General features: G+C 42.0%; 1 protein-coding gene across 1 annotated transcript; it reads left to right on the top strand.

Annotated features, from left to right (window-relative positions):
- The first annotated feature begins 50658 nt into the window (after positions 1-50658).
- LOC115464807 (plectin-like) lies at positions 50659-142765 on the top strand. Its single transcript, XM_030195167.1, is given in 28 exon segments — positions 50659-50932; positions 51090-51183; positions 55057-55211; positions 63569-64022; positions 64114-64242; positions 71460-71537; positions 71652-71813; positions 72379-72483; positions 74424-74519; positions 79411-79536; positions 88121-88273; positions 92329-92483; positions 93968-94094; positions 98408-98591; positions 100667-100824; positions 106698-106876; positions 108012-108150; positions 108719-108912; positions 111352-111514; positions 115160-115243; positions 115355-115462; positions 122165-122263; positions 131286-134195; positions 140071-140210; positions 140255-140895; positions 140898-141161; positions 141164-141942; positions 141944-142765. Coding segments are annotated over 28 exon segments (8085 nt in total). The 5' UTR covers positions 50659-50756; the 3' UTR covers positions 141977-142765.
- The last annotated feature ends 1414 nt before the right edge of the window (positions 142766-144179 follow it).

The following is a 144179-nucleotide window of genomic DNA, read 5'->3' as shown; positions in this document are numbered from 1 at the left end:
CATACTCAGGTTATAGAATACTTGCATTTGTTTGTCTAATTGCCTACAGTTAGGTGTGAGCATTTACACTAACCATTTGACTGGAGTAAGTGCTTGCGCCTAAAGTTAGACGCGTAAATGCACACTTACATTAATATTCTGTAATGACAATAGTACGTGCAATTGCTGTGATAGAATCCACACTCAGCGCTTACCATTTCAACTAAAAGTAGGTGTATCCATTTACACCAATGAAAATGTTGGTGTAATTCCCTGCACATAGATTTGTGCGCACTAGGCCATATTCTCTAATTCCTTGTCATCAAGCAGATGAAGCCATTACGTATGGGTTGTGTCCATCAACCAGCAGGGGGAGATAGAGAGCACTCAACTTTTCACAGTGCCTCATGGCCAGCCAGCTCCACTGCCTCTTCAGTATTCTCTATCTCCCCAAGCAGGGTGGCTGCAGCTTCTTCGAGCTCCATCAAAAATCTGCCTGGGGGTGGCTCCTGGCTTGCCAGTTGTTAGCCGGGGTGTTAGAAGCTATAGCAGCTTCACTTTGAAGGTACATAGGTTAGCCCTTTCCCTGCCTTACCCATGCCCCCGTGGATGTGGACCTATTAGCTTGCTTTTCCCTGTCCTTTCCCACTCAGTGGATGCAGGCACATTGGTTCGCCTTTCCCTGCCTTTCCCACTCATCTGAGCCTCCGGAGTTCTTATTACCTCTGCTTTCCTCACAGCGTTTAAAAAAAAAAAAAAAAAATGGAACAGAGGTTTTCATTTGATTCTTCTATGGGACCGGAGCTGTGATACTCGGTCCGGTGAGGTAAGAGTGTTTTCTAACTCCTCCAGGGTGGGCCCGCGATCGGGGCGTTTTTTTGAATTTTCCCGCCGTTTTTGGCGATGGCTGCAGAGAATGTAAAGCGCTGTTCCCGGTGTGGCAAGCGCAAATCAGCAGCGGGGCTCTGCAAATCATGCTGTACAGGTTGAAGAGCCGGCCCGAGCATGGCGAGCGATGATTCTTCCCGCTCAGAGCTGGCAGCGGATGCCATTTTGAATTCTCCACATGGCGCGGCCTCCGTAGAGACGGAGAGCCCTGAGCCGGGGGGGGGGGGGGGACCTCGAATTGAGGCTATTCAGGGAGCGGCTAGCCCCGGATGGGATCTGGGTGCCCAGGGCGAGTTTTTCTTCCCTGATTTTGTGTTGTTATTGCATAAAGCATACATGCTGAAAAGAGCTCTCCCTCAAGGGTCGTCTGAGGCCCCTTCTATTGTTCCCCCCCCCCCCCCGGTGGATTCTGGTCTGGGACTGCCCTCTGAGGTTTTTTCCCTGATAATTGGCATAAGGAAAAGCGTAGAAGGGCTAATTCCCCTTCAGATTGTGGTGCACCTCCTTTTTCCCCCCCGTGGTCGGGCTGTGAGGATTCGGAGAGTTCTGGCAGGCCTTCGTGGTCTGAGGAGCCAGAGTCAGGTGCAGAATTACCACAGGATCTGGATGATCCCTCCGCGGTGAGGATTTTCCACCGTGATGAGCTGCCAGCACTTATTTCAGATGCCCTACAGGTCCTTTCTATTGAAGAGCCTGACAGTGGCACGGCCTCCTCTGTGAATCCTAGGATGGCTAGTACTAAAAAGCCTGCTCGAGCCTTTCCTTTGCATGATTCCATCCAAGAGCTTATTTCTGCTCAGTGGGCTGACCCCGAGGGACCTTTGAAAGTTTCCAGGGCTATGGGGCAATTATACCCTCTGCATGAGGAGCATTTGGCTCGCTTTGCAATGCCTAAAGTAGATGCCCTAGTCACTGCGGTGACAAAGAGAACTACCCTCCCTGTGGAAGGAGGAGTTGCCCTGAAGGATATACAAGACCGTAGGCTGGAAGCAGCACTTAAACAGTCCTTTGAAATTGCAGGTCTTACTGTTCGGGCGTCTGCATGCAGTTGTTATGCTGCTAGAGCCTGTCTGGCGTGGTTGCAACAGGCAGTGGAACAGCCCGTAGATGGAGCGGAGCCCTTCTTGGATATGGCTCCGCGGCTGGTGTCAGCCTTGTCCTTTTTTGCTGATGCCCTTTATGATATTGTCAGAGCTTCGGCTAAACAAATGGCAGTAGCAGTGGCGGCTCACAGTCTTATTTGGCTACGACATTGGGCAGCGAACATGACCTCTAAGCAAAGGCTGGTGAAGTTGCCCTTTCAAGGCCTTCTCCTATTTGGTGAGGAGTTGGAAAAAAAATTGTTAAAGGCCTGGGAGATCCTAAACCCCAGCGCTTGCCCGAAGATAGGCCGAGGCCTTCCTCCAAGGGCCAGGCGGTCCACTCCTCTTATAGACCTCGCTTCCGTGAAGCTAGAAGGTACCGCCCGGGGTGTTCTGCTGGGTTCACTTCTCGTGCCCATTTTTCAGCAGAGGAACTCCTTTCGCTCGGACAAGCGTTCCGCAGCCACCGGCTCTAGGCCTGGAGCTCAGGGGCGACCCTTTCAATGATGGTGCGCCGGCCCCCTCCTCGCTTCCTGTCATCAGAGGACGTCTTTGCCGAGGAGTGGGCCAATATTTCCTCAGATCAGTGGGTTCTGGACCTGATCAGAGATGGCTACAGAATAGAATTCAACGCCCCAGTAAGAGACGTGTTTGTGGAGTCCCGATGCGGTTCTGCCGCCAAATGGGTGGCAGTAGAGGAGACTTTGCAAGGTCTGATTCAGTTAGAGGCCATGTCCCCGGTACCTCCCGCCGAACACGGCTACGGCCGATACTCCATCTACTTTGTGGTGCCGCGAAAAGCTGGGTCTTTTCGCCCTATTCTGGACTTAAAAGAATTAAACAAGTCCCTGAGAGTGCGGCATTTCCACATAGAAACCCTGCGCTCCGTCATTGCTGCGGTACAGCCAGGAGAGTTTCTCACGTCTCTAGACCTGAAAGAAGCTTACTTGCTCATACCAGTTTGGCCCCCGCACCAGAAGTTTCTGAGGTTTGCGGTGTTGGGAAAACATTTCCAGTTCCGGGCCTTGCCTTTTGGCTCGCCACAGCTCCCCGAACCTTTTCGAAGGTAATGGTGGTAGTAGCTGCTTTGCTCAGGCGAGAAGGTATCAGGGTTCACCCGTACCTAGACGACTGGCTCATCAGAGCAGACTCTGTAACAGAGAGCTATCAAGCTACAGCCAGAGTGGTCTCAGTACTTCAATCTCTAGGCTGGGTCGTCAATATGGCCAAAAGTCACCTGACCCCCTCGCAATCTCTAGAATATTTGGGGGCCAGGTTCGACACAGACTCGGGCTATGTATACCTACCTGAGCTAAGGCAGTGCAAGCTTCAGAATCAGGTCCGTCTGCTCCTGAGGATGCCCCGCCCGCGAGCTTGGGACATTGTCCAGCTGCTGGGATCGATGACAGCCACATTGGAAGTGGTGCCCTGGGCGAGAGCGCACCTGAGACCTCTACAGTATTCCCTACTTCAAAGATGGTCTCCAGTTTCTCAGGATTATCAATGCAGACTTTCTTGGCTCCCTGCGGCCCGACTCAGCATGGAGTAGTGGCTCTCAGACAGCATGCTGCGGCGAGGAATGCCGCTGGCACTCCCCGATTGGTGTCTAGTAGTGACAGATGCCAGCCTGAAGGGCTGGGGCGCACATTGCAAGGGGAAGCATGCCCAGGGTCTATGAACACCCGAGGAATCGGAGTGGTCCATCAACCGCCTGGAGTTGAAAGCGGTGTTTCAGGCGCTTCTGGCCTTTCAAGTGACCCTGGAAGGATTGGCTGTCAGAGTGATGTCGGACAACACGACAGCAGTGGCCTACATAAATCGACAAGGCGGCACTCAGTGCAGAGAACTGGCCGCACAGGCCGAACAGATTTGCCACTGGGCCGAGCTGCATCTTCAGTTTCTGTCGGCAGCTCACATTGCAGGTCAGAGCAACGTGCAAGCCGATTAAGCAGGCATCAGATCGATCCAGCAGAATGGGAACTAGCAGACGAAGTATTCCTGCAGATATGTGCCAAATGGAGCAAGCCCGTGATGGATCTTATGGCGACAAGTTCAAATGCCAAAGTTCCGTGCTTCTTCAGCAGACGGAGAGATTCTCGCTTGGCAGGGTTGGATGCCTTGACTCAGCCCTGGCCTCCGGGCCTACTATATGTGTTCCCTCTGTGGCCCTTGATAGGGTGCGTGCTCCTGCGGATTCGGCTGCACCCAGGAGAAGTGGTCCTCATCGCCCCGGATTGGCCCAGGAGGCCTTGGTATGCTGACCTCCGACAGATGCTAGTGGAGGCTCCCCTTCCTTACCTCTGGTACCGAACCTGTTGTCACAGGGCCCGATAGCCATGGAGGACGCCTGCCGCTTTGGTCTTATGGCATGGCGATTGAGAGGGCGCAATTGAGGGACAAAGGCTATTCAAACACAGTCATTTCCACTCTCCTGCAGGCCCGCAAGCGTTCCACTTCCGTGGCTTATGCCAGGATTTGGCGCCAGTTTGAGTCTTGGTGTGCTTCAAAAGCGATCACACCCTTGCGGGCTCCTGTCTCGCCGATTCTGGACTTTTTGCAGGATGGTGTACAAATAGGCTTGGCCTATAATTCCCTGCGGGTGCAAGTGGCAGCGTTTGCCTCCCTTCGTGGTAAGGTTGAAGGCGTGTCTTTAGCTGCTCATCCAGATGTGGCACGGTTTCTTAGTGGGGTGCTTCGGCTCTGGCCTTCCGTGCGAGCACCCTGTCCAGCTTGGAACCTGGGGCTAGTTTTGAAGGCCCTGCAGGCATCTCCTTTTGAGCCGCTTCGGCGAGCATCGGAGAAGAATTTGACACTAAAGGCCGTTTTTCTTGTGGCCATTACTTCGGCGAGACAGGTGTCAGAGCTCCAGGTGTTGTCCTGTAGAGACCCATTTCTGCAATTCTCAGAGTCCGGGGTCACGGTTCGGACCGTGCCTTCCTTCATGCCTAAGGTGGTTTCAGCGTTTCACCTAAACCAGCGTATTTTCTTGCCCTCCTTTGATAAGGAGGAGTTTCCAGAATCTTTTGGGCAGTTGCACCTGTTGGATGTGCGCAGGACTCTGCTGCAGTATCTGCGAGTTACTATCTCTTTCAGGATCTATGATCATCTGTTTGTTTTGCTATCAGGTCCTCGCAGAGGGTCTCCAGCGTCTAAAGCCACTATTGCCCGCTGGATCAAAGAAACTATCTTTTCAGCTTATCTGCTTGCTGGCCGGTCTCCACCTGTAGCCTTTAAGGCGCATTCTACCAGAGCGATTTCTTCCTTTTGGGCTGAAACTGGAGCACTCTTTCGTCAAGAGATATACAGTGCAGCAACATGGGCTTCTAAGCTCTCTTTTGCCCGACATTACAGGCTAGATGTGGCTGCTAGGAGGGATGCGCGTTTTGGAGCGTGGTGTGACCTGTTCCCACCCTGTATAGGGATTGCTTTGTTACATCCCATATGTAATGGCTTCATCTGCTTGATGACAAGGAAGGGAAAATGAGGTTCTTACCTTGGTAATTTTCTTTCCTTTAGTCATAGCAGATGAAGCCATAAGCCCTCCCTGTATGATTGTCTGTATGCTGTGAATCTGTTTCAGGTTCTGTTCTTGTTTCCTGAAGTTCCTTCCTTGGGAGAAAGTTGGAAAACAGTCTTCAGGATTCATGTTCACTTATAGGAGGATGAGTCCATTCCCTCCAGTTTATGTTTTGGAGGATGAGTTTATTCCCTCCAGGAGGTTGCGTGTATCCCCTCCAGTTATACAATAAAGAGGACAAGTTTATTCCCTCCAGGAGGATGTGTTCATTCCCTCCTTTTGAGTTCATGCCCTTGTTAAGGGGCCATCGTTCGCTGTGAGGAAAGTTCATGTTATTCCCATTGCGGTTTGCCATACTGCTTTGGAAGCTTCAAATACTGAAGAGGCAGTGGAGTTGGCTGGCCATGAGGCACTGTGAAAAGTTGAGTGCTCTCTATCTCCCCCTGCTGGTTGATGGACACAACCCATTCATAATGGCTTCATCTGCTATGACTAAAGGAAAGAAAATTACCAAGGTAAGAACCTAATTTTCCCTTACCGCGTACATTTCAGAATGTCCATGAAATGCCCATTTCATTGCCCATGACAATGCCCCTTTTGATCTGCGTGAATTAGACTTTATTCACAGTACATTACTGAATACGCTTAGTGAGTTGTTATAATTATTGCCAATTAGTGCTGATTATATTGCTTGTTAAGTACTATCAACACTGATTAGCTTGTTAAGCCATTTAAGTTACGCACATTGTTATGGAATACGCTTAGATATCAGCACGGAATGCTAGGCACGATATATAGAATCCGGGGGTAAATGGTGATTGCTATGTTGTTCTTCAAACCACCTCTGAAATTCCATTCCAGGCTTGAGAATGACAGAGGGTCACTGCAACTGAAGACCCTCTTTTACTCGTTATATCACCATGTGGTCTCTGCTGCTGCTTTTTTATGACTGAAAGTTAAAACTTGGCTTAGGATCTGCCAACTAGAGGATAATGTCCCATCTAGCCAAAGTTTGGTGAATGGCGTCCAGTTTTTGCAAACAAGATGAAACACCCTTTCCTCTGCAGCATTTGAGTGTGGTAAAACTGTGACAAGCCTAGCACCCTGCAAGGTAATAGGAACTCTGAGAAGTCCGTTCGGGCTTCTTACAACGTGTCCATCCTAAGCTGTACAGTACAGCTGTGTGTGCCAGTTTGTAGTGCCAGGGAAGTAAGGGTTCAAATTGTGGTCCAGAGTATGCAAGAACAGAGGGGCATAAGCACACAACTATGGAATGCACTACCAAAAGCCGTGAAAACAACGTATAACCACCTAAACTTCCGGAAATCACTAAAAACTTACCTGTTCAAAAAGGCATACCCTACCGACCCTGAACACAGCAACACGATGAAACCAAATAACGTAATGGACATAACGTAACTCTTCCTCTATATGATTCCCTAATATGTTTATTTGTTTCACATGAACCCTATTCTTCCATAACATCACTGTGAAACTGTTTATACCGGAATTGGCGAATGCCTCTACGGTACTATTGTAAGCCACATTGAGCCTGCAAATAGGTGGGAAAATGTGGGATACAAATGTAACAAATAAATAAATTTAATGGCTCCTGGCTGTTTAAATTGCTTGCTTGAGGCTATCCAGGGATATTCAGCAGCATTTAACTGGATAGTGCCACTGAATATGCCCGTTATCCACCCATGCCAAAACCAACTAGTTTGTGGGCGGTCCGGGGACGAAGTTAGGGTGGAGGGGAAACTTCACTGGTTATTGTCGATTTTCATTCCGCTAATTGGCTAAGCAGCTGCATAAGGTTAGGAAGTAAAATAGTGAGTTAACTGGGTACCAATTTGAATATTGAGTAGCGGCAGAGGATTTCAGGCTGCCTCCTCTTTCAATCTTCCCTAGAGGTTGTGGCAGCCATTTTGAACAGGCAAATTGGCATTGTTTCTGCCAGTTTGCCTCACAAGGCCACAAGCAACCAGGGGGATCTACAGGGCTGGGAGTGGGTCTCAGGCCTGCCATGATCTTTTATCAGGAGGGATGAGTGGGGGAGAGGGATCAGGATAGGAAGGGGAGTATGCTGTTCTGGGGGGTTGGAGGGAGATCAAAAGGGGGTGGCTGGGGCTGCAGACCAGGGAAGAAATCCTTATGTGGGTCTTGGATGCGGGGTCCAGCAATTGACCAGATACTGTTTTGTGCATTGAAGCCTTACCCAGTTATAAGGGTCAAAGTATTTGTCCAGTGCCTTCATTTGACTAATTGAAGAACTAATAAATCACAAAGAACCATGATTACTAAAGCTTAGCATTTGCTAATGGACAAGTTCAATTTATTTGATACACATCCATAGAAATAAAATGGACCACAAGGGACTTAGTACATGCTAATGTCTGTTAGTGCATGATGTTTTGGGCTTTATTAACAACTTTTTAAAAAAGTAGTAGTAAATCATCTGGAAGATTGTTCAAATTTTTGTAATTGCTATATTCACTTTTTTATTATTTGCAAAGTATTAAAATCAGCAAAACAATAGTGGTGTGCATTCTTTTCAGAAAATCTCATGTTTAACTTTGTTCCATGTACAGGTTGGGCATAGCCAGACACCCAATTTTGGGTGGGCCTGTGCCCAAGATGGGTGGGCAGAACAACTCCGCCCTGTTCCACAAGTGATTTGGTCTCTCCCTCTCTTGCCTGCATGCCATATGATCTCGCAAACTTCCCCCTCCCCCGCATACCTTTTAAATAGCAAATTTTTACCGGCAGCGAACAGCAACTAATACACACTGCATGTGGGCCCCACAGCCTTCCCTCTGATGCAACTTCCTGTTTCTGCATAGGCAGGAATACATCATAGAGAAGGCTTTGGGGCCGGTGCGAGCAGTTTGTATGAGTCTCTGCTTTCTGCAGGCGAAGATCTGTTATTTACAAGGAATGCAGGAGGGACACTTGTTGAGAGTTTTCAGCTGGTGGGGCCCGGGGATCCCTGTCAGCCACATCATAGGTGTGCTGCTACTGGGTGGGCCTAAGCCCAAAGTGGGTGGGCCTAGGTCCACCCAGGCCCACCCTTGGCTACGCCAATGACAGGTTGGGCCTTTTGTTTTTTCCTGCCTTAAGCATGTGTTAGTGCCTAACATGGTTTAGTGAAGGGGCCTGAAAATATAGATTTTTTTTCTGTGTTGTCAGTAGTGCACACTGTTGCTCATTAATATTAATAGACGTGCCATTAAAGAATAGTGCAACTAGGAGTCTGTTTACCAAGCTGCAGCAAGAAGGGCCCTATGGTAGTGACGGGGGCTGTTTTCCCCACACACCAGGGTCCTTTTTACCACAGCAGGTAAAAAGCCCCTAAAAAAATGGCCATGCGGTAAGATTACTCTTACCACTTGGCCATGCAGTGGCGAGCACTTACCACCACCCATTGAGCACAAATTGGAATGTAGCTCCCTGGGAAACGAATTGTGCAGTTGACATCAAAGAAGCATATAGTCACCGTCTATATAATTATATAAATGTTTACTTTAAATGCAAGTATTTTGCTGCAGGGGTTTGGTGTATTCAGCATTCCTTTATGTATGAGCAATAGTGTCTTTAATGAGCACATTTGGTGAAAAAAAAACATGTGTTGTAATAATGCACTGTGGCAGTAAAGTTTTGTCTTCAGGTCTTTAAGATTGTCTCTTTTCACCTTGTTTCATGAAAAGTCCGAATTAAAATCTTACAAGACATTAACCTCCTGATTCTATAAAGGTCGCAAAAAAATGCGTGCATAAATTTAGGCGCATTCCTGATTTGTGCATGCAATTTATTAGAATAATGAGCCAATTAGTGCCAATGATTGGCTTTTTAACAAGCAGCTATTGGCACTAATTAGATGTAATTGGGACCAATGTGCGTAAAATTAGGTGTGGGATCTGCACCTAAAATTTATCTGTGGTCCAAAAAAGGGGGCATAGAAATAGAGCGTTTCGGGGTGGAACGGGGGCCTGGCTTCGAGTTACGTGCTTAATTACAGAATAATGGTGCTCTGCATGTAAATTTAGGCATGGGCATTTGCAACACATTTTTGTTGGTGCAAATGGCCACACCTAAATTTACATGCCACTCTCTGCTTAAGTGTGTATTCTGTAAACATGCTAAACTTTAGGCACAGCTTATAGAATATCATTTACGAAGGTATTTTTCTGCGCTGATTTTTTTAGGAGCCATATATAGAATCTAGCCCTAAGGGGGTAGTTACCAAGATGCATTAAGACAATAATAATAGAACATAAGAGTAGTCATATTGGGTCAGACCAATGGTCCATCTAGCCCAGTATCCTGTTTTCCAAACAGTGGCCAAGCCAGGTCACAAGTACCTGGCAGAAACCCAAATCGTGGCAACACTCCATACTACCAATCTCAGGGCAAGGAGTTGCTTCCCATGTCTGCTTCAATAGCAGAGTATGGACTTGTCCTCTAAGAATTTGTCCAAATCTTTTTTAAACCCAGATACGCTAACCACATCCTCTGGCAAAGAGTTCCAGAGCTTAACTATTCGTTCAGTGATTTGTTTTAAAAGTATTTCCATGTAACTTCCTTGAATGTCCCTTAATGTGCATTAAACAGCAATATCTTATGCTATATTACCATAACGTGTTTCCCCTAGTGTTGTGTGTCTACCCTATTCAAAAAAATGCAAGGCAGATGCTGGTAACGCCTCCTGCTTTTTCTGCAAAGTTTGCAATTACCACACCTTAGCTTTTGCAGTTAAATTGCAATAACTGTATAAAAAACTTAGCATGTTTTAATAAATACACCTCTAAATAAATTAGTCCTAACTATTTTGAAACAAAACAAAACACAGTAGAGTAAATGAAGACAGATAAAGACCTGAATGGTCCATCCAGTCTGCCCAACAGTCACGCTCCTTATCAAGCCATTTCTGGGACATAGAACTTAGAAGCCGCCTGGCCCTGTCCTTAGGTTCCAACTACTGACGTTGCTGTTGAATCCCACTCCAGCTTATCCAAATGAGTCATTTGCAGGACACAGACCAAAAAGGTCCGCCCATCACTGTCCTCACATTCCAAATTACTGGAGTTTCTGTTGAAGCCCTCTCCTGCCCATCCTAAACCGGATTGGCATATATGGGACACAGACCGTACAAGTCTGCCCAGCATCTGCCTTAGTTGTTCACAGTCAGAGTCGCCATCTAAGTGCCACTCGATACAGCCACACACATGCAGCCATTTAAGTTTTGCTTTTTTTTTTTCTTTTCAAATACTATCCATTTTCTAATTAGAAACCCTCTGAGTTCATTCCATCCCGTTTTGAATTTTGTCTCCACCACCTCCATTGGGAGGGCATTCCAGGTATCGACCAACTTCTCAGTGAAAAAAAAAATTCCTGACATTACTCCTGTCTACCACCCCTGCACCCTCAATCCATGTCCTCTAGTTTTACTGTTTCCCCGTCTCTGGAAAAAGGTTTGTTTCTCCATTAATACCTTTCAAGTATTTAAATGTCTGTATCATATCTCCCCAGCCCTTCTTTCTTCTGGGGTATTTAAAAAAAAAAAAAAAGGAAAAGAAACAAAAAAACGTGTGCACAGTCCTGTAAAATCCATTACACGAACTGTGTGTCGAATCCTTTTACATTCTATTTATTATTTCTTTGGATTTAGTTCAGACCTGTTCAGTATTAGGTAAGGATGAGTTACAGTCAGGTATGGTAGGTATTTCTCTGTCTCCAAAGGGTTAACAATCAGAGGCCCCCCCTCTCCCCCCCCCCCCCCCCCCCCCCCGTCCACTAAACGGTGTTAAGCACTTAGGGAGAAGTTCTGTAAATGATGTTCAAAATTCAGTGCTGAAAAAAATCAGCACTGAACAATATTCTGTAACATGCATTCCAGGATCGGTGCTCTTTATAGAATAGCACATAGTGCTGGGATTCATGCTCAACTTTGGGCATGAGGAGTTACACCAGCTGAAACCAGGTGTAAATCCCAGCACATAAGCTGGACGCAGATCTCCTGAATTGTGTAACACTGTGCGCATTTTAAGGGAATGCCTGTGGCCTTGCCCATTTGTAGATCCACACGGAAACAGGTTCTATTCTAGAAATGGGTGTATGTGTTTTCGTGCAGATCTGCCATTTCTGCCCTGTTTCAGTGCCTTGCATCCATTAGAATGCTTTCTCGAGCTAAAACATCAGTGCGGAAGTAGCGCCTAATTTTCGTCACCATATGTAGATTTTCCCTCATAGTGCATTGTTAACTTGGAAACAGGCTACCACATGACCACATTAAGGATTTTTGCAGTAGTTTGTCTGTTTCCATGCATTAAACCTTGCGTTACTGAAAACTGAATTTATCAGAAATTTTCTGTCAGAGATCATGGCATGGGGTGGAGAGTGGGCGTTGAAGCATTAGCCAGCTAGCGTGTTACACTTTACAGAGAGCAGGTACCATGCACTAATGGGAACACTAACGCTCAACGTGCAGTAAAAATTAGTGGGAACGCTCCTTTTTGATGCAGCATTAGTTTTGGACTTGCCACATATTAAACTTCTGTGTTATACCGCATTAAGCTCAAAACTTAACACATTTTAGTAGGAAGGCCCATGAGATTGTATCTGAGACAGCTCAGGGCTAGTGGTTGTCCTAGGTCAACAAAGAGCATCAGTGAAAGTTGAACATTGGCTTCCCTTGTTTTTAAGCAGCTGTTCTAACCAGTCAATGCTGAGTTTAGGAGTGTGTGACTTCTGCAATTTCATAAGGTGAGTTAATTCACGGGTGTGGCAGTGTCTTTTAACGGTGTCACTCTTCAGTACTTTGGAAAGGGGGTGGGGGGGGGGGGGGGGGACATGGCTGTGAAGGAAATAACTACCTCCCACAAAGTTTCCCTGCCAAGGGAAGGCACTGATTCTATTATTCACACAGGTGTTACTGAAGCTAAAGCCAGCTCCATTTACAGTATACTTAAAAAGAGATGAATTTTGAGCAAAGTTAATAATTTGGTTGATGGGAGGCATAGAAGTAAGAAGGGTAAAGATATTAGATATGTGAGAGAAAAAAATCCATATCTAGAGGGAGATTAAAGGTATGGCCAGAAGGACTGAGTTTAAAGCAAGAATGAAACTGACCTTTGAAAGCCTTCAATATCCTTACATGCTTGCACCTACCCTTGTGATCATCTGTACAATTAATCAACAAGTCTCCTCTTACCTGAGGCTTTTTATCTCTGTGGTAAATCTGCGTGTTACCACACAGCTTGAGGAATTTGTCCCACTAGGAGCACATTGATGAATGTGTCTATTATATGTGAAGAATATTTGGCAGGCAGTCAACGGCATGCAGAATCATGAAAGACAAAAGTTGATCCAAGATGGCCGCGCTCTGTTAAGATGCTGTGAGTCATGTTCCTCCTGTCTGTTAAATACATGCCTAAACAACGAGGGAGAATAACGGTCAGAGCTTCCCCGCTACCCCCTCCTTACCTGGGCCAATGGATCGATATTTGCGACCGCAAGGAGTTGCTCATGACGGCGGAACGCCGCCGGTAGGGAACGCTGGTGAACGGGAGATTTCGGCTTCCCCCGGCTTTGAAACCACTCTGAGGCCTGCTGCACGGACTCCGCCTCCCCAGCCGATTGGTGCGAGTTCCTTCCTCTCTGAATTGACAGGGTCCCCCATGGAAGGTGGTATGGGCCCAGAAGAACGTCGTGGAGAAGCTTCAATCACATCTGAGGAAGGATTGGAGGGCAGTTTGCCCATTGAACCGCCGCGGATTGAGGGGAGAGGAGCTGAGGGACAAAGTGCGAGCCGGGAGCAGTCTTCTGAAATGTTTGTAGTTCCTAAAGAGTTGGTAGCCAAACCAAAAGAAGTGACTTTAGACGCATTATGAGATTTAGTGTCTAACCTGGGACAAACTTTCTTAAAGCAGATTAATGATGTTTCATCAAAAATAAAGACCTTAGAAATTGACTTACAAAAAAAAGAGGAAGAAATCAAGGCTTTAAACGATAAAGTTGAAAAAATGGATCAAAAGATCATGCATAGACAGTCGGTAGCCCACTGTTTTGGGGAGGCTAAAGGGGGCGGAGCTTACCTCTGTGGCGACGTCAATGACGTCGCGTCGCTGCCAAGGGGGCGGAGCTTACCTCAGTAGCGACGTCAATGACGCGTCGCTGCCAAGAGGGCGGAGCTGACCTCCGTATTCTCCGTGGAAGCGACGTCAATGACGTCGCTGCCACGGAACTAAAACAAACTGCACACGCGAGGGGGATGGGTAGGCGCAACACCAGGAAGTCGACCATTGGGCTGGGGAGGCTTAGCCTCCCCAAGCCTCTTATACGGGGCGCCTATGAGATCATGAACTTTGAAACGCTACAACCTACAATGATAAAAGATTTGACAAACTTCAGGCAAAAAATGGAGATCTTTGACAATTACACTAGTTTACAGACACTTTTCTACACAAGATGTTTCTTGTATATATTGTTTAAATGAATAAATAATAAATAAAAAAAAGACAAAAGTTAATGCATTCTACCAAAGAAATGTAAATGCTAAACATGAACTAAATAATGGTACCTTAAAAAAAATGAAAACAATAAAACTCAGAAAAAGGGGTGGTACCAAGGTTGCATTTTTAAAAATAATTTTTATTAGTTTGGGGGGGAGGGGTGGTAAGTGTTAAGCTTACGGATGATAATACTATTTTGTTCATACTTAATTACACGGGGAATGTTCTTTTTACCTGTTTTATGGGTGGGAAGACTGCTTGTGCAGGTTGCTTCTCAATTGTTTTGCAATCATCACATAACGGGTTTAGCTGAAGGCAAGAGGAGGTAAGAACAAGCCTTTGGTGGGGGGTTTTCAGCTGGATGGTTAAGAGTCTCTCCCTTTTGCATATTAGATAGGTTTATATAGAGGTATGACTTCATTTTATCAGATTTTTGTTGGTTTACATATGTTCCGACATTGTTATATTGTCACCTAAGGTAGCTGTTTATTACTTGGAGGGTTGGGGGGAGGAGGAGACGAGTAGGGGTGGATGAACCATTGTTAAAATGTTGGATGATATGATCATTGTTGTCTTGCCAAGCTGTTTTTGCATATGTTGTAACTTGCTGGCTGAATCAGCTATCTCATGAATAAAATGTTGAAACATAAAAAAAATAATTTTTGTGCTGGTGTACTCTTTCACGAAGTGAGAGTTACACACCAGCAAATCAAGCAGCATAAAATCAATTAAAGCACTGAAATATTGTTGAGAGTGGAATAAAAGCCCCAGACTTACGCAGGAAAAGCTCACCTTTCTGAGACCTATTTTGCTTCTTCTTTAAGCAGTCAGGGGCCCTTTTACTAAGCCGTGTAAGCGTCTATGCATGGCCAACACGTGCCAAACTGGAGTTTACTGCCCGACTACCGCTTGGCCTTTGTGGTAATTTCATTTTTGGCGCACATCTGATACGCGCGTCTGAAAAATATTTTGGCATTTGGCACGCGTAGGTCACTACCGCTCGAGTCTTTACTGCTAGGTCAGTGGCTGGTGGTAAGGTCTCAGATCCAAAATGGACGTGCGGCAATTTTGATTTTGCCGCACATCCATTTTCAGCACAAAAAAAGGCCTTTTTGACAGGCGTGCTAAAAAATGGATCGGCGTTCGCCCAAACCTGCGTCTCCACTACTGCAAGCTATTTTTCAGCACGCCTTAGTAAAAGGACCCCTCAGAGAGCAGCATAAGGAGCAGGGAATGAATACGTGGAGAAAAGAGGAGACAAATCACTCAGATCAGAGGGAATCAGCAACACAAGTAAACATGAAGCAAAAGTCAGTGTAGAGGACTTCAGATGGAAAGAACAGGCAGAGCCAAAATGACAAGTTCTTCCTTGGAAGTTTGGCTCCGCCTGTTTGTTCCATCTGAGGTCCTCTACACTGAGTTTTGTTGGACAGAAAGTTGAAGCAAATGTGATGTTTCCCAGTTTTGTTTTAATTGCTGTGTTCTCTTGTTCATTAATTTGAAAAAAAATTCCCTAAGGCTCTGTTACTAACAGTACACACCTACAGTAGCACATTTTAACACGTGTTTCACGTGGTGGCAGTTTCTCTAAATGGGTTAGATTTGCACATTAAAAAGAAAACAAATTCAGAGGGGATACAAAACCGAAAAGCAATTGAACTATCTAGATAAACATTTTTTATTCTAATTCGTATAGAAAAAAAACATTAAAAAATACCCATATAGAAACAATATGGCATAGATTTATTCTCATAAAGTATATAGATTAAAAATGTCCATCATGCTTTTACATCAAGCCTGCCTCAAGGGACATAATTTTAACAATTGATACTAAACAATAGACAGCCAGATGAAGGGCCCTGTTTACTAAGATGCGTTAGCGTTTTTAACGCGCCTACAATTAGCGCACATGCTATCTGTGTAGGCTCCTATAGGGATATTGTAGGCACGTACAACGCGGCTTAGTAAACAGGGCCCAAAATGTCATAATGAAGATTTATGTGATGGTGCCTGTAGTGGAGAAGGAGAAAGAGGAATAAGTGATGTAAAAATTAATGATAAATAATAATACAAATTGTAAAAAAATATTCTTACCTGAAAAAAGGGGTTACCTGTCCTAAATATATTAAAAGAGATATCAAGGGCACCTTTCCTACAAAGGACTGAAATAGATAATTACAAATCACCAAAAACCTTAAAAAAACCCCCTTTTATTAATAAAAATAAGGTGGTGATCAATAAATGTACGTAATCTGTGATGTTATGATATATATCTTTCTATGGGTGTTATCTGATAGGAAAGCATCATCCCACAGCTCGAGCTGTGTTGCATTATCACACCGGCAGCCACTAGCACGGCTTTGTAAAAGGGGGTGGGGTGGGGATAATGTGTTTCAAAAAAATGATTCTGTAATAACAGTCCCAGTTTCAGCAGCTAGAACCAAAGGTAAAAACAAACAAACTACCCCTTTCCACATAATTAATAGAATGGTGTAGTAGTCATGTTAGTCCACTTTTAAAGGTAATAAATAGAAATATAAACAAAGCAAAAAAAGAAAATAAGATGATACCTTTTTATTCAACTAAATTAAGACAATGCCTTCTGTTCTTCGGATCAGAAATGAGCAAATTGATGAGAAATATCAGAATATATAAGTGAAACATAAAAGCATTCCAGTGACAATGTCACATTCCAATGACAGTGTCTTGGGTCAGAGCAGATATGATGGTATTGTGCAGCTTGGCTGTGTATAATGGATTTGGTTTTGGTAGGTGATGGGTGGAAGCTGGAGTTGTGGAGGTAGCTGCATCATTCCATAGGTTTCCTATATATAGATACCCGTATATAGCCATTGTTGATAGAAACTGTGGTGTCTAGAAAGTTGACTTTTTCTGAGAAGTAGTCAGTTTTGAATTTGATTGAAGGATGGTATGTACTGAAAGAACTGTAAAATGGTTTGAGAGTCTCTTCTCCTTCTGTCCAAATCATAAAAATGTCATCAATATATCAGTAATATTTTAAGGGCTTATTCTGATATATATTCAAAAATGTCTCTTCCATTTGGTGCCATCCTGGTGCCCATAGAAGTGCCCATGATTTGTAGATAGATATCATTATTGAAGTAGAAATAGTTATGAGTTAGAATGAGTTTGATGGTCCAGGGTAGATGTTTTTAGAAATTTATCACATGCAGGTATGCCATCTGCATGGGGAATGTTGTTATATAGTGGTTCTGGTCACAATGGATGTTCATTGGCCACTGTTAGAAACAGGATACTGGGCTTGAAAGATCTTCAGTGAATTCTAGTATGACGATACTTATGTAGTTAGTAAAATATTCTGACAAGGACAAAGATAAAAAGTGGAAGAATGGATCAAGTACCAGTTAGCTGAATGGGTAATTGTCTGAGTAAGATGAAAAGATGTTTACATAATACCTTATGAATCATACAGCCTAGTTTAAAGTCAGTATGTGCCTTTACAGGCAACCAATGCAGATCCATCAACATAGAAGTAACCTTATATAAGAGCCCCAAATTAAGGGGTCCTTTTACTAAGCCATGATAAAAAGTGGCCTGCGGTAGTTCGAGTACGTCTTTTGGGCACGTGCTGGGCCATATTTTATCGTATCTCAGAAAAAGGGCCTTTTTTTTAAGGGGCCAGAAAATGGACATGTGCTAAAATTGAAACAAATGCGCGTCCATTTTTGGCCTGAGACCTTACCACCACCCTTCGACCTGCTCACCTCTACCAGGGACGATGTAACTTGTTGCACACCTAGCTAGTGTTCCGACCTGGGAGGTGGGGGGAGTAATGGGACCTGCAGAGCTAAGTATAACTTCACTCCCAAAGCTCGGGCTCTTCTTCCCAGCACAAGTGAATTCTGTGACCTCTGCCTGGCGTAATTGAGGAAAAACCACTCAATGAGCAGCCTGAGTCGAGGGCTTCCCGCTGCTTTTCGGCGTGGTAGAAGGTAAATGGCAAAATGCAGAGAGATGTCTCACACATCCTCTCGCTGAAGCAGCCACCTTGCTCTCCCTCCCCATGCGGTATTTTAAATGTAAATGGGGCCAATATTGAGACTGTGGAAGAGAGCCTGGCATATTCCTGCAGTTGGCAGCGAACCAGGAAATTCAATGCCGGGCCGTATCTGGTGACCGGCATTGAATTTCCAGGCTGCTAAAACGTAGCCAGTTAAGCCAATATTCATAGCAGCCAAAGATAAAGCTGCTATTTACATGGGTCTATTTGGCCACTAAACTTAGCTGGTCAGCCAATGAATATTGGTGCTAACTGGCTATCGGGCTCATTTTCAAAGCACTTAGCCTCCCAAAGTTCCATAGAAACCTATGGAACTTAGCCTCCCAAAGTGCTTAGAAAATATGCATACATGTCATGCAACATAGTCGGTGAGTGGGCTAGCTGCTAAGCGGTAATATTCATCTGAGATAGCTGGCTATCTCACGCTGAATATTAGTGCTTAGCCATCTTTAGGCTATTTAACCAGCCAGGAGCTGTTCCTGGTGGGTTAAACAGTTTTAAATATCATCCAGAAATATCATTGCTCAATTTGCTGCGCAAGATTCCGCACATATATATTGAGTACTTTTAGCTTTCTGTGTGTGATGAAGTGTTCATCATACACAGTGTTGGGTGATGAAAACACTGTTCTTCTGCACCTAGATATGAGCTTCATGGAAATTTTGTGTGGAAAAAGTTTTAGCGAGGCTAATAATTAGGTGCAGATGTGTGCTGGCATGCCTCCCCTGTTTTTGCCACAAGTGTTCTGCACATATTATTTGAATACATTTGACTTGACTATGCGATGAAGTGTCAGGTGATGAAATGTCACCGAACCCATAGCAACGCCATCTCTATCCTACCCAAAATACACCCCAGGAATTCTTATAATTAGGCACTCGCCTTTTGTGTGCATACTTTTTATGTGTGTATAAGTGGTTCAACAGTTTTATAAAATCCCCGTTTCTGTGTGTAAATCAGGCTTCACATAGAGAAAAAAAATGTATAGAATTAGCCTTAGTCATAATTTACTGTTCCTGAGAAGCATATGCAGGAAAGGTGCGTGCCTACTTATATGTGACCTACATGTAAGTGTTCCTGGGGTGTATTTTGGGTGGAGTAGAGATGGAGTTGCAGTGTACATGCGTATTTTCTAGAACAGTGGTTTCCAATCCAGTCCTCAGGGACCACCTGGCCAGTAGGGTTTTCGTAATGCCTACAATGAATGAGAGAGATTTGCATACCAGAATGGCAGTGTATGCAAATCTATCTCATGCATATTTATTGTGGATATCATGAAAACCTAACTGACCAGGTGGTCCCTGAGGACTGGATTGGAAACAACTGTTCTAGGAGTAGAGTATACAAAGATTTACACTTTTGTTTTTTGGAGTAGATGCAGAAATATGAAGCTTTGATAACCACACAATAAAGCTTTGCATAGTATGCTGTAGAGCCACAGAAGGATGGTCGTTAGTTTAAGTTCCAAAGAAAGGGAAGTTTAGTTGGTTTTTTAATTTGGATTTAGATCTTGGGCAAATGTTAACCCTCATTATCAGACTCAGATTGTGAGCCCTCAAAGGACAGAAAAAAAATGTGTGCTGTACCTGAATGTACACCACTTTGATAGCTTTTGGACCTTGCAGGCAGTATGTAAGATATTAAGGGGCTCATTTTCAAAACAGAAAAATGTCCAAAAAGTGGCACAAAGCTGCAAATGGGCATTTTTTTTGTCCAAAATGTGCAAATTGCTATTTTGGAATCATATTTTAAAGACGTTTTTCTATATAGTTTATCTGCAGTATGTCCAAATCACAAGGAGGTGTGTTGGGGGCAGGATTTGGGCATTTCCAAAACATGGATGTCTTTCTGCCATAATGGAACAAATCAAAAATGTATTGTCAATAATGACCTGAACTCTATTAAACAATCTATAAGTATTCATAACATATAGAATATGATATCAATCTTTTATCTCTTTTTATTACAATCTTTTTTTACTTTTTTTCTTCTTTTCTTCTTTTTTAATCAAAATGGAGAAAAAGACCTCATCAGTCCTAGCATGACGATATTCTTGTTCAATACATATAATCGTCTGCTTTCTTAGGACTCCATTATAATCCTTGGTCTTAAAAAACTCCACTTTTTAAATTATTATAATAAAAAAAAATCAAATCAAAAATGGCCAGGGTTAAAAGTTGTGTTTTGGTCTAGACCTGTTTCATTCACGACAGAATCACAAAAAGGTGCCCTAAATGATCAGATGACCACTGGAGGAATTAAGGCATAACCCCCCTTACTCCCCCAGTGGTTATCAACCTTTTCCCACCCCCCCAAAGATGTGAAACACATAGTACATACCAGCGTCTGTGACAACATCAGATGTTATGGCCAGTCCTGTTAGAGCAGCAAGCAGGACCCTGAAGTACCCTAGTGGTTGGTGCAGTGCACTGTAGAGAAGGGGACCCAGGCCCATAACCCACTCTAACTGTTACACTTGCGGTGGAAAATGTGAGCTCTCCAAAACCCACCAAAAACCTACTGTACCCACATATAAATGACACCCACAGCCATAAGGGCTATTGTTGGGTCCACTAGGTTTCTGATGGGTTTTGGAGGGCTCCCTGTACAATATAAGAGAGTAACAGTGAGATATGTACTTGGGAGCTTTTATGTGAAGTCCACTGCAGTGCCCCTAGGTGCCTCACTGCTCTGCTGGGATGTCTGTGTGGCCAGTCTACAAAGAATCCTGGCCCCCTATACATCCCAATGGCTTGTTTTTGTTTTTCCCTTGGATCTTTTTTTTTCTTCCAAAATGGTCACAAAAGAAAAACGCTTTGAGCAGAAAACGTCTACCAAACATCTAGGAAATGACCATTTTCAAAAGAAAATACATTTTTCTGGTTCAAAAATTGCTATATTCGCCACTTGCTTCTTGAATGTTTTCAGCAAAATGTCCAAAATCAGATTTAGACGTCATATTGAAAATGTCTCTCTAAATAAATAAAAACAATTTAACTCAAGCCTTTTCAGTAGTGGTCCAAAGTGAGTTACACTCAGGTGTAGTAGGTATTTTCCTGAGCCTGGAGAGTTTGTACTTGAGGTAATGAGGGTTAAGGGGCCCTTTTACTAAGCCGCGTAAGCGTCTACGTGCGCCCAACATGTGCCAAAATGGAGTTACTGCCTGGCTATGATGTGGCTCTTGCGGTAATTTCAATTTTGGCACGTGTCTGATTTTTGGACGTGTGTCTAGTGGCATTTGACACGCGTAGGTCATTACCGCCCGGTTACTGCGTGAGACTTTACCGCTAGGTCAGTATCTGGCGGTAAGGTCTCAGACCCAAAATGGGCATGTGACAATTTTCATTTTGCTGCACGTCCATTTTCGGGAAACATTTTTAAATAGGCATTTTTTGCAGATGCGCTGAAAAATGATTCTGTGAGCACCCAAAACACATGCTTACACTACTGCAGGCCATTTTTCAGCATACATTAGTAAAAGGACCCCTTTGTGACTTACCCAAAATATCAAGGGGATTTGAACTGGGCTTTGCTGGTTCTCAATCTGCTGCTCTAACATAGTAATATAGAAATATAGAAAAATGAAGGCAGAAACAAGACCATATGACCCATCCAGTCTGCCCATCCATGTCATCTGCTATCCTTTCCTCTCCCTTAGAGATCCTGTATACTTGTCCCACTCTTTCTTGACTTCAGATACATTCTTTATTTCTACCACCTCCATCAGGCGGCCATTCCATGTATTTACCACAATTTCTGTGAAGGAGGATTAATATCCAACACCGTCGATGGGCAGCCCGCCTGTCCATTCACTAGATGGAGATAGTGCTTTGAACATAGGGCTGGAAGTTTCATTGAGCCCCGACGGTAGAGACCCGCCTCCACAACCAATCGGAAGCAGTTCACCGACGATGTCGTACCCGACCGCGAAGACCGGAGAGTCATGTAGCGGAGGGGAACGGGAGGCAATTCAATCCTCGTCGGTAGGTTTGGGAAGTTTGTTTTTCCCTACCTTAACTGCCTCCGTAGAAAGAAGAACTGATGAGGAGACGGCAGGAACAAAGGGAAATGTAAGTCAAATACACACTGGAATAGAAGAGTTTTTTCCTTTTAAAAAACCTACTGAAGTAACTTTAGACAATCTTTGGCAACTAATTGTGGACCTTGGTAAGGCTTTAAGCCCACAGATGAAAAAGATCTCAGAAGAAGTTGCCTTAATAGATGGGAAACTTAAGGAAGTAGAAATTAAATTCAACTCTGTGGCTTCACAAACTGAAAAACTTGAAAAAGAAATACATCAAATACAAACAGTGCAAACAACTACTGTTAAAGATTTGACAAACCTAAGGAGAAAATCTGAGTTTCTTGAAAATAGTCTCAAAAATAACAATTTACGCTTTATTAATTTTCCTGTGTAACCTCTAATTTCTCCGAGGGAAATGTTAAGGAATTATTTTAAAGAAGTTCTTGAAATTAATGAAGAACATTTTCCTCCTATTTCCCAGGTTTTCTACATTCCGACTAAAAAAGTGGAACAACATTTAAATACTCAGGCAATAGATGTCTCTGCATTGTTAGAAAGTTCAGATAGTGAAATTCCAACTGCCTCTACTTTGCTTGCCACGGTTGCGTTGACCTCAGACAAGTCATGGATATTAAAAAAATTCTTTCAAAAGAAAGAGAAAACCTTTAGAGGATTACAAACACGGATATTCCCTGACTTGTCGAGAGACACGCAAAAGCGCAGGCAGAAGTTCTTGCAGTTAAAACAGGAGACGCTCCAATTAGGAGCAACGTTTTATTTAAAATATCCATGTAAATGTTTGGTTAATTATTTGAATGTTAAATATGTGTATTTTGACCCTTCCCAATTATGTTCCTTTTTAACATCTAAGAGAGCTCTTTAAGTGTAATATATACCAAGCCTGAAATGCTGAAATCTTATTTTCTCATTAATAATATATTTGAAATGTTTAATTTCTTTTCCTTATATCTCCAGTTTATCTGTATCTTGGAATCCTTAGTTGAGGACTTTTAAGCATCCAAAAGGAGATTATTTTTTTTATTTATTTGTGAAGCAAATTTCTGTAAATTTGAAATTTTTTGGCTGCTTTTTTCTGTCAAGTTAAATTTACTTGTGAATTATTGAAATAATAATAAATATATAAAAAAAAAAGGAGGATTAATATTAACTATTGGACTACTCCTCCACTCATCTTTTTGTATGTCTGTGTAACTGTCTCCCAACATAGCTTTCCTTTTCAGTGTACTACTAACATATCAGGAGGCCAAAATGGCTTGGACATGGGTATATTTTTATGGATTCATAGATTCAGTGAATACACCCGCCTAATAGCTTTTTTTTGTGTGGTATTCATTCTGCATCTCACCTGTACCAAATATTACCACACTTCAGGGATCATTAAAGAGGTGTGTTTGAAGATTCATATATTAGAATAAATATGCACAATTGTATCACCTAAAAACATGGACATGCTATGAGGTTCCTAAAATTAGTATTTTGGGCTGGGGGTGGAATACACCTGTTCCACTTGTCCAAGCATGTAATTATGTCACCTGTTAATGTTTTGGTTTAGCATCTAATCCACACCAATTTTAATCAGGGCACCAAAATTAGAGACAGCTTTTTTTTTTTTTAACAGATCCATATAAATACATGCTCAGATGTGCATATGCATTCAAGAAACACAAATATATATTATATTTTACTTTTTAGATTTTTCAATGTTAAATATTCATATAAGAACCTCAAGACGAAACAGTATGACTTGGAAATCTATTCACAGAAAGAAGTTAATGCATAACAATGAAAAGGAATTAAAAAAAACTGCGAATATCTAAATTGCCAACAAATGAGGGAACAAAAATAAATCTCTAGGTGTGGTCAGAAAACCTCTTCAACCTCATTTCTGCAGCCCAGCCAACATAGAACTAATCAGATGGACCCCCAGCACTAGAATTAAAGCAGAGAATCTGAATTCACAGCTGAGGAAGATGACACAGCACAAGCTCCGTCTCTGAGGAAAACACTCAAATAGGTCAGGAAAAGAGTAGCTGATCCGAAAATATTTAGTAACATATTTACATAGAAAAGAAAGAGAAAAACTACCTTCTAGCAACTTATTGGCATGTGGCCAGAAGATTTTCTTTTTTTTAAATTTAAGTTCCTTTACTTATATCTGGAAACATGCAGTTTCTATATTTTTATACCAAAAATGTCTGTTTCTGAAGAAAAACCCGAGTGTCCAGTCAAATAGTGAATCAAATAGTGAAAGTAGCAACCAAATTGCTTGAGTAACCACCTCCTGGTGTGTCCTCTCCACCATGGTGGGGAGATGTAAACTTTTGGGTTGATCTCGTGTAACCTCTGCAGTGGTCTCAGGTCTTGAATCCTAGTAGATTTGTCTTCTTATGCCTTTTTTGTTTTGATATTATGTTGTACATTTTAGGCAAGATTCAAAATATTCTGTTCAAAATTTGGTGCTGAAAAAAATCAGCGCTGAGGGCTAGATTCTATATATCGCGTCTTGATTTCCATGTGGAAATCCAAGCGTATTCTATAAAGTACGCGTTAATAATACATTATAGAGTACGCCGAGTGCTGCTCCGAATGACTAAATTTAGTCAAAGTCAATTACACCAACTAAAACCTGGTGTAAATCCAGAGACCTAAATTAGGTGCGGAGCAGGTATATTCTATAACAATGTGCATAGATTTTAGAAACGCCTATGATCCACCCATTCCACTCTCATAACCATGCCCATTTTTCAACTATGCGACTTAGAATTTACGCACAGCACTTTACAGAATATGCTTAGCATGTAGTGCATGTAAATTCTAATTAATGCCAATTAATGCTGGTAATTGCTTGTTAACATCCAGTTATCAGCGCTGATTAGCTTAACTAATTAAGTTATGTGCATTGTAATGGAATATGCTTCGATTTCCGCGTGGAAATTGAGGTGCGATATATAGAATCCCGGGGTGAATGCTGTTCTACAATGGACACTCGAAGATGGCCACCCATTATATAATAGCATTGAAAGCTGATTTCAGCACCAAAATTTGGGCACCAGGGACTTGTGTCTGTTGAAACCAAGTGTAATTCCCAGCACCCAATTTGGGCGCACATCGCGCTGGTATTCTATAGCATTGCGGTTCTAATTTTAGGAATGCCCCTGACCCGCACATGCAGCTCCTATGGCCACCTTTTGGGTGGCAAACTATGGGATTTGGTTACACATTGTTATAGAATATTGCATAATAAGATGTGCATCCAAAATACAAATTGGCGCCAGTTAGCAGCCATTTGTTGGCACTAATTTGCTTGTTAGCCAATTTGGTTGGCTGCACATTTTGGATTGGCCCCCAATTTTGGGTGCCGTATATAGAATCTGGGGGTTTATGTGCAGTATAATGTATATATCAGTGTGGAATATTTTCCCTTAAGGTGTGTGATGTGAAGAGAATGGTTCTGTATTAGGAATGTTTTATTGTTTTGTGTGTTGCTGTTTCTAGGATGTAAACTAGTTAAGGTCATCTCTTAGCAGTATATAAGAATGATAATAGAAACAGAAATATATCCTGGACATACACAGTTCTGTATACAAATATGTAAGAGATAATCCTGCTCAACTGAGCCAACAATCTATTTAAGACAAACAGGACACATAAGTAATTATGGGGTTCACAGTTGGCCTTACCCCTCCAAAATTCCCACTACACTTATTTGGAACTCAAATTCACTTGTAAAACTTTGGGAATTGTCTGCTAGGACTGTCACTTGTAAAACTTTGGACATCCAAGATAAGATAAGTAACATTTAGTTACATTGTTTGATTTTTGTGGCTCCATTCATGAAGTATTTTAGAGGACGGATGGACAATATTTATGAAAACATTTATTATGGAGTTTTTTTGACCCATGATTAAAGAGGCACGCTTTCTTATTATAAGGTGTTTCCTTTGGAGGGAGACGGTGCCGGTATTACTGAGGCCTTTTTTCTCCATTTATGTGCATGTAAAGGTTTCATGTAATGAATCCATGCCTTCCTCTGAATACTTAGTTGTAGTGTAGAAAATTACATGTTGTTGCATTGAGTTAATTCTACACTTCCTGAATTGTGGATTGAACTCAAATTCACCCCATAGAAACTTTTTGCTATCTAGGCATATTCTTGGATTCTCTGTTACCCTTCTCAGCTCACGTTTTTCAACTTTGCAGTTATTTATTTTAAAATGTTTAAACCACCTTAATACCTAAGTGGTTTCCAAAATTACATACATAATAAAAACAAGACACCTGCCACAAAAGGCTGTGTTTTAAGCTGCTTCTTAAATTGAGACACATCACTAAATAAATGTAAGTGACTTTTGAGTGTTGTCATGGGCCCCTCATAGCTAAGGGCCTACTCCATCTAATCTTCTCTCTCACCGGTGAGTGTGTCGGGATTCTGATCACTTCAGTCTGTTAAGGCTTTGGTATGAGTTCCCTGATACACCCTAAATGGGTGTTGATTCTTGCTGAAGCTTCACCTGGGGTGCTATTATGGCCTGCCCCACAAGCTCACCTCTGGGGCCCCAAAGCTTTGCCTCTAAGAAAGGCTCAGAGACAACTCTCCTCTATAGCAGCCAGTAGTCTTAGTATCCTGGATTGGGGACCACTTTACATTTAGGGTGACTCACTCATATACTCCAGTCCTCCAATCTAACTACTCTTGGTAAAGTTTTCCAGTAGTTAAACAATAGTTCTGGTACTTCACAAGCATCCCTTGGTGCCTCTTATAGAAATAAATACACTTGGTTAGCAGGTTTCATGAGGTTATGCAAATTAGGCCATCCATATGCAGTCCTACTTCAATTATTCTTTCTAACCACTCTGTTGGAGGGAAATTCTTCTCATAAGCAACCAGTTCCTCTTTCACTCTTTAACTGAGCCCTCCTTTGGGAGACCTGGGTCTCAGTTAAAAATAGCCTCCACCTCTAGACAGGACTTTCAACTTCCACTTTAACTTTACAGTCCTGTCCTCCACTCCTGGATGTTAGTCCCGTTCTTAATTCACATACTCCAGTGTTACCTCACACTGGGTTCCACAACAGTTATTTGCATCATTATCACAACATCAAGGTAAGTACCTTCTTTGGTTGTGGGACGTGGCAACTTGCCTCAACATCCCCAGGCATCTGGCAGAGGTCCTCTCCTCTGGTCCTCTTAGTCCGGCTTCATCTTAGGGGTCCATGCCCTGGGGTTTGCAGCCCGTTCCAACCAGTCTCTCAGGCTACCAGGTGCTCTGCATGCCTCCTTCCTCTTCAGGTCCCCTTTTCTTTTCTTCTCTTCAGCTTCTCTTTTCCTTCTTACTTATAGGGCTGCTAATAGTCCACCATACCCCTTCTGGGCCCCTCCTCCTGGTTCCGGAAGGGTCCAATACCTTCTCCAGGGTGCTTCCTTCTTAAAGAGAATCCATTGCTATGGGTCCTCCCTGGCCTCTATGTTTCTGGCAGGGCATGTCCTATACCTTTGAGCACCCTCTAGCAGCCTCCTTCAGGTCACTACACTGGTGTCCCCATTGGAGCTCCCTCTAGTGACCAGATCATGGCAGGGCATGTCCTATACTTATCACACTGTGTACCTTCGACAGCTAAGAATTCTTCGACGGTATTTAGATAATAACTCTTTGCATGCTTTGATCCTTTCCTTATTCACCTCCAAGCTGGACTATTGTAATATAGTCTACCAGGGCTGCAATCGTTTCTTATTAGAAAGCTCCAAACCTTACAAAATACTGCCATGAGACTCCTCTGTAACGTTTCATGGCACTCCTCTTCACTCCTTAAATTTCATCATTGGCTTCCTGTAGAACAACATATTAATTTAAAGTTCTTTTTCCTTTCAAAGCCCTCCATATTGGACAACCACTTTATCTCTCATCCTTCACTATCTCTTATTGTTCCCCTCGCACACTCTGTTCGCTTAACCATCATTGTCTCATTCTCCCGAACCTGAAACAAGCCACCCTAGAATCAACCAGATGTCAGGCATTCTTTGCAGTACCAGCCTTTTGGAACTCCTTACCCTCTCCCATTAGAGCCAAAACATCCCTGAAAAACTTTGTCACTCCTTAAGCCCTGGTTTTTCCAGCAAGCCTTCGCCTCTGCTTAATCTGACGTTGCTCTTGGCTCACTTACTGTGACTAAAGACCTAAGACCTAGTCCCTGTTGTCTTTTTACCTTAGTGACTCATTTTTGTTGTTTCTTTTGAATGTGTGGTTGTCTTTTCTTTCCTATTAACCAGTGTAGTTCTTTTTCTACATGTTCTGTGTTACTACTTTTTATTGTAAACCACTGTGAACTACTGGCTAGAGACGGTGGTATAAGCAAGTCTTAATAATAAATAAAAAAATGACTTGGGTATTAACCAGGTAAATAAGAGGATAAGATTTAAAAACAGCCTCAAAAGGTGGGCTTTGAGCCTGGATTTGAACAGGGCTAGAGATGGAGCATGATATACGGACTCAGGAAGTCTATTCCAGGCATACAGCATTGCAAAATGGAAAGAACAAAGTTTGAAGTTGGTGGTTGAGGAGATGGGTACAGTTAAGAATGATTTGCCTGATGAATGGAGTTGCTAGGGAGGGGTGTGTGTGTGTGTGAGGGAGAGAGAAGAGTGGAGAGATACTGAGAATTTCTTTTTCATACTTTGTAATTATGGTCTAGACCCTCCTATCCTATGTGTCAGCAGACAACGTCAAAGATGATTTAGGGAAGTTGGTAAAATGCCATGTTTTCTTTTGGCAATAAATCACTTTAATGGTCAAAAAAATCTAGCTTGCAGGGGAATATATCACAACTGACCTTCACAAAAATCCCAACACATAAATTGCTTCTAGCGTATAATAAAAAGCTGCATGAATACATGCATAATTACTGCACAACTTTATCAACAACCATAACTTTACAGACCATCAGAGGTGGTATATTTCAAATGAATACTATAGCCTTTTAATGCTCATGACTCAACATAAGCATTCTTTTAGCTACTTTCAAAAGAGGCATTTCTTTGAGTGTGTTTTGGTCTGGGAAGTAAAATAGTATGTGTACCGGTGATTTCTAACAGTGCCTGTGTCATTTTTCCTCTCCCTTGGCATCCCCTCTCCCTGCTGTATAAGTTGTAGGTGCAGAGGAAGCTGATAATTTTCAAAAGGAAATGCTGTTTCCCTTTGAACAATTGTCTGAAATAAGTACATTTAGAGGATAATTTTAAAAAGGACTTGAATTATTTGAACTTGAACATGTAGAATAGCATTTTCTGCCAGATTCTGTATAGTGCACCTAGAGTTCCGCACCAAAATCTAAGCATACTCCATAACAACACACATAAATTAATTAGCTTAACAAGCTAATCAGCGTTGATAACAGCACTTAAGCACTAATTGGCAATAATTAGAATTTATGCGCATAACTAGCTAAGCGTATTCTGTAATGCACTGCACCTAAATTCTAATGTGCACAGTTCAAAAGGGACATGGTCATGGGTGGAGAAATGGGTGTTTCGTGGGCGCTCTAAAATTTACGTACATTATTATAGAATATGGCCCTCTGCGCCTAAATCTACGCGCCGGGATTTACGCCATTTTTTTGTTGGTGTAAATGGAGATGCGTAGATTTAGGCACTAGGATATCAACTAAGCATATTCTATTTACCACACCTAAATGTAGGCGCTGCTAATAGAATACGCTCAGGCAGAATTGTTTTCCACACGGATATTTTAGGCGTCATATATAGAATCTGGCCCTTTATGAGTTCAAGTGGACTCTGATAAAATTGTTCGAATGCTGATTTATTTATTTGTTTATAAAATCTTATATACCACCCCCGCTAACCCAAACTAGTCAATCAAGGTGGTTTGCAACAATTGCAGATTCATCATGAAAACATTCACTGGTTTATGCATGTAGAAAGTTGCTTGCACAAACAGCCCCTATTTTTATGTGATAGGTGTTCCTGGGGGGGTGAAGACTAGGAGGAGTGAATCCAGACTGCCCCAATTTGACTGCCCCTATCGGACCGACCGTTCACTTGTCTATTAGATTGTAAGCTCTTTGAGCAGGGACTGTCTCTCTTTGTTAAATTGTACAGCGCTGCGTAACCCTAGTAGCGCTCTAGAAATGTTAAGTAGTAGTAGTAGTAGTAGAGGAGCGGAGGCCAGACTGGCACTTATGTGCATGCTTTAGAAAATATGCATATATTCTTTCCATCACCTACACACATACAGTTATAAGTACACCAGAGCGAGTGTAAATGTGTGGACAATGTTCCCTGGGGTAATATTAAAAAGGCAGATATTGTTTCGTCTCAGGCCCATCCTCATCTTCTCCCACCCCCGCCATAGCGCTGCCTCCTCTCCTGCACTTCGCGGTGTCTGTCTCCCACCCTCACGGCAGCGCTTTCAATTTGCTATCAGCGCTGCCTGCCTGACAGACGCGACGCGACGTCCTCCTGCTCCGGGGCCTTCCCTCTGCCGCATTGATTCAACTTCCTGTTTACGCAGGGTGGATTGCACGCGGCAGAGGGAAGGTCCCAGAGCAGGACGTCGTCGCGCCACGTCTGTCAGCTGTCAGGCAGGCAGCGCCGATAGAGCGCTGCCGCGGCAATGGGAGACAGAGACCATGAAGTGCAGGAGACGAGTCAGCGCCACGGTGGGAGAAGGTGATTGGAGGCAGCGTCGATAACTTTAAAGGTGCTGTGCGCTGCGTGGGGGGGGGGGGGGGGTTGGGGTTGTAGTGCCCACCCATCCAACCCGCTGGGCCACCCAAAAATTGTCTTCTGGCTACGCCACTGTTATAAAGGCACCTTCTAGGCCACAACCCACAGTCGGATTTACAAGATTTCCACAATAAATATGCATGAGATCTGTTTGCATACAATGGAAGCAGTACATGAAAATCAATCTGATGTATATTCATTGTCTACTAAAATACAATTCCACTTTATAAAATTCTCACCGAATACAAACTTTACTACTGAAATATTTGTTTAAAACCTACTCAACAGTGCTAATTAAGCTTAGTTGTGACTGCTACTTGAAACCACATTTAACTTTGCATAACCTATCATGCTTAATTTGAGTCCTCTACATTGCACTAAAATACTGAGTCCTTCCAAATGACTCTAACTCTGTTGTAATATGATAGGTTATGTAGATCACCATGCACTTTAAGGTGTTCTGGAGCTGTGGTATGACGTTTGAAAACCCTCTTCATTGACCAACTGAGTCACACTGGACCTCATTAAATCCCAGTTCAATATTAAAATGATTTCTCCCTTGTTACACTGCTCCACCAGTCCAAAGTATGCAGTCGCTCTCACGAACAATCAAACTGCAAACATGTAGAAATCTTGAAACCCGTCTGGGTTGTGACTCTTGAGGATGATGGTTGCCCACCCTTGCTTTAGAACAGTAGTTCTCAACCCTTCTTCTGTTGTGACACCTGTGACAAAGTGTTCATGTATGTAACACACTAAACATTAAGATGCACTAAGATTTATTTATTTATTTGTTACATTTGTACCCCACATTTTCCCACTTATTTTCAGGCTCAATAGCATGTGCTAGTGAGTAGCGCTCGCTAAATGCTAAGAAGCTCATTTTATATCTGTGGGCTTCTTAGCATTTAGCATGTGCTAAATCCATTACCATATCAGTAAAAGGAACCCTAAATTTCATAGCTGAACAAAAAAAAAACGTCCTAAATATTTCATTTTTTAAAATGACGTAAGGGAAATATACATATAAAGTATTCTTAAATAGAATTCACTTTAATTTTAACAACAGTTCATAAAAGAAATAATTATTAATTTTTTTCCACAAAAGGTTTGATCTTTATCAATGAGAAATCTGGGACTAATGAGTTGCATGCAGTTTTTCCATATGGGATTGTATAGTAGGCAAATACTCAGAAACTGTAGCAAACAGAACATATAGAGAGCAGACCTGAAGCATTTCTATTTGGGACTGATGGTAGCAGGGTAGTCAAGAAGCAGGAAAAGGGGCCAGTTATGATTATTTCTAGGGACACACCTCCCACCTCTCGGGGACATATCAGTGTGTCCTGACGCACTGGTTGAGAACCACTGCTTTAGAAAATAGGCAGAACATGTCCCTTGTTAGCCTGAGTGCCCTGTTCAAAATTTACCCTTTAGAAGCACCAGCTCAGTCTGCAGATGTACAGGTAATTTGAAAACTGAACCCTAAATGCTGGCCTCTCCTACTCACACAGTTTGCATTCCAGTAATATAATTCCCCTCATAATTTGGCTGCACTTCTCTTTTTGCTCAGAGACATTCAGTGTTAACATTATTCTCTTCTGGTTTTGTTCTAGGCCGGACCTGATTGATATGAATACCGTTGCTGTTCAAAGCAACACTGCAAATTTAGAAAATGCCTTTTTTGTAGCAGAAAAACTTGGCGTCACAAGACTTCTAGATCCAGAAGGTGAGTCTTTTCTTAAGTTCTGCAGCATTCTGCACATTGTACTTTATATATGCCCAAGGCGAAAAAAATTGGAAAAACCTAACCCCCCCCAAATTCTATAAGTAGAATATGAATGTTAATATACAGAAATAATAAATGTTGTGTTTGTTGCCTTTGCCTTTCTAGATGTGGATGTCTCCTCACCTGATGAGAAATCAGTAATAACATATGTATCGTCACTTTATGATGCATTTCCCAAAGTACCAGAAGGTGGTGAAGGCATCAGTGCAAATGTAAGTCAGAGAGTCGACCTATTGTATCCAAATAGGAAAGTAAAACTTGCTATGAAGAAGAAAGGCTTAATTTGTAGACAAAAAGGAAGTGGAACTCCAGAGCTGGGTGAGGATGCAGCCCGGCCAGGGGAAGGAGCAATAGGAAAACAGCAGCTGGATTAGGAAGTAGAATGACTGTGCTCTGCTCTTCCAGTTTAAACCCTTCAAATGATATCCATTCTTTTTCAAAGGAGAATGTTTGAGATTTTGAAAATAAAATGAAACTAGTGTTGAAAAGTAGGGCGATAACATCTTTTTTGCATTATCGTGGAAATCCAGTCAAGGTGCATGTATGCAAGTCACATCTGTTCTCTGTTAGTGAGTAAGTAAGCATTAAGCCCCTGTGGTTCCATGGGCCATGTATTACAGGTTATATGGAGGGCAGTTTTATTACAGACAGCCTAGGTGGGGAGGACAATTATGAAAGACATATACCCCGGGATTCTATATATGGTTTCTTAATTTCCACGGGGAAATCAAAGCATATTCTATAACACTATGGTGTAACTTAATTGGTTAACTAGCGACCGTTCACTTGTCTATTAGATTGTAAGCTCTTTGAGCAGGGACTGTCTCTCTTTGTTAAATTGTACAGCGCTGCGTAACCCTAGTAGCGCTCTAGAAATGTTAAGTAGTAGTAGTATGTTAACAAGCAATTATCAGCACTAATTGGCATTAATTAGAATTTATATGCAGAACTGTCTAATTGTATTCTATAAAGTGATTCACGTAAATTCTAAGTTGCATAGTTAAAAAGTGGGCATGGCCATGGGCGGGTCATGGGCATTTTTAAAATCTATGTTCATTGTTACAGAATACACCCGGACCACACCTAATTTAGGCGTCTGGATTTACAGCAAATTTTACTTTTAGTTGCGTGCACCAGGGCTCGCCGTATTCTATATATCGCACAGAAATTTAGGCTTATTCTAAAAAGCACACCTAAATTAAGGTGTACTTCATAGAATATGCTTAGACGAATTTCATTTTGGCACCAATGTTTTAGTTGTGATATATAGAATCTAGTCCTGAAGTGTTCATACCTCAATTACACATTTTTAATTTTTCTTATTTATTTGTTACATTTGTATCCCACATTTTCCCCACTTATTTGCAGGCTCAATGTGGCTTACATAGTACTGTAAGGCATTTGCCAAGTCCGGTAGATAACAATTACAAGGTGATGTTACTCTCTGTTACTCTACTATTCTATAAAGGAAAGTAGGCGCCTACTTTTCTTTACAGAGAGGGCACTACATAGGTGCTGTCTGGGTATCTAAATATTGGCACTTTGGTATAGAATTGTTCTTAAACTCCCTAATTCTGCAAGTCAGCAAAAATTGTGCGCACAAGTTTGGGTGTGTGCCCAATTTGCACATGCAATTTAAATGAATGATGAGCTAATTAGCTCCAACAATTGGCGTTTTAACAAGCAATTATTGGCACTAATTAGATTTAATAGGAATTAACGTGCTTATATTTAGGTGCGAGTAAAAAAATAGGGGCACGTATATGGGAGGACCATGGGTGGAACAGGGGCACTCCTAGCACCTATGCATGTTATAGAATAAGAGGGATATGCATCCAATTTACGCTTCAGTTAGTGCAAATGACTGTGCCTAAAGTTAGGCATGAGACTGGCGCATAAGCACTATTCTATAAACCGTGCTTAACTTTAAACACGGCTTATAAAATAACACTTTTTTGGCACCTCATATAGAATTCACCCCAAGATGTTCTAATGTGTGTAATGAACAATGAATGGACCTTGGTAACTGATACATTTGGTTCATTTGTTACAACCAATCTTATCTGACACCAGTTAGTTAATAATAGCTTTATTATATTCACTAATAGTGTATCTGCAAAGAATAGCATATATTTGAAAACCAAAGCTATGAAATTGTAAAGTAAGCTTTTACTAATATGCCTGTGAGAAGATTTGATTCCACTGTCTTAATTTTGATGTGTTCTGGTAGGATGTTGAAGTGAAGTGGATTGAATACCAGAATATGGTGAACTACCTCATCCAGTGGATCAGGCACCATGTCATAATAATGTCTGACAGAATGTTTCCTAATAATCCCATGGAACTGAAGGTAAAGCTCCGTTTACACATTGCCTCCCATCATAGTGTAAATTTTCAATTGCATCCGCTGCTGATATTTTTAATGCTGTCAAAATTAAAATTTGCAGGTCAGGATACAAATGTTAATGAAAAACATGCTATATTGGGACGTGTGCAATAGTTAAATGTTCATTTCAATAGAAATAGTGAAATTATATCATTTTTTTACTAGACTTTGGTAAATGGTAGGGCCTTTTTACTCAAGTGTGGTAAGATTTTGCATTTACCATGTGTTGGATGCAAAAAGTTAATGTGTAGTGCAAATCCTCTGTGCTAACTGTTTGGGGCATCCCCAGTATGATCTAATAGCTACTGCACAGAAAAATACTTTACTACAATACATTAAAAGCCTTACATCAGGGCTGTCCAATTTCAGTCCTCGAGGGCCGCAATCCAGTCAGGTTTTGGGGATTTCCCAAATGAATATGTATGAGATCTATTTGCATGTACTGACTCCATTGTATGCAAATAGATCTCATGCATATTCATTGAGGAAACACCAAAACCCAACCTGGCAAAGGCTGAGGTTGGACACCCCTGCCTTCCATACTGCTGCTTCCCAGTAATCTGGTTCAGTGCAATTCACAGTAACAAAGAACTAGTACAACACTAGAAGATATTACAGAGTAAATCATATTTATCAGTAACATTTAGAAATAAAAAGGTTTTCAATTTGCTCCTAAATATCAGATAATTTATTTCCATTCTAAGAGACACGGGCAGTGTTCCACATTTGCATAGCTTGATAAGTAAGAGTCCAAGAGTGCAGCCTTTTCAATTTGACTTGCTCTAAGATGGAAACTGAAGGATATGTGTACAAGAATGTCTAGCACAATTACTTCTTTTTGTAAAGAGAAATAAAGAGACCATATAATTAGGTGCCAGGCGATTAGTGACCCAAAATACAAATGTACAAAGTTAAATTGCAGTCACCAGGGCAAACTAGAATATTGGGCATTTACCTGGAGAGTGCTGATCAGTGGCGTAGTGAGGGCGGCTGACACCCGGTGCGGGTCACCGCTGCGCACCCCCTCCCCGGGTGCAGCGCGGCGCACCCCCCCTCGGAGCGCATTCTTACCACTGGCGCTCCGCCCCGAGTGCACGTCGTCGCTGGGAGCTGCGTCGGCTCCGTTGGTTCCCTGCTCTCTCTGCCCCGGAACAAGCAGTGAACCAGCGAAGTCGACACCCCCCCAGCGGCGTGCACCCGGGGCGGACCGCCCCACCGCCCCCCCCCTTCCTACACCAGTGGTGCTGATGAATACCTGGGCAGACTTGCTGCAATGCTATCTAAGGGTGGAACCAGGAGTTACCCAGTTAACAGCAATATTCAGTCCACTAACTGGGATTCTCTGTAGGTCACCCAAAGTTGGATGTACAGACTTGGGCATCATATGATGTCTTTCTGTGGTTCAAATCAGAGCAGTTTACATATATACAGGTGCTTATTTTGTACCTGAGGCACTGGAGAGTTAAGTGACTTGCCCAGAGTCACAAGGAGTAGGAATCAAACCCAGTTCCCCTGGTTCTCAGGCTACTGCACTAACCATTAGGCTACCCCTCCGCTGAACTACCTGATTCATTCTTTTTTCTAATACCGTGGTTTTCAAAACTCAGTGCACAAAATCTGGCAGAGATTCATCATTTTGGAATGCACCAAGAAACCTAACAGGAGAAGGTTAATAAATAAGAATAAAACAACCCCCCCCCCCCCCCAAAAAAAAAAAGGTAATATCTTTTTATTGGAGTAACTTAGGGGGCCTTTTGCAAAGCCGAGCTAGCAATTTTAGCTCGCAGTAACAATCAGCTGGAGGTAAGTGCTGAGATGCCCATAGGAATATAATGGGCTTCTCAGCACTTACCCCAGCTTTTGAAGGATTTTTGTGAGAGCATATATAATTCAAAAGAATTGAGTTGTTTGTGGGTCTTGGCTGCCTGGGTGTGGCGTTCCCAGGGGTCACCTCAGTCCCCTTTGCTTTTTAATATTTATATGAGGCTGTTAGGTGCATTACTAACCTCTCTGGGTGTTTAAATTTTGTTCTATGCTAATGACATATTTTTATTGTGTGCTGCATTGGACACTTTTGAGGGTAGAATGGAAATATTGATTAAAAATATTTCTGTGATTGATCCCAGGTCTAGTATGAATTTTTTAAAGTTGAATAGGCAGAAAATCAATATTGTTTGGTTTTGAGATTTTGACTCCTTTCCTCAAAATTTTATAATTTGGTACAGGTAAAATCTTAAGGATTACAAATATGTCTGGTCTTTAGTATCATACTAGACTTGAGATAAGCTTTTGAAGAACAGATTACTGCCCTTGTCAAAAAATTTAATTTCCTTTTACATCAGTTAAGAGCAATTCGGTCTAGTCTTAGGGCCAGATGCACTAAACTTAACGAGCCAGCAACGTGGTTTTTAAACTAGTTCTAGCCAGTTTAGCGCGCAAATAGTAAACCGGGACATGCACAAAAGGGTTCTCCAAGCCATTTTCCTGTCACGGTAGCAGCTAATGAAAACGGAATGCAAAGTTATTATAATGAGCTAATTACTGTTATAATGTGAATGCGATGCGATGCACTACCGTTTCCGACCCCATGCACAAAAGCAGTCCCTACCTTTATCGTGGAAATTTTAACGGGAGGTCTGGACCTGCCAGTTCTTCATTATCGCAAGTAGGAGAAGGGGAGGAACAAGGCAGGGAAGATGGAGCACAAAAAAAAAAGCATACCAGCTTACATGCAGCTTCTTTTCATTTACGAAACCGTGCCATATGTTTCTTTTTCAAATGACATTTTACTGGCAAGAAATTGGAGGGGGGGTAGTAGCAAAATGTACAGCATAAAAGTAATGGTGACTTACCTAAAATGCAAGGAAGACAAGGGTCCATCAAAGAAACAGTGTCTGTGGGAAACAGGCTTGGTTCCACCCCCAGCTGTTCCTGCTGTTTCCTTCTGTTGCCCGGCTGACATCCTAGAATGCCCATCTCTCTGAAGATGGACTTTCATTGGCTGGCTGCTATCCCAACTTGTCCTCCCTGCAGGGCTTCCCTGATGACAACACTTTAAAGCTGGATCCAGTCAGTTCCTGGTGTCCCCTTCCACAGAGAGGGGCTAAACCAATTGGACAGCATCAGCCTGGGATGTCCCACCCACTCACTACTACTACTACTACTTATCATTTCTATAGCTACTGGAGGGGGACACCAGGAAGTTTGGATCCAATCAGTTCACAGCTATAAAGTGATGTCATCAGGGAAGCCTTGCAGGGAGGAGGAGTTGGGACAGCAGCCAGCCAATGAGAGTCCATTTTCATGGAGATGGGTGTTCTAGGATGTCAGCCAGCCAATAGAAGGAAGCAGTAGGGACAGCTGGGGGTGGAACCAAGCCCCGATGCTGCTGATTCCTCACAGAAGAGCCAGCAGAGAGGTTTCTCCCACTTTTTCCCAGCAGCGGGAGGCAAGGAACTGCAATACAGGCATGCCAATCCAAAAAAAAGCGCTTTTGTGCTTGCAAAAAAAAAGAAAAGGTAATCTACTGCTTTCATACACGCAGCTTGTTTGCGTGTATGAGAGCTGTCTGTAGCATGCGCAGAGCAGCCACGCATAGCAATTGACTGTTCTGCGCATGCTCAGCTCACTGACTTGCTTTCCCTATATCGCATGCAAATGAACTGGATTGCAAAAGCAATGAGCAGCTCATTTGCATGCGATTTTCTTTGTGAATCCCTCTGTGTTTCTAAGTTGGTAAATTTTTACCAATTTGGAAACGCACACAGATCCTTAACGGGACCTTTGTGCATCTGGCTCTTAGTGTTGAAAGTTTTAGAAGTATAGCCCAGGCTGTTCCTTTGCCTTTTAATGAATACTGTAATTCTTTATACGGAGGAATTACTGTGAAGCTATTACGGAGGCTACAGCGCTTTCAAAATATGACTGCTAGATTGATTTTTAAAGTTAATAAATTTGAGAGAGTATCTTCTCTTCTCAGTAAACTACATTGGCTTCCAGTATCGTCCTATATAAATTTTAAAACAGCCTGTATGTTTTTTAAATCTTTAGCAGGACAAAATCCAATCAGTCTATCTAAGTATTATTTTCTGTTGTCTTTGGGTAGGTCGTTTCGATCTGATTATCTGTGTTCTTTAGTGTTTCCAAGTCCTCGAGGTGTGAAGCTTAACAGTTATTTGAATAATTCATTTAAATATTTGGCTGTGAAAATATGGAATGGTATTTCCAGGGGCATATCCAGACAGCAGATTTTGGGTGGGCCTAGTTAAGAAGTGGGTGGGCACCAAGTGTTCTCCTCCCCCCCCACCCCCCACAATGCGATGAGGCCAGTATCAGCAGCTTAGGAAGCTTAGACTGCTGAAGTGGAAAGCAATGTTTTCGGCACCATCAGAAGGAGGTCTTCAGCTGGTGAAGCTTGGGATCCCCACTAGCTAGCACTAAATATGTGCTGCTGTTGGGTGGGCCTGAGCCCTAAGTGGATGGGCCCCGGCCTACCCAGGCCCACCTGTGGCTACGCCACTGGGTATTTCTTATCAGATAAAGTTCATTTTTCCTGTCTTTTATCTAGAAAATGTTTAAAGGCTTTTATGCATTCAGATATTGATTTAGTTTAAGCTGTGTTATATTGTTTTATTTTTTGGTTGCTATTTTGTAATTCTGTCCAACTGAGATGTTTGTTTTCTTGTAATCTGCAATGAATCCATGTGGAGATATAGCAGAATATAAGTTATGAATGGAATGGTATTCCAAAAGGGTTCCCATGTCATTGGAATTGAGATCACTTCAGTGATGTGAAGTCAGATACCTTTCGATGCTCTAATATGAGTAACTGAAGGGCCCTTTTACAAAGGCATGCTGAAAAATGGTTTGTGGTAGTGTAGGCACGGGTTTTGGGCACGCGCTGATCCATTTTTTAGTGCACCTGTAAAAAAGGCCTCTTTTTTTGCCAAAAATGGACGTGTGCAAAATCAAAATTGCCGCACATCCATTTTGGGTCTGAGACCTTATCGCCAGTCATTGACCTAGCGGTAAAGATATGGGTGGTAATGACCTACTCACATCAAATGCCACTTAGCGCACTTCCGTTACTCATGCCTGAATATAAAAAATATTTTTCAGACGCGTGCCAAAATTGAAATTACCGTAAGGGCCACGCGGTAACTGAGTGGTAACTCCAATTTGGTGCGTGCATTGGTGCCTATTCGGCTTAGTAAAATGGCCCCTGAATCATGTGGGTTTGCCATAATTGCTCTGAAGGCATCTCCAAGCTTATCCAAAGCAGTAGAATAGTTTTTATTGCAGTTTTATTACTTCTAAAGTGTACTAACATAGATTCTACAATACATTAACAGGAAAAGAAAAGTCTGTGTTGTTTTGGGGAAAGTGATGAAAATGTTTTTCTCCTTATTTCCATTTCATTGTAGGCACTTTATAACCAGTATTTACAGTTTAAAGAAACAGAAATTCCACCAAAGGAGACGGAAAAAGCAAGAATTAAGCACTTGTATAAATTGTTGGAGGTAAGCACATAGTAGCTCTTTGCTTTATCCTGTTCATGGTCCCCCCCCCCACCACACTCTCTTGCCACTAATAAACCGTGTCTTTGCACACAGAGTAAATTGTGATAGGTGACTCTTCTCTACAGCTCTGTGACTGGGTCACAGGTGTCACCTTGAGAACATTTGCACTGAGCTCCTGTTACCTGCAGTGTGTGAGAGGTTGTGCATTGAAAGTGGAATCCAGATTTCCACTGTCTGAAATTTATTTAACCATATAGGCATAATTTTTTCATCAGTTTTTAGTATGTGTAACCTGTTCAACAGTGATAATGCCCTGTTTTCAAAGGTTTGGATAGAGTTTGGACGTCTCAGACTTCCTCAGGGCTACCATCCAAATGATATTGAGAAAGAATGGGGACAGCTTATTATTGCCATGCTGGAGAGGGAGAAGACCCTAAGGCCAGAAGTGGAGAGGTATGTAAGCGGATGTTTTGACACAGATGGTTTCCCCTCTTTGTTTGGAACTACCTGGTCATGTTGTTGTCATCTTCAGTATTATATTATTTTAATATGAAAATGTACAGTGTCACTGACAATCTATGGACGAGTCTCAGATGGTAAGTTTTAGAAACATCTCAACGTGTAAATGGCTGATCTAACCATTAAGCTACTTTACAAGGGAAATGCATGTGTATACCAAAACCTTTCTATGTTTTTACATCTGCCCCAAGGCACATGTAAGTGCCAGATTCAAGGGCAGGTGCAAATACTGATGACCCCCCCCCCCCCCCCCCCCACTTCCCACCCCTCTGCCCCCCCACATCATGACAGTCTTCTTCTCCACCCCTCGTAAGAACATAAGAATAGTCATACTGGGTCAGACCAATAGTCCATCTAGCCCAGTATCCTTCTTCCAACAGAGTGGCTTTCCCCATGTCCATCTCAATAACAGATTATGGGGCTCATTTTTGAAAGAGAAAAACGTGTAAAAATTGGCATAAAAGTGGTTTTTCTCACAAAAACGTCCAAATCAGTATTTTCTAAACCTATATTTCAGACGTTTTTCTATGCTGTTCTGCAGTTTGTCCAAATCTCAAGGAGGCATGTCGGTGGGGGGGGGGGGGGGGGGGGGGGGGGGGGGAGGTGTTAAGGATAGGATTTGGATGTTCCTAAGACTTCAAAGTTTTTCAGCCATAATGGAACAAAACAAAATTTTGCAGGACTAAAACTAGATGTTTTGAGCTATATCTGTTTTTATAGCTAATACAGCACAAAAAGGTGCCCTAAATGACCAGATGACTACTGGAGGGAATCAGTGGTCACTGACCCCTCCCCCCCCCCCCCCCCCCCCCAAAAAAAATGGGATTAAATATTACCTGACAGCCTCAGATGTTATATTCAGGCACCAATTTAAACAACTTCTCACTTCAAAGGACTGTTTCCATCAGCGAGTCCTGCTGCCTCTCTCCAATCTGTCATCTAACAACAATCACAGCCTGAGGCACACTGTCAGGTGCTGACATCAGCGCCCAGCGGGCTCAAGGGAAATCAAGCTTCGAGGCTTCATGCCGAAGGGGCGTGCCAAAGGGGCACGAGAACACTCCACATCAGAGACATACATCTTTATCAAATATCTGCCTTAAATTCATCATATGCAATAAGTCTACTTCCAGACATTATCTCACAGTCTCAAAATGTTCTTCCGGTTATTCACAGTTAATTGGCTATGGGGCTCATTTTCAAAGCACTTAGACTTATAAAGTTCCATAGGTTCCTATGTAACTTCTGTAAGTCTAAGTGCTTTGAAAATATGCCTCTATGTATTACTATTCTATGTCACATTTTAACTGGTTCTCCCTCTATCTTTTTAGAAACCTACTTTAAACCTGTTAGAAATAATGACTGGGATATTAAAGTTAAAACAGGAAACCACAAAACAAAACATGACAAATTGTTATTGTAATCATCTAAATCATACACAGAACATCAATCAAAAAACTCCACACTCAAAGCCACCCTACTCTAAAAACAAAACATAACCCTTTCTCCACAAGAAAACGTCTCATAAATGTTAAATGCAACATTCATAATTCACTCTCATTTACACCAGTCCCAATTGGATATGCTAACGCCAGATCTATAATAAACAAAACACAGATAATCAGAGAAAGGCTAGAAGAAGAACAATTAGATTTCCTATTGATTACTGAAAACTGGTTACATGAGCAATACGATTCAGTATTAAATGACCTATGTCCCCCAAATTACAAAATTCTTCACCAAGCTAGAAAGGGGAAAAAAGGAGGAGGCATTACCATAATATAGAAATCCTTTTTCAAGGTAGACCTGATATTTCAGATTAACTCCCCTACTCTCTAAACAATTCCTTGCAAAATCAATGATGGCATTCTATCGGATCCTATCTGCATTATCCTTTTTTACCATCCACCAGGGAGGTGGCAATCAACAAAATACCTTCACTGAATCTGTATCTAACATATGCACTAAATTTGATAATGTCCTACTAATAGGGGACATCAATTTACACCTAGATAATCAGAATGACAGTAATACAAAAACTCTGCTTGACTTTTTAAACTACTGGCAACTCACACAACCATTCAGCCATACCTGCCATTGACGTTGGGCTTACCAGTGTTTAATTTCCTGGATCTCCCTTGGATCTCTTTTTAAAAATAGTCATTATACTGGCCCCTCTCCAATCTTCAGGTACTATGAATGATTTTAGCGACAGGTTAGAGATCACTAACAGTAGATCTGCTATTTCATATTTGAGTTCTTTCAGTACCCTGGGGTGTATACCATCCGGTCCAGATGATTTACTACTCTAATTTGTCAATTTGTCTCAGTACATCTTTCAGGTTCACTGAGGTTTCTTTCAGTTCCTCTGCATCGTCACCCTTGAAAACCATTTCTGGTACAGGTATATCTCTTACATCTTCTTCAGTAAAGACTGAGGCTTCATTCAGCCTCTCTGCTATGGCCCTGTCTTCCCGTAGTGCCCCCTTTACTCATTGATGATCTAACGGTCTCACGATTCCCTCACAGGCTTTCTGCTTCTGATATACCTGAAAAAGTTATTATTATGAGTTTTTGCCTTCAAAGCAATTTTCTTCACTTGTCCAGGGTCACAAGGAGCTGCAGTAGGAATCAAATCTAGTTTCCCTGGTTCTCAAACCACTGCACTAACCATTAGGCTACTCCTCTGTAGAGCTGATATAAGTGCTGACATGTAAATGCTGGACATATGCACATAAATTAGGTGTGCAGCTGTGACCCACCCATTTACAGAATTGTTTTATGTGGAGTTTTGCATTTATGTGCATACACACACATATTCATGCCTTTATTCTAAACATTTATGAACGTAATTGGCATGTAAATATTAGCACCTATTTTATAGTATAATTCATTAATGTTTTACTGATTTGAGGACTTTTAATAACCCGTCTGTTTTGGAAGATGCTTTCCTCTTTTTTTGAAAGAGCAGCCCTGGGAATATCACCCCGTAGTCCAGGTAGCTGAAACGCTGTCATTGAAGACATTTCTCATTGAAGGCCTCACCCTTTAGTCTTGCATGGGAGGATTGAGAAGAACACAGCCTCCCTCCCAGAGCCAGGAGTTCATTTTTTATATGTTTAGGGGAATACCATGCCAGCATGGATGAGCCACATTGGATAGTACTCAATAAACTTGATGATTCCCTGGAATCTCTCTGTAAAATCTCAGATCTTGGCAGCTGGCAGACAGCATGCCTCCCTAAAGGAATAATTAGGTTTATGCATTAATGTTGTCGTCAATGCAGACCAAGTTGTGGTTAAATGAGTTAATTGCCATATCATTTTGAGGGGCATAATCGAACAGAAACGCCTATCTCCATGGGCGTTTATCTCCGAGAACGGGTCCGTGAAGGGGCGGAGTGAACCGTATGTTCCAAAAAAAATAGACGCCCATGTTTTATTCGCCAAGGTGTGAGCTGGGCGTTTTTGCTTTTCACCGATAATGGAAAATGAAATCGCCCAGCTCAAAAACGAATAACTCGAAGGCATTTGTTCGTGGGAGGGGCCAGGATTCATAGTGCACTGGTCCCCCTCACATGCCAGGACACCAACCGGGCACCCTAGGGGGCACTTTTACAAAAACAAAAAAAAAAAAGGTAAAAGAGCTCCCAGGTGCATAGCACCCTTCCCTTGTGTGTTGAGCCCCCCAAATCCCCCTCAAAACCCACTGCCCACAAGTCTACACCATTACTATAGCCCTAAGAGGTGAAGGGGGGCACCTACATGTGGGTACAGTGGGTTTGGGGGGGTTGGACGACTAAGCATTAAGCAGCACAATTGTAACAGGTAGGGGGGGGATGGGCCTGGGTCCACCTGCCTGACGTCCACTGCACCCCCTAACAACTGCTCCAGGGACCTGCATACTGCTGCCTGGGAGGAGGGTATGACATTTGAGGGTGAAAATAAAAAGTTGTGAAACATCATTTTTTTGTGGTGGGAGGGGGTTAGTGACCACTGGGGGAGTCAGGGGAGGTCATCCCCGATTCCCTCTGGGGGTAATCTGGTCATTTAGGGCACTTTTTGGGGCCTTATTCGTGAAAAAACAGGGTCCAGGAAAAGTGCCCTAAATTCTAGCTACAAACGCATCCATTATCGGCGAAGGGCGCCCATCTCTGTTCGGGTGATAACCACGCCCCAGTTCCGCCTTCGACACGCCTTCGATACGCCCCCGTCCACTTTGTCCGCATCCGCGACGGAGTGCAGTTGAAAGCGTCCAAAGTTCGGCTTTCGATTATACCGCTTTATTTGTTTTTGTGAGAAAGACGCCCATCTCCCGATTTAGGTCGGAACTTGGGCGTTTTTCTCGTTCGATTATAAGCAGGTTTATATTCTTGGCTACAAAACCACATCAGTTTTGGTGCAATTGTGTTAAGATCAGTTTAACACGTGTTGAATGCACTTGATGTGCATTAACAGAGTTTAAGGCATGTGATAGCACGGACATATGTGAAGCCCCATTTTGCATGGGGCCAGAGTGTGGAAAATGAGATGTCCAGGTTGGGGCTTTCATATTTCCCTGGTATTTTACAAAAGGTTCAGCTGAAAATAGAGCCTTTTGTAAAATATATATAAGGATGCCAGCAAATACATGTGTATTTTGCCAGCATATACAGTGGAAATATGATTTTGCAAAAGTGTAGATAGCTGTCGAGTAACAGTATTACTCAAAGGCTTTCACATATAAGAGTGGGCACCTATATGTGGATGTGCCAGACCTTATCCCCCGGATTTTATATAGCATGACTAAAATTGCATGGGAAATTGAATTACTTAACAAACCAACCAGCGGATAATTGCCATGTAACAAGTAATTATTGATACTAATTGACATTAATTAGAATTTACACGCACAACTTTCAAGCATATTGTGTAATGTGGTGTGTGTAAATTCTTATGAGACCTGCCAGAAGGGGGTGTGGCCATGGGTGGACTGTGGGCATTCCAAAACTCCACGCACATGGTTATAGAATACACCTTCTCAGTGCCTAACTTGCAGTAAATGGGCGTTCCTAGAGTTAGGTGTAGGTATGGCTACTAGGCGTATTCTATAAACCACACCTAAATCTAGACGCGGTTTACACAATACGCCTAGGCAGAAATATTTTCACCGCCAATTTTTCAGGCGCCATTTATAGAATCTAGTCCTATATGTATAGTGGTCCAGTTTAAATAAACTAAGTTGTGCCAGTTAACAAGGGAAGTTGCAAAAGTTTTTATTTTTTTACTTTTTAAAGCAAAATGAAACTAAACTAAAACAAATGCAGGGATTGAAGACATTAACACCCTCAGTTACTCATTTTAAGGCCTGGCTGGGGCAAACACTTCTATAAAATTTGCATTCAGTTTGCAGCAGCTGTAAAAGTGGAAATTAATGGGAATATATTCCTGTTGCGGTATGGAAAATATACATTTACTATTTCAGCTGGCCAAAGTCCACCGCAGTGCAGTGGCAATCCTAGGTAGGCTGCCACCTGGGGCGGATCGCCGCTGCGCATCCCTCCCCCTCCGGGTGCAGCGGTGTCTGTCCCCCCCAGGGTGCAGCACGACACCCCCCCCGGCGCAATGACCGCCCCCCCCAGGTGTATTCTTAGCTGCTGAGAGCAGCTGCGCGGCTGTCTGCTCCACTGGGTCCCTCTGCCCCGGAACAGGAAGTAACCTGTTCCAGGGCAGAGGGAGCAGGGAACCAGCGGAGCCGACAGGCACGCGGCTGCTCTCTGCACACTCCAGCAGCGTGTACCCGGGGCGGACCGCCCCCACCGCCCCGCCCTTGGTACGCCACTGCCACAGTGCTCCCTAAGGTGTCCCTTTGCTCTCCTGTGATATCTGGTGGACCAGTCTACTAAAAATGCTGACCTCTTGACACCTACAACATCCCCCCCACCCCCGAATGTTATTGTCCCAGCCATCTGAACTTGTAATAGTGGCCTTTTGAAGTCACTCTTTACATGTGTAGCCAATCTACATATGTAAATGATGAGACTTTTACCTGTAGATGTTTCTAAAATGATCTCCTTCAATGTTTTGATAAATAGACCTGTTTAGTATGAGCTTGGAGATGTTAAGCTGGTTGCTGAAAGATGGAGTCAGGAGGTGGGAAGCCGAATAGCAGAAGGGAAGATTTTAGCAGTGCTTCAGGGAGGTGTGAGGGTGGTGCACAGTGCCGAATTACAGGAATGTCACTGTTGTTTTAATTGCCCCCTCTTGGACCTCTTTCTGACTCCAGATCACACGGGGGACTAAAGATACCTATTTCACATAACAGGTTCTGTGTGGTTTCTCCAACCTCCATTGTCACCCAATCACAAGGAGGTCTGCTCTGGGTTTGCATTAGGGGCGGTAATAGAATTCTAATTCCCATAACTACTGCTTTCTGTCTTCCTAGATCTAGGTATACTCTGGGCCATTTATGTTCCCAGATAATGCCTATTAAAATTCTGTCTAAGTTTCTCCAGAGAGTGAGTGTATGTGATTTGCCTTGTAAGCTAAATGTAAGGTAAAGAGAAGATAGAATAAAGACAGAGATAGGTTTAAATAGATAGATACATTTTATTTCTTACCCAAAGACAAGTCTTCAAGTTGGTACAAATACAGACATCAGACTTTAATCAGGTACATTCAGCAGATAGATTCTGGGTACAACCGGACAGAGCTTCGCCGTCTGAGATAAGCGTTGGGGCGGATACCAAAGCTATGGCAAATTGTCCCCTCTTTTATACACAAACTCTCCATAGAAGTCAATGGTGAGATACCTAGCTCTCAATTTCTGAGATGATACTTTCCCATGCAGTCTTATCAGCATGTTTTGAGAAGCTTTGAGATAACAGTTCCACATCTGTCTGTGTCACAATACTTTTCACGCCATCTTAAGAACCCTGTATAACCTCTGTAGCCTTCTATACAAAACTAATAGACTCCATTTTGTTCATCTGATTTAAAGTGACAGTTGTACCAGTTTGTGTCAGAACTCATGGTTCAGACCTGCTTTTTACAGATTCTGAAATATTAAATCATGTACTTGTTATTTGGCCTAGTCGGTACTTCTTCATTTATTTTAGGCTTCATAGCTTTGGCTCCCACTATTCCAGTGGTAGATCCAAAGCTAGGCCATATATTAACACTGTACACAGGGCATATTTCTCAGTGAAGCAGACCTGGTATGCAGGTGTGGTGGAAACAAGTGAGTGCCCTAAATGGGCAGAAGTAAATGCATCATTTTACCACATGTGGTATGTGGCAATGTAGAGAGATACAAGGGTTCTGGTCAGCTCTCTCCCGATTTATAAGCTGGGTTCTAGGACATCAAGTGGTCCTGTCCTTTAAGGGGATGATATTGAGTTCTATGATGGCATGGAATAAGGGAACGCTCGAAGAAAAGATATTTCTTAGTAAACTCTGTATTCTATATTTCTTAGTAAACTCTGTATTCTGGGGAAAAAATGCATTCTTAATTGTTGGACAGTGGATAAGGGCCCCTCGTTTTGGTATTGGAGAAATAAGTTACACGAGCTTATGTTATGGGAAATGCAAGATGCCCGCAAGTCACCGAAGAGGCAGCAGCGATTTATAAAAATTTGGAAGGCGTATATACACAAAATATCCCCACGAGCGCGGAGCAAGTTCTGAATACTTTAGGTTAGCTGGACTGCTTGGAACGAGTGTGGAAAGAAACATGAAGTAAAATTGTCAAGTTAGACATCACTGCTAAGTGGTTGAGTGCATGAGGAGGGGGGAGGGGGAAGGTCAATAAAATGTTTTTGAGATTTCTTTTGATACAGTTATGTTAATGAAGGTCTTGATATTAGACGAAGTATGATAGGAATGTTATAGATGTATAGTATATGTGACCTTCAATAATTGTACTGGGAAGGAAGGGGGGAGGGGGGGAAAGGGTGGGGATTCTAAGGGAGGGGGAGGGGGGTAGAATGATCGAAAAAATATTATAGTGGACAAAGAACAGTTATAACATAGAAATGTTATGATCCAGTGTGTTGCTTTGGAAGTTAACTGTGTTAGTTTGCATTGTGACTAAGTGTGTTTATTTAATAAGAACTGTATAAAGATGAATAGATAGGGGTGGGGATGTAAAGGTTATAAAATGATGACTGTCTGTACGAGTATATTCCTCCCTAATTTATGGTGTGATAATGGGAAAAAGTTTTGTTTACTGTTGACAGCTTGCTTGTACTGACTTGTCATCAATAAAATTGTTATTACTTTAGTATGAGTGTGGAGAATAAAAAGGGGATGCGATAAGAGTTTTATCCAATGGTTGAGACAAAGGAGAGACAGCTGTGTGATGGCCAAAGTATGGGGTCAGTATTGAAAAGGATTCAACCAGGCAGGAGAGGCTCTTTCTCAATTTAGCCTAGTAATGCTGCTGAATATCTCCACTAACCGGCCATTCCCTAACTGGCTTGATTAGGGAAGGTTTGGGGCACAGCTAGCACTTATCCGGTTAGTGGCAATATTCAGTCCACTCAGTGGTGTTCCTTGGTCGGCTGCCAACCGGGGTGGATTGCAGCTGCGCACCCCCCCCCCCCGCATGCAGGGTTCCCCCCCCCCATGCATCACCTCCAAGCCCCCCCCCCCCCCTCAGGTGCATTCTTTCTACCAGCGCTGCCAGTTCCCAGCTCCCTCTGCCCCGGAACAGAAAGTAACAGTAGAGGGAGCAGGGAACTGGTGGAGCCGACAGCCGCGTGGCTGCGCTCAGCACCCCTCCTGCAGCATACACCCGGGACAGACCACCTCCACTGGCCCATCCTCGGTACACCACTGAGTCCACTAACTGGCTAAGGAAAAACATAAAAGGGCCTTTTTACAAAGGTGATCTAATGATTAACGTGTGCTAAATGATAAGATGCCCATTGTATTTCTTAGTAAAGGGACCTCAAATTTAGAACAGCAAAAAGGCTGTCCTAACTTTATGCACCAAGTTAAGGGGATACAACTTCCAAGTCAGCGTACATACCCTGGATGTTCAGTGCCAGTAGCTGCGCATGCCCTGGCATTGAATATCTGGGGGTTACTTCAGCCCACTTAAAGTCACTGAATATTACCACCTATATTTTTACAAAGAAAAAGGAGTGAGAGTGATATCAACTCAGGTCTGCCATAGAACTGCTCACTAGGAATGTCATCTGCCCTTGAAAGAAGCTTACGGTCTCTTTTTAAAGGTTAAGAACTGAGTTTAATGATTGTGTGTGGTTACTTGCAGTCCTCTGCAGTGCATAGAAGGGAGAACTGAGTTACCAAATGACTTGATGATTAGTTTGAATGAGCACAGTGCATCTATTTATTTGGGCAGTACTGAAATAGACTGGAATTGGTATTTAGTTTGTTTGAAACTGAATACTGCTTAATTCAAAATACTTGGCATATTTGTTTTATTTTCAGCAACGCCCATATCAGTCTGATTAGTCCATACTTGTAAAGTTTTCAGGTACGAGGAAGGAAACATAGACCTTAGCTGGCATACTTTCTATAGCTCAAGGCAGAAACCTTTGAAGAGTTTTGTGAATGCTATTGGCTGGATGCTGAATGTACATGTTGAAGCCTATTTAAGAGTGAGCGCTAAAGGTTTTCTCAGCCTGTTGGGAGTTTGTCATTCGTGGAAGCGGTACATTCTGCAAGCTGTTATTTTTTAATCATTTTTCTCAGTCTGAATGTTCAAAAAAGGGGTACTGCTATTGAGATAGAAAAAATGAACAGCACGCGTTTTTATGGCTATAACAGCAATGAGTCCCTGCTTAGCAGCAGCACGCGGACCAGCACTCATACCAGTGTTGGCTCCAATGAGAACTTACTCTCTGTCAATTGCGGTCCAACGTTGATCAATTCTTGTATCAGCTTTGGCAGCGAGTCATCAGGAGAATCAAGGTAGAGGCACTATTTGAGTGATACATCAGATGCTAATTTTGTCTTGTTTTGATTTATTTTATGGTCATGCTGCTGAAATCCAGGATTCTTATGTCATTTGGGAGATGTGTTGTGAAAAGAGTTATCAGTGAGTTTTACATATTTTGCTGCCTTTTAGGTTGGAAATGCTGCAGCAGATAGCAAATCGTGTCCAACGGGACAGCCTGGGATGTGAAGATAAACTGATATTGGCAAGAAATTGTCTGCAGTCTGTAAGTGAGCTATTTATGATCGTATTTCAGCTTTCTTTGTGGGTGGGTGGGTGGGTGGGTGGGTGGTAGTGGTAGTGGGGTGAGTGTTATAATACTTGCAGTTTAAATCCATGTATGGTAATTTCTCTGTTTTGTTAATTTTTATTGTTGCTGTAAGGGATAATTACACAGCTTTTGCTGAAGACCTCTGAAGTTTGATGACAGCAAGTAGCTGAAGCTGAAATTTGTTTAAGCTTATTTGGTTTCACGAAGAAACCTTAGCTTTGACACATTTTCTGTGACATAGAAATATATTTCTTTTTTATGTGCTGGATTTTTATGTTCTTTACATTGTTTTAACCAAACTTTTGTCAGATTACTTATTTTGTTTTTATTTTTACAATAGTTCCCTCCTTTTTTTCTGGAATTCTTCCTGCAGACTTGGGGTTCCTTCTGGGTAGGGTGCCCATTCATTTCTATTAGCACTACTTGTACAAATGAATCAAGAAAACTTCAGATTGGATGCTCCAAAGCCTTGCTCCCAGCAGATGCAAGCTGCCCGTAATTCTCAAATATGCAAGCAGCGCAGCATGCAGATTCTATGAGAGACAAATTCTCCAATAAGACTAATGGCAAAGACTGGTCTAGGGCTAATGTGAGCAATCTTAATGTGGCAGCGTGACATGCTGATGTTGGTTGAGGTTCAGTCATCTCTTTGCTGTCAGCACTGGCTTTTCCTTCAAAGATATAACAGGCAAAGCTTTTAAACCCAATAACTCATACTTTATTTAACTTGTTTATGTAACCCTTCAATTTTATTTGCAGAAAGCTACAATAGTAAACATAATAAAGACATGAAAAATAAATAAAAACTAAAAAATGCCATAGTATCATAACAACAATAATAAGAAATAAATGTTTTCAAGATTATATGCACAAAAAGTTCAAGCTAATAAAAACACTTCAAGTGATGTGGGGGGCATAATCGAATGGGGCGCCCAAGTTTTCCCGAGGACGCCCTCGCGAAGGGGCGGGGAAACCCGTATTATCAAAACAAGATGGGCGGCCATCTTTCGTTTCGATAATACAGTCAGGGACGCCCAAATCTCCACATTTAGGTTGACCTTAGAGATGGTCGTCCCTGATTTTCGGTGATAATGGAAACCGAGGGCGCCCATCTGAGAAACGACCAAATCCAAGCCCTTTGGTCATGGGAAGAGCCAGCATTTGTAGTGCACTGGTCCCCCTGACATGTCAGGACAGCAACCGGGCACCCTAGGGGGCACTGCAGTGGACTTCAGAAAAAGCTCCCAGGTGCATAGCTCCCTTATATTGTGTGCTCAGCCCCCAAAACCCCACAACTGTACAACACTTCCATAGCCCTTAGGGATGAAGGGGGGCACCTAGATGTGGGTACAGTGGGTTTGTGGTGGGTTTTGAAGGGCTCACATTTACCACCACAAGTTTAATCAGGTGGGGGGGGGGGGGGGGGGATGGGCCTGGGTCCGCCTGCCTAAAGTGCACTGCAGTACCCACTAAAACTGCTCCAGGGACCTGCATACTGCTGTCATGGAGCTGGGTATGTTATTTGAGGCTGGCATAGAGAGTGGAAAAATATTTTAAAAAAATGTTTGAGTGTGGGAGGGGGTTAGTGACCACTGAGGGAGTAGGGGGAGGTCATCCCCGATTCCCTCTGGTGGTCATCTGGTTATTTAGGGCACATCTTCGAGACTTGATCGTAAAAAAAAAAAAAGGACCAAGTAAAGTCGGCCAAGTTTTCGTCAGGGACGCCCTTCTTTTTTCCATTATCGGCCGAGGACTCCCATGTGTTAAGCACACCCCAGTCCCGCCTTCGCTACGCTTCTGACACGCCCCCAGGAACTTTGGTCATCCCCGCGACGGAAAGCAGTTGAGGACATCCAAAATCGGCTTTCAATTATGCCGATTTGGGAGACCCTGGGAGAAGGACGCCCATCTCCCGATTTGTGTCGAAAGATGTGCGCCCTTCTCTTTCGAAAATGAGCCCAAAAGGTACCTAGTAAGCTGAAGACAACTATCTCCAGAAATCCAGGCCAAAACAAGTCACATAGGAGAATTTGACAAGCTTTCCACTACAGTTTCCTAATTAAAATGTTATTTTCCATAACCGTGAGTAAAAAGCCAAGTCTAAAAGCTAAATAATCATGAAGAAGGCAAACTTCCTGAGGGAGAAGGCACAGTGCAAGTAAAGGCTTGTTTCCGGGTTTGTGCCAGCTGAACCTGTCTTATAGATGGAGTTGTCAATGGATAGGCATCCTGAGAGCTTAATGATTGAGCTTCTTTATAACTAGTCTTGAAGACAGACAAGACTAGGCTCATTCAAAACCTTAAAAGCTATGCACAAAGCTTTGAATTGCACTCTTTTTATGTAACGGAAAACCAATGAACTTTCTTCTAATGCGAATGATGTGGTCATATAGACCACAATTGGCCATCAAGCAGGCGCCTGCATTCTGGACTCATTGCAAGCCCTGTAGCAGTTTGGCTGAGAGCCCTACATATAGCGCATTGCAGTAGTCTGGTCATGACGTTACAGCTTCACATATAAAGATACCCAGATGTTATTTACTAAAGTAAGGCTTTAGCTAGCAATTAACATGAAGGTAATAATACACATTCTTGGCTGTGCTGAGCACTTGAGACTGTAAATTGAAGTTAAAGTCAATAATTACCCTGAGATTATGTGCCTCATTTACAGGTAAGGAACAGCCATTAATGAAAGTATGAGCAGGCATTATGGATTGTCTTAAGACATGTACAACACTGATCTGGGTTCAGTCGCAGTGTTAGTTGTTACCCAGTTCCACAAAGCAGTCAAATAGGAATTTAGGGGCCCTTTTACTAAGGCACGTAGGCGCCTACGTGCGTCCAATGCGCATCAAATTGGCACTACTGCATGTCTGCCGCATGCCCCAGGCGGTAATTCCATTTTGTCATGTGCTGAAAACATGTGGTAGAAAATATTTTCTAATGTGTGGCGCTTGTTGGTGGTAATCGGCAGTTGAGGTATGTTGAATGCTTACTGCGCGGTTAGCACGTTAGACCTTACTGTTAGGTCAGTGGGTGGTGATAAGGTCTCAAGCCAAAAATGGACACACGCTGGTTTTAATAAGCATTTTTTCCAGGCGTGCTGAGGAAATGGACCAGCAAGTGTCCAAAACACCTGCCTACACCAGCACAGGCCACTTTTAGGTGCACTTTAGTAAAAGGGCCCCTTAAATTCCCTTCAGTAAGTCTGACTGCAGCCCCCAAAGTAGCATAATGCTGAATGCCATCTGCAAACGAATGGAACTCCAAGTCAAACGGCCTGATGACTTGTGTCTAGGATGTGATATAAAGATTTAAAAGTACAGGGCATGGTATAGGCACTTGAAGAACCCCATGTAATGAGGTTGTCCGAGAATGATTCTCTGAGAAGCACAGTTTGCATGTTGTCTCTTTCTTTCTTTCTTTTCTTGAAAACTTGGGGCCCGATATTCAGCCACCAGGGATCAGTGTCCGGGCTGCGGCATTGAATTTCTGGGTTTGTGGAGCTAACCAGCGCATAGCTGGTTAAGTGCAATATTCAGCACTTAACTGGCTAGAGTTAAGTGCTGAATATAGGCATTTAGCCATTCAAATGCTGACTCCACCTTCAGAACACCCCCAAAATAGCCAGTTTTTAGTTTGGTTTTAATTGGTCATTTTCAGTGGCACTAACCGGTTAAGTGCCACTGAAAATTAGCGGTTAGCCCCAAACGGTTTAACCAGCTAGGAGACATTTCTTGCCAGTTAGATCACGTTGAATAGTGACCCACTGGAATTTTACAGGTAGCAGTAAATAATGTTTTAAAATTTTGCTCTGTTAAAATACAGGATGCAAAGCGGTTGGAATCAGGGCTGCAGTTCCAAAATGAAACGGAGATTGCAGGGTATCTGCTCGAATGTGAGAATCTTCTCCGACAGCAAGTAATTGATGTTCAAATGCTTCTGGATGGGAAGTACTACCAGTCAGAGCAGCTCTTGCAGAGGTACAGATAAAATAATCCTCATACCAATGCAGGCATGTAGATGCATGTGTCCACAATGATGACTAAGTTACATAACATCAGACTCAATTCTTTTCAGCGAATTTCTCTGCAGTCAGATTAAAGTGGTGAAACATTATTGCATGAAGACAGTAATATGCACATAAGAACATAAGAGTAGCCATACTGGGTCAGACCAATGGTCCATCTAGCCCAGTATCCTGTTTTTCAAACAGTGGCCAAGCCAGGTCACAAGTACCTGGCAGAAACCCAAATTGTGGCAACACTCCATACTACAAATCCCAGGGCAAGCAGTTGCTCCCAATGTCTGTCTCAATAGCAGACTATGGACTTTTCCTCCATGAATTTGTCCAAACCTTTTTTAAACCCAGATACACTAACCTCTGTTACCAGTGGCTTAGCTACATGGGGCCACGGGGGCCTGGGCCCCCCCAAATTTCATCTGGGCCCCTGGTTTTGCTGGCGGGGTCCCCTACCCCCACCAGCTGAAGCCTTGTCCAGCTCTGGTCTCTGGCGCCACCGTGTTGCCTGCCCTGCTCAGTCTTTCCCTCACGTCTGGCACGATCCTTTTAGTGAAACTAAGCATTGCTTCAGCTGGTAGGGGTTGGGGACCCCTGACAACCAAGGTATTTGCTGTGGCAGTGGGTGGGGAGCGTCAGGGTGTCGAGGCGGCGGGGGGGGGGGGGGGGAGGGGGCGCGGCAGGGCAGCAGACCAAAATGTGCTCCCCCACCTCGGGCTCTGGCCTCCTCCCACTGTGAGGTCAGGCTACGCCCCTGGCTGTTACCACATCCTCCGGTAAAGAGTTCCAGAGCCCAACCACTCGTTGAGTGAAAAAATATTTCTTCCTATTTGTTTTAAAAGAATGGCTGTTTGGATCTTAATATTATTTTTCCCCAAATATTTAGTGAATGTATTGTCAGTATAATAAGACTGCAGATGAAAAGTTTTTAATAAGTGGTATAAGTTGAAATGAGGGTCCCCCATGCTGGCGATGACAGTGGTGAGTTCTGATTAGCACACGCTTAGTGCTTAGCATGCAAGTCATTACCGTATACATAATGGATGGTGGTAAGGGCTCACCCACTAATAGCCGTGTGCTAATGGCAAAATTAGTACGTAGCCATTAATACAAAGAGAATAGGAAATTCGTCCATTTTACCCCAGTGGTAAAAATGGCCTTAGCACGCAGGAAAGTCCTGCGTAAAGCTACGCTAAGTCCCTGTTCTATCGCTGTTTGCTAAGAGAGCCTCTAAGTGATCTAGGTATATTGGGATCAATATTCAAAAAAATTTTTGAGTTAAATTTATGCTTTTAAGTTAGGCTCCAAAATTTGTGTCCTATTTTTAGCCAAACTTAGGAGCCTAACTTTTCAGCTGAAAATTCATCTGAGGAGCATAAAAGTTATGCTTATAGATTTAAGCCTGCCATTTGTTTGTCTAGATTTATGAGCCTAATTTATCAGCCTAGTGCTAAAAATCAGTGCTAAGCTTCTAACTTCTTTTTCCTGCTCTAAATCTGCCCCTGTTTAGTGAAATTTTGTGTAAACATTTATGTACTCAGCCCTAGCAGATTTTCAAAGAGGTCAAATTTATAAGCATACCTCTCAAAGGGGTCCTTTTCCAAGGCATGCTAGCGTTTTTAGCGCGCACTAAAAATAAGATCGTGCTAAATGCTAAAGACACCCATATATTCCCATGGGCCTCTCTAGCATTTAGCGCATGCTAATTATTAGCGTGCACTAAAAACACTATTGTGCCTTTGTAAAAGTCCCCCCATAGTTAGCAATATAAGTCATTTGAATATTGGGCTCATTGTTTATAGAATAGTACCTATCTCTGATGCGAATGTAGCTCCAAATTATTGGTGTCAATCACACATGTAATCACTACTATTTTATAAACCAGGTGCACAATTGGTGCCCACATTAGGTACCAACTTATAGAACTGCCTTTCACGCCACTTCTGCGTGCCCCTGTAGAATAGTGCTTCACACACCTACATACATAAGCACTACTTTCCTGTGCATTTATGAACGCAAGGGATGTGGAACTGTAGGTTCCTACTGCCTGATATTCAGCACTATTTAACCGGCCAGGAGCCATTCCATCTAAGCGCTAATATTCAGCGACGAACATTAGTGCTTGGGGCTAGATTTTATATATGGTTTCCTGAAAAATCCACATGGAATAAATTTCTGCCTAAGTGTGTTCTATAAGCGGCATCTAGATTCAGTGCTAGTCGCTGGATATGGCCTGGCACTGAATTTCTAGGTTTACCGCCGACTGCAGGACACAGCTTGGCTAACTGCTGCGGTCTGAATATCCGCTCCCTAGCATATAAAATGCCCTTTTACTCTGAGAAATACCAACTGTACCTGAATATAACTTACCTTGAGCTGTTGACGAAGGTGTGAGTTGAGTTTGAATCTCCTATATCTTTCAACCTTGGAAGAATCCTGTTCATGGCTGTCTCACTTGGCAGTCTCATCTTTATTGGAACTAGAGTCTAGGAGCTGACGAGAATGCCTGAAGCAGAGCAGAAGCTCAAGCACTGGAAGTTTCACAATAGCCAGCAAGCAAAGGCATCTTTCTTTGCCCACAGCCCCACTGAAAGTTCAAAGTGCAAATTGGTCTGGTTAATCATTCACACACTCACTACATATAATGTAATGATGTCACTGTCATTTCTGTAATTCCAAGGATGAACACCTTATGATAAAACGTTTAACAGGTTGACAGGGTTTAGGGTAGGGGTCAGAGAAATATAACTTTATCACCTCTTCAATTTCTTAGATCCCCTTAAAACATATGGGGTTCTCAATATTGATGTAATGTATGTTAACTTGTTTTGTGAATATTTTTAATGCCCATTAACATTTTTTTAATAAAACACATGTTCAAAATGAACTGAAATAGTTTGGCAATGAGGGACAAGGTGTTTATTTTCTCAGAATCTGCCTTTATTAATCAGGCAGCGGAAGCAGTGGCCCGTCTCATCTCTCTGGGCAAAGTTACATATGCCCTCCAAATATCTAGCTTTCCCCACCTTGAATCTGCTCATGGCAGTTCGGTACAGACCCAGCCGTAGCTAAGTCTGTAATTAAAGAGGAACCCAGTTTTAATTAGCTAAAGAGATATAGTTTATTAGTATTAATTAGCATTGATACATTACCCAATAATGAGGATACCAGCAATTCAGTCAATCATACAGTGGAACAGAATCACACGATACACCAGCTCTCGGTGGTGCTCTGTCTCTCTCCTCCATCAGCATCTGCATCTGCCTCTTACACTGCTCGGGGTGCTTCCTTTATACTGTCTCAACCCAATTGATTCCAATGGGATCCAGCTTTGTCAGCAGAACTTGCTATCCCTCATCAGTTGATAAGGAAACGATAAGGGTGACTTCATTGGGTCCCAGGTTCTAACTATACACAAAAGGGGTGCAAAGCACAGCTGGCGAGATGACTTCATTGGTCACTCTGCTCTTCTCAGCTATTCTCAGCTCCCCCCTCCCTCTGAGTACTCTCTAACTACGTACATCTACCCCTTTATCTACTTTCATTAAGCCAAAACATCTTTCTCATGACTCTTCACCGATGCCAGTCCCAGGCATGTTTACAAGAGCAAAGGACCCCCCTCCCGTGCCAGCTCCCTGAGAACTCAGTTCAGCTTGTGCTGCAGAAAAATGTATTTTATATCAGAAATGACTTTGGATTTTTAAGAGAAGCCTAGCTCTTATTATGAGCCATTTGCTTGTAGAGGCCTAGCTCTTTAGCCTGAGCCATTGACCTGTATTTTACTGAGAGCAAGGGCGGCCATATATATTTAAAGGCTAAACGAACCAAACACATCCCTATTATATAAACCTGAGCCGCTTTCAGTATTCCAGCATCACCGCTGAAAAATATGCTGCAAGTTTTAAGTGTCAATAGTGTATTATCTGAAAACCTGCCGTATGATTATGTAGCAAAAATCTTAACTTGTATGTCTTCAGAACTGAAATAGTCTTCATTTTAATGTTTAAAAGGATGTCTAATAGAAATAATTCTCCCTTTTATTATAAACTAGTAAAAAAGGCCCGTTTCGGAAACAAATGAAACGGGCGCTAGCCAGGTTTTCCTCGTAGTGTGTATGTTAGAGTGAGTGTGTGTGTGAGAGTGACTGTGTATGAGAGAGAGAGAGATTGAGTGCTTGTGTATCTGTGTTTGAGTGTGTGTGTTTCAGAATGACTGTGTGCGAGTGCGTATGTTGGACACAGTGAGTGACAGAGACAGAGTTTTCCGAGAGCTACAGTGTGTTTGACAGAGCGTCTGGTTACTTACCCCCCCATTCGTACTTTTCCCTTTTGTTGGGCCCCCTCCGTTTCCTCCCTCTTTTCCCCTCTCTTGCCTTCCCCCTCCCCATCTGTACTGAGTGAGTGTGTGCCCCTCCCTCCCCACCTGCTTTTCCTTCTGTTAAGCAGTTCTGTCTTCCTTCCCTAATGTCCTCCTCCTCCATGCCAGCATTCTGACTTCCTTCCCTGATTTCCTCCTCCTCCATGCCAGCATACCCTCCCAGGCAGAGTTGATCCTGTTGCTATGAGATTAGGTTGTGTGTGTTGATGTCGGTTACCGAGGGTGGCTCCGGGATCTCGGTGCAAGTTGTGTTTGTGTGATGCTCTCTTTACCGCCCCGCCGTCGACGTCATCGCTTACTGAGGGGGGCTCGGGATCTCCGTCCAAGTTGTGTATGTGCGATGCTGTTTGTTCTGCCCTGCTGTCGACGTAATCGCGTGGTGACATGAGGGCGGAGCTACACGTCCCTCTCCGGTTTGTTGGGGTTTTTTTGGCGTGCCCGCTACTCCTTGGCGCTGAGTGCAGTTATTTCTTCCTTCCCTTATTCCGCCTCCATGGCTGGTAGCTTTTTGTGAGGTAGAAGCGCTGCCGGGCCGCCTCCTCTTCCACATTCCGCCCTCTCTCCCGCCTCCTCTTCGTCGTTCCGCCCTCTCTCCTGCTTTCGGCTACTGATTGGCTCCTTGAATGTGCTCCGCCCTCAACGTCATTACGTTTGACGCGAGGGCGGGGCCCACAGACTGTGTTTCTGCTGCTACAGAGCTTCGAACAAACGAACTGGCTTCATTGACGTCAGTGGTCAATGGAACGTTGAGAGTGCTTTTTATGTCGAGATGGGGCGTGGCCTAGGGCGCAGATGGGCGTGGCTGAGTGCGGGAGTCCGAATAGCCTAGGTCAGGAGCCACAGTTGGAGTGAGGTGAGCTTCAGAATGTCTGAGGGGGATTCAGAATGTCTGAGGGGGATTTTATTTATATAGATGAGTGACAGTTGTGTGTACTGAAATTGAGGCGTTCTACAATATTTTTTCTAAGCAAACTACTTCTCCAAAGAGGTGAACTGTAGGTGTATTCAGAGAACTAGTGTGCAAATTACATATTGGGTATACTTTTAGTTAAAATCTGTTTATTTATTAACTTGGAAGTCATACAAAAGGAATAAAACGATACAAACAAAGCAAATTGAATAACAGGTTTGAACAACATACTCCCCCAGACACAAATCCAGTTGTATAAATACTCCAGTATCTACATTCCCTTTCCCTACCACCTACTTCAGAGAGAAACCCAACCCCCTCCCCAATCATAAAAAAAGATCACCACTCATACAGTGAGGGTACAGTGGGAGTCCAGCCGCCAGTCCTTATCTGTACATCACATGGAATTAAGAATCAGGCTACATGCCCTAGGAGCCAAGGATTATATAATTGGGGATACTTTTATCAAGCATCGCCACAAGTGGTTAGAGCACCAGTCTTGGCATCTAGATGTGGCCAGTTCAAATCCCACTGCTGCTGCTTTTGAGCCCTCCAGGGATAGAGAAATACCCAGTGTACCTGAATGTAACTTACCTTGAGCTACTACTGAAAAAGGTGTGAGCAAAATCTAAATACGTAAAATATAAATAAACAAGTGAAGCATATTTTACAAGTGGAAAATGACTATTATGAGATTGTTCAGGGTTGTACTTGTGTAAAAAGTAGGTAACATAAGAACATAAGAATAGCCATATTGGGTCAGATCAATGGTCCATCTCTCCCAGTATCCCTGCTTCCAGCAGTGGCCAATCCAGATCACAAGTACTTGGCAGAATCCCAATTAGTAGCAACATTCCATTCTACCAATCCCAGGGCAAGTAGTGGTGTCCCCCAAGTCCATCTCAATAAGAGACTATCCAGCTTATAATCGAAAGACAAAAACGCCTATATTGCGACCTAAATCGGGAGATAGGCGTTTATCTCACAAAAACGAATAACGCGGTATAATCGAACTTGGACGTTTTCAACTGCACTCCATCGCGGAAGCGTACAAAGTTGACGGGGGCGTGTCAGAGGCATGGTGACGGCGGGACTGGGGCGTGGTTATCACCCGAACAGAGATGGACGCCTTTCGCCGATAATGGAAAAAAAGTATGCGTTTGTAGCTAGAATTTAGGGCACTTTTCCTGGACCCTATTTTTTCACGAATAAGGCCCCAAAAAGTGCCCTAAATGACCAGATTACCACCAGAGGGAATTGGGGATGACCTCCTCTGACTCCCCCAGTGGTCACTAACCCCCTCCCACCACAAAAAATGATGTTTCACAACTTTTTATTTTCACCCTCAAATGTCATACCCACCTCCCTGGCAGCAGTATGCAGGTCCCTGGAGCAGTTGTTAGGGGGTGCAGTGGACTTCAGGCAGGTGGACCCAGGCCCATCCCATCCCACCTGTTACAATTGTGCTGCTTAATGCTTAGTCGTCCAACCCCCCCAAACCCACTGTACCCACATGTAGGTGCCCCCCTTCACCCCTTAGGGCTATAGTAATGGTGTAGACTTGTGGGCAGTGGGTTTTGAGGGGGATTTGGGGGGCTCAACACACAAGGGAAGGGTGCTATGCACCTGGGAGCTCTTTTACCTTTTTTTTTTGTTTTTGTAAAAGTGCCCCCTAGGGTGCCCGGTTGGTGTCCTGGCATGTGAGGGGGACCAGTGCACTACGAATCCTGGCCCCTCCCACGAACAAATGCCTTGGATTTATTCGTTTTTGAGCTGGGCGCTTGCATTTTCCATTATCGCTGAAAAACAAAAACGCACAGCTCACAAATTGTCGAATAAAACATGGACGTCTATTTTTTTCGAAAATACGGTTCGGTCCACCCCTTCACGGACCCGTTCTCGGAGATAAACGCCCATGGAGATAGACGTTTTCATTCAATTATGCCCCTCTATGGAATTTTCCTCCAGGAACTTGTCCAAACCTTAGTTAAAACCAGATACACTAACCTCTGTTACCACATCCCCTGGCAGCAAGTTCCAGAGCTTAACTATTCATTGAATGAAAAAATATTTCCTCCAATTTGTTTTAAAAGTATTTCCATGTAATTTTGTTAAGAGACTCTTGGTCTTTGAACTTTTTGAAATAGTGAAACATTGATTCACTTTTACCCATTCTACACCACTCAGGATTTTATAGACCTCATTCATAACCCCCCTCAGCTGTCTCTTTTCCAAGCTGAAGAACCCTAACCTCTTTAGCCTTTCCTCATATGGGAGGAGTTCCATCTCCTTCATCTTTTTGGTTGCTCTTTTTGAACCTTTTTTAATTCCACTAAATCTTTTTAGAAGTATATCAAAAGATAGCACCTACTTATGTAATATCCCCCAGATTCTATGTATCCCGACTTAAATTGCGCTCACAAATCCGGTTGTATTCTGGATTTCCGCGTGCAACTTAATTAGTTAACAGGCCAGTCAATGCTGATAATTGCTACTTAACAAGCAATTATTGACAGAATTTAAACGCACAACTGTCTATGGCGGTCTTTTACTAAGGTGCGCTAGCGTTTTTAGATCGTGCTAAAAATCAGCTTTATAAACCAGGAATTATCTGCTGGTTGAAGCTGAAGAACAGAGAAGGCTATTTGCTGTTGAGCAAATGTTTGTAGCTTCATCATTTTGTATGTTGGGTTTATGGAGCTGTGTTCTTTTTTTATGCCTCTCTATTTGCATAGTTAAGATCCACATTTGTTGATATCATGCAGCGTATAACCATACAATTAAATTCCTTAATGTACTGTATTAAGATGTATATACAGCATAAATGATTTTCTTTCTTTTATGATGAACTAATAAGTAATAAGTAAATATGTTTAACGATCTTACAGGAGCAGAGCATTAAACATGGCTACTTTTTATTCAACGGTATTATTTAATTTCTTCTAGCATTAGTGTGATATATAGCAAAATGCTACCATGAGTCTTTTGCCAATAAGATGTCTGAATATTCTGCATATATTATTCCTTTACAGGGTTGCTAAGCTTCGTGATGAGCTAATGGCATTAAGGAATGAATGCTCTGCGGTGTACAGCAAGGGCCGAACGTTGTCAACAGAGCAGACAAAGCTTATGATATCAGGAATAACGCAAAGCTTAAACTCAGGATTTCAGCAGAACTTGAACCCTACCTTAAACTCGAGCCTAACTCAAAGTTTCACACCTTCCTTAACTCCATCCAGTTTAACAGCAGGCTTATCGCATGGTTTTACTCCAAGGCTGACTTCAGTCATCACTCCAGCATTTACAACTCCAGGGTTAATCCAGAACTATGTGACAGGAGTAGCCCCAGGCGCATTGCAGTCTCTCAAGCTTATGCAGATACGGAAACCCCTAATGAAATCAGCCATTGCTGATCAGAATTTGACTGAAGAGGAAGTCAATATCAGATTTGTTCAAGACCTTCTGAGCTGGGTGGAAGAAATGCAGGTAAACATTTTAGTCTAAGATCTGGCTTACCATTGGTGATCTGTTGTCCTTCTGGGAGAGATTTGGATCAATCTTTCATTGTTTCCCAAAGGTGCAGCTTGATCGTGCTGAATGGGGTTCAGATCTGCCAAGTGTTGAAGGTCATCTAGAAGATCACAAAAATGTCTGCAGAGCTGTTGAAGAATTTGAATCTAGCCTTAAAGAAGCTATGATTAGTGAGGTATGAAAAGATATCATTCTCTCAGTGTTCTGTTTTTGTTGTTAATCATAAGGAAATAACTATGCTTATCCAGAGGCGTATCTCAAATGCGGCGGTAGGGGGGGCCAGGGCCAGAGTGAGGGGGCACATTATAGCCCCCCCCCCCCCGCCGCCGCCGCTGTTGTAGTCGTCCTCCCCCCCAGCCACCACTGCCAGTGCCGACCCCCCTGCCGCCGTCACCGACCTTTGCTGGTGGGGGACCCCAACCCCCGCCAGCCGAGGTCCGCTTCCTCCTGCCGCTGCCTTTAAAAATATTCCTTCGGCTGGCAGGGGACCCCAACCCCCGCCAGCCGAGCCGAGGTCTTTTAAAGTTCTTTTTCGTCCTCCGGAGTCCATGCTGTTCAAAGCTGCTCCTTTTGGAGTCTGACGTCGCTGCACGTTGTATGTGGTCCTGCACGTACAACGTGCAGCGATGTCAGACTCTGAAAGGAGCAGCTTTGAACAGCACGGACTCCGGAGGACGAAAAAGAACTTTAAAAGACCTCGGCTCGGCTGGCGGGGGTTGGGGGTCCCCCGCCAGCAAAGGTAGGTGACGGCGGCAGGGGGGTCCAGGGCGAAATCCGCGGGGGCCCAGGCCCCCGTGGCCCCACGCAGATACGCCCCTGTGCTTATCACAGCTCACTTGCTCTTTTAATAAGGCTTTTAACAGCTGTTTGTTCTCTATTTCTTAACAAATTGGAAAAAAATGAATGGGTTCAAACCTGAAAATCTTACCTTTTTTAGACTTTGTTCAGTTGGAAGTTTGGTTAAATGAGCCTTCATTTGCATATCTCCATGGCATTTTTCCACCATTTTGTCCCCTCACCCAAAGAGCCTGACTGTTACTACTATAATCCTTTGGCTCTTAGAGTTCTTGCTTCTTTTTGGAATCTGGCTTGAGGATGCCTGTGAGGCAGTCAGTAAATACCACTGTAGCATGATGTCTGGAACGTCTTTAGTTCACGGACTATAAATCCTGCCTCATCAGAGTCCAAAGGCCCAGGTGGCCTCAGGAACAGGCACTTGTTCCAGGAATTGTACTTAGGGTTTACCACACTGTAATACTGCTGCTAGGGTATTGGATTGAACCCAGTCGTATCTTTTTATATTTTTTTAATGTCAGAATAATACTAGCTTCCAGTGTTTTTGTTTTTTTGGGGTATCACTGGTTTCTTCTTTTCTTTTTGAACTTTTGTCCATGTTCATTTCAATTTTCAGTGGAAGATGAATGGTTTTTGAATAGGAGCTAGGATCAATGGGCTCTAATCTTGGCACAGGCAGTGGCTATCTTAATCTCCTGGGCAATCCATGTTTCACTTCATGTGTGAAAAAGTAATATTGTGGTGAATAATAATACTTATCTAAATCCTTTGCTTTACTTCTGACCTTCCATACAGTGAAATCATTTGTGAGCTGTTGTGATTTATGTAAAGATATTTTTTGTAATCTGCTGTGATTTGGCTTGCAGCCCAGAAAGGTGGTAAGAAATTTTGAAATTAAATCCGATGTGACTTTAGGTCCCTGTTTACTAAGCCGTGCTATAGATGCGCTAGCGTTTTTAGTGCATGCTAAAAATTAGTGTGTGCTAATGCTAGACACCTATAGGAAAATATGGGTGTCTCAAGGGTTAGGGTTAGCGTGCGCTAAAAACACTAGCACCGTTTAGTAAACAGGGCCTTTAGTCATTTATACATGCATTCTGATCTGTTAGGGATGTAACTAAATGATTTAAAATTTTGAATAGAGAGGATTTGGGATGTGGTTTATAGATAATTTAATTGTTTTGTAATTGTACTTCTGGATATGATAGTCATTAACACTATTATCCATTTTGAGCTTTGCAGTTGAAACAGAATACAAAATTACAAATTAAATTAAATTATAAGTAATTCTACAGAATTGATGCCTTTAGAATCCCATATTAACCAAGCCATTAGCATAGTTCTATTATTTTATTGCAAGAACCTCACCTAAAATGGGTTATATATAGTTAGTAATGCATATCATCAGATCATATTGAGGGGCATAATCGAACGCGAACGCCCATTTGTAAAAACGTCCATCTCCGAGAACGGGTCCGTGAAGGGGCGGGCCGAACTGTATTTTCGAAAAAAATGGACATCCATCTTTTTTTTCGAAAATACATTGGATTAGGGCGTTTTTTGAGCTGGGCGTTTTTTTTTTTTTTTTTTTTTTAATATATCAATTTTTATTGATAACACTTGAACATAATACATCAAATAATTTGAACAATACATAGGAGATGTCATCAAGCTTATAATTTTCCTCCCTCTTCCCCCAACTCCCCCCCCCTCTATCCCCGCCCTCAACTCTTTCCCACTACCGGTTCTGTTAACAGTTCAATATCTTGCTTCTCGCTACGGGTGTCAGAGTGTCCCAAAACGGGAGCCAGACTTTACAGAACTGGTCTCCTTTTTTTGAGGCTAAGTCTCCCACTTTTTTCTTTTCTAGCATACAGCATTGCATCATGGCTCCTCGCCATTGTGGTGTTCCAGGTGGATCTGGTTGTAGCCACAATTGTAGTATGGTGCGTTTGCCCATCAAGATTACTCTTTTCAAGAACTCTTTAAGTCCCTCTGGTGACTTGCCACGAATCCTATAGACATCAAATAGCTGTCCTGGCGTTGGTTGCCAGCGAATGTTCCACATTTGCGATACTTGTTGTCCCAGCTTTATCCAGAAGGGGGTCACTTTTGAGCAATACCAAAACATATGCCCCAGGGAGGCTCCCACAGTTCCACATTTTGGGCAGTCGTCTGTTGTTCTCAGGGTTGCCTTATAAGCCCTGTGTGGTGATATGTACAGTCTCATGAGAAATTTGTAGTGCATTTCCTGCCAAGTCACATTCTCTGTCACTCGATACACACCCATTAAGCACTGTTTGATCTGTTCTGGGTCCGGTTTCCACCGCAGCTCCTGATGCCATTGTTGTGACACTTGCGTGTAGTCCAGTGTTCCCTGTAAATCTCTCAGATGATGGTGGAAATACTTAAGCGGTACTTTTAGCTGTGCTTCCAGGCCCAGCATCTCACTCATGGATTCCCATACTTGCTGAGTAAGAGCCAATGCCGGCAATGTTCGTATGTAATGTTTGAGCTGCATATATTGGAAATAGTCTTTCTGTCCAAGTCCGAATTCTGCGCACAGGGCCTGGAATGTTTTAATGGTCCCTGTCTCAGACACCACCTGAAATAAGTATTTAATACCACAAATCTCCCATTTCCTAAACAAAGCAGATTTCCCCCCCTCTGGGAATGCTAGGTTACCTTTAATGGGTAGTAGTGGAGACACTACACTGTTCCATTTGTTTTCCTTACTCAACCATTTCCATGTTTTCCGCAAAGGGTTCAATAGAAATCTATATGGGCCCAGGTTTGGGAGTTCGTCTGATGGGGCATGTAGCCAGTAAGCAAATCCCATTGGGGCCATCAGCAGGGTTTCCACTTTCGTGCAGGAGAAAAATTCCCTTGAGCGGAACCAGTCCGATAAGTGCCTCAAATTACAGGCGATTGGTATAAGTTTTAAGTCAAGTAGCCCCAGCCCCCCTTTTAGACAAGGCCTCATAAGTTTATGTAATCTAATGCGTGCACGTTTTCACTGCCATAAGAATGTTGTAAGGGTTTTGTGTAGCCATCTCTCCTCTTTATATCCCAATATAGCAGGAATCATCTGGAAGATGTATGTCCATTTGGGAAAAATAAACATGTTATACATAGTGATTCTTCCCCTCAAAGACAGAGGTAGGCCCTGCCATCCCTGCAGAGCTTCTTTTGTATGCCTCTTCAAAGGGTCCATATTCTCTTTGTACAGATTTGTTAAATCCCTCGGTACATTAACCCCTAGGTATTTGAGCGTGCCCGCAGCCCATTGAAAAGGGAAGGGGCCCTCCCACTCCTTTTGCACTGTTTCCTGTACTGAAAGGGCTAATGATTTTTGCAAATTTAATTGTAACCCTGAGTAAAATCCAAATTCGTCTATGACTTCTAGTAGGCGTTGGACTGAGGTCTTCGGCTGGGTAAGTGTAAGGAGCATATCGTCAGCGAAGGTCAGTGTTTTTATTAATGTCCCGTGTAGTGTGACTCCCTGTATGTCCGGGTCTAGTAGCATTGTGCGCAAGAGTGGCTCTAAGTATAAAAGGAACAATAGAGGGGATAATGGGCATCCCTGCCTGGTGCCGCGCTCCACTCTAAAGGGTTTAGATCTGGTGCCATTTATTAATATTTGGGCTGTGGTATTTTTGTATAGTGTTTTCGTGGCATCTAAAAACCAGCCATCCAAGCCCGTGTGTTCAAGTACCTGGAACATGTAATCCCAGTTAACTTTATCAAACGCTTTGGCTGCATCTAGGCTAACCAATAAGAGAGGATCTCCTGTAGCCTGCCCATACGCCACTGCTAAGAGGGCTTTTCGTACCTGTTGAACCGCCTGACGGCCCTTAACAAATCCTACCTGGTGTTCCCCGATCAACATTGGCATGTGATACATCAGTCTATTCGCCAGTATTCGAGACAGGATCTTGACATCAACATTAATAAGGGAGATGGGTCTATAAGATTCTACTTGATCTTTAGGTTTACCCGGCTTAGGAATTAAGGTAATCAACGCTTCGTTCTCTCTGGGCGAAAAGGATCCCCTAGCAACCACTGCATCTAAATAGTCCGCCAACGCTCCACACAGTTGTGGTGTCAGCATTTTATAATATTCATTGGAGAAGCCGTCCAATCCTGGTGCTGATCCTATTTGTAAGGCTTTTATTACTTTAAATACTTCTTGTGTTTGTAGGGGCGCAGATAATATTTGACGGGCTTCCTCTGGCAATCGTGGCATTTTTGCATCTTCTAAGTAATCTTTAGTCAGGGGCCCTTGGACCCTATTTTTGGGAGTATACATCTGCGTAAAGTGTTCATAGAATGTATTTACTATATCTTGTAATTGGTTAAGTTTGTCTCCCTTAGAGTTTTCAATCACTGGGATAAATCGCTGTGCAGTGGTTGCCTTTGCCACCCTTGCCAATAGTTTCCCAGATTTATTCCCAAATCGCTGAAAATTTAGGCGTCGCGCTGTTAATTGTTTCTTTGCTTGCTCATGTATCAGGGAATTTAATGCTACTAGGGCAGCTGACATTGAGTCTCTATTGGCTATTGTTGGGTTACTCAAGTATTTCCTCTTGGCCTTCACATATACTGTTTCTGAATGTAGTATCCCGGCTGCCAAGCGCTTTTTCCTAGCACACTGAAATGCTATTACTTCTCCCCTCATAACCGCCTTAGAAGCTTCCCAATATGTTATAGGTGAGTCACATGATATCAGGTTTGTATCTTCGTATAATTGCCATTTTTCTTGCAGGTGAACTAGCAGTTGTTTATCCTGATACAAATATGCAGGGAATCTCCATTTATTACCCTCTCCACCACCCCCACCTACGTTAATTTCCACCCAGATCATGTTATGGTCCGATATTTCCATAGGGCCGATAGTGGCTTTCTGGACTTTAAAGAACCAGGATTGTGATATCAGTATGTAATCAATTCTAGACCAGGAAGAATGTACTTTAGACTGATGTGTATAGTCCTTTGTGGTAGGGTGGAGGGCACGCCACGGGTCAATTAATTGGAGATGTTTACAGAGCGCTGGAATCCCTTTCCCTTTACCCGACCCTGGGATAGCTGTGGGTGAGGATCTATCCAGACTCGGGTCTAGTACTTGGTTGAAGTCTCCCGCCCATATCCAGGGGGCATCATTATATTGCAGTCCTAGTGCTATAAGGGTCTGGAAAAAATTTGGGCTATAAGCATTTGGGGCATATATTGCACAGATGTAAAACTTTTGCCCTTGGTAGTTTATCTGTAAAAGTACAATTCGTCCCTCAGTATCTCTGTGGATTAATTTGGTTGTGCAAGGTAATCCCTTACGGATGAGTATTACTACCCCGCTCTTCCTTCGTTTTTGTTTTTTAGCGATAACCGAAACGTCCCAGCTCAAAAATGACCAAATCCAAGGCATTTGGTCGTGGGAGGGGCCAGCATTCGTAGTGCACTGGTCCCCCTGAGATGCCTCTATGCCAGCCTCAAATATCATACCTAGCTCCATGACAGTAGTATGCAGGTCCCCAGAGCAATTTTACTTTAGTTTGTGCTGCGCGGGACCCATGCAGAGAGGAAAAATCGGAAGAAAAAAAAAACAAGCAAGCAAGTGCAGTCAGGGACGTCCAAATTAAAAGATAGTAAAAGGGGGAATTGAACCAGCAACCTTTTGATTACAAGCTCAGTGCTTTAGCCAGTGCACCACTGATTAGACGTCCTTCCCTTTCCATTAAGTCTCTCCAAGTTTCTGTCAGCCAATCACAGCTCATTTAGCTGACATCTCTGTCAGCTAAACAGCGGTGATTGGCTGACAGAAACTTGGAGGGACTTAATGGAAAGGGAAGGACATCTAAGCACCTGAATAATGTGGCTCACTGGCTAGAGCACTGAACTTCTCATCAGAAGGTTGCTGGTTTGATTCCCCCTTTTACTATCCTGGTAATTTAGATGTCCCTGACTGCACTTGCTTGTTTTTTTTTTTTTTCTTCCGATTTTTCCTCTCTGCATGGGTCCCGCACAGCACTAACTAAACTAAAATTACTTCGGGGACCTGCATACTGCTGTCATGGAGCTGGGGATGACATTTGAGGCTGGCTTACAAGTTGGGCAAAAAGTGTTTAACATTCTTTTTTTTTTGGTGGGAGGGGGTTAGTGACCACTGGGGGAGTCAGGGGAGGTCATCCCCGGTTCCCTCCGGTGGTCAGCTGGTAATTTAGGGCACTTTTTTGGGACCTGTTCGTGAAAAAAACGGGTCCAACGAAAGTGACCTAAATTCTCTCTGAAAACGCCTTTCTTTTTTCCATTATCGGCCGAGCACGCACATCTCTGCTCAGCCGATAACCACGCCTCAGTCCCGCCTTCACCACGCCTCCGACACGCCCCCGTCAACTTTATGCATTCCCGCGACGGTGTGCAGTTGGAAACGCCCAAAATCGGCTTTCGATTATACCGATTTGGGCACCCACAAGAGAAAGACGTCCATCTCCCGATTTAGGTCGGAATTTGGGCGTTTTTCTCTTTCGAAAATAAGCCTCAAAGTCTTTTATAACAGAATATCACAGTTTTAAAGTATTCTTTTCATTTTATTTTGTACAGATCCAAATGACTGGGGCTCATAAACTCAGCTATTCAGAGAAACTGCGTAAACTAGAGAGTCAATATGCAAAACTTTTGGTAAGATCCTTTGGACGTATCTTCAGCCTTTTCTGTTAGCTTGGTAATGATGTGGCAGGTTACATTGAGTATAAAAAATATATATGTGAACATTTATTTTTTTCTTCAAAATAGAACACCACCAGAAATCGTGAAAGGCATCTCGATACTCTTCACAATTTTGTGTCTCGTGCTACCAGGGAGCTCATCTGGTTGAATGAGAAAGAGGAGGAGGAAGTGGCATATGACTGGAGCGAAAGAAATCCAAACATATCTCGCAAAAAGGAATACCATGCAGTAAGCAGAACTCAAATGAGGCTGTGAAAGTAAAACCTGAAAAAAAAGAACTAGGCCTAAAGCAGGGGTATAGCCAGATCTTAGGTTTGTGGGCCTGAGCCCAAAGTGTGTCTTTGTGATGGGGGGGGGGCTCAAAAGTTTGCCCTACGACCTCACATACCTGAGCTGGCGGGGGCCCCAGGCCATGCCAGCAGAAGCTCTCTTCCAGCCAAAGCCTGGCACTTTCCCTGAGCCCCCACCCCTGCCCATGCTTGGTTTTCACAAAACCGAGCATACACGGGAGAGGCCCACCTGCTGCATATTCTTGGTTTTCATGCATGGGTGGGAGATGGGCCTCCCTCGTTTCAGAATAAACAAATGTGTGTTGGGGGGGGAGGAGTTGCCAGCGCAGCCCAGGAAACATGGCAGGCTTCAGTTGGATGAGGGCTTCTGCTGGTGGGGTTTGAGGACCCCTGCCAGCTAAAGCAGAAGATAGCGCCTCAATTTTAAGGCCCCCAAGGTTCCCCCTCCACCCATGCCTATGCCACTGCCCTAAAGAAATGATTGTTTCTCTGTTTCTGAGCAGGAGTTGATGAGAGAGCTTGATCAAAAAGAAGACATGATGAAGGCAGTACAGGACATGGCAGACCAGCTTCTGCTCGATAACCATCCTGCCAGGTTAACTATCGAGGTAGGTCCTGAGTGTTTCTAAACCAGAGGACTGTGATTTTAGCTGATACATTTATTTTCTGAGGGTCATGTGCTTTATTAGTAGAGTGCTTGGAAGTAGATTCAAGAGATCTTCTTTAAGAAAAGTCACTTTTTATAAATCAGACTGAAGGAATTTGTAACCAGGAAGTGAAGGCTTAAAGTGCAGCTCATGGTTGTGGGCTCTGGATCTATGTATTGTATTTACCAGAATTTTGCCCCACTATATAATTAGTATTATATAAGGTAGGGTTTGACAAATTTGGTTGAATTTAGGTGCCAGAACAAAAACTTAGGAGCCAGCAGGGGAGACCTCTCATTCTGTGCCCTCCTCTTCACCAAAGTTTAGAGATAGGGGTATTGCCTTTGAGCTCTCTCTCACCTCATTAGGGCTGATTTACTGTCTTCCCACTCTCTGTTTACCCAAAGGAACTTAGTAAATCAAGCCCTTAATGTGTCAGTACACAGCATAGGCAGCAACCAACAGATACCCCCATCCTCCCATAAGCAAGCAGTCAGCCTACAGTCATTCCCTTGACAGCTTGGCCTGTTCTTCCCTCATCTTCCCTTCTCCTTCATCCAGTATGTCTGTCTCTTCCTCTCACTTATCCCCTGTTTGCCCCACTTTCCAGCTTTCTTCTCCCCATCGTTGTTTATAGAAATAGGAGCGAAAAGGGTAAGATCCTAATTTCAGGGCCTTTGTACCCAGAGCAGGGGATACACCCAGCAGTCTCATTTTCAGGATATCCACCATCAATATGCTTGAAATAGATAAGCATGCATTGCCTCCATTGTATGTAGTTTCATATTTATTCAGGGTGGTTATGCTGAAAACCTGACTGCCTGATTGTGTTCTAAGGGCTGGGTTGAGGACCCCAGCCTTGATATAATTAGATAGTCTTCTCTTCCCTTAGTTCCCCTCCATTTTTGATGACTACCAAAATCTATAATCTGGATCCAGTGAACCTCGATCTGTGGGCAAGCACACTGAATATAAATTGTGATGTTAGGTGAATCATCTAAGTGTCATACTGTATACTGTATATACTTGAATATAAGCTAAAAAATCTTTGTCCCCGAAAAAGGTCACTAATTGCCTCTAGGTTTTTATGTGAGCCCCCATGGTGTCAGCATTTTTTTGTTTACATTCCTCCTGCGATTGATGCTGTGGGAAAGATGAGTAGACTCAGTGGTGTCCCTGGATCACCAAGTCCTAGGTGGTAACTCTCCCGACTGGCACAGATAGCATCACGGTCAACTGGGGTGGAGGCCTTGAGCATCTGTGCATGCTCAAGGCCTACCAGCTTCCACCCCCTCTGACCAGGACGTGAAGGGGAGGGAGCTGGCAGGCCTTGAGCATGCGCAGATGCTCAAGGCCTCTGCACTGGCTGATTGTGACGTCAGTGTCAGCTGGGAGACTTACCATACCATCACTGACTCATGATCCAGGGACACCACTAAGTGAGGTACTCTGCTCCTCCTTGTGAGGGGAAGATAAGGGGAAAAATGCTGCATACCACGGGGGGAGGGGGGATCCAGGGATGCCACTGAGTGAGGAAGTCTGCTCCTCATTCCCCCAGCATTGTCACAGGAGGAAGGTAAGATAAAAAAAATGCTGGTTACCACAGGGGAGGGGGAAAGGGAGAAATGCATGACACCACAGGGGAGGGAAGAAGGAGAGAAACACTTGACTATAACTCCCCCCCCCCCCCCACCAGTTTACACTCAAGTTAACAGCTTTCCCCATTTTTTGGGATGAAAACAGTTATCTCGATTTATATTTGGATAAGTTTATATCTGAGTTTATATGGCATATACATGCAATGTCATAATATTGATGCCCTTGTTTCTGTAGTCCACACCAAGCCTGGTAACGTACCAATAGTTATGATAATAGCAGCACTGTGTTTTCCTTTGTTTTAGGCCTATCGAGCTGCCATGCAGACTCAGTGGAGCTGGATCCTACAGCTCTGCCACTGTGTGGAACAACATTTACGAGAAAATGCTGCATACTTTGAGGTAACTGAATGAACGATTATTACCCAGTCTGTGTTGTATTTACTGCCTGTCCGCTGCTGAGAAAAAGAGTGTGGTCCTCTTGGGATAGTCTGCATTTTAGTACAATTTATACTCAAAGCATCATTAAATCCTGATCTAAACTATGGTAACAGAGAAGTGTAACCCTGATGAATAAATAACCGAGACCACAAGTTATATTTTCATTATTCAGCAGAAAGTTTCAGCAATAGGTATCCTTGTGTGAAAAAAATATGGGACCCATTTATTCAATAACTGACTGTATCTCCTTGAACAGCAGTGCTTTCAACTAAGCATTTTCTGAAAGTTTTGATCAGTCTCTCAGTTTCCCCTTAAGGAATTCTGGTCCCTCAAACTGTGTGACATTTGAGGACTTCCTTTCATGATCAGCTCAGTTCAGGTCTTGCTGCTTCATATGGAGCAGAGGAGTAGCGCATTGGCTAGTGTGACAGGCTAAGAACCGGAGAAGCCAGGGTTTAAATCCTACTGCCATTGCCTGTGAGCTTGAGCAAGTCACTTAGGGCCGGATTCTATGACATTCAGTGCTCAACGCTATTCTATAAAGGGTGCTCTGGGATGAGCACTTTTTATAGAATAGCATTGAGTGCTAAATTCAGTTCTCCACTTTGCACTAGGACTTATGCCAGCTAAACCTAGGGTAAATCCTGGTGTGCAAATTGGGTGTGGATCTCTTCTATTCTGAAACAGTGCACACACCTTTTGTAAACACCCCTGACTCGCCTATGCCCCTCCCATGGCGTGATCCAATTTGAGCACCCATTGTTACAGAATAGCATGTAGCTAGATCGGCCCCCCAAATCATAATTAGTGGCAATTGTTTGTTAACTCCAGTAATTTAATCATTGGAGCCTATTTACTAATTATTTTGGCCACCGGTCTGGGATTTGCACCCAAATTTGGACGAGCTTTATAGAATCTAGTAACATAGTAAGTGACGGCAGAAATAGACCTGAATGATTCATCCAGTCTGCCCAACAGTTACATTCATTATCAATTCAAGATTAAATCAACAATGAACGTGATATTATATTACTTGATCATGGTCTTTCTTTAGTGTTTCTGGGACATAGACTGTAGAAGTCTGCCCGGCTCTGTTCTTATGTTCCAACTACAGGAGTTGCCATCAAAACTCACTGAGGATTAATGTTCTTAATGATAGGCATCAAGTGCACCACATATATGTTATAGAATGATAGCGTTAGTGCACATCTGAGGCACCAATTTTATGCTTATAAGTGCTAGGCATTATTGTTACATACAGGGGGGCATGTACGTGGGTGAAATATGGGTAGCACCAAACGAAAGGAGTAATGAAGGTAGCAGGGCTCTTTCACAGAGGACGAGGAGACAAAATATTTAAATATCAAAGTCTTTATTATTCAAAAACTGTCAGTTCTTCAAAAACCCGACACAGTACTGTGTTTCGGCAAAGTGCCTGCATCAGGGGTCTAGAAATTAGAACATATATGAAGAAATATATATACACATATAAGTCATGAAAGGATTAAATCATATTAAAAATAGATTACATCCATAAAAATTAAATACATGTAAAAATTTTAAAATGTGGAAGGGCATAATCGAAAGGGGCGCCCAAGTTTTCCTGAGGACGTCCTCGCAGGACATCCCAGTGAAGGGGCGGGGAAACCCGTATTATCGAAACAAGATGGGCGGCCATCTTTCGTTTTGATAATATGGTCGGGAATGCCCAAATCGCGAAATTTAGGTCGACCTTAGAGATGGTCGTCCTTAGAGATGGTTGTCCCTGATTTTCGCCGATAATGGAAACCAAGGACGCCCATCTCAGAAACGACCAAATGCAAGCCATTTGGTCGTGGGAGGAGCCAGCAGTCGTAGTGCACTGGTCCCCCTGACATCCAAGACACCAACTGGGCACCCTCGGGGGACTGCAGTGGATTTCATAAATTGCTCCCAGGTGCATAGCTCCCTTACCTTGTGTGCTGAGCCCCCCAACCCCCCCCCCCCCCCACAAAATATATCCACTACCCACAACTGTACACCACTACCATAGCCCTAAGGGGTGAAGGGGGGCACCTATATGTGGGTACAGTGGGTTTCTGGTGGGTTTTGAAGGGCTCACATTTACCACCACAAGTGTAACAGGTAGGGGTGGGGTGGGCCTGGGTCTGCCTGCCTGAAGTGCACTGCACCCACCAAAACTGCTCCAGGGACCTGCATACTGCTGTCAGGGAACTGGGTGTGACATTTCAGGCTGGCATAGAGGCTGGAAAAAATATTTTTAAAAGGGTTTTTTTTGAGGGTGGGATGGGGTTAGTGACCACTGGGGGGGAGCAAGGGGAGGTCATCCCCGATTCCCTCCTGTGGTCATCTGGTCAGTTCGGGCACCTTTTTAAGGCTTGGTCATAACAAAAAAGGACCAAGTAAAGTCGCCGAAGTGCTCGTCAGGGACGCCCTTCTTTTTTCCATTACCGGTCGAGGACGCCCATATGTTAGGCACGCCCCAGTCCCACCTTTGCTATGGTTCCGATATGCCCCCTTGAACTTTGGACATCCCCGTGATGGAAAGCAGTTGAGGACGCCCAAAATCGGCTTTCGATTATGCCGATTTGGGTGACCCTGGGAGAAGGACGCCCATCTCCCGATTTGTGTCGAAAGATGGGCGCCCTTCTCTTTTGAAAATAAGCCTGAATGTATAAAGATTATATTAAAATTAGGTGTGATAAATAAATGGACTAAAAATATCATCCAAATTATATGTCAATACATGGAAAGGTGAAGAACTGGATATCAAATAAATATAGTACATATATGGGTAGGCAATGGGCATGTTGCCAAGCGATGCACACAGCTTACAGAACACTATCAGTTGCATGCACTGCATAGCACACTTAAGCATGCAAGCTTATGCCAGCCATTGATCTACCGTAAGTGGGCATGCTTATATTTCAGTGCACCAATGTGGCTATGTGTTAGTATTTCTGTAATGGCTTAGGTAGGCCCTGATGCCATTATAGAATTGGCACTAAGTATGCAGCATTCTAATGTCTACATCATGGCTCTAAGTTATAGAATTGTCCCCTTAGATTGTAAGCATCCAAAGACAGGGAAATATGTAGTGTACCTGAATGTAATTCACACTGAGCTATACTTGAAAAGGTGTGACCTAAATCCAGATTAATACCTTTTGTTAGGTTTTAGGCTGAAACTTTGACTTGGCCAATTCAAAACATAAAGGAGCTCTTTTACGAAAGTTACTACATTACATTACATTATAAAAATTCCGCAAACACCCATTAGAACTCTATGCAGATCACAATATCAAAGATAGCCAGGCAAAACCTTAGAACTGACAATAAAGTTATGTGACATAAGATCAACATCTATTCAAACATTCAGATCAAATAGTCCTTGGTTGCAGATGGATCTGGCATTTCTATGACACTTTCATGGTCAGTAGCGAAAATTAGATATAGACTGTACTGTTAGTGGTAATTTGGTTTGACTGTTTTGCTCTGACCTGTAAATTATGGCGTTCTTTTCTATTGATTATGATTTTAGTTTGTAAACCGCTGAGACCTGTAATAGAATTCGTGGGGTATCAGGTACTAAATAAACATAAACATAGTATAAATAGGAAAAGAATTCCAAATTGTCGAAGCCTAATATGCAAAGCTTGCAGAAATGGTAGTTTTTATTCTTCGGCTTGCTAGGGTTTGGAAAATGTAGCCGCATGCAATCTTGAAAACTTCTTTTTTTTTTTTTTTGTTTGGAACATTAATCCACTCAGCTAAATAAAAAGGAGCCAAGCCATAAAGGATTTTAAAACCTAGATAACACCTGAATTAGCACAAACTGTTAGCACATGACAGCAGTAACTGTTACCATGCTGACATGAAAGCGTGCGCTATTTTACATGTTAACTGCCTGCTGCATTAGAGGGCGAGAACTAGGTGAGTTATAGGCAGAGAATGGACGTGGGCTACACTTTGCAGTTAGCACACGATATGTACTGTGCACTATCGCTTGTGCAGTTGCATGTACTGCCTCATCAAGGTGCACTTAGGAGGCAATTTTAAAATCGGGCACCACCATGTAGGCTCCATAATAATGTATGGAGTGAGTCTATTCTGTAAGGACAGTTACACAGATAAGTGTCCTTATAGAATACTAGTGTAACACAGCATCATCACATCTAAATGGAGGTGCTATCATTTATGACAGGTCTGCACTGAAATGTGCCATTTAGGCATGCAACTTAGAATATTCTGTAAGTTGCCTCCCTAAATGTTGACTCCCACATGGAGGAGTAGGCCTAGTGGTTAGCGCAGCAGCCTGAGACCAGGAGAACCAAGTTTCATTCCCACTACAACTGCTTCTGACTCTGGGCAAGTCTCTTAACCCTCCATTGCCCCAGGTACAAAATAAGTAACCGTATGTAATATGTAAAGCGCTTTGATCTTAACCACAGAAAGACGGTATATCAAATCCCTTTCCCTTTCTCTTACCTATGACCCACCTAGACCGCTCCCTTGTGAACACTCCCTTTAGCACATAATGAAGAATTGTGGGTAGGTGTGGGGCTGCCATTTACACATGTAAGTGTGCCCTTATGTGAGTGGACAGCAATATTCTGTAAATTTAAGCGGCCTGTTTTAGAATGAGTGGCTTGACATCTTTAAAGTGTCAAAAGGCAGCAGTAAAATCATGGAGAATTAAAAGAAAACCATGCTGTCATCCAGTTTACACAACAGGTCATCAGACAGTTAATAAGGCTCTGTACTGTAATAGCACCTGAATCCAGACTGGGATGAAACGTTCCTTTTAGTGTCCTGATCACAAAGTAAGAACCAGCTTCTCTATCTCTTTCTAGTTCTTCAATGATACCAAAGAATCGATGGATTATTTAAAGAATTTGAAGGATACCATACAGAGGAAGTATAGTTGTGGCAAGACCAGCAGTCTGCATAAGCTGGAGGACTTGGTGCAGGAATCGATGGTAAGAATTTGCCATTCACATTCCAATCAAGCGCTTTATCATGAAGATCCAGTTTTAATAATATAGAATCAGTGTTGTTTGTCACAGCTTCTACCTAAAGACAGGGAAGAATGATCAATAGATTAGTTCTCTGTTACCTTCCTGAATAATTATTAAAAAAAGGAAGGGGGGGGGGGGGTTCACATCTTCCACAGAAACACAAGCAGAGCAAACCAAGGGTGGAAGAAAACCAAATCCAAATGACCAGTCCAAACCAGGGAGTAAGAACTTCAGAACAAGTTTATTGGGACCTGACATGGTCCGTGTTTCGGCAAGAAGCCTTCCTTAGGGGTCAGGTAACATCAGCCTTCAGCACAATGCCAAAAACATGGAGGTGCAAACAAAGCACGGGTGGGAGAATGCTGAATGCACAAAGTGCACAGTCTCGGGGAAACACAGACCGTGTTGGGTCCCAATAAACTTGTTCTGAAGCTCTTACTCCCTGTCTTGGACTGGTCATTTGGATTTGGTTTTCTTCCACCCTTGGTTTGCTTTAATTATTAAAAAATACATTGGTGTTCTATTATTGATGTGACTGCAGAGTTTTTCACAACTGGTTGTTATGACAGCGACACTGTTTTTAATGCTTTTACTGATGATACTTCACTACATAAATATGTTCTTAGTGAAGGATTAAAAGATGGAGAATTAGATGTGACAACAAAAATTAGTTTATTTATGTATTGGGATTTATTAACTACATTTATGAAAAGATTCGCCCAAGGTGGTGTACAGCAGGTACAGATTTATATTAAACTTCCAATTTTGTTAACAGCATAACAATGGTAAAATGACCAAATATAAGCATAATTACAATCAATGAGGTAAACTTGGAAATGACAGTTTGAAACCGAGTAATAGGACTAACATGATCCAAACATTATCAATTTACTACTACTATATCGTCCATCAGGAAACTGGAATAAAGTGGAAGAGGATATCACTGAATTCATTGCCAATACATGTGTCAATTCAGACAACATCATACTAGTGGGAGATATTACTCTTTTCTCCACTGGAGGTAGCTACTGCCTCACTGTACTATGTAAGCCACATTCAGCCTGCAAATAGGTGGGAAAATGTGGGTTACAAATGTAACAAATAAATAAATAAATAAATATTAGCTTAGATCTGGACAAACACAATGATCCCAATACCAAAAGCGTCTTAAATTTTCTTAATACCTGGAATTTTTACATTCCTCACTTACCAACTCCCAATCACATAACAAAGATCACCAACTTGACATTCTAGCTCATAGATTCACAGACTCCACCAACTTTCAAATATCTGAAGTCTCATGTTCAGACCATTTTAAATTAAATTTCACACTTAATTGGAAAGAAAATAACCCAAATACATTTATAAAATACAAAAAGTCTACTTTCAAAACAAGAGGCAAAATTATCTTTGAAGAATTTTGGTCCAATATCCAGATAGATACACTCCTCACATCTTCACTCAGTAATGCTTTAACCACACCTGGGCAACTTATGTACAACTGTGCTTAATGATATAGCACCAATGAAAACAAAATTCAGACCCACCAAGAAACTCTCACCCTGGTTCTCAGAAGACATCCTTAAAACAAAAAGAAACTGCAGACACCTAGAAAGATTATGGTCAAGATCAAAAACCAAAATGAATTTGGAAAATCGGAGAGAATCATTAAGCGAGTACAAAAATAAAATCAAAGAAGCCAAAACATCTTATTATGCCAAATATATTGGCCAATTCTCTCTAAATACTAGGAAACTCTGGGTTTTTTTACTAAAGCTTAGCTCGAGTTATCTGCAGCAGGGCCTATAGGAATAAAATGGGCCCTGCTGCAGATAACTCAAACTAAGCTTTAGTAAAAGACCCCCTCTATTCCCTAGTTAACAATCTACTAAATACACAACCCCTAACTATCTACTAAATACACAACCCCTAACTATTGGCAATGAATCAGCTCCTTCTGCTGACCAAGTAGCAAATTATTTTGAACAGAAAATTGTCGCTCTGGAATGACCTGAAAGGTTCTACAAGTCCAGTCACAAATCTTTTCAATATACCTGCCACATCTCCCAATTGCCTTCCTGCAGACAGAATATGGATTTCCTTCTCCAAACCAACATTAGACTCAGTCAAGCTCTGCTTACTAAAATATGCATCCTCTCAATGTATACTTAACCCATGTCCCAGCTACCTCTTAAAATCAGCTCCTGAACAGTTCCTACAATGCTTGCAATCAAATATAACATTTATGCTTTCTCATGGAATTTTTCCTTCAAAAAATGGAAAAATAATCCTAACCCCCATTCCCCAAAACCCACAATCCAGCTTGAATGAAGTTTCAAACTATAGACCTGTAGCCTCTATTCCACTGTTAGTTAAAATAATGGAAGGCCTGGTTACCCAAGAATTCATGTACTATCTTAACTCATTCTTGATATTACATGCCTGCCAATCAGGTTTCAGGTCCTCTTACAGCACTGAAACAGTCCTAACAATGCTTATTGCAAACTTCAGAAAAGAGCTAAGAAATGGCAAATCTTACAATTTGATATGTCCAGCGTTTTTGATACAATGGACCATGACATTCTACTTGATCTGATAGATTATATTGGTATATCCGGCAAGTAAAACAATCAGACCTCTTCTCAGTTTCCTGGTCCCCTAATTGCGGAGTGCCACAAGGCTCTCCTCTCTCCCCCATCCTGTTTAATATAATGATGGCACCTCTAGGTTATTTACTTGAATCAAATGGTTTCAACTGTTTCATGTGTGCCAATGATGTTACAATCTATGTCACATTTGACAAAGATATCGAAAGAAATCTTAACCAATATAAAGTCGAGCCTAGACCTAATGGAATCATGGGCAAACAATTTCAAACTGAAACTTAACAGAGAGAAAACCAAATTCTTAATACTAACAAACCCTCATCAACCAACTTCTTCTACTTTTACTATTGGTAACAAAATTTATCCACTGGAGCATAATTTGAAAATCGTGGGAATAATAATTAATCAACATCTCTTATTTGAACCACAAGTATCCAGATTAGTGTCTAATGTATTCAAATCATTATGGAAACTAAAAAGATTAAAACCTTATTTTCAGAACACAATTTTCAGATCATTAACTCAATCCTTGCAGTCTATGCAGGACTTAAGACCTCACTAATCAGAAAATTACAAACTGCTCAAAACATCAGCTCATCATGTACTTAAAGCTGCCTGTTACGCCAAAGCGACCCTGCTTCTACTCAAACTACCCTGGCTACCTATAAGTTCATGCATTACTTTCAAATTGTGTGCATTCACACACCAAACAATTTATGGGTTCATTCACATCTAATATGCAAAATCTTATAGAGCTAACAACACGCAATGCTAAAAAATCATCCAGAGACTTTCTTGTATTATACTTCCCTCAATGTAATAAAATCAAATATAAAACTATACACAATGCTGGGTTTTCATACCAAAGTACAACTACATGGAACTCTTTGCCCAAACAAACTGTTAAACTGTAAAACTATTGAAAACTTGCTTGATAAGATCGACCTCTAACAATAGAAATAGGTCTGGAGGAGATTTCAGATCACGCGCCAGTTTGGGTAGATATTGATAAGGAGTCTTACTTCAGAGCGGCATCGGGTTGGCGGTTCCCGTCCTACCTTTTCCATATGGAGGACTTCAAGTCTTATCTAATTGATAAATGGGAGGCTTACGCCTCGCACAATAAACAACATATCAATGATCCCATGCTCTTTTGGCCAGCTGCCAATGCAGACCTGTGAGGGGATGTAATAGCATATGTAAGTGCTCTTAATAAACACCTCATACAAGGTATTGTTGATCTGGAAAACAAACCTCGTGCGCTTAGGTGTCAATATGCTAGATCTCATTCCCCAACTTTATTTGAGACCATGAAAATGATGTGGGCAGCCCTGAATGGAATGATACATGAGTGCACTACCAAAATGCTTTTATATAAGAAACATGCCTATTTTTTAAAAGGCACTAGATCCAGCAGACTTCTAGCTAAATTGACAAAGACCTGGATCAAATCTTGCTATATCCCTAGTATAAAGAAAGTGGACGAGAGCACCGCCACTAATTTGCAAGAAGTTGCACAAATGTTTTTTAACCACTTTAAATCCGTATATGCAGCTAGGCCGCCATCTCCTGTGGGAACTCCTAGCACACTGGATTTACTTGAGGCTTTGGGCATGCCCACTTTGACCCCTGAGCTTGTAGCACAGATGATTGGCTTTAGCAGCAAAGGAAATAAAAGGGGCAATTTGAGCATTAAAATTATGTTCGGCTCCAGGCCCAGATGGGTTCACAGGGGAATTTTATAAATTACTGCAAGCACAACTTGTTGGGCCATTGTTAGGCTATTTGGATACGGTGGTGACATCTAAACGTCCCCCCCCCCTCAAATGAATGCTGCGCTCATTAGCTTGATTCCAAAACCAGGGGGTCAGCTCCCAGGATCTTCACAAAATGTCTAGCAGTAGTTGCAGCACAGCTACACAGACTGGGAGTTCATGTGTTCCTGTATCTCAACAATTGGCTGGTGAAGAGCATCTCGGAGGAGGGTGCTCAGGAGCCAATATGGATGACTATTTGGGTGCTTGAGCTACTAGGGTTCATTTTAAACCACCCCAAGTCCCATCTCCGCCCTGTCCAGTGATTGGAGTTCATAGGAGCCCTGCATGATACTCAGATGGTACTAGCCTACCTCCTGAACTCAAGAGCGGACAATCTTCTCGCACTAGCGTCCAAGGTTCGTGCTTCTAAGCAGGTCACAGCTTGGCAGTTGTTGAGATTGTTGGGCCACATGGCCTTCACAGTATATGTTGCGCCCATGACATGCCTTTACATGAGATCTGCTAAATGGACCCTGGCGTCTCAGTGATATGCCACAGGGAGTCTGGAAGATGTCATCCAGGTGTCCCCAGAGCTTGTACGCTCCAGTCAGTGGTGGACCATTCGATCCAATTTGACACTGTGACTTCCATTCCAAATTCCTCAGCCACAAAAAGTGCTGACGACAGATGCATCTCTCCTAGGACGGGGAGCTCATGTAGATGGGCTTCACACTCAAGGAGTTTGGTCCTCCCAGGAAACAAATCTTCAGTTCAATCTCCTGGAGCTCCGTACGATCTGGAACGCTTTAAAGATTTTCAGAGATCGGCTGTCTCAACAAATTGTTCTCATCCAAACAGACAATCAGGTTGCAGTGTATTACACCAACAAGCAGTGGGACACCGGATCACGCCCTCTGTGTCAGGAGGCCGTCCGGATGTGGAATTGGGCTCATCAACATGGCATGTTCCTTCGAACCACTTATCTGGTGGGCAAAAAACAATACCCTGGCTGACAGACTGAGCAGGATAATGCAATCACATGAGTGGTCTCTCAATATGGGCATTGCCTGCAAGGTCTTCCAAGCATGGGACACCCCTTCGGTGGAATGTTTTGCCACTCAGCTCAACCACAAAGACCCTCAGTTCTGTTCCAGGCTTCAGGCCCATGGTAGCCTAGCGTCAGATGCCTTCCTCCTCGATTAGGGGACAGGTCTTCTGTATGCGTATCCCCCCCATGCCTCTAGAGGGGAAGATTTTGTTGAAACTCTACTTCTGGAGTTGTCCGCCAAAGAACTGTGGAGAATGGAGTGTTTTTCAGTCCTCATCATGCAGAGCAAGGGGTCTCTTCTACATCCCAACCTCCAGTCTCTGGCTCTCACAGCTTGGATGTTGAGAGCCTAAAATTTGCTTTCTTGGGTCTTTCAGAGGGTGTCTCCCCTGGTCTTGCTGGCTTCCAGGAAAGATTCCACTAAGAAGTGTTACTCTTTTAAATGAAGGAGGTTTGCCATCTGGTGTGAGAGCAAGGCCCTACATCTCCTTATTTGTCTTGCTCAGACCCTGCTTGAATACATTCTGCACTTATCAGTTTGTTCTCAAGACCAACTCCGTGAGGTTTCACCTTAGTGCAATTAGTGCTTATCACCAACATGTAGAAGGTAAGCCCATCTCTGGACAGCCTCTAGTTGTTCGCTTCATGAGAGGTTTGCTTTTGTCAAAGCCCTCTGTCAAACCTCCACCAGTGTCATGGGATCTCAACGTCATTCTCACCTAGCTGATGAAAGCTCCTTTTGAGCCACTGAATTCCTGCCATCTGAAGTACTTGACCTGGAAGGTCATTTTCTTGGTGACTGTTACTTCAGCTCGTAGTGTCAGTGAACTTCAGGCCCTAGTGTTGGATGCATGTTATACTAAGTTTCATCACAACAGAGTAGTCCTCCACACTCACCCTAGGTTCCTGTTGAAAGTGGTGTTGGAGTTCCATCTGAACCAGTCAATTGTCTTGCCAAAATTCTTTCCCTGACCTCATGCCCATCCTGGCAAAAGCAGCTTGTTTGTACACCTTGGATTTCAAGAGAGCATTGGCCTACTACATGGAGTGGACAAGGCCCCACAGACAGTCCACCCAGCTTTTTGTTTCTTTTGATGCCAACAGGATGGGGGCCGCCATCGGGAAATGCAACATTTCTAATTGGCTGACAGGGTCATGTCATGGCTCATAATGTCAGAGCCATGGTCGTGTCAGTAGCCCACTTGAGGTCAGCCTCCGTTGAAGAAATTTGCATGGCTTCAATATGGTGTTCGGTCCACACATTCACATCACACTACTGCCTTGAGCAGGATACCCGATGCAACAGTCGGTTTGGGCAGTCAGTGTTGCAGAATCTGTTTGGGGTCTAGAATCCAACTCCACCCTCCTAGGTTCGTTTTATTCTGTTCCGTGCCTCACACTCATTCAGATTGTATATAGTTTCAGGTTAATCTTTGTTTTATTCTCACTGTTGCGAGGCCCAGTTGACCAATGTTTGTTGTTTTTGGTGAGCCTGGATGCTAGGGATTCCCCACTTGTGAGAATTATAAGCCTGCTTGTTCTCGGAGAAAGCGAAGATACTTACCTGTAGCAGGTATTGTCTGAGGACAGCAGGCTTTATATTCTCACAATCCCTTCCACCTCCCCTTGGAGTTGTATCCTTTGTTATTTTTGCTATAGTATTAAACTGAGGGGACCGTGTTCTCGCGGTGGGCGGGAAGGCACTTGCATATGCGTGGTGGAATACGTCTAGCACTTCAGAAGGCTCTCATTTAGCTTTGCTAAATTCTGGACCGGGTGACGCGGATCAGCGTCACCCACTTGTGAGAATATAAAGCCTGCTGTCCTCGTATAATACCTGCTACAGGTAAGCATCTTCGCTATTTTAGTGAATTCGGTTAGAGCAGTCACCTTTTTCCCAGAGATGGTCACAAATGGTTAAATTGTGCTGAGTGTGTCAGTTAAATTGTGCTGCGTGTGTCAGGAGGGAATATTCAGTGGCTCTTAACTGGGCAGCACTGCTGAATATACCTTCTGTCCACCATGGCACAAACCCAAAACGAAAAATTTCTGACTGCCCATCCCTGACTTCTTGGTACTAGTACTGACCCAGATATTCAGTTCTGGTGCTTGGATATGGCTCAGCCCTGAATATCTGGATCGAAATTAGCCGGTGGCTTTTTGCATTTATATAAATGTTGACCACTGCTGGCCCAGTATTGACCTGAAAGCATTTAAATACATTTAATATTTAGCATTTAAATATATTTGAATAGATATGGCACTAAGGAGCAAATATTTTGGCCAATATTCAAAGGCACTTATCTGGTTAGCACATGTTAAAACTTTTTCATCTCTTATATTAAAATTTATATTCTCCTAATTACATTGTTCAAAGCAGATCATATAAGTACATAGGACTGGTTTCTATATATCACGCCTACAAAATCAGCGCCAAAATGAAATTATCCTAAGAGTATTCTCTAAAGTACTCCTAAATTTAGGCATACTTTATAGAATAAGCCTAAATTTTCACAAGGTTTATGCTGGTACATGCGACTGTTATAGAATACTCCTAGCTGTGCGCGTAAATTCTAATTTATGCCAATTAGTGTCAATAATTGCTTGTTAAGAGGCAGTTATTGGTGCTGATTGGTTTGTTAACTAATTAAGTTGCGCATGCAAATCCAGACTATGACTGAATTTGCATAAGCAAATTAAGTTGCACTATATAGAATATCGGGAATAATGTTTTATAAAACAATGCAGTAAAACAAATTCAACCAATTCATTTAAAAACACTTCTATTTAAGCTATATCTGTGCTGTGAACAGCCAGGCCTAGAGCTTTTTTCCAGAAGCTTCACTGATCTTTTTGTAAATGATCTATAGGAAGTACACTCCATAATTGTGGACCTACTATCAATCGTGCTCTTCACAAGTAGTAGATTTCCGAGCCAGCTGTAGTGAGGGAATCTCTAATAAGCCCTTATCCTGTAATTGTAATGTTCTAGAAGGATTCTGTGTCTCTGGTATAATAGCCAATGGTAGCGGCATTAGCAGGCTTAGTTGTTTGAATAGCAACAATACTTGCTTTAAAACAATAAAACCATACTCAACTGACCAGCTCTTCTTAAAATCATTGTCTCTGTCTAGGAAGAAAAGGAACAGCTCTTGCAGTACAAGAGCACAGTAGCAGGTCTGGTGGGTCGAGCTAAGGCAATAATTCAGCTGAAGCCAAGGAATCCTGACAGTCCACTGAAAGCTTCCATCCCAATCAAAGCCATCTGTGACTACAAACAAATTGAGGTAAAATTGTTTTGTTTCTTGAAAAACTAGGGCAAGCATTAGAAAACTGCAAAGATTGACCTGTTTCCAAGGTAAATTAACAGTAGTTTTCTAATGACATCTGTGTAAACAGTGGAGTTGTTAGAGGCAGGTGGCACCTTACTGACTAACCAGTTCACTGAGGAATGAGCATCTGACAAAGGAGACTCTGGTCCTTGAAAGCTCCTGCCGCAGGAAATGGGTTAATCTCTAATGTGTCACCTGCCTCTGTCAATTTTGTCACACCAGACTAGCATGGCTACTTAATGGAGCTGTTAGTATTAATTTGTACAAATTGATAATTACTCTTCAGCTTGATACGTCAACTGCTCCTTACTGACATATTAAAATGAGTAATTAAGTATCAAAATGATTGATTCTGTGCCTTCTGCAGTTTAACATCTGGTTCACTAAAGAACACAAACCTGTACAGCCATTTATATGGACAGGTTTGCTCACTAAATTTTGCTCCACTGGAATGCCGATTTTTTTCTGCATGGCTACCTTCGATAGGTGTTGACACTGTTGCAGAAGCAAGGAGGATAGACTCGCCTCGTTTTCCACAGTAGGAAGTCATGCTGCTAGATGGCAGAAGACTAACCCATGCAGTGGTGAGATAGAACTGGGCAAGACTGGCACAGGTAAGAGGTCCAGAAGGAGGAGTATGGCAGTGATGCGGGAGCGGCTGATCCACTGGGCAGAAGACACCTTGAATATACCTGGAGAAGGCTTTAGCTACCTCTACACACAGCCCCAAGAACAACAAATACCAGAAATTCCAATCCAAAATTCCTTTGGTCTGGTGTCACAGTTAAGCTTCATATGTAAGAGAATGAGAAGACACAAAAAGGAACTAAATATAGTCCAGAGCTTCAGAATCTGCGGTTCAGAACACTGAATAGACTCACCTATCCAGAACAAACTGGAGTAAATGAACAGTCTGTGACTTACTGGCTGAAGACCAGGTCCAGCTCTTTGCAAAGTATCATCTGACCCAAAGGCTTACCTCTGGATACTCAGATGTTTTCTTCATCCATATAAATGGAGATAGTCTACACCAATCTGTAGACTTCTTGTTTTTGCTTTTTAAATTTGAGATGGCTCCATAGTAGGCTTCTTGCCACGTGTATCCTTGGATGCTTTAACCTTGTCCATCTTTCTGTGGTTCTTGAGCCAGTGGGTCACATAGCACTGGACTAAATCTCTGCAAGCGTTACTCAGTATCCCTGTGTTGGGCATAGTGTACTGGCTTCTTCCAGATCTCTCAGGATAATAAAGAAATACTTCTGAACCCTCTGCTTTATTTAGAAGATGCATAAGCATTATTCCTAGGGTAATGGCAAAGTCTCATTTGCATCTGATCTTCAAATTGCAGCATGCTCATGCTGTTATCATTTCAGATAAGTATAATGTGTATTTTGGGGGTCTTTATATGCTAAACAGCCTTACAGTGCATGTTTCTTCAGTGTCATGAATAACTGAAGATCCGCCTCTTGGTGGAAGACTGCCTAGTTGAGTACCTCAAGAAGACATTCTATGAGACAGTGCTTCATAGCAGCTCTTATCACGGACATCCTTATGGAAGACTGTGACCCTCATTTCTACTTTGGCACTACTGGGTCTCCTTCTATTGGTTTAAAAACATTATAATCCTCAGATGCAAATCCAAGTTCCACGATACCCCCCTGTATTTTCTTTGTAAAAAGAAAATTGGGATGCATAGGGCGTATTATTTATTTATTTGTTACATTTGTACCCCACATTTCCCCACCTATTTGCAGGCTCAATGTGGCTTACATAGTACCGTAAGGCGTTCGCCAAGTCGGTTGATAACAAATACAAGGCTATATTGTGGTCGAATGAGGTAGGTGTGTGTCAGGCACCATGAGGGTTGAAGGGAATGAAGATTGTATATTGTCCAGTACAATCATTGGTTATGCTGTGTTGCTGGGTGTGGGGATTTACAGTGGGTTGGTAGGGTAAGTCTATTTTGAAGAGGTTGGTTTTTAGTGATTTCCTGAAATTTATATGGTTATGGATTGTTTTCACAGCTTTTGGGAGTCCATTCCATAGTTGCGCGCTTATGTAGGATAGACACAACTGGGCGGTAATTGGTGAGATCGTTTGTGCTTTTCTTAGTGTCTTTTCGTATTGGGATGAGTAGGATGTTGCCATATTCCTCGGAGAAGAGACCTTGTTGTAGCATGAAGTTTAGGTGGGATGTGAGGTCTGCTATGAAAGGGGCGGATTTAAGTAGATGGCTGGGAGATATATCCAGTTTGCAGTGGGTGTTGGCAAACCTATGAGTCGCTTGTGTAACTGATTCAGTGGTGAGGAGAGTAAATGTTGAACAGGTGTCATTGCCCCTTGCGTCTTTAGTAAAATCCTGTGTCCTGAGGAGAGAGCTACGTTCTTTGGAAGCTTTAGGCTTGGTAGTACCGGAGATTAAGGAGGCTTGACTTCTTGTCACACGTAAGAGGACCTTCTATGTGGTGGTGCCAGATCTTTTGAATAAGATTCCTGTAGCCTTGCTGGCAGAATGATGCTTACTTTTGTTTTGAATGTCTTCTGAAAGCACATTTGTTTACTGTGGCTTTTCCAGCTGTAAGTTTGGGGATTTGAATGTTGGTAAATGAAACGGTATTTCTTTGGAATGAATGGTCTGAGTTGTGTGGACTTTACTATTTTATTGTAGTTCTTTTTCTTTTTTTATAATAAGTGTATTGTAGACCGCTTTGATATTGAAAATATGTAGAGTGGTATGGTAATTTAATAAATTATAAGCTATATTGAAAAAAAGTACATTTGTTGAATGGGTAATATCTTATGGCTTAAGCATGGTAATTAGAAAAGGCAATTGGATTGAACCATTTGGTCCGCGTTGCATAACACAGTTATATGCCGTATATCCTTTGGAGAAAAAGCGTGACTTTTCACTAAAAAATTATTATATTAACTGTTTCCAGTTCTCTGCCACCTATTGGCCACATGTATTGTTGCAGCCTATTGGAGAGCTATTCACAGAACCTCGGTGCTCTAATTAGGCCAGTTGGGTAGAAGCACAGGGCTGGCGTTTCAGGATTTTATCAAGATTAAAAGGTGATGACTATGGTGACATGCAGTAGAAGAAAAGTTACACATGTGTTTTAATTTCTTTTGAGAAGTTAAGTTTTCCATTAAAGGGCATTTATACCACTGTAAAGCCTGATGGAGTTGGAAGGAAAAAAAAAGGTCTGGGCCAGACCTGTTCTATGAAGAAATCCATTGGAGGATAAGAGTTGGTTCTGCTCATCAGCCCCAGTGAGCAACTTTCAGGAAGTTAAGATTATGGTGGACAGGGCTTGGAAATTAATCCAGTGGTTGGACTTGACGTAACTCGATTAGTAATGTAAATCACTCTGGATCCTTGGAGAAGAGCAGAATAGAAATTCACTGTCTATTCTGCAGACAAGAAGAGGCAACGGTCACTCGTACACTTGCCCCTTGTTGTGGTGTTTGGATTTAATCACGTATAGTGTTGTGTACAGTTCATGATTTGGGTGCATTCTTTATGTGGCTTGTTTACAAATCTGATGAGAGATGGTGAAATATACATCGTAAGTGATTAAGGAGGGTAGTTATTAGCCTATTCCTTTAAGATGGTGCCTAGGAGCATTGGGCCATGTGTTAACAGCCTGATGTTCCCTGATGGCAGACTGATACAGCTCGTGAGGTTGAAATCAAATCAAATAGCAAGTTGCATTATTCATATACTGTGGGAGTTTCTAACCTATGGAACCATGTTACTAAAGGAGAGTCACTCCTGTGTTAAACTAATCTGCAGAGAAATGTGATATTAGCCCTATAAACTGGGTACTGTGACTTCATGTTTTGTAATCCACGTTCATAAATAACATTTGGTATCGTATCCCAACAACATGTTATTGTGTGTATTTTTATTTTATTGCTAATGTAATCACTTTCTTAGATGAGAATATTTTGTAACAGTATTTTCTAAAACTGTAGTTCACCATATTCTTATCTTTTTTGAAATCTAGATAACTATATACAAAGACGATGAATGTATATTAGCAAGCAACTCTCACCGTGCTAAATGGAAGGTCATCAATCCAACTGGGAATGAAGCAATGGTGCCTTCTGTCTGTTTCACAGTTCCTCCACCCAATAAAGAAGCACTGGATGCTGGGAACAGGTACGCCCAGACTCAGAACATTCAACACAAGTATCTGATGCTTTTATTAGTGTTAGTACTATTATTGTGGGAATAATTGGACCCAATATTCAACTGGTGGCATTAAACCCGGAAACTCAGTGCTGGGCCATTTCCACGCACAACGTTCTAGGTGTATTCTGTAACGTTATGCATGTAAATTCTAATGCACGCAGCTGAAAAGGGATCATGGAATGGCCAGGTCCTGGGCGTTTCAAAGAACTGTGTGCACTATTATGGAATACACCCGATCTGTGCCTAAGTTAGGTGCAGGTGTTTAGGCCTGGTTTTAGATGGCCTAAATGGGTGCACCTAAATTTTAGTCACAAGAACAGCACGTGAGCATATTCTGTTATCCATGTACTGATGGCAGTACCCAGTAATTAACTGCATAAAAAGCTGTCCTAACTGTGCCTAGTTAGTTGTTTGGGTACTGGCACTAAATACCAGTAGTAGCCAGTTATCTTCAAGGAACCACTGGATTCCCTAATATTCAATGCCAGCACCCAGATATGGCCCGGTACTGAATATCAGGGTTGAACCGCTGCCTGGCACAGGCTGAACATCGACCGGTATGTATATACATTTTTTTTATTTTTGCATTTTATTTTCAATGTAAACTGCCTTGATGAGTTGGTAACAGTGGTATAAAATGCCAAATGAAATTATGTGTTCTTATATGTTTTGTGGTGGGTCAAGCATTTTAACGCTTTGTGGCTCAGTCAGAGCAGATCTCTAGTCGGACTGGAGTGTAACGTGCCTGAACTTGCAGTTACATGAGATTTTACCCACAGATGCCAGATCCCCCTTGGAGCTCTATATACATAAGATCCAGCTCTGTGGGTGCCAGTGGGTGCTGAGCACCCCCAATATTGATCAAGCTTCTTCATTTTGTCCAGGGAGGAATAATTTGTATTGTGTTTGGCACCCCCAGTTGTTTCGAAATGTTGCCACTTATGCCTGTACACATGTACCCTGAGCCTGTTCATTAAATATTGCTGGGGAACTCTCCCTTCTTCCCCTCTAGGAACTGAAAGCTCTGCAGCAGCCCCAGTCCCAATGACCTGAGTGGCAGAGGCATAGCTAGGTTGCTTACTTTATTTTTTGTCTATTAGATTGTAAGCTCTTTGAGCAGGGACTGTCCTTCTTCTATGTTTGTGCAGCGCTGCGTATGCCTTGTAGTGCTATAGAAATGCTAAATAGTAGTAGTAGTAGTAGGTGGGGTGCAAGGGGAGCAGCAGCTCCCCTAAACGGGATTTTGAATAAAATGGCACCTATGCTTAACACTGATTCTTATTTTGCAAAAGGTCTGCTCCCCTTGACAATAAAACCTGGCTATGCTTCTGCTGAGCGGCAGAAGCCGGTCCTGGGAATTGAACTTAGGTTTTCTCTACAGCACAACACGCAGCGCTGCTCTCATTGTGTGATGTGTAGAAACGTTTTCAGTGTGTCTTTTTCTTTTGCAGAATTGAACAGCTATTTCAGAGCGTCTTAGCCCGGTGGCATGAATCCCACATTAACATGAAAAGTGTTGTGTCCTGGCATTACCTGATGAATGAAATTGATACAGTTCGGGCTAGCAACGTAGCCTCGGTAGGTAGAATACTGACATGTTTTTTTTGCAGCCATGCTAGGAGATCAGCATTTTTACTTAAATGTGAGGAAAGGAGCTGCAAGTGACTAATCTGTGAAAAAAACTCTTGATAAATGATAAAGAGGGGAATTATATAAAAGGGTGCCTAAAACAAATTTGAAAAAGGTGCCTATTTTAAGATTATTTTGTAAGTGCCAAATAAATTACTGTGGTAGTCAAAGATTCTTACAGATGTGAAAGGCAAAATCCAAAAACCCTTTTACTAACCAACAATATAGTGCTATTGGACCATCAGCGATCTCAGTCCTCTTTCAAAGATCCCAATACCACACGTCATCAGTCTGTTTTATGCAGAATTAGCACGTGAAAAGTAAAAGTGCACTTATCTTTAAAAAGGAACACTTGATAGTTGAAATCTTTTTTATCTAATATAATAAAACGCACCGTGAACGTTCTGAAGCCAACGTTCTGTGAAGCCGGAAACTTGAAGCCGGAAGCTTCAAACCCTGAAGCCTTGAAGCCTTGAAGCCATCTGACGTCACTCCCAGGCTGAGGCTGAAGGGTTCAGCCTGCCGTCTCTGCCCCGCCCTCGCGACAAAACAAACAAATCCGGAAGCGAAACGTCAGGGAAGGAGGCGGCGCTCCCGACGTCTAGCCTTCCCTTCGCTGTGTTCCGCCTTCAAAACAAGGCGGAACACAGCGAAGGGAAAGCTAGACGTCGGGAGCGCCGCCTCCTTCCCTGACGCTTCGCTGCACGAACCGCCACGGAGGTAAAGTTAAAAAGAATAAAAAATAAAAAAAAGATGCATGGATGCGAAGGGGGGAGGGGCATGGATGCGAAGGGGGGGGGGGAGAAGAGGGCGGGCCAGGCTGGGACATGGGAGAGAGCGTAGCATGGATGCGAGGGGGGGGGGGGGGACATGGAAGGGCGAGAGGGGACTTGCTGGAAAAGGATGAATGGAGGCGGCAGGGGACAGAGGAGCATGGATGGGCATGGATTGGGAGGGCAGGGCTCAGGGAGAGAGGGGAATTACTGGAAATGGATGAATGGAGGGGGCAGGGGACAGAGGAGCATGGATGGGCATGGATTGGAAGGGCAGGACTCAGGGAGAGGGGAATTGCTGGATAGGGATGAATGGAGGGGACAGATGGGCATGGATGGATATGGATTGCAGAGCAGGCCTCAGGCAGAGAGGGGAAATGCTGGATAGGGAAAAATGGAGGGGCCAGGTGACAGATGAGCATGGATGGGCATGGATTGGAAGGGCAGGACTCAGGGAGAGGGGAATTGCTGGATAGGGATGAATGGAGGGGACAGATGGGCATGGATGGATATGGATTGCAGAGCAGGCCTCAGGCAGAGAGGGGAAATGCAGGATAGCGATGAATGGAGGGGGCAGGTGACAGACAAACATGGATGGCCATGGATTGGGAGGGCAGGGCTCAGGGACAGAGGGGAATTGCTGGAAAAGGATGAATGGAGGGGGCAGGGGACAGATGGCCATGGATTGGGAGGGCACGGCTCACACTCTCTCTCTCATATACAATGTCTTTCTGACTCTCACTCTCACACACTCTGTCTCACACTGTATCACATTCACTCTCTATGTGCCACACAGTCACTCACACACTCTGTGTCTCACACACACTCTCTCTCTCGCCCACACACACACACTCTCACTCACACTGTGTCTCACATACACACTTGCACACACTCTCATTCTCACACACACACTCTCTCACAAACACACTCACACCCAGACTCACGCTCTCTCTCACACAATCACACTTTCACTCTGACTCTCAAACAGACACTCTCACATACACTCTCCCAAACATACACACTCCGAGGAAAACCTTGCTAGCGCCCGTTTCATTTGTGTCAGAAACGGGCCTTTTTTACTAGTTATTTATATAAAGAACACCTAAAACAAAAATTATATAGTACAATAAATTCTTACCGTTCCATGTACATAACCAAAAGGGCTGGGAAATAAATAAGAAAAGTTGCAACACATCCAAAGTAAAAGGAAGGTCTTGTTTCTTATAGCCTCCCACCCTTATGTATCCAAGCCCTTCAGCTAACAATATCCCTTCCATATAACCCCCTAACCTTACCCCCTTTCCCCCAACACCCACCTAAATCCTGAAATACTCCTAACCTGAAGGAATATAGACCCACACCCTCCATGTTGATTATCCCAAACTGAATATTATAAGTGTAATCTATTCTGGATTAAACTCTTTATTCTCAGAGACAAGGATTGGATATATGTGTTCCAAATAGCTAGAAAACAATGTTTCTGCCTTAAAGTAAGATCTGCTTCCATAGCTTCCTAAATTATCAAAGTATGTAGCTGATTCCTCCATTGCTAAAATGAGGGAGTATTTGATTGCACCCACTGTTGAAGAATACATTAACCCACTAGGTTCGCCTTACAAATAACTTATGGCCCCTACCTCTCACTCCCAAACATCCTCCATGGTCCAGCACCACTTTCTCAAAAGTAATTTGAATATGAGACCCTAACAAAGAATTCAGTTAACTAATAAGCACAGTCCAAAAGCAATGGATTTTAGGACAAGTCCAAAAAGCATGAAATAACATGCCTTCGTTATGTCCATATTTCCCATACGTAGGGGAGTCAACTAACTTGGCTTTAAATGTTCTCGCTTGAGAAAAATAGGCTTTATGCAATATTCTATTTTGGCAGTCCCAGAAATCGGCACTATAAGCTACTGAGGGGATTCCATTGATTAATTTAAAAAAATTATGCAATCTCAACTGATGATTCACTTCTTGGTCCCAGGTTTGCTGCGAAGATCCATAAACCTTCACGATACCTAAAGCTTGGTAAGATTTGTGTAGTCCAGAAATAGTCAACCTATCGTTATCCATGTCTGTATTGAAAAATTTCCCCAGTTTACTACCAATAGGATGGCGAAGATTGTCCTGATCCAACGTTCATATATAGTTCACCAACTATAAGTATGCAAATTGATTCCCCACAGCCTGTTGGTAGGAGCGGATGAAGGTCCTCAAAAGGTTTTAATGTGCCATCCTCCCTTAAAAAATGTATAGGGACAAAGCTTGCCCCGTCCCAGTATATAAAAACGTCACTGTCTAGACAGGGGTCAAAGGCTGCATTGCCTCTAATGGGGAGTTGGTTAATAGCTTCTGGATGTCCCCACCCCCCTTGCTTTCACTAAAATTCACCAAAACTCCTGGAGATTTGCTTCGGGTAGCTAGGTAACTTCATGTGGCACATGAAGCAAATAACTGGGATGCCAGGAAAGAAACACTTCTTAAATAATGCCAATCCAAGAGACTTCTAAACAGACTTTTCTTAGCAGCCCCCTGTATTAGCATTACTTGGCAAGTGTTGCTTTTTAAGATAAGTGCACTTTTACTTTTCACTTGCTGATTTTGCTGACTGAAAAATTGCAGAAGCTACAAAATTGTATAAAATGGACTGATGACAATTATGTGGTATTGAGATCTTTGAAAGAGGATTGATACATATCTGAGGTTGGTCCAAACACTACATCGTTGATTCATAAGAGGGTTTTGATGCTGTTTATTTATAAAGGCCACACAGGATTCTATGTACTTTTTTAAAATTAACACCCAGAGAAAATGCAAATGCACAAATTTACACCTCCAAGGCAAGCATCAGGGTAAGACCATATCAAACATGCAACATGACCCTAAACTGCTTCTGGGAATGCCTACACACAGCATCCGTATAAATATCAAGCCGTCCCATTGTCTCTGTCTCATGTACCCCGACAAAAATTCCATATGGCCTAGGGAACAGGGGCAGGCGCTCAGGAAGAGCCTATCACAAGAGAACTACAATTACATCACTTTGTAGTTCTATCCCACATAATGAGCACAAGACAGATATAAATAACAAGCACTCTGCCTCCATGAATATTTGGGGCAGAACATGCATACCTTGAACTAGATTAATGAACTAAATTAAAAAGAGGCCATGCCAGGGACATAGTTAGTTGAGGTGAATAATCTATGCCTCTAGAATTGAATTTTCAAGTAAATGCTTGCCTCTTTTTCCACCGTTCCTTTGCCTGTGGAAATGGTGGATGCAGAATTCTGCAGATACAGTTCTGTTCTTCCCATGTACCCTGGAACCAGTCGTAAAGTATCTGGAAGGTTTCTCTTTGACAGTCACTTGGCAGCCTAATGGAAGTTGCTTCCAAAATGACTTAATTGGGGAAATTGTTGATTGTCCACTGAGTTATTTTTTGCATCCCAAACACAGATTTCATTTTATCTATGCCTATGTTTCAGATAAAGACAATGCTGCCAGGTGAACATCAGCAGGTCCTAAGTAACTTAAAGTCCCGCTTTGAAGACTTTCTGGAAGATAGCCAGGAGTCTAAGATCTTCTCAGGCACAGACATAAGACAGCTAGAAAGAGATGTTAACGTCTGCAAGCAGTGCTACGAGGAGCTACTTAAATCTGCAGAAAGAGGTAAGATCTAAGATTAGTCACATATTCTCTAGAGAGAGACATCTAGTTCTTTGGAGTTCTCCTTCATCTGTAGCTTAACTGTACAGTATGAGACCCAGAGGACTGGAAGCATCTGTCATGCTCATACCTGCAAACATTTTACTAATAGCATGATCTTTGTGCTGCTACCAAAAGAAGATTTCCAAAGTAATGTTAAAAATATGTTACCAAAATTAAACTAATGTTAAGGTCTAGATCCTGCCTACCTCCCCATATATGCGTCAGTGGCATAGCACCCCACTTACACTTTGGGCGTGGGGCCCCCCCCTCCCAAAGTGCAGTAACCTGAATGGCAGGTGTGAATGCTCAAGCCCCCACCAGCCGAAGAGCTCCATGGCCTGACCCCCCCACCCCGTGTGAGAAAGTTGGCGGCCTGCTTTCCATCCATCAACACTGGCACTCCTCACGAATGCTCAGTTTGCACACATGAACTGAGCATGCACGAGGAGTGTCAGCGTCAATAAAGTTGACTTCTTTGCACTGGGAGAAGTGCAGGCCACAAAAGGTAAAATTTTTAATTGATGTTGGGGGGGGGGGAGAGCGGAGAAAATGGGTGTCCCCCCAGGCTACCCTGAAGCCCCCCCCCCCCAAAAAAAAATGGGCTGCTGGCTACATCCTTGATGCGCCTGTTGTCTTTGACAGTCGCTCCCACCTGGTAATTTTTTCTTCCATCTGAGCCCCTTGTAGTAGTCTCTTGGAACTAGTGTTAGGGGACAGAATGCCAGATAAAGACCTGACCCCTAGTGATATTGACATGAAACTACTGCTAGGGGCTCAGGCAGCACCATTTCGGAAGAGCTAGCTGCCTGGCAAGAGTAACTGGGAATTTCTCCTGCCCTCACTACACCCCTAGAGATAAATATGTACAGGAAGGAATCATTTTTTAAACACAGCTCAGGAGGGCAGATGCGGTTTTTTTTCCAGTTGTGGCCTGGCACTTTCCCCCAGATTCTATATAGTGCTCCTAGAGATCTGCGCCGAAATCCAAGTGTATTCTATAACAACGTGCATAAATTAGTTGGCTTAGCAAGCTAATCAGCATTGATAACAGCTCTTAACAAGCAACAATGAGCACTAATTGGCACTAATTAGAATTTATGTGCACAACTCGCTAAACGCATTCTGTAACACATGCAGTCAAAAAGGGGCGTGATTATGGGCAGGGAAATGGGTGTTTCGAGGGTGTTCTGAAATTTACGCACATAGTTATAGAATGTGGCACAGAGCACCTAAATCTATATGCCAGGATTTATGCCATGTTTTCATTTGTGTAAATAGAGGTGCGTAGTTTTAGGCGCTAGGATGCCAACTAAGAATATTATATATATTGCACCTCTCTGTAGGTACTGTTTACAGAATATGCTTAGTCGGCACTGATTTCTGCACTGATTATTTTTTAGACGCCATATATAGTATCTTCCCCTTTATCTTTACAGCTGAGAACACGTGATATTCCTGGCCTCCGCCATGCAAAACAAATTTGCCACTGGATTCTGTACTTGCAGAATTCCTTCTGGTACTCAGGTCTAGTGATGTTCTCTGGAATGTGACCTGAGAGATAGTGGGGGTACATTGACACCGTAGTCTGTGCTTAGCTCCCGTTAGGCCTTTACAGAATTATTCAGCACTACTGGGTGGATTTGATTACAGGCTGCAGATGAGTTACATACTGGTATGGTAGATATTTGGATTTCCCAGCCCAAGAGGGATTACAATCTAAGGATGAATATTCAGCCTGTGGCAGTCAACATTTTTTTTGGCCGCCACCAGCATTATGTCCCGGCACTGGCATTGAATATCCAACTGTGTGTGGCTGGCTATCACTTATCTGATTATGTGTGATATTTAGCATATAACTGCATAAGTTAAACCAGATAAAGACAGGACTGTGTATTATGCGGTCCTATTAGTCCAGATAACTTATGCGATTAAGTGTTGAATATCCCCTATGTGCCTGCCTAAAATAGATGATGTAGAAAAACGCGAAATAGATATCTGTTGAGAGTTAAAAAGGCACCTTTGGTTCACGTCAACAGAGGAGCAAGAGGAATCCGTTTTCAATCTGTACATCTCCGAAGTGCGAAACATTCTGCTGCGCCTGGAGAACTGTGAGGAGCGTTTGATAAAGCAGATCAGAACCCCTGTGGAGAGGGATGACCTGCATGAGAGCGTCTTCAACATTGCAGAACAAGAGGTGGGCTCTGGTTTTATTTCCTCTGTTGTCAAGGTGTTTCAGAAGCATTTCAGTTCATTTATGTACAATGAGGATCTTTTGGAGTAAAAACAAAGGGAAAGACTGTGAAAAGTAGTAGAAATATATACCAGATTTAAGGTCAAGACCAATAGAAAACAGGTGTGTTGATACCACTTTGAAACAGCACATCTTGTTACTAAGGGTTTCATTTTATGTATTATCCTGGAAGGGAAATGAATTTCTCTGGAAAGATCATGCAAGTAAAGATTTGTGGGCTTTTCCTTGTTCCTTAAATTTAGCACCTTTAGAGAAAAACTCCAATACTTTTGGTGGAAGATTTTACCTTAATATTTCCCTTTTTATAACTATAGGAAGCAGGTGAAAGCTTGGCTGTTCGACCAGGCCTTTAATGGAAGAAGTAACTAGCTTGTCAGAGTCGCTCACACACACACGGAGTGAAACAGGCTGCACGGACATGTTTATCCACTGCTACCCTAGCTGAGATAATATTTAACCATCTCTCTGACTTCATGTGCACCTTTCTTTAAATTATTCACCTTTATTTTCTAACTCCTCTTACTCTCTTGTGTAGCTACATGTTCCATTTTTGCTTATACCCTACACTGTCAATTACAATGTTCTATTACGTATTGTGTTGACATTGTAAGTAGTATGCTGTGCCATACTTGGTATTGTTTGTTGAATATTTTTACTGCTGTAATTGTCTGTTGCTCATGTTTGATTATTCTTACTGTACAATGCCTTGAGTGGCTTCCTTCAAAAAGGCAGTAAATAAATCCAAATAAATAAATGATAAAAGGGATTGACTGCTATGTCAACACTCTGCAAGTAAGTGAATTCATGGATATTTCGCATCCGTTTGTCCCTATATTAGCTTGATTCTTAACTCAGGTCCTTAAAATGTTAGAAATTAAGTTGTGTGTTGATTTAAAACAAATATTGTATCTTCCCAGGCTTTGAGCCTGATTTGTTAAGATGTTTTATTCCCCCTGTGAATTAATTCACACTTATTTTACTTGGCTTGAAAAAAGGCCCAAACCTTTTATTAAACATTGGCAAGAAATCTCTGACAAGGTCCCATGCCTCGTAACAAAGGTTTTCTTATTCTGAAAACTCATTTGTTTTCGTCCTGATATTCAGCAGTATTGGCCCACCGGCAGACTAAGCAACCCACTGGTACTTTCCTTTATTCATATATTCAGTGACACTATCTCCTCATTCTAGAACAGTTCACTCAAAGTTAGGCGTCAATTGTGCATGTAAAGTATAGAAATAGTAACACTTACCTGTGTGATTGTTACAGGTACATTCAGACCACTGTAAGTTATGCACTAAAGTGCAGCTTTTAAGTGTGCTCGTTTATGTTAAGTACATAATAAAAGAAGAGAAGGATAAAACCTCCACAAATAGAGCAAACCATTATTAAGTTTGTTCTTATATGTGTTTTTAGAGCTTACACCCCTGAAGCAGGCATATAGCTGTGTCTGGTTTTCCCTTGTAATCAGTCATTGAGTATATTAAAGAATCATGTGGTTCCCATTTTCACTGTGTTGCTATATTAGGACAGACTGAAGGTCCATCAGTCCCAGTATTCTGTTTCCAACAGTGGCCAATCCAGGTTACAAGTACCTGGCAAGATCCCAGAACAGCACAATACATTTTATGCTGCTTATCCTTGAAATAAGCAGTGGATTTTCCCCAAGTCCATTTTAATAGTGGCTTATGGACTTTTCTTTTAGGAAGTTATCCAAACCTTTTTTTAAACCCCGCTAAGCTAACTGCTTTTGCTTCATTCTCTGGCAACGAATTCCAGAGTTTAGTTACACGTTGAGTGAAGAAAAATTTTCTCCGATTTGTTTGTTTTAAATTTACTACTTTGTGGTTTCATAGGGTGTCCCCTAGTCCTAGTATTTTTGGAATGAGTAAACAAGTTATTCATGTCTACCTGTTTCATTCCACTCATTATTTTATAGACCTCTATCAAATGTTTGCTATTGACATAGTGTAAGCGGGTGTGCCTAAATGCCTGCTTGTATGCAAGAGGAATATAGAAACACAGGAGATCTAAGCTGAATGTTAACTCTCATTTCTATTTTTATGATAACTTTTTTTGGTCATTCAGCTCTCTGATTCTCTTCTGTGGACCTTGCAGCAGACATCGTGCCTTCCTTTTCTGTTGCTTAGGGCTTTTGTAACATCAATTGCTCAGCGTTCTGTTCAAGACTGTACCATAGAACTCTCATCAGATACATTCTTTTATCACAGAGTTGTACAAGCTGTGTGCAAACTGGAAATTGATGACTGCCCCCTTGAGGGAAGTACAGGGTAAATGCAGAAACAAGAAATAAAAGAATGTTATGCTAAAAATGAATAGATCATAATAAAACTCAGAATGGTGCAAAATCTATGCACAGGGTTAAATCTCTTGTGGAGAAAACAGCTGCAGATTGAATATCTCTAGGTATTTGTCTATTTATGTGACAGATGAATTTTGTAAAACAGAGATCACAGGATGCATAACTAAGGGGCCATTTCACTACAGTGCGTTAAAACTTACCCCCAAATTCTGTATAATGCCCCTAGAGATCCGTGCAAAATACAAGCAAATTCTAAAACAGTGCATGTAAGTTTACAAACTAATGAGTGTTGTTGATAACAGCACTTAACAATAATGAGCACTAATTGGCACTAATTAGAATTTACACGCAGAACTCGCTAAGCGTATTCTGTAATGATGTGCGCCAAACTTCTAACGCATGCAGGCAAATAGGGGCATGGTTATAGGCAGGGAAATGGGTGTTCCGAAATTTACTCGCGTAGTTATAGAATATGGCCCAATGCGTGTAGTTTTAGGCAATGATATATCAACTGAGCGTATTCTATATACCATGCCTAAATCTAGATGCAGATTATAGAATATGCTTAGTCAGTGCCGATTTGGGTTTTTTTTGGCGCCATATATAGAATCTTCTTAATACTTTCTCTCAGGGGGTGGCATGGACAGAGAGTGGGCCTGTGTCGCGTTCTCGAGGGCCTTGGCATGCTGTCAGGTCCTCAAGGCAGCATTGGAATCGTGAGCCCTTGGGCCCCTGCAGAGGCAGGCAAGACCGTCTTGGAACTGGACGTCCAGAAGGACCAGACCGGAACTCTGGACTGGAAGTAGGCAACTGAACCGGCAGAACAGGAACCGCTTCACCTGTACTTAGCCACCTTTCCGCTAGAGTTGAGCTCTAGCGTGTGGGCAGCCAACAGGACTTGTAGGGCAAGGCCGGAACTGAAGATCCAGAGGACCCACCTCGGGTCTAGGAAACACGAGGGAACAATACTAGACTGCACTAAGCGCTGCACGCAGCCGCTGAGCCAGTCACACCAGACAGACTAGACAGACAGAAGCTTATCAGGAGCAGGGACTAGGGCAGACATGCAAGCAAGGAAGAAGGGGAGACAGGGAATACCCACAGGGCAAACCCACTAGCTAGGTCGAGGCAGGTAACAGGATAAATCCCCCAGAAGATACACGCTAGCTAGACAGATATAGGAATCAGGATACATAAGCAGGGATCCGGATAAGCACACAGGATATACAAACAAGGTACAAGGTAGACACACGGGACAGAAGGTAGCTAGGCAGAGCGGAAAACCGGATAACACTAGCTTGCCAAAACCAGGACTCAGGATGAACAAGCAGGGACCAGGATGTACACACAGGATATACAAGGTTCAGGATGTGCACACAGAATATACAAGCAGGGAGTAGGGCAGGCTGCAAACACAGATGGGGAAACCCGGACTGAGCTGCAGAGGCTACCTCCACAGCGAAGGCAGAAGGACTAGCAACCAGGATGTGCACACAGGATATACAAGCAGGGAGTAGGTCAGGCTGCAAACACAGACGGGGAAACCAGGGCTGAACAGCAGGCTCCAAACACAGACTAAAGGCAGAAGGCTAGCAGCCAGGATGTGCACACAGGATATACAAGGTTCAGGATGTGCACACAGAATATACAAGCAGGGAGTAGGGCAGGCTGCAAACACAGACGGGGAAACCAGGGCTGAACAGCAGGCTCTAAACACAGACTAAAGGCAGAAGGCTAGCAGCCCACAGGTACTGGGAACCGAAGGGCACTAGCCCACACAGAAGGGCAGGCAGCCCACAGGTACTGGGAACCGAAGGGCATTAGCCCACACAGAAGGGCAAGCAGCCCACAGGTACTAAACAGAAGGGCAAGCCCACACAGAGGGGCAAGCAGCCCACAGGTACTAAACAGAAGGGCAAGCCCACACAGAAGGGCAAGAAGCCCACACAGAAGACAGGCTTAGAAGCAGCGCAGCAACACACTCACTAACCTGTCGGCCTCTGGGCATGACACCAGACAATGACACCATGCGAAGGCACTGACTGCAAGCACAGGCCTTCCTTATAAAGGAACTCACTGATGAGTCACCACCAGCAGGACAAAAGCAGGAAGTTCCTTGCCTCCAAACAGAGGCTTGACACACAGAGGAAGTGAGCCCACAGGAAGGACAAGCAGGAGCCATCTTGGATACTGGCATAGAGGAGGCGTCAGCCATCTTGGAAGAGGCATAGCCCACACAGGTGAGGTCCAGTAAGGCAATCAGCACACAGAGCCAGAGAGAAACTAAGACAGAGACAGACACAGAGACAAGCAGAAGCCAGAACAGCCACTGACTCCCAGAAACAGGGCAAGTATGAGGGTGGTCACGGCCACAGACGTGACAGCCTGGAAGTGTTAGCCAGCTAGTGTGTTACACTTACCGCATGCCAATTGTCTAATTTAGGAGCACTTAGCACCTCCTAAATAAGAGGTGGTAAGTAGTCCAATGTTAACTCTCAGCAGGTACCATGTGCTAATGGGAACATTAACGCACAACCTGCAATTTAAAAAATATTGGCTTGAAGAAGGGGAGGAGACTAGAGGATATGGCAGAGGGGGGGGAGAGCTTAGAGGGGCCGCTATTATAAGGCTTGGGGCGGCTGGGGCGTTCTGCGAGTTCGGATAATACAGAGTCAAAAAGGGAGGGAGGTTAGGGGACTATAGATAACAACTTGATGACAGCAGGTACCAAGGAGATAGAGAAAAAAGTACTACTGTCTATGGAGAACAGAGGGATAACTCAGGCTCACTGAAAAAAAAAGGGAGGTATAAAGGGGGGGGCAGAGGAAATTTGATGAGGATTTGCACAATAATCTGGAAGCTGAATAATAGTAGCTTTCAACTTTCTAGGATATGTCATTCAGAATGTTTGATTAAAAATATCACCATCAATAAAATGGTAAAATCCTAAATCTTGGCCAAAACAAAAAGGCGGGGGGGGGGGGGGGGGGGGGGGTTATGGGATTGGAATGAGTGTGGAGAAAATTGTTCAGAATTTGATGTTGAGATTATTACCTTGCTCTTATTTAGATGTTGTTGTTCTCACTTTATTGTAAATTGAGCTTTTTGGTTGTTTATCCTGTTGAATCATCAATAAAAATTGTTGAAACATAAAAATATTGGGATCACCCCTTCTTGATGCAGCATAAATTCTGGGCATGCTGCACTTAAAAATTCTGCATTAAACCGCATTAAGGCCAAAACATAATGCACCTTAGTAAAAGGGCCCCTAAATAATTTATTCTTAAGCTAGTAAGATAAAGGTACTGCCAGGGGTTAATTTTTCCTATTTTTGTGTCAATATGTGCCTCTTGCTTTTTCAGAATTCTTCCCATAATTAGGGGCAGAAAGAAAAGCAATGCTATGATTGGTTAGTCAGTGCTATCATTTCTTGAGAACCTAAGGAATATTGCACTGAAGAAATTAAAAGAAAGCCCCGTCCTTTCTGCTTCACAGAAACTAAAGAAAGAGCTGGATCGCCTCAAGGAAGATCTGGGAGAGACCACAAAGAAGTGTGAAGAGTTCTTCAGCCAGGCTGCTGCTGCCCCCTCCGTGCCCACGCTGCGCTCAGAGCTCAATGCAGTTGTCCAGAATATGAATCAAGTCTACTCCTTGTCTTCCATCTATTTAGAGAAGTACGTGATAGCTAGTTTTATCATTAGCAGTGCACTGTCATAATAGAAGAATCTCATCTGCCTAACAGCTTGATGCCTTTTTATATGCGCTGTGACTGGTAAAAGGGGTGTGGCTACTGTAGGGGCGGGGTCATGATGACCCCACCCCTAAGGTTGCTCTGTATGAGTATTGGTACCTTTTTCGTACGAAAAAAAGCATTGGGTAGGGCCAGTTGAGTTTTGCTGGTCAGTTGGGGTAGGAATAGGGGATCATTGGGGTGTGCCGTTGAGGGTGGGTCAGGGAATGTGATTGAGGGGTGAGGTTGGGAAGTTGGGGGAGGGAGTAGGTTGGGGACGGACATTAGAGGAGTCGCAGGGTGGGGATTTGGATGTCAGAGGGAGGATTGGATGGTGTTGGGGGGGTGGGGTGGTTATGCGACTAAAAAGAAAGGGCCATGGCCATGCTACTGTTCTCCTGGTAGTACCACTACACTTACCGCCTCTTCTTGAGCTGGCAGTAGTGCAGCCACACTATAAGCAGTTGTGACAGCTGACATGCAGTACCAACCTCTGTGCAAGATGTCATAGATGGCCATGCCTCTGCTTCACTTCTGTCACGCCCACTAAGCTGCATTAAGCAGGTAGCGTAGATATTTGCCATGTTGGCTGTTGTATGTTAGAGGTTAGTGTGGGCTTGTGCTAAGCTCTAATGCATGGCAAAACCCATACTAACTGCTTTAATTCAGCTTAGTAAGCGTATCCTATAGTGTATGATAGTATTTTCTGTTTTATGATACAGGATTTTATGGTTCCAACTACTACTACTTATCATTTCTGTAGGACTACTAGATGTTACGCAGTGCTGTACACTTGAACATGAAGAGACAATCCGTGCTGGAATTACAATCTAATTATAATCTAATCAACTGAGACGGTTGTACCCTAGGATATTTATCCTAAGAGTTTCTGAGGTCTCTTTCTCCTTAAAACAAACAAGTCTTCATATTTGTGGAGCTTGACATGAATTGGTGTGTTTATTATTGCTAGTATGGTTTAGAAATAAATAGGGAATTAATTTTTCTATAACATAGATCCAGCAACAACCTTTTCAGATTGATACATAATAGTTATTTCACAATAAATGGTTTTGTTTCAGATTAAAGACTATAAATTTGTTGCTGAAAAATACCCAAGCAGCAGAATTGCTAGTAAAGCTTTATGAAACCAAACTGTGTGAAGAAGATGCAGTAACTGCTGACAAAAATGCCATCGATACCCTTGTTGGAACATTAAAGGTATGAAAGAGGCTGGATATGTTTGTTCAAATAATTTCACACATTTATAAAGTAAGGTACGTGCAGATTGAGAGATTCAAGTGGTCCAGTATGATTTCTGTCTGTCAGGTAAATAATATAGCTAATAGGCTTAAATTCAATGAAGATACAGGGATCAATATTTAATGGTGTTGCTGATGATAACAATTTTTACCAAAAAGCAATAAAAAGTGGCATTAGTACGCTCTTTAACAGGTCTTTCCTGTGTGCTAAGGCCATTTTACCGCTGGTGTAGAATGGCTGAATTTTCTATTTTTTTTATAGGGCTTGTGAACCCTGTCAGCACCCATTATGTTTAGCGCAGAGCACGCCATATGTAGATTTTAAAATGATAGAATTGCAGTTCTCATTGGGTTATTTAAAGGATAATATATATTAGGTATTTATACTTCATTAGGACAGAATTTGGGTGGTCTACAGTTCAGTTGCAGCAGCAGTGAAGAAGCTGTTAATTATACAGATGCTGTAAATGACCACACAAAACTTATTAGTTTTGGTATTTTGTTGCATGTACAACTGTTTTCTTCAGCAATGGAGACTGGAAGTGGATGAGAAAAGAGAGGTGTTTCATGTCCTGGAAGATGAGTTACAAAAAGCAAAAACCATCAGTGATCAAATGTTTAAGGTGCACAAGGAGCGGGATCTGGACTTCGACTGGCATAGGGAGAAAGCGGATCAGCTGGCGGACAGGTGGCAGAATGTTCATTCGCAGATCGACAGCAGGTTGGTGCTGGCATTCTTTGCAGTATGTTCCACCTCTTAGTATCTTTTATGCTGACATTTGTCAGGTATTGATGTTGGATTTGCAGAAGGGATTTTTTGATTTAACTCAGCCTTTCTCAGCAATAGCTCAAAGCACGGTACATTTAGGTACAGTAGGTATTTTCCTATCCCTGGAGTGCTCACAATCTGAGTCTACCTGAGGCAATGGAGAGTTAAATGACGTACCTAAGATCAAAGGTTTATATTCCACATTTGACCTCATGGTTCTATGTGGATTACAATATCAAGCAGCTGGAAGTACAGTATCCAAAGTACAATAATACAAACTATATTCCCTAATGAATATAATACATCAATTTACAAAATCAAATCTAAACAATGATCGTAAAAATTCATAAAATAAAAATGAACATAAGAATTGTAATCAGATTACATAAATTGGCCCAAACCTCTCCGGGGATATTATCATCTAGAATTCAGAATGTATCGCTGTTTAACTGCTAAATTTGAAAAATTGTACTTCTTGCATTGTAACTTACTGCAATATTTTTGTAAGCCACTTTGAGCCTGCTATCAGTGGAAAAAAGGTGGGATACAAATGTGATAAATAAATAAATAAGTATTGCTTAAAAATAAGTATGTTTTAAGCTGATTTCCAAAATGCATGTAATCAACGGCAGATAATAACAAGGTCTCTCTTGAGCAGGGACTGTCCCTCCCCGTGTTTAAACTTGTACAGCGCTGCGTAACCCTGGCAGCGCTATAGAAATGCTAAGTAGTAGTAGTAGTAGTAGGTCAATACATCTTTATTTAGCTTTGCTGCTTGGAATGAAAGTAAAGTATCAACTAGCTTTAATCTCTTCTTATTTTTTAAAGACAGATAAGTAAACAAATTTATACTGGACACCAAAAATGCAAAATGATTTAATAGGTGTAATGAAGCAGAACCAAAAATCACCTTATAAAACAAACAGAATTTTAAAAAGACCCTCGCCTGAACGGGGAGCCAGTAGACTTTTAAATAAAAGGTGATATGCTATCAAATTTCTTCCAAGAAAAAAAATTAAGTGTAAATCAGTATTTTGGATAGATTGACACTTTCAATACTTGCTTTGAACATCCTTGATAAATGACATTACAGTAATCTAAAAGACTGAGTATGAGAGATTGGACTATAATACAGAAATACTACTACTAGTAATCATTTCTATAGCGCTACTAGACCTACACTGCGCTGTACACATTATATGCAGGTAATTTCTTTGTCCCTAGAGGGCTCACAACCTATGTTTTTGTACCCAGGGCAATGGAGGGTTAAGTGACTTGCCCAAAGTCACAAGGAGCTGCAGTGGGAATTGAACTCAGGTTGCCAGGATCAATGCCTGCTACACTAACCATTAGGCCACTCCATGTTAAAATACATGATTAAGAGGTGCCAATAATAATAAAAAGCAAAGAACAGCATAGAGCAGAGCTTCTCAAACCACCCAAATGGAGTCACAAAACCCACAATTGGGGTGTCGACCTAGCTAGGTCTCCATTGGAGAATTAGTACTCTGCACTTCTGGAGGGGTGGGGGAGGGAGGGGTGTTGCATAATTTTATTTGGCCACTGTGACAGGGTTTATAGAACACTCTCCCCTCACCCTTAACAAAAGCCTCTCTAACTAGCCTGGGCCACCTTAAGAGCACTGATTCTGCCCCAGGAGGAAGTGAGCCAGGAGGGGCGGAGTCAGTACCTGGGAGTTTAAAAGACAAGGCCAGGCTGAGGTTAAGGAGGCCCAGGGAAGGAAGAACTGAAGCCCCAGCACATGCCTTTACTGAGCACTTCTAGCTGCTGTGATCTGGCTGAGGTAAGCCAATTTTTTATTTGAAGAACGGTGAGCCTTGTTCTGAGGTCTGGCTGGAGCCAGACCTGGACATACAAAGAGAGAAACTTCAACTTGTGTTGTGGCGTGGCTGTCACAGGCCATAAACTGTTTTGGGCCCTGTAGGCCGTAGGCCCATGCAAACTCTTTTCCTCCTCTGAAGATAAGAGACTTTACTTTTGTTCTAGGCCTGTGAAGGAACAAGCCTCAGATGTAAGTTAATAAAAGCACTTATTTCATGTTTACAATCTTGTCCGACTGTGTTATTGACAGGGCCACCCCATAAGCCTCACCCAGGGTCTTACAGCCATGATCATGGGGTCTCTGCCTCAAAAAGATTGGTAAGCACCAGCATAGAGGATAGGGGGAGGTATAGAAAGTAGTATGCCTCATCTGTACAAATCCCAGGCTCTTGCTAGCCTTTATGCTGTAACTAGGGACTAATTAGTATCTGAGGGAGAGACAGTGTACATCCATAGGAACTGCAAGTACAGCAGTTCATTTTCACTGTGTTCCTCCTTGTTTTGTATACATCCTTCCCACTGATTTCTTTTGCATTCTATTTGTCTTAGGTTACGAGACTTGGACGGTATCAGCAAATCTTTAAAATATTATAGAGAGACTTACTTGGAACTTGATGACTGGATTAAACAAGCAGAAGAGACACAGCGAAAGATTCAGGAGGAGCAGCCTGCGAATAGTAAAGCACTGGCAAAGCAGCTTGATCAGCAAAAGGTAAATGTAGAGGCTTCTCTAGCAAAACCATGGCAAAACCTTTAAAGGTTGTAGAAAGATTTTATTAATTACTTTTCAGATGTGTGTAGTGGTCATTTTTTTTCTACAAGAATATATTGTAACTAGGAAACAAAGATGTTCTTAGAAAATACCAGTTTAGGTCAATCAAGAATGTAAACCCACATGAAGGCATTTTTTACATCCACAGTTTGAAGACTCAAGATAGAAATTCTTGAGTGGAGAGCGTATCATTAAGGAAAGGAAATAAAACTGAGAGTAGTGCACCTGTATTTCTGGCCTGCACCCTCAAAGCTTAGCTAATGGCTAACACAATCAAACATAGGGTCCTGTTTAGTAAGCTGTATTGTAGGCGTGTTAACATTTTTAACACGCGTTAACCATGCACATTCGTTAACTGTGTATGCGCCTACAATATCCCCATAGGCGCCTGCACAGTTGGTGCACGCGCTAATTGTAGGCGCATTAAAAAGCTAATGTGCCTTAGTAAACAGGACCCATAGTATTTATAATTTGCAAATAATTACACAAGTAAACACACTTGTTACAGTAAAATAAGCAAAAACTAAGGAAAATTTCATACAGAAATATCAAGAAACCTCTTTTTTATTAGACCACTACTTGAGGGGGGAGGAGCCCAGAAACAAAATGGAGATTATACGAGGATTATGAAAAAGGAAAAAGCAATAACTTGAAAACTCCCTGAAACTTAATAATATTCTGCAGATGGCGGCACGATAGGCTTGGCATTTTGTACCTCTCCTACCGTTTGTAGTGCTTCTGTCGTTTCCTTGGTAAGAATGCCTCATACGAAGTGGAAGGGTGTTCTCAAGGCTATTCCCTCACCGGCAGTGTGGGGGGCCACGGGCTCTTACATTGCTGGTGCCCTGTCCTGTTTTTCAGCGCTGTGCACACTTGTTTTAATGAAATAGCGTGCATGGCGCTGAAAGCAGGACAGGGTGCCAGCAATGTAAGACCAGCACAGGACAAATGCTTTAACTGGCGAGGCTTGGGGACCCCCGTCAGCCAAGGTACCTTGCAGAGGCGGTACCTTCCAGCAGGGGTGGGGGGTGGGGGGGCAGAGGTGGTGGCGGGAGGGTGGCAGCAAAGAGGCGGACCAAAATGTGCCCCCCTGCCTTAGGCTCTGGTCCTCCCTCCCTTCAAGTTCTGGCTACGCCCCTGCTCACCGGCTTTGACCTCTTCCCCGGTACAGCAAAAGTTGGAGCATTTCATTGCCAAGCACCCTTCGAAGGAACTGAGAGAAGAGTGCCCTGCTGTGAGTGTGGTTGAGGAAGTGTCTATTCTTCTGAGTAAGAAATATCTCTGTCCCTTCCGGATTCCAGCGCTTTGCCATGTCCAGCAGTCTTTTCCGGTGGGCGGATTGGAAGCGGAAGTTGCTAAACAGATTACCTACAGTGTGGGGGGAAGGACCGAGGGTTTTGCTGCTGCGTGTCAACAATCTGGAACTGCCACAGAAGCGTCGAATCAAACAAGTTTTAACTCGGGGTGCACATATCCTTCAGAAACAATTAAGAAATAATGCGAGGAAGGCTTAAAATTTACACATTGAATTACATTATGTTTCCACATACATATACAAGGAAACTCTAATATAAACACTAGAAATGTATTCCTGTAATGTTGAATAGCTCTACATATACTGGAAATATAGGCACATTTTTACCTAGAAACAATGTATAGTGACTGCAGAAAAGCAAGTGCATAATTTCTTCATTGTTCAGAGGGAAGAAAAAGGTAACAGGCAGTGTCCCTCTCTTCATTTCCTCTTCCTCCGAGAACTTCTCTAATTGGCATGTGATGTTCGATTTATCGAAACCATCTGGTCTTTCTCTTGAAGCACAAATTGTCATGCAGATTGTTTACCAGTTGAAAAGTAAGCCATACTGATGGGCAGTAGGACATGTGGGAAAGTCTTCGATACTTCCCAGATGTACTGCTTGAAGAAGCCAAGCAGTGGGAACATCAGTAAAGCTGAATAAGCATCAAGGGGAATTCTATAAGGAGCTGCCCAAATGTGCATAAATACTGCTATTTTAGTCATTTACACACATATATATGGTCACATACTCATGCAGATCTAAAGATTTCTATACATGTTAACAAATACACAGGCATTCTTGCAGAGAATTTTCTTAAAACGTAGACAACTGTTTGCAATTAGATCTTCTTTACGGAAAGCAGGCCATTCTTCTCTGTAAGTTAGACTATTGTAACTCTTTTTATTCTCAGGTTAATTGTAAACTGAAAGTTCGCCTGCAGTTATTGCAGAATACAACAGCCAGGTTGATTTTTGGTTTGGGTCATTTTGCTAGTGTTTCACCTATTGTAAAGGCGTTACACTGGTTACCTATTGAACAGCGTATCAGGTTTAAAATAAATCTGATTTTTAAAGTAGTTTTTGGGGCCAGTGTGGAAGGGCTGGTGGATTTGCTAGAGATTCCTTCTTCTAAGAGAAACCTTTGTTATTGTAGAACCTTAACACTAGTTGTAGGACCTGAGCATTAGGCTATCCTAAAACCAAAAACATTAGATTAAAATCAATTCTTGAAAAATCATCCCCTTTTCAGGGGGCACGTCAGTTGAATGTGTTTCCTATGTTCTTGAAAACACAATCTTCTTATATACTTTTCAGGAAGATGCTAAAAATCTATTTATTTGAAGGTTAGGTCCAAGTTTGTATAGTGTGTCTGTTTTTGTAAATTCTTCTCCTTATTGTTGAGATTTTCTCTTATGTGAATCCTGCGTTTAGGAATAATGGTCGATATATAAGACCAGATAGAATAGAATGAAAAAAAGACTGACAGAACCTTTTCTAAAATAGTGCCTGATTTGGACATCTCAATTCTGATCTCTACGTTGTATGTAAAATGGGCCTTCGCATGTGGTTCATCTTAGTGATTCAGTCATTGGAAGTAGAGAGCTGCATGGGATTGGGGATTGTGGGAATCCTGCAGAAATGGAAGAAGTTGCCGCTGGATTCCTGTGGGAGTGTAGTCAAAATCTCTGGCGATGCCAGAATGAGGCTTGGAATACACTGAGAGAGGCAATTGGTGTGCCAGAATGAGGTTTGGAATGCCCAGAAAGGCAGGTGGAACACTAGACCGAGGCTTGGAACGCTCATTCATTGAATTGTGAAACTGACCCAAAAAACTAGGGAGGCTGTTGGGCTTGGGAGGAAATGGAAGGCTACGAGCGAGGAAGTAATAGTATCAACTCCTGCAAATATGAGTCGGGAGCTTAATTGTGGCGATGGGTGGAGATGGAATGGATCTTAGTGGGTAAGGATGTGTATGGGTTAGATTCCAGTCGGGATAGGTGGGAATGGGTGAAATGTTTGTTCCTGTGCAACTCTTTGATTGGATGGAATCCAGACTGCCCCAATTTGACTGCCCCTATCGGACCGACTGTTCACTTGTCTATTAGATTGTAAGCTCTTTGAGCAGGGACTGTCTCTCTATGTTAAATTGTACAGCGCTGCGTAACCCTAGTAGCGCTCTAGAAATGTTAAGTAGTAGTAGTAGTATGTTAGGTGCAGATATGTAACAGTTTGTCTCTCCTGGTCGTTATTCCTGTGCTTAAAATAGAAATGTGTTTACTTTTTTACAGATGCTGGTTTCTGAGATTGAAATGAAACAGAACAAAATAGATGAATGCCAAAAATATTCAGAGCAGTATTCAGCAGCATTGAAGGTAAAAAAAAAATACGTCTGGTATCAAACTGAACATAAAAAGCATGCAGATATTTTTAGCTGGCATGTTATGGCAACTGTGCTAACTGCTGTCCTAACACTTTTTTCCCAGGATTATGAGCTGCAACTGATGATGTACAGAGCCATGGTAGATTCTCATCAAAAGTCACCAGTGAAGCGTCGAAGAATGCAGAACTCATCAGACTTGATTATACAGGAGGTACTGCCATAATGTCAAGAAAAACCAAAGCAAGTCCTTTTGAAGATAGTGAGGTCAATTTTCAGTAAACTATCTTGGGAATAATTGGAAAAGTCTGATCTAGATGTTTCAAATTATTCCTAGATAGCGCTTTTGAATATGCAAACTTCGGAGCAGAGGACTAGCAATGGTTAGTACAGTGGCTTGATAACTAGGGAAACTGAGTTCAATTCCCTGCAGCTCCTTGTGACTCTAGGCAAGTCACTTAACCTTCTGTTGCCCCAGGTACAAAAATAAGTATCTGTATATAATATGTAAACTGTTTTGATTGTGACCACAGAAGGGTGGTAAATCAAATCCCATTCCTTTTCCCTTAAAATATACAAGTATATATAGAATATCTGAATATCAGAACCTTTACATAAAAGATATACATATAGACCCTCAAATATTGACATCATACAGATAAATTATATGTTTGGTTCTGGTGGTCCAAGTTATACCTAATTTTTCCATGTCTGAGTCAAATGTATAACTATATATATAGAGGCTGAATATTAGTGCCTATAGGTATCATTTACTTATGCCTTTGCGGCACTGCCCTCAGAATGCCTCCATCCCACCCCTTAGAATTAAAGGGTAAGGAGGAGGCACTGTGGGTTAATCTGAAAAGAGCAAATGGACAATGCATTTACATTGGTGTGATATACAGGCCTCCTTCACAGACAGAAGAAGTGACTTAATTGAAGACATTCAGAGGATTGCAGTGAAAGGAGAAGTGATATTAATAGGTGATTTCAACATGCCAGATTGGGGCATCCTTGTTGCAAGCTCATCTAAGAAGTAAAGAGATCTTGGATTCTCTGTAGGGAGAGCTGTTCCAGCAGTTGGTAATGGAACCCACATGAGGTGGGGCCATACCGGATCTGATGTTCAGAAATGGGGAGAGTGTTTCTGACTTTACAGTGGGTGATCATTTGGCATCTGGTGATCACGGGTGGTGTGGTTCAAAATTAAGACGTGTTGAGAGGCTTTATTCAAAATTGAAGGTTCTAGACAAAAAAAATAATTTTGGCAAGAGTTTCTAGCTGGACGGGAACAACTTGTGGAAGTAAACAAAGTAAGAGGAAAAGAAGGCTACTTTGGTTCTCTAAAGTAGTAGCTGAAAAGGTAAGATAGAAGAGATTAGTCTTCATAAATTGCAAGGCATCACAGAAAGAAGTAATAGGCTACAATACCTGGAAAAAGCTAAAATCAGCTGGTAAAGTAGTCAGGCAAGGAAAAATGCAAATAGAAGAGATAGCCAGTAAGGTAAAATTTAGAGACAAGACGTTCTCTAGATATGTAAGTGATAAGCGGAAGAAGGAAAGGCAGAAGTGGCATTGTGAGGCTCAATGGTGAAGGGGAACTACGTAGAAGGTGATAAGGATGAAGCAGAATTGCTCAACAAATGTTTCTGTTCTGTGTTCATAGATGAAGGGCCAGGAGTAGGAATGCAGAAGACAAATTCTGATAAGAAGGGTGTGTGGAAGAGCCTGACCAAATTTCAGAAGAGCATGTTAGTGAGGAGCTAGCTAAAGTAAAGGTAGACAAAGCGATGGGGTCAGATGAGATACATCTGAGGGTACTGAAGAAACTTAGGGAAGTTCTGGTGGCTCTGCTGGCTGACCTTTTCAATGCATCGCTAGAGTAAGGAGTAGTCCTGGAGGACTAGAAAGGACGGATGTGGTCCCTCTCCACAAAAAGGAAGTACGGAGGAGGTTGGGAAACTACAGGCCAGTTAGTCTTACTTCGGTGGTGAGTAAATTATTGGAAACGCTTCTAAAACAGAGGATAGAGAGGTTTCTAGAATCAGATGGATTGCAGGATCTGAGGCAGCATGGTTTTACTAGAGGAAGGTCTTGTCAGACTAATTTGATTAACTTCTTTGACTGGGTGACCAATTCAATTTAGGGGAGTGCTAGATAGGGTGTACTTAGATTTCAGTAAAGCCTTTGATACGGTTCTGCATAGGTGGCTGATAAATAAACTGAGTGCCCTTGTTTGTACAGCGCTGCGTATGCCTTGTAGCGCTATAGAAATGCTAAATAGTAGTAGTAGTAGTAGTAGTGGGCCCAAAAAAATCACTGGGCTAGAAACTGATTAAGTGAAAGAAAGAGGATGGTGGTAAATGGAGTTCACTTAGAGGAAAAGGAATGTTACCAGTGGTGTACCGCAGGAATCAGTCCTTGGCCTGGTTCTTTTTAACATCTTTGTGAGTGATATTGTAAAAGGGCTGTCAGGTTAAATTTTGTCCATTTTCAGATGATTCAAAATTCTGTAATATGGTAGACACTCCTGCTGGTGTGGATAGCATGAGGAGGGATCTAGCTAAGCTACAAGAATGGTCCAGAAATTGGCAAATAAAATTTAATGCTAAAAAATGCAGGGTCATGCACTTCGGCTACAGAAACCCGAGGGAGCAGTACAGTTTAGGAGAAGTACTTCTGTGTTCAAAAGAAGAGTGAGACTTGAGGGGGTGATCATTTCTGACGATCTTAAGGTGGCTAAACAGGTAGAAAGGTTGATGACGAAAACCAGAAGGATGCTTGGGTGCATAGGGAGAGGAATGGCCAGCAGGCAAAAGGAGGTGATAGTGCCTCTGTATAAGTCTCTTGTGAGACCTCATTTAGAGTACTGTGGGCAGTTCTAGAGACTGCACCTTCAAAAAGATATAACCAGGATGGAGTCTGTCCAGAGGCCAGCTTCAAAAATGGTCAGTGGTCTTCATCATAACGCTTATAAAGATAGATTCATAGACCTCAATTTATATACCTTGGAAGAAAGACAAGAGAGGAGATATGATTGAGACATTTAAATTTTCTGTGGCATAAATGCATATGAGGCAGGTCTCTTTCAGTTGAAAGGAAGCTCTGAAATGAGAGGGCATAAGATGAAGAAGGGGGTAGACTCAAAAGTAATCTAAGGAAATACTTCTTTACGTAAAGGGTTGTGGATGTGTGGCACGACTTCACAGTGGAGGTAATTTAGACGAGGACTGTATCTGAATTCAAAGGAGCATGGGACAGGAATGTGGGATCTCTTAGGGTGGAAGAGATAGCGAATGATATGGATGGCAGACTGGATAGTCCATATGGCCTTTATCTGCTGTCTTTTCTTTGTTTCTATGTTTCTATTATGGAAATAAATCTATAACGGGGCACCTAGCATGAGCCTATTCTATAAATAAATGTAGGTGCCTACTTTTCTTTACAGAATAACAGCATTACAGCGAAAACATGCCTATAAGGTATGCATGAGCATTTACGCCAAACATAGAACTGGTGAAAGAGTGTGCATCAAAGTTCTGGACATACATGTGAATCCTGCAGACTCCTCTATGTGCATGCCCATCTGTTGTATATGTAAAATGTAAGATATGCACATATTTACAGAATATCACTTAAGCTGAATTTTTGTTGTTTACATACATACAAGCACAGAAACTCATGTGTATACCATTTTTCAAATTAATTATCCCTGAAATTCTATATAGTGCGATCTAAGTTCTACACGCAAATCTGGTTGTATTCTATTTTGTGCATTCAAGTCAATTGCCTCTTAGCAAGCAATTATTGCCACTAATTGTCTTTAATTAGAATTTATACATACAACATTCTAAGTGCATTCTATGAAATGATGCATGTAAATTCTAAGATGCAGATCTGAAAAGTGGGTGTTGCCATGGGAGGGTTGTGGGCATTCCTAGAATTTATGCGCAGTGTTATAGAATATTCCTGTTGTGTGTTATAGAATATGCCTGTTCCATTCATAACTTAGGCATTGGCATTTACATCAGGTTTTAGTTGGCATAAACGGTTTGCGACTAAATATAGTCGCAGAAAATGGGCAATAGGCGTATTCTATAAACTATGCCTAAATTTAGGTGTGGTTAATAGAATATGCCTAGGCGTATTTTTTTGGTGCCGAGTTTTAGGCATCATAAATAGAATCTAGCCCTATGCGCGCACTTTATAGGATTCCCTTCTAAGGCCCCAGATATTCTGTTAAGTAGATTCCCACTATTCCACAACCTGTGGGATAGTTGTGTCCATCAACCAACATGTGGAGACAGGTCTCATCTCAGTTTTCAATTCTCTATCTCTTTTGGCATCCATACCAGCTCCTCAATATTTTCTATCTCCAACAGGTAGTTGGAAACCTTTTCAGCCTCTGGTACTGAGTGATTGCTCCTGGTCCAGTTGGTCAACTGGTCCCCAGTTGAGCTTTGTGAGTGGCTTGAGTTTGCGGAGTCATATCTGGAGGTTTTAAGATCCTTGTCTTTGGTGCCCTACTAATTTACTTCTTCCCTCCCCTGTTTTTTTGTGAAGCTCTCCTTTTCCAGCAAAAGAAACCTGAAAAAAAAAAAAGGACAGGTTTTCTGGAGAGTGTGGGACAGAGTTAGTCCTGAGCCTTTCTCATCTGTGGTAGGAATAGTGGAGACTGATCTTGTGGGGTGCAGGTGGCAGTGGTAAGTCCGACAAAAGTTTGAATCAGAACGGCTTGGAGGACTGCAGGTTCTGCTTGATACAGGGGAGGGATCCTGACTCACTGTTTCGGACATGTTTTGCTGTGCTGTTGACAGTTTGGGTGAATGGCGACTCCCGTGGAGGTAGTTAAGTGGTTTTCCCACTGTCAGATCTTCCTGCCAGCGTTGGGGTTTTGTAGTGCATTCAAGCCGGGAATTCCATGGGACACAGAGGAAGCAATCAGTGGCAGCAAATCTTCGGATTTGGTGCAGCATCCGAATATGCCGGGGTCTCTTGGATCTCTGTCAGGGCCAGTGTGCAGTTTGATGCTGGAGAGTGCGGGAATGACACCATTTTGTCGGGGCTGACTGGCAGTGAGGAGCAGCTTCTGGCTGATTACTCGCAGAGCACAGCTGCCATTTTCCAGCCTCAGGGCCCAACAGAGCATTCAACTGCATCGAGATCTTTGGTGTTTTTGGAGTTTATATTGCTCTTACACCAGCCCTACTTACTGAAACAGGGACAGTTAGAATTGCTGCAGGGTGCTTCAGTTTCTCACCCTGCTGCCCCTCCAGCACCTAAGAGGTCTCATTTACACTTTCAGGAATGGGCAGATGAGGCTATCTCTGCTTCTCTCTCCTTATCTGATTTGGCCTTGGTCTATTCAGAGGAGCCATTGTTGAAGGAGCTGTTAGAGAAAGGACAGTTCTCTTGTGAGGAGATTGATGATCCAAAAGTACTGTGGTTGTTTCATAAAGAGGAGTTCAGTACTCTTATTTGTGAGGCACTGGCAGTGCTTTCCATTGAGGAGCCTTCTGCTTCGGCGTCAGAAGTTGCATCTCGGTCGATCATGAAGGGGTTTAAAGGTCCTTCTAAAGCCTTCCTGATGCTTCCAGACATTCAGAACCAGATTATAGTGGAATGAGTCTCACTGGACACGGGGCTGAGAGCAGGAAGAGCCATGGCTTGCCTCCACTCATTAGTTCCAGAGGAGAAAGATAAATTGCAGCTTACTGTCTCCAGTGGATATTTGCAAGGCGGCAGCATGGTTAACACTGCATGCACTCGGAAGCTAGTTTTGGGGGTTGGTCCTTCCATTAGTCCCTTCCACTATTCCAGGGCCTGCCCGAGGTTTCTGAGATGTTTAGTCACTACTTAGTAATGGATCAATAACGACTGTCACCTTCTATGGTACTTCCTGCATAGCTCTTGTTCTCTACAAGTGTCCAGAGATGACAGGGGCATGGTTGCTTGTCTGGTTAGTGTTAGGTTAACGAGTTGTTTAGGTTGTTGTGTTTATTCTGAGTTTCTCCTTAGTTTGTCTACATAAATACTGATGAGCTGGGACTGGATGTCAAGAGAGATATGTCGCAGCTCAGTTTTCATTTCTCTCTCTCCACCTGCTGGTAGATTGGACACAAGTATCCCATAGGTTCTGGAATAGTGGGAAGGAGTAATGTAAAGAAATTATTAGGTAATACCTAATTTCTCCTTATCTCAGGTGCAAAGCTTTTTTAGGTTTAAGGTCTAGAATTGCCCCAGGGCAACATTTTTTTCTTTAATACCCTTGTGTTTGCTCACCCACCAGGGTAAAGAGTAGATTTTTTGGGATTCATTGCAATTAGAACAGTTTCTTAAAGGCCTTGATAAATAAATCCGTAGATTATTGGAGTAAAAGATAATTAAACGCCATAATGTATTTGGTAGTATAGTCTAATTTGTCTAAATTGTTTTCTTTTAATTTCTAAGCCGTTTAGTATCTGCCTCTTCTCTTAATGTGGGCTAGTTGGTTTGATTGAGAATGTTTTTCTTGTTAAGTATTTCATGAAATTCCATTTCGGTACTTCTGCTTATACAGGTGTGTGCATTTCAAAATTTAAATAAACATGTATGGAGTGTCTACCTCATCTGTTGCAGAAGAATAACTCTTTCCCTGCTTCACGGCGAAATGTTTTTCTGTTTTTCACTGATGATTTATTTTTGATAATTATTGGCTAAGTATGTTGAAAGTCTTTTTCATTACCATGTTCTTTGTGGTAGCTGCTCGTCATCATGGAGTAATTTTGAAATCTGTATTTATGACTTTCTGCCTTCCCAGTTTGTATCTATCTGTTCCAAAAATATAACAGCTCTGTCTTTCGTGCTGGTGTTGTATGAAATGCATGCAAAAACAGTTTGAGCAGCACTGTCTCTGTCTTATTGTGTTTCACTGCAGTTCATGGATTTGCGAACACGTTACACAGCTTTGGTGACCTTGATGACTCAATACGTGAAATTTGCTGGGGAGTCTTTGAAACGTATGGAAGAAGAAGAGGTAACAGTCAGTGGGAAATATTCTGACCACAAGAGCAATATTATGGGCTATTATAATTTTGATATTTTAAAAAATTTAAGGTGACTTCCTTATATTCTAGATCTGCATCAAAGTGGGCAGTGTGATTGATGGAGCTAATGTTTTTGAGACACGAGGGCATTTTAAGATCCTTGCACGGCAATCACACATCTAAATAGCGTAAATGCTGACACACAGATTCAAAGATGACGTCTTCTTAGTGTGGTTGGTGTGGCCCAAAAAATTAGCAGTGAACACTTAGGGCCCTGTTTAACAAGCCGCCCTATAGGCACGCTAACGCTAAAGACACCCATAGGAATATCTGGGTGTCTGTAGCATTTATCATGCGCTAAAAATGCTAGTGCACCTTAGTAAACAGGGACCTTTTACAAAGGTGCGGCAGGGTCAATGTGTGGGTAGCGTGCGTCCCTCTGGGGTGGCGTGTGCGCCTGGCAGAAATTCCAATTTTGGCATGCGCCAAATCCCAAGATAGAAAATTTTTTTCTATTTTCTACCACAGGGGGCTGTCCCGGCGGTACCTGGCAGCACGTCCACGTTAGCATGCGCTGCATGACTACTTACTGCATGAGTAGCGTGTGAACCTTTACTGCTAAGTCAGTGGGTGGCAGTAAGAGCTCAGGCTGTAAATAGGCGCTTGCCTGTTTTAATATTAGCGCAGGCCCATTTCCCAGCCCATTAAAAATAATCTTTTTCCCAGACACGGTAAAAAAATGGCCCAGCACGTGCTTAAAAGACACGCCTACACTACCGCAGACTATTTTTTACCGCGGTTTTGTAAAATGGCCCCTTAATATTGGTTGTTTTTTTGTACCTCATTTGAGACAAGTATAAGTGACAGTAAAATGCTTGCTTCAGCCAGGGCTTTCCAACAGTGAATGAGAGGTTCAGGTTACTTCTATTTGATTTTTAAGATAGGTGAGTTATAAATAAATTGTTAAGGATAAGAATATGCATACATTTAGGAATACAGTGTGAGAATTGAATTTGTGGATATATTTGTGAGAAACTAACTTAGAACAACATATTGAAATGTTACATTTTTATTTGCAAATGGAAAAGGTATTTATAAAGGGTTCCTTGATTATAACAGAGTACATTGTATAAACATCTTGCTTGATTTGATTACAGTTGCATATATAAATGCTCCTTAATGGACAGTTTTTTAAATGTAGTATATTCTTTATGAATTTGAAATAGCAATAAAGAACAAAATATTGACAAAACATTTAACTTAGAGAAGAAATATTTTAGTTTTGATGATCTATATGTGTGGTTTAATAACAATATACATACTCCTAAATTGTATAAAAGTCACAAAAAATTGTGTGTGCAATTTAATTGAATAAGGAGCCAATTTGCGCCAATAATTGAGATCTTAACAAGTAATTATTTGTGCTGATTTGGCATGGGACTTGTGGGTCCAGAAAGGGGCACAGCCATGGGAGGGTCATGGATGAATCATGGGCATTCCTTTAATTTATGCGCATTGTTATAGAATAAAGGGGATCTGCATGTAATGTAGGCACGGGGATTTACACCAAGGTTTCATTGGTGTAAATGGTTGCGCCTAAATGTAGTCGCAGTTCCCGACACTAAATGTTATTCTATAAACGGTGCCTATTTTTAAGCGCTGTTTATAGAATAGTGCTTAACACATTTTTTTTCTGTGCTAATGTTTTAGACGTCATTTATAGAATTCAGTCTATAGTGTCCAATTTATTAAATACAATATATTCTCATAGCCATGTAATGGGAAACTTCCAAATGATAATTCAGGCCTATAGTCATGAAACTATAGTGTAGTCGTAAATATCAAGCCCTTTTCTGTTCCTTTCGTGGCAGGAGCAGTTGTTGGCTTGTAGTAATTGGCTTTGACACCAAGAGCAATAGAAGAGGTTGCTGATAGCCAGAGTAGCATCAGCAAGGGGGGATGCAGAGATTTCAGTAGAGCAGTGGTCCTAATTGTCTAGCACTGCAAAACTGCAGCAGCGGCAGGATGGATGGTGGCATTCGGTGAATGTAGATGGCTGACAGGAAAGTAAGCAGCATATAAGGATACATAACTTGGCAGTCTAACAAAATCACTCAATGAATTATTGCATTGCTTCATCCATTTCCCTTCTTGGAAGTAATATGTTATTACTTCGTCATGATGCATAATGGTATACCACGGGGCTCATTTTCAAAGCATTTAGACTTACAAAGTTTCATAGTTTACTATGGAGGGTCATTTTCAAAAGAGGAAAACATCTAAAAATGGCATAAAGTGCCATTTGGACGTTTTTCTTCCCAAAACATCTAAATCATTATTTTTGTAACCCATTTTTAGACGTTTTACTGTGCAGTCCATCAGCAGTGCATCCAAATCACAAGGTGGTGTGTTAAGGGTGGGATGTGGGTGTTCCTAACACTTGGACTTTTTCTGCCATAATGGAACAAAACAAAAACGTCCAGGGCTAAAAATTGGACGTTTTGATCTAGGCCTGTTTTAATGATGACTAAGCCACAAAAAAGTGCCATAAATAACCAGATGGCCACTGGAAGAATAAAAGAATGAGCCTCCCTTACTCCCCCAGTGGTCACTGACCCCTTCCTACCCACAAAGATGTGAATGAAACAGTATATAACAGCCTCCATGACAGCGTCCTATGCTATGGCTAGTCCTTTTAGAGCAGCAAGCAGGTGCCTGGAGTAGCCTAGTGGTTGGTACAGTGCACTTTGGAGAAGCGGACTCAGGCCCACAATCCACTCTAACTGTTATACTTGTGGTGGAAATTGTGAGTCCTCCTAACCCACCAAAAACCTACTGTACCCACATATAGGTGACACCTGAACAGCCATAAGGGCTACTGTAGTGTGTATAGTTGGGTACAGTAAGTTTCTGGTGGGTTTTGGAGGGCTCCCCGTACAATATAAAGGGGTAATGTGAAGTCCACTGCAGTGCTCCTGGAGTGCCCCAGTGCTCTGTATGGCCAGTCTACTAAGAATGCTGGCTCCTCCTACATCCCAATGACTTGAATTTGTGGGTTTTTAACTTGGACTTTTTTTTATGATAATCAATCTTACATTTATGCAATAAACATAAATCCACAAATCACAAAAAATATAAGCAATTATTAAACTTGAGGAAAGAAAAAGAAAAAAGTCCATATTAGTCCACAATATATAGATCCAAGAAAAGGAAAATACGATTCTTCTTTACATCAAGTAGGTAGAACCAAGAATGTTGCTAGCCGGCTTAACGCTATCAATCATGAGCAAAATCAGGAAACACTTGAATTTTTGAGCCAAAGAATGGTGAATTAGTGTGGTGGAAAAAAAGTTTGAAAATGTTATTTTGATCCAATTGCAGAGCAAAAGTAACTAATAAGGTGGTTCTCTGGACTTTTTTTTTTTTTTCCAGAAATGATCACAAAAGAAAAATGCACTGAGCACAAAACGTTTAAAAAGTCTAATAAAATGGCCATTTTCAAAATAGATATTTTTTAGGTTTGAAAATTACCATGTTCCCCATTTGATTTTTGGACGTTTTTAGCAAAATGTCCAAAATTGGACTTTTACGTGGAGGAGCATTTTTGATAAAACATTTCTTTGTAAGTCTAAGTGCTTTGAAAATATGCCTCACAGAATGTTTGTGTGAAATTTAGAGATATGGCATTACTTTAAGCTTGCTGTCTGCATTTAAAGAATATAAGGAAGTTCACAACTGCAATGTTAACAGTTTAAATCCATAGTTATTTTCCTAGGGCTTTGTTTAACACAAAATATCTGGCTTTACAAGCTGGTTCAAGATATATAACATTTGAATTGGTCAGTTTGATTTGCCCGTTTGGTAATTAATCACCTTTGAGTGTACTGCTTCTTGCTGACTTTGAACCCTTAAAACTTATTTCAAATTCTCTGGTAAGACTAGGGGATTTTTAAGTTCTTTTGTGAGATTTCTGGGGGGTTTCTATATATTTCACTGCGTTTATTCTTTGAAGTGTTATTAGTTTTATTGCGTCCTGTATTACATGTTGTTAAATAAATTGACAGCGTATGTAAGTTTAAAATCCAAATCGAAGTGAAAATGAACTTCATTTTCACTTCGATTTGGATTTTAAACTTATATAAGTTTGTCAATTTATTTAACAACAAGAAATTCAGCATCCTCAGCTTTTTTCCTGTCCCCTTTAGCAAATATTTTCTTTCTTCAAAGAAATTGCTTTTCTTCTTCAAGTACAACAGGGTCTTAGTAATTATTATATAAACCTTAACTTATTTGCTGAGTTGTGCTTTCAAATTCTTTAGATTATTCTTCGGTGTACTACAGAATTTTCAGCCTACCTGAACATATTACAATCAGGGCTTGGATTTTAAGGCTAAAGGAACTAGGTCAACATCACTTTTTGAGGGAGTTGACTCACTCCTAAAGTAATTGTCTTTAAATGCAATGGTTCAGTGTACAGAAGTAAAATAATTAAGGGGCCCTTTTACAAAGGCGCAAATACGCTTTAAACACTAGAGACACCCTTAGGAATATATGGGTGTCTCTAGAATTTAAAAACGCTAGCGCACCTTTGTATAAGACCCCCTAATTGAAGCTGAATAATGGCTTCATATAGGCTGTGAGAACATGTGACCCTATTGTCTTGAAGGAATGTGTTCAGGATATCTCTGCTTTGCCAGCTATTTTCTTATCTTTCGGGGAGGGGTTAACACCTCATGCACTTTAAATAACAGCATGCCTTTGTTGTGTACAGTATGCTGCCTATCTCTTTGGACAACACCTTTACATGATTAAATTGATTACGTTTGAGAATTTGACTCCACGTTGGTTATCAAGTTTGCAAAAAAGGTGTGAATCATTTCTGTTGTGAACAATCATTAGAGTTAGTTAATGGGTTTGATGTTCCTTAAAATAACAAGCAACTTTGAGAAAAAAAAAAGCCCAGTTGTCTGTTCTGAGCTGTGGATTAAACTTCTCATTCCTTCAACAAATATTTATTGATTGATTGGGATTTATTAACCGCCTTTATGAAGAGATTACGAATTATTTGATCCCTTGCTTGGAAACTTTTTCTTCCTTAGTCTATAAACAATGCTTCTTGAAGATTAAAAATTTTCTCTTCTCCGAATGTGAAAAGTTGTATATTATGGGAATTTCCTTTGAGCTCTTCTGTTTCTTTCTTGTACAACATATATTTTAAAACTTAATTTAAACACATATTCTGTTACACTCAGAGTGATTCAGGAGAGGCTAAATTTGGAACTTCTGTGAAGGTAGCAAGAACCTTAGTGGTTTTGAATTCATCAGGTTAACTCCACAGAAAACCTACAAGAAACTGAGATGCCCCACTCTGATTCAGTAAGTAGGAATGAAAAAAGGAGAAGGTGGTGTTTATTCTTGTACACCTAAGGAATCAAATCAGATGTAATATTGGTACTTCTACTACAAATCATTTCTACAGCGCTACCAGTCGTACGCAGCGCTTCACAATTGAACATGAAGAAAAGACAGTCCCTGCTCAAAAGAGCTTACAATCTGCAGGAAGAAGAATGCCCGAACAGAAGATGAAATCCATTGCAATACTTTGATAATGTTTATCAGACATACAGAGACGACCAAACAAGATGCAGAAGGCATCATAAGTGATGCAGTTTTATTTAATATCTATATATACAGGGGTAAATGTCATAGGGGCCCTTTTATAAAGGCATGCTGAAAAATGGTCTGCGGTAGTGTAGAAATGTTTTTTGGGCCACCCAGAATCATTTTTCAGTGCACTTGTAAAAAATGCCTTTAAATTTTTTTTACTGTAAATAGACGTGCAGCAAATGAAAATTGCCACGCGTACATTTTGGGTCTGAGACCTTAACCACCAGCCATTGACCTAGCAGTAAGGTCTCACGTGGTAACCGGGCAGTAATGGTCTACCAGCGTAGAATGAAGATTAACACCCCATTACTGCCCGCGTGCCAGAAAATAAAAATATTTTCTGGCGCTCCTAGCAGACGCTCATCACAAATGAAATTACCGCAAGGGCCACGCGGTAGCTGGGTGGTAACTCAAAACTGACATGTGTTGAGCGTGCGTAGGTACCTACACAGCTTAGTAAAAGGGCCCCGTAGTGTTTGAGTCGATTATAAATCAGCAAAAGCATCAGGAAATAGACAGGTGACAGGAAAGGATGCAACCTGGTTACCTGAGGAATTCATGAAAACAGGGCAGGAGTTAATTAAAAAGGAATGGAATGTTTTAAATAGTGAAACAGAAGAAGCACTGGTCACTGGTCCGAACCAGTTTCTTATGAGGGTAAGTGAATTTTAACCACTCAAAAGTATGCACAGACTTTAACACTATGCCGATGCTCAGAACTCACTCGATAAAGCCAACAGCACAGACCCCATACCACTGGAACAGCACAGAAAACTAGCTTGCCAATGCTGAAAGGAAATAGTTTTCAAATTATATGTGCTCAGTAAAAGCAAAAGCAAGGGGGTAAGCTCAGCTCTTGTGTCCATGCACGAGGCAAACCCAAAAGCGAATCATACATTAGCGTCTGTTTTCTACACCTTTTCAATATAAGCTGTTCATTTTTTTTTAACTTGGAAAGCTTATATTTAAGAGCAGGAAACAGGCGCCAATGTGTGCTTTCACTTTTGGGTTTACTGGGACTCGCGCACATTTATTTCTTAGTACCGGTGCTTACAGGCTTGCATGGGCTTCCTTCCACTTCCAAAAGAAAGAAAGACTGGTGAGAAATTCTGTCTTCAACACCCTAATGCCTCCTCTGAACTGGCATTAGGTTTTCAGTGGTAAGGGCAGTTTTGTATTGTGTGCTGTTCTTTCAGCATTGATAGGGAATAGGAAGTGACCTCATTAACATCCGTTTGACTGCACGTGCATGCTGTTTGTGCTTATCTTTGGCGTGCACATAGTCTCTTGTGCTAGAGCCTTCTGAGCATTCTGAGCTCATTAATTGCGGAGCTAGTCCGAAACTAATTGTCTCTAGCTCCGACATTTTGTTTTGAGAACTGGCCTGTATGTTATGGCACGTACTGTTGTTTTAATGTTTTTTACTACTATAATCATGTATTGCCTTTGTCCAGGATATTCTGAACATTGCCTTAAGTGAATTTCCTCAAAAAGGTGGTAAATAAAGCCTTATAAATAAATAAATAAAGCCAAAAATAAAAGCCAGAGTTCCACTCCACCCCATTTCAGTCACTTACGATATGTAAGAATGCTATTATGAAAGGTATATGTTACAACAAAAAACATCTCCATTTTATTGAAAAAAAATTTTAAAATAAGGATTGAATAAATGCACTGAAAGCTTTGCTGAAGTAATAGCTGAACAACCTGGATTTGCTCTAAACTTATCAACTAGAATTGAATTGAACTGAATACCTGCAGGGTTGACGAGAACTTGATCCATAAATACATTAACCACGGACATCCAATCAAAAAATATAAGAGCGTTCCAGATCAGGATATGAAATAAGATTGGTTGATGTATTCTTTTTATGGTCCTATCACTGGCTATCTGTTGAACAATCCAAGACCGGTAAAAAGTCACTGTTCTCTAATATGTTCCAAGTTGTCTACCATTTTATATTTAGGGGCCCTTTTACAAAGGTGTGGGAAGGCTAATGCGTGGGTAGTGCTCGCTCAATTGGCACTATCACTGGGGTAGCACGTGCACCCTGTGGTAATTCCACGGCGCATGCTGCATTGTTACTGTATGGCATGTGCGCCCTTACCGCTAGGTAAATGGGTGGCGGTAAGGGCTCAGGCCATAAATAGGCACGCGCTAGTTTTAATATTAGCGTAGGCCCATTTCCCGGCCCATTAAAAATAGCCTTTTTCCCATCCATGGTAAAAAATGGCCCAGCGTTCACCTAAAAGACTAGTCCACACTACTGCAGGCCACTTTTTACGGCGGCTTTGTAAAACGACCCCTTAGTTACATAAGTTGTAAGTGTTGGCTCTGGAAAGTTTTATCTGAACCTTTGATGTTAGTGTCTGATGCATTCCTAGGTGCAATCTTTTAAGTGTATCTTTTCTGGGAGGAATAAATATCAGATTTAACACAAGCAATTTGTTCATAGATCTTTACCATGTAAGATCCATAAAATCACAATGAGATGCTTCATTCTTAATTTTCACATTTACACACTGGGAAAAAAATCTTTTATAATAGGATTTTTACTTGTAATGTGTATTTATGACTATATAATAAAGGCTGGTTCAGAAAGTAGACTTTTATGTTTCCCAATTCATTTAACCACACAATGGTAGTTGTTCTGTACTTAAAATCTCTAAAAGTGAAAACACAGGGCGAAGAGCTGCCTTTGCATTAGTAACTTCCGTAACTTAAATAACTGTAATGGATTCAGGTAAGAATATCAACAGACTGATTTACTAAGCTGTTCTTCCTATAGATAGATGACAAATGTCTTCAGCGAATCAGGTTCTAGAAGAATAAAATGCTGATGTTAAATATGCATTCCAGTCCTTTCTCATCTACAAATAAACAACCTATCAATGTTTCATATCCCTGAAATATTTTTCTTATTGCTCTAACGACTCCAAAAATACTGGGTTTTAGTTCAGTCATTGCATTTTTTTTCTAATCACATGGAGTTTTTAAAAACACATTTATTTTCATGCATATCTCACCAAGATGTGGTGCAAGCCACTTCCTGGTTCTTTTCATTATTAACTCCTAAAAAGCAATAAGGTTTTCCTGCTCTCCTACTGCTCCATGGAGTCCTATGTAAGGGTGTTGTCTGCATTGCCTTTTCTATAATTGGTTGTTGGTTTTACAAAGCTTATGGTGAGAAAGAGGTGGTGGGTAATCCCTGGTCTTGCTCTTTTGAAGTACTGAGTATGGTAAGTCATTCGAACTATTTCTCTAAAAAGGTTACACCAGTTGTGTCTAAATGGTGCATTAAAAAAAAAACAACTTTGAATCTGTCCTGTTTTATTTTACTGTAGATTAGAAAGGTTAAGGAGGCCTCTGCAAGTGCAGCATATCCAGATTTGCTGGAGCAACAAAAGACGTCAGCAGTGGAGACTAAGAAACTAATGGAAAAGATACATGAGCTTGAGAAAAGGTTAGACGAGGTAAAAAAGCAAAAGCAGCTGGTAGAGCAGGAGCTTCCCAGAGTGAAAGCCAGTGCTGAGAGTGAGCTGAAGAAGCAGCAGAAGATTATAGATGACATAAGCTTCCAGAAAACAAAGGCTGAGTATGAGTCAAACCAGTTTCGCATAGAGCTTGAGAATACGGTGAAACAAAAAGCCTCAGCAGAGCAACAGTTAGAACATGTAAAACAGCTTACTTTGCAGGCAGAGGCCAAACGGACAGCAGTAGAGGATAAACTCAGGGTCTTCAGGACTCAGATAGAAGAAAGCACCATTTCTAGAAGGAAGTTGGAAGAACACCTTAAAAAGAAAGACACAAATCTTCAAGATTTAGAAAATCAGAAAAACACACTGATGGGAGAGCTAAGGAAAAAAGCAGAGATTGAGGAGGAGCTTTTGAAACAGATAAAACAGATGGAACAAGATCTTGAGTTCCAGAGGATGCTATCTGAAACGCAACTTCAAGACAAGATTGAAGTTGGTTCTAGAAGGCAAATTTCTGAAGCAAGATATTCATTGAATATGAACACGGAAACTCTGCTGCCAACACGAACATCAGCGCATGAAGTTTATTATAAAATTGATTCACAAATTAAAGGCTTTCCAAATGATCAAGATTTACAAAAAATCGAGGTTCTACAACAACAAATTGATGAACTGACTGAAGCCAAAAGGAAAGCTGAAAAAGAAATAAAAGAATTAAAACTGGAAGTGAATTCTGTTCAGCTACAAAAAACTGAAGCAGAAGAGAAGGCTTATCAACTGAAGAACCAATTGGAAGATACCAATAACAAAATGAAACAAATGAATGTGGAATCGGAGTACAAAACTCTGACAGAACAAAGTTATATGCTGCAACTGAGGGGACTTGATAGGAAGGAGGTAACTGATTTTGAGATTAAAATGAATTTTCAGGAAGAATTACAATCCCTTCAACAGGAGAAGCTTTCATTGGGTCAAAAAATACAGATGCAGACAACTGAGTTGATTGATTTAAGAGAGAAGGTTAAAACTCAGCAGGAGCAGCTCCTGCAAAGAGAAAAGTCTGACCAAAGTAGTCATCAGAAAATATTGTTTATGGAGGAAGAAATAGCAAAGAAAAAAAATGAAGTAGGAGAGTTAAAGAGGAAAGTGGATGAGTTTACTAGATCTCAAACAAAAGCTGAAATTAATATTAAAAATTTAAATTCAGAAATCAGTTCTTTTCGGCAGGAGAAAATGACCATGGTGCAGAGAACACAGTCTTACAAAGGAGATGCTGACGGTTTGCGGGAACAGTTGAAGAAAAGTAATGAACAATTGGTACATTGTAGAAAAGCTGAAAAAGAACATGAACAACAAATTCAAAAACTTCAAGTGGACTTGGAAAAAAGTAACAAGTGGTCAGAAACTCTGAAAGAAAAATTGGAGGAGCTTACCAAGTTGAATAATGAGACAGATACACTCGTTAGAAAAATCAAATCAGATTCAGAGAAGGTGGCCATAGAGAAAAATACAATACAGCAAAATAATAATGTTTTACAAGCCCAACTTGACACTTTTAAAGAACAACTAAGAATCACAAGGGAACAATTGCAGATGCAGACAAAGACTGAACAAGAATTACAAAATAAAGTATACAGATTTGAAGAGGACTTAAGAAAATCCCAGAATGTGGCCAGTGAATTTAAGCAGAAGTATGATAAACAGAGTGTTGTGATCTTAACTTCTGAAAAAGAGATTAGGAACTTAAAAGCTGACCTGAATAGTTCTGCTGTTGAAAAGAAGATGAGTGAGCAAAAATTCCAGCTGCATGAGAATCAACTACAAGAGCTCAATAATAAACTGAAGAAGACGCAGGAGGAACTGCAGAAAAGGGTGATAGAAGAGCAGCTGACCCAAAAAAAGGTTTTACTACTTCAGGAAGACTCACTGAGGTACAAACAATCAGCAGATAAATTTAGGAAGAAACTTGAAAAAATGATGGAATCCAGCTTGACCTCTGAGAAAGATGTCACACAACTGAAACTTGAATTTGTTACTGTTCAGCAAGATAGGAGTATAGCTGAAGAGAAAGTTAAGTTGCACCAAATAGAAATTGCAGACCTTCAGGAAAGAATAAAGAGATGTCGTGAACAGATGCAACAGGGAAAACAAACAGAAACAGATCTTTCCCAGAAGTGTCGAAAACTGGAGGAGGAATTGGAGGTTCAGAAGCGCATTGTCGAAAATTTGAAACACAGAGTGGATTTACAGAGAAAAGGTCACATACACCAGCTGCAGTTGCTTCAGAATGAGATTCAACAGAACAGTAATATGACGAGTCCTTTATTAAGACTAGATCTTCAGAAGGCTAATGAGTTTAAATATTCACCAGTAAGTTCCCCATGTGATTTTGGGCAGTTTTTTGAAGGACCAATGAAGTCTCCTGTGATGAGGCGTAAGTTGGAGACACAGAAAGAAACAAGTGTTCCATTGTTTAAATCTGAGCGAACTGAAGAAAAGAAGGTACAGATAGATGGCAATTGTCCTGAGGAACTGCAGTTCCATTTGTCAAGAATGAAACAATCACGGGAAGATAGTGAAAACAAACCATCCTTTGCAGAATATGTTTCTCAAACAAGTAGCGAGGTTCAGATATCAGTTGATGATGTTGACCGGTTCAGAAGACTTTCAAAATTTGAAACAATAAGAGAGAAAAATCTTCAAAGTGCCAGGCGAGCACTGAGAGATCAAGAAGAAAATCTTGAAAAGGAGCTGCTGAAACTTGAACTTCCTTTGGAGGTACATCATTCATTGATTATTCACATCTCTGGTGATGGAATCTTTTCTCTCAGATTGTCTTGCTTTTATACTTAAGAATTTCAAAGGGCTTGGCCATACTGCCATATTCTGCTGGATTCTATATAGCGCGCCTAGAGATCCGCGCTAAAATCCAGACATATTCTATAGCAACACACATAAGTATTGCCATACTGGGAAAGACCAAAGGTCCATCAAGCCCAGCATCCTGTTTCCAACAGTGGCCAATCCAGGTCACAAATACCTGGCAAGATCCCCAAAAAGTATAAAACATTTTATACTGCTTATCCCAGAAATAGTGGATTTTCCCCAAGTCCATTTAATAATGGTCTATGGACTTTTTCTTTAGGAAGCTGGCCAAACCTTTTTAAAACTCTGCTAAGCTAACCGCCTTTACCACATTCTCTGGCAACAAATTCCAGAATTTAATTACACGTTGACTGAAGAAATATTTTCTCTGATTCGTTTTAAATGTACTACATTGTAGCTTCATCTTATGCCCCCTATTCCTAGTATTTTTGGAAAGCATAAACAGTCGCTTCAAATCTACCCGTTCCACTCCACTCATTATTTTATAGACCTCTATCATATCTCCCCTTAGCTGCCTTTTCTCCAAGCTGAAGAGCCCTGGCCGCTTTAGCCTTTCCTCATAGGGAAGTCATCCCATTCCCTTTATCATTTTCGTTGCCCTTCTCTGCACCTTTTCTAATTCCACTATCCAGCTTATTTCCGAAAGAGAAGGCCAACCATCTTCCGACACAAATTGTGAGATGGCCAGCCGTCTCTCAAGGCTGGCGAAATCGGCATAATCAAAAGCCGATTTTGGCTGGCCTCAACTGCAGTCCGGCGCGGAGCCGGCCAAAGTTCAAGGGGGCATGTCGGCAGGGTACAGAAGGCAGGATGGGGCGGGATGGAGGTGTGGTATGAGATGGCCTGCTTCGCCCGATAATGGAAAAAAGAAAGCCGGCTCTGACGAGCATTTGGCCGACTTTACTTGGTCCCTTTTTATTCAGGTCCAAGTCCAAAAAAAGTGCCCGAACTAACCAGATGACCACAGGAGGGAATCGGGGATCACCTCCCCTGACTCCCCCAGTGGTCACTAACCCCCTCCCACCCTCAAAAAACAACTTTAAAAACTTTTTTTGCCAGCCTCAAATGTCATACCCAGCTCCCTGACAGCAGTATGCAGGTCCCTGGAGCACATTTTAGTGGGTGCAGTGGACTTCAGGCAGGTGGACCCAGGCCCATCCCCCCCCTACCTGTTACACTTGTGGTGGTAAATGGGAGCCTTTCAACCCCCCCCAAACCCCAAACCCACTGTACCCACATGTAGGTGCCCCCTTCACCCATAAGGGTTATGGTAATGGTATAGAGTTGTGGGGAGTGGGTTTTGGGGGGGGGGGTTGGGGGGCTCAGCACCCAAAGTAAGGGAGCTATGCACCTGTGAGCTATTTTAATGTTTTTTTTTTTTTTTTAATTTTTAGAAGTTCCCCTTAGGGTGCCCGGTTGGTGTCCTGGCATGTCAGGGGGACCAGTGCACTACAAATGCTGGCTCCTCCCACGACCAAATGCCTTGAATTTGTCCGGGTTTGAGATGGCGGCCTCGGTTTCCATTATCGGCAAAAACCGAGGCCGTCCATCTCAAACCCGGCCATCTCTGATATTTGGTCGGCCCCAACCGTATTATCGAAACGAAAGATGGCTGGCCATCTCGTTCGAAAATACGGTTGGCCCCGCCCCTTTGCGGCACCATCCTCGGATATGGGCGCCCTTAGAGATGGCCGGCCCCATTCGAAAATGCCTCTCTTTATCTTTTTTGAGATGCAGTGACCAGAATTGAACACAATATTCAAGGAGCGGTCGCACCATGGAGCGATACAAAGGCATTATAACATCCTCATTTTTGTTTTCCATTGCTTTCCTAATAATACCTAACATTCTATTTACTTTCTTAGCCGCAGCAACACACTGAGCAGAACGTTTCTACGTATCGTCAACGACGACACCTAGATCCCTTTCTTGGTCTATGACTCCTAACGTGGAACCTTGCATGACGTAGCTATAATTCGGGTTCCTCTTTCCCACATGCGTCACTTTGCACTTGCTCACATTAAATGTCATCTGCCATTTAGAATCCCAGTCTCCCAGTAACGTAAGGTCTTCTTGTAATTTTTCACAATCCTCCCGCAATTTAACGACTTTGAATAATTGTGTCATCAGCAAATTTAATTACCTCACTAGTTACTCCCATCTCTAGGTCATTTATAAATATGTTAAAAGCAGTGGTCCCAGCACAGACCCCTGGGGAACCCCACTAACTACCTTTCTCCATTGAGAATACTGACCATTTAACTCTACTCTCTGTTTTCTACATTTTAACCAGTTTTTAATCCACAATAGAACACTACTTCCTATCCCATGACTCTCCAATTTCCTCTGGAGTCTTCATGAGGTACTTTGTCAAACGCCTTCTGAAAATCTAGATAAACAATATCAACCGACTCACCTTTATCCACATGTTTGTTCACCCCTTCAAAGCAATGTAGTAGATTGGTGAGGCAAGATCTCCCTTCACTAAATCCATGTTGACTTTGTCTCATTAATCCGTGCTTTTGAATATGCTCTGTAGTTTTGTTCTTAATAATAGTCTCTACCATTTTGCCTGGCACCGAGTCAGACTTACCAAGGTCTATAATTTCCCGGATCTCCTCTGGAACCTTTTTTAAAACTCGGCGTTACATTGGCCACCCTCCAATCTTCCGGTACCACGCTCAATTTTAAGGATAAATTACATATTACTAACAATAGCTCTGCAAGCTCATTTTTCAGTTCTATCAGTACTCTGGGATGAATACCATCTGGTCCAGGAGATTTGCTACTCTTCAGTTTGTAGAACTGCCCCATTACATCCTCCAGGTTTACAGAGAATTCATTAAGTTTCTCCGACTTGTCAGCTTTGAATACCATTTCCAGCACCGTTATCCCACCCAAATCTTCCTCGTTGAAGACCGAAGCAAAGAATTCATTTAATCTCTCCGCTACAGCTTTGTCTTCCCTGATCGCCCCTTTTACTCCTCAGTCACCTAGCAGTCCAACCGATTCTTTTGCTGGCTTCCTGCTTTTAATATACCTAAAAAAAATGTTATTATCAGGCTCATTTTCAAAGCACTTAGCCTCTCAAAGTTCCATAGAAACCTATGGAACTTAGCCTCCCAAAGTGCTTTGAAAATATGCCTCTATGTGTTTTTGCCTCCAACCGCAATCTTTTTTTCAAAGTCCCTCTTAGCCTTCCTTATCAGCGCTTTGCATTTGACTTGACATTTCCTTATGCTGTTTCTTTTTATTTTCAGTCGGTTCCTTCTTCCATTTTCTGAAAGGTTTTCTTTTAGCTCTAATAGCTTCCTTCACCTCACTTTTTAACCACGCCGGCTGTCATTTGGTCTTCCGTCCTCCTTTTTTAATACATGGAATATATTTGGCCTGGGCCTCCAGGATGGTGTTTTTGAACAGCATCTATGCCTGATGTAAATTTTTGACCCTCGCAGTCGCTCTCTAAGATTTTCTTCACCGTTCTTTTCATTTTAATTGGCTTGAGAAGCTAATCAGTGTTGAAAACAGCAGTTAAAAAGCAATAATGAGCACTAAGTGGCTATAATTAGAATTTATGCACACAACTCACTAATCGTATTAGTAACGTACTGTGCATAACTTCTAATGCATGCAGTTCAAAAGGGGCATGGCTGTGGGCGGGGAAGTGGGTGTTTCTTGGGCGCTCTGAAATTTATGTGTGTAGCTGTAGAACATGGCCCAGTGAGCGTAAATCTATGAGCAGGGATTTATACCATGTTTTCATAGGTGTAAATGAAAGCACATAGTTTTACACGCTGGAGTACCAAATAATCGTATTCTATATACCACGCCTAAATCTAGGTACCACTTATAGAGTACGCTTGGGCAGAAATGTTTACCACACAGATTTTTTTAGGCACCTTATATAGAATCTGGCCCATTATGATGAGTAGTCCCTGTGCATTGAGAAGGCAATTCTGTAATTGAGTGTCTCCATATAGGTACCACGAGGGCATGGGATAAGAGCCTAGGTTCCTTTATAAAATACCAGTGTCATCAAGTTTCAATGTGTAGAACATTTAGGTGCATGCACTTATGCCACCCATTGAGCAGGCATATTCTCTAAATTGCAGATTTAAATGGGAGCCCTGACTGTTTCCTGCCCATGTCTCGCCCCTTGCAAATATGCACTGTGGGGTCCTTTTACTAAGCTGCGGTATAAAGTGACCTTAACATGCCCTTACATGGGTTTTTCCTGCACTCTAAGACCATTTTTACTGCAGCAGAAAAATGGCCAGTTTTCCACTTTTTTTTTTTTTGCATTAATGACCATGCGCTAATGTCACCACTAGCATGCAGCCATTAAAAAAATTGCCGAGTTAGCCCTTACTGACATCTATTTTGTAGGCGGTATGGGCTCATGTGGTAATCCTGCGCTAATCAGCACACGGCAATGTAGCTGCATTAACTGATTAGTTCAGAAACACCCACTCTCCTCACAGACACACTCCCTCCATGCAAAAACTATCTTTTAGCACACAGCATGCTCTGATGTAGCATTTACCACAGGATGCTTGAGTGCATCTCACAGTACACCATTTAAATTTGTAATAAGTGTGCGCTAGTGCTTAATGTAACTTAGTAAAAGGGATCCCTATGTAAAATAAATGGTTATTTGCAGAATAGCCCATAGGTGGCATGTTAGCTTACACATGTATGTGTGCACATATGCTAGCATTCTAACATTTGTCCACAAAGCACAAGAATTTCTGAATGATACATCAATAAGGACAGGGTAGAAAACACACATTCAAAAATTATGTCCCAAAAAATTGCCAAATGTTTAAATATTTAAAGCTAGGACCATCAGAGGTGTACTCCTGCAGATAATGTTCTTACTGTGGGTAACTTCCACCATGAATAATCATAACCCCCTTTACTCCCCCAGAGGCCAGTGATCCCCTCTAAGCCTCCTAAGATGAGACAGTGACAGTACATACCAAGCTCTATGACGGCTTCAGATATGATGGCCATTCCTGTTAGAGCAGCAAGCAGGTTCCTGGAGTAGCCTTGTGGTCAGTATAGTGGACTGTAAAGAAGGCAACCCAGGCCCATATCCCAGTCTAAATGGTACGCTTGTAGTGGAAAATATGAGCCCTCCAAAAAGCACCAAATACTTTCTGTACTTACACAGTGGTGACACCTGCAGGCATAAGGTCTATTCTAGTGGTGTACAGTTGGATATAACAGGTTCTTGGTGGGTTTTGGAGGGCTCACCATACAATATAAGGGGGTAATGGTGAAATGTGTACCTGAGACCTTTTATGTGAAGTCTACTGCAGTGCCCCCTTGGGTGCCCCCATGCTCTGCTGGGATGTCTGGCCAGTCTACTAAAAATGCTAGCCCCCTATACATCCCAATGGCTTCTTTTTGAGCATTTTTCCCTTGGACCTTTTTTTTTTTTTTTAATTGTCTTAAAAGACAGACACACTGAGCACAAAAATGTCTATCAAATGGCCATTATCTAAACAAAAAGTTGGACTTTTTCTGGTTTGAAAATGGCCATGTTCGCTACTGGATTTTTTTTGACATTTTCGCAAAACTTCCAAAATTGGATTTAGACATCATATCGAAAATGCTCCTCCATGGCTTATAGAATTATTCAAATTCTTACAGATTCTCTGCTTTCTTCTCACCTTGTAAAATGGCACAGATAAATGTAAATATGTAAAATAATGTAGCCTCCATATCATATTTATACCTCATTGTGTCATATTCCGATTTACAGAGAATGAAGAACAAACAATTTGACCTTCTCGTTGAAGTGACAACAGTAAAACAGGAAAAAGAAATACTGCTGAATAATGAAAATGGAATGTTGGAGGAGCACAAACTTGAATTTGGAAGAGAAGATTTGCCTAAAATGAAGTACATGTTTTTGGAGCAGAAAAATTGCAGAGATTCTGATAAAGTTTCACATATTATTCATCAGTGGATGATCAATTTAAATTTCAGGGGCTCAGGCATCAGGTGACTGCCAGGCAGTTAGCTGAAGCTAAACTTCTGGATATCAAGACCATGGAACAGCTCCAGTTAGGACTGAAATCTGTTCAAGAAAGCCAGAGAGCTCTTGACAGGTTGTTATCTAGACCTACTGCAATAGCTGGACTGTACCTCGACTCTAGTAAGGAAAGACTCTCTTTTTCTTCAGCAGCAAGGAAAAAAATAATTGAAAAGATAATTGCATTTGAGTTTCTAGAAGCTCAATCTGAGACAGGTTTTATCATTGATCCTGCAACAGGCTTCAAGTACTCTGTTGAGGAAGCAGTTTTCAAAGGAATCGTTGATGTGGAATTCAAAGATAAATTACTTGCAGCAGAGAAGGCAGTTCTAGGATATTTCCATTCTGGAAAACTTATGTCCGTATTTCAAGCCATGGAAGCTAGGCTCCTGGAAAAACAGAAAGGAAAGCGTATTCTTGAAGCCCAGATTGCCACAGGGGGAGTGATAGACCCTGTTCGAAGTATTAGAGTCCCTTCAGATGCTGCTGTGCAGCAAGGACTGCTAAATCATACAATATTAAAATTCTTGTATGAACATGCTAGTAATGCAAAAGGTTTTCATCACCAGATAATATGCAAGCCATGTATTATTATGAATTACTGAAGATGTGTGTGTTTGATGTGGACAGTAAATGTTATCTTTTGCCTCTTGGGAAGAGAAAAATTAGCAGCTTTTCTACAGAAAAAGCTCATAAAATTTCTGTAGTAGATATTAAAATAGGAGCAGAAATGTCTAAATATGAAGCATACGAGAAAGGCCTTGTTGATAAATGCATGTACCTTGAGCTTTCAGACCTGGAATGCAATTGGGAGGAATCAACTTATTTGATTCTTCTGGAAATTCTTCATGCCTCTTAACTGACCTTATATCAGGGAGACAGTTTAATATTGATGAAGAGTTAGCACAAGGTACAATAGACAAGACGTTGGTCAGTAAATACAGGGATAATATCATCACAATCATTGAGCTGGCAGATATTTTACTAAGCAGATCAAAAACAAAGAAGGATTTGAATAGCCCAATTGCAGGGTGTTGGATAGCCAACACCAATGAAAGAATTTCAATCTTTAAAGCCTTGCGTAGAAACTTGGTGGACAGAATTACAGCTGTAAGATGTCTCGAAGCTCAAGCATGCACAGGGGGTATATTGGATCCATCTACTGGGAAAAGATTCTGTGTGGCTGAAGCAGTATCAAAGGAATTAATTGACCAAGTAAATGCCAAGGAAATCCAGCAGTGTGAGTTAGCCTTTACTGGATTAATTCACCCTGTAACCAAGAATATTGTTCCAGCTGCTGAAGCCATGTCCATGAACATGCTAAACAAAGATATTGGAATTCGAAGTTTGGAATTCCAGTATGTGACCGGTGGGCTGATAGACCCAAAGTCTCATTCTAGGTGGTCTTTGGAAGATGCTATTAGGAAGGGCATTGTTGATGCCATTACAGCCACAAAATTGAAAGATGAAAAATCATACCTCAAGAGCTTAACATGCCCCAAAACGAGGAGGAAATTGTCATATAAAGAAGCCCTGGAAAATACTGTCTTTGATTGCCACACAGGACTACGATTACTGGAAGCAAACCTGCCCCTCTGGTACAGGAATTTCTAGTCTATATTTTGCTTCATAATAAAAGTGCTGATCATAATACCATATTTGCAAAATAACTTTGTAATTATAGTGTATCTTTGTTATATTGTGTATTATTTGATGATGCAGTCTTAGCATGCATTCAGTATGTTTTGGATTGAATAAGGTCCACAAGATTCAGTGGTTCTTGCTTTCATGGAAGTTATTGTTATGGATATACCGCTGAGCTGGTATCGTCTTGCTGAAAGCATTAGCCTGTAATATAACACTTCAGTAATCATTTTCACTGTGTTCTGACCTTGTTGTTCTAAAAATGGCTGATCTTCTCAATGTTATTGAAATAATTTTGTTATGTATAGTCAATATAGATCTATACATATATACTTACATATGTATAGATGTAGTAGATGTAGATTCCAAAGACAGATGCGTAGTTTTAAATCTTTAATGGTGTAAATAACGTTATCACTACTCCTTGGATTCAGAGCATGAAATATGATTGTTTTATAGGATCTGAGTAATTGGAGACATAGGTAAATGAAAAAAAAGCATATATTTTATGAATAAGCATAAATCCCTCCAGATCAGCTAAAATGAATTTGGAATGATTAAGCAAAAAACAGGTGAAAGGGTATCATCATAGTCTAAACATATACTGAGTGAATATGATAAATTTGTAATATATTTTTTGTAGAAAATGGCTTCTCATCAGGTTTTTCTTTTTCTTACATTTTGTCTATAATTAGAGAATGCCTTGCCTCAAAGGACAGTCTTTTGTGTTACCTCAGAATATTTTATAAGTGTATTCTTACCACCATTGACAACAGAAGTGCGGGTGCTAATGCAAAGGCAGCAGCTGAACACGCCTTAAGCTTTCTGACATAAAAGAACCATTTAAACTTGTTGTTCTAATGACCATGGGCCAGAACACTAAACTGTTTTGTACATAAGTGCCTTGTGCCTGTTGTGCTTTGTCAGGGATAGGAGATAAACAGATGGTTTATAGGAAAGGTTTTAGCATGGCCTCTAACTGGGTATCATACTTTTCAGCATAACGGTGACATGTGACACAGCTTCTGCTAATTAAATTGTTTTGAATAAAAGTCATCCTTATCCTACTAAAAAAAACAGTTATTGATAGTGGAGAAATCTTTTTCATGTTTTCTAACATTTCAGCATTTTTATTTGAATGTATTTTTTTTGCAACACATATTGCTTGCCAGAAATCGTTGGAAGAGGAAAAGAAAGAATGTGTTGAGAAAACTGGGGAGTTACTGAAATGGGTATCAAATATCGAGAAAGCAATGAATGGAGAAGGAAGAGGAGGAGAAAAGGCAGAAAAGTCAACTTTTTCTAGGCAGCAGGTACTGCAAGTTGCTATATTGATAGATTATGTCACTGTGGGCTCCTTGCCTTTTTTTTTTTTTATTAAAAATAAAGGAAACATTATCCTAAATGTGCCCATTCATTCCATGAATATAATACTGCTGTTCAATTTTAGCTGTGTCTGATCCTGACAAGTCCATGGTAAATACAGATATAATGACTTAAAAAAATAGCCCAGGCAATCTTCTTTTTGAATAAGTTTTCTGTATTTAAAGAGCAGGGAATGCCTTTTGAAAGTAAGTCACCCATGAAGAAAATGAAATGTCCTGGACAATGCAGTGAAGAAAGTATACCTCTTAGAAAGGTATTGGAAGTTTATTTATCATTTTGTATTCAGCGCAGCTCTTCAAACTTGGATGTATCTCTGTCAAACCACCTCAAAATCTCAGTCAAGAAGGATTACAACCATCCTTGCTCTACTGACTGTTACGTTTACCAGAATTCTGTATAAATATGTGATAGATAAAGCAGTTGGCGGGCACTGATCAGCTTATTGGTTAATTCGTTCTGAGATACAGTCCTGCAGGGAAGTCTTTGTCTAGTGTTTGACCATTTTCACTTTGTGTGATGTATAATAAAATTCACAAAGCTCTATCACAGGATGTGAAATTATCCTAGATGTTACTAGTGTATATAGTTTTTTTAAGAATGATTTTGTTTTTTGTGGGTATTCTTGTATAAGATTATTTGATCCAGTAATTGCTTTATTTTTTGATGATGTGAAATATATAATCCATGTAATTTACTAGGTTTTAAAAAAAAGTGTTATTGCAATGTCAAGAAAATGTTATTTTATATTCTGGATCTAAGGCCTAGCACTTAAGTAACTTGTATTTAAATGACATGTTCTTTCTCTG

This window comes from Microcaecilia unicolor, chromosome 3 (assembly GCF_901765095.1).
Source record: "Microcaecilia unicolor chromosome 3, aMicUni1.1, whole genome shotgun sequence".
Taxonomy (NCBI): Eukaryota; Metazoa; Chordata; class Amphibia; order Gymnophiona; family Siphonopidae; genus Microcaecilia; species Microcaecilia unicolor.
Note: the sequence above shows the minus strand (reverse complement) of the source record. Positions and strands in the feature narration are given on the sequence as shown.